The sequence below is a fragment of the Mesoplodon mirus genome (genome assembly GCF_964341445.2).
Source record: "Mesoplodon mirus genome assembly, chromosome: 18".
Lineage (NCBI taxonomy): Eukaryota > Metazoa > Chordata > Mammalia > Artiodactyla > Ziphiidae > Mesoplodon > Mesoplodon mirus.
Genome location: NC_138994.1, coordinates 58,881,780 through 59,010,173, shown reverse-complemented (window position 1 = coordinate 59,010,173; position 128,394 = coordinate 58,881,780). Strand labels below are relative to the sequence as shown.

The following is a 128,394-nucleotide window of genomic DNA, read 5'->3' as shown; positions in this document are numbered from 1 at the left end:
CTCCTTCCTGGTTAGTTCTGTCCCGTCTAATAATTATTTTCCCCTGTGACCTTCTGGGATCAGCTGAGGGTTCAACTCCCCTTAGGAAGGCCTCACTCAACCCCAGGTTGAGCTCAGAGGTACTCAGCTGAGGGTGGTTTGGCCCCTTGGGGAGACTTGCCAATGACTGGCAGGACTAGCTTCATGGGTGCGCTTGAAGTTTAAAGCTCTGTAGTTGCCATCTTGAATTCTTAATAATTTTATTTTTGCACTTTTGTTCATCAGGGCAGCCTGATAGGAAAATGGAGCATGTGCGGGGGGCTTGACCCCTCAGCTCAAGAGGCCCCGCCTCCCGCTGCCTCCTTGACTTTCTGGGTTTGGGGTTCCAGCTCCTGGCCCCGCCAGGCCTGTTTCTCCCTAACTCCCATCCAGCCACCACTGCTGCCCTCTGCACCCTTAAGGGGCCTGGTGTGGGCACAGGGAGCTTGGGATAGGGTGCTGGAGTCCCATGGCATCTCAGGGACATGACGGTGGCCATCCCTGATCCAAGCTGGAAGTGTCTGTCTGCCATGGGTTGGAGCAGCAGCCCTGGGAAGGGGAGATGCCTGACCTGACTTCCATGCCCTCAGCTGGGGCACAATGCATTGGTCCAGTGGCTGGTCAAGGGGGAAACTGGCAGCTGGTGGGCTGGGTGCCCATGTGTGTACTGAATCACAGGGCGGGGTCCCCAGACACTAACCCTGTTAGTATCCCCATTCCTCAGGGAATGCGGCATTAAACAGAAAATTAAAAAACAGGGAGAGAGAGGGAGAGAAAACAAGAGAAGGAGGATAGACCACAAAAGAAATGAAAAATCTTTGTATTTTAGATCTTTAATGACACTTTTTCTTCCTGTTTTTTGAATAAGGGAGCCTCACATTTTCATTTTACACTGGGCCTCACAACCTATGTCGTTGCTCCTAACGTCTGGAGACACTGTATCGTCATGGCTGGGGGTTGTTATGGCATCCAGTGGGTAGAGGCCAGGGATGCTGCTAAATGTCCTACAATGCACAGGACATTCCCCAGAGAACAGAGAAAGATCTGGTCCAAAGTGTCAATAGGGCCGAGCTTGAGAAACCCAGGCTATTTGTTCTTCCCTTCTGCTCCCAGCATCCTCTGTGCTCATCTCTGCCCCAGCTCTTTGCCCGTGTTGTTGAAATGACCTCATCATCTGTCTAGACCAGAAACCCCTCAAAAGCAGGCCTGCATGTTCACTAATCTTTGTGTCTCCAGGACCAAATGCAGCATCGGCACAGAGTAGGTCCTCAATACTCATGGCCGGGACCAGCTGGCAGGGCCTACGAACCTACCTGATCACATTTTAACCTATTATTTTGTGTCTGTTGGAAGCACGAATCCACTTATAGCTATTCTAAGTCATTATGTGATTGCATGTTTTCTCTCCCCTAAGTGGATTGTAAATCTCTACAGCACAGGAAGTAAACTTCCACATTTTCTGTTTTGCTCAGTGGTGCTTAGAACAGTACACAGCAGGCCACAGGCACTCTGTAAGTGCTTGCTTAGTAACTCCGTGTGCTCGGTGCTCCCTCTACCTTTCTGCATGTCCAAGGCCCAGAATACACTCACTTATTCATTCATTCAACAAACATCTATTAAGCATTTACCATATGTGACATGCTTGGGACTTACAGATGTTAAAGATACAATTCCTACTCTCAAGAAGTTCAGTCAGGCCAGGGAGTCAGAGGGTGTTTTAACTCAGCATAATTAAGCATCACGGTGGCTATGAAATTAGCCTTTGGAAGGCAAAGGATAAAAAAGAGAAGATCCAGGGACTTTCCTGGTGGTCCAGTGGTTAAGACTCCATGCTCTCAATGCAGAGGGCCCAGGTTTGATCCCTGGTCAGGGAACTAGATCCCACATGCCACAACTAAACATCCCACATGCCGCAACTAAACATCCTGCACGCGGCAATGAAGATCCTGTGTGTGGCAACTAAGACCCAAAGCAGCCAAATAAATAAATAAATATTAAATAAATAAATAAAATGCCATTTTTCAAAAAAAGAGAAAAGAGAAGATCCAGTGACCCCATTTCCAAGGAATCCCCTTAAGCCGTGTTTGGTCTAACTCAGTCATTCTCAGCCCTTGGTTTCTTGGCACATTGAGTACCTATCTGTATCAGGCACAATTCTCGATACTGGAGATACAGCAGCAAATGAAACAGACGAAGGCCCTGTCTTCACAGAGCTTTCACTGCAGCGAGGGCTGGGGACAGACAACCAAACCAATGAACGAGGGAGTATATCGTATGTCGGGTGACAGTGTGCCACGGAGAAAAATCATAGGGCGGGGAAGGTGAAAGGGAGTGGGAGGACACTTGTAAGTGAGGGGTCTTCCCAGGGAAGACTTTTCAAATCAGTGACATAGGGCTGAGACTCAGGCTCCACATGGTCTGGTGACAGCTACTTCTTGGGATGTCAAGCCTCAGCCCTCCTCACAGCTCAGGCCCTGTGTGTGCCTGGAAGCCCTCTTCTGAGTGTAGTCAAGGCACTGACTGTACATAGGGATGAGCTGAACCAGGTATTATTAAATTTTAAGGGTCTTTTCTTTAAAACTGTAATCTGTAAATGTTTTCCCCGATTTCTCCTCTCAGTTAAAAAGGAAAAAAGTTTGAGCCCCTCAATACCATTATTTGTATTAAGTAACTAACTTACCACATGTGCTACTGTACCGATATTTCATGCTCATTATAAACCAAAGACGAAAATTAAAAGGCCATGGAGTTAACATAAATGTAAAAGTCAGATTCAGTATTTTCATCCTGTACCCACAATATATCACCTTGCACGCTCCCCTTTGGGACCCCTGCCCTGATGTATGAAAGGAGTCCATCTTATTTTATTTTTTGATAAGCAGGAAACTGGCTACAGGTCAGCAGATATCTGCCTCTCCGGAATTAAGATTTGGAAAAAAGGGGAAATTGATTGGAGGTGTAGGATGAGAGAAAGGAAAAAAGGAAGAAAAGAAAAGGGGAATAATGAGAAAAAGAAGATTAATAAAATTTTAAAAGGAAAGGGAGAAAGATAAAAGGGAAGGAAGGAAAAAGAGATGAAAGATAGAAGGGAGAAAGGGTGAGAGAGAGAGAAAGAGAGAGAGGCAAAGAGTAAGGGGAAATGTCCCCAAGATTCCCCTGGACTAAGGCAGTGTGCATTCTCCCTGCCGGCCTTTGCCCAGACCTCACAGCGTTGTAAGAGTGTTCCGTCACAGTCTGTAGGCTGGACCTTGGCCTCTTTCCACACATTCAGAATCACCGGCTAATGAAGTGGATATTGTTTTCTGGTCCATCTCTCTCACCCTATGGCTAGTTCCCCTCCGTGGCCCTCGCTTAGCAGCGGTGTCAGCAGTGATGTAGAGGCCGACCGTTTCCCATCACTGTCCCGCACAGCTCATTAACCTCTCCTTGCAGCTGGAGGTGACCATTACGGATTGGGAAAGCCGGCAGGCTCTTCAGAGAGCAGAGGGACCCACAGTTTCCCAGAAGTTCCTCACCCATGCGTTCTCTCCTGTAAGTCATGGGAGACAATCTTCTGGGTTATAGAGCCATCGGAAGAAAGCCACATTCGCAGCTCTTAAGAGGACCCTGAGCACTTTTTTTTTTCTTTTTAGAGACTTGCTTTAAAAACAAAGGAGCAGATCTAAAACATACAACCACAAACTAGTGAATGTAACAAAAAAGAAGCAGATTCACTGATATAGAGAACAAACTAGTGGTTACCAGTGGAGAGAGGGAAGGGGGGAGGGGCACTAAAGGGGTAGGGGATTGAGGAACAAACTATTAGGTATAAATTAATAATAAGAATATTGTACAACACAGGGAATCTGGCATATATTTTATAACAACTAAAAAATGATTAAGATTGTAAATTTTAAGTTATGTATGCTTTACCACAATAAAAATTTAGAAAAAAAAAAAAGGAATCAGACTAGGGCGCTTCAATGTAGAACTAATTAGAGAATATAAAACAAAAGAATACAAAAATACTATACAAAATTATTCAAGAGGAAAACTCAAGCACTGTTTGTTGAATGAAATGTCCCTATTTCAAATTTGATCTAGCCCTGGGCCAGGAGGCATGTGATATTTGTGAATGGATGAATAAATGAATGGTGAATTTTCATGATAGTCCTGTGATGATTCAAGGTGGGTAATGTCTTCAGGTAAACTGAGGAGACTGAGGCTCAAGAAGTTAAGCGCCCAAGGTCACACAGTGAGGAAGCAGGTGGCAAAGTCCTGTCCTCCACTGTCACGGGGGCACTTTTTCCAAGCAGTCCTTTTGTTTCCTTCGAGGTCTGCCACTTGCCCAGATGCTCTAGTCAAGTCATCCCTCGAGGGCAATGGGATTTAGAGCATCTATACTGACCACCTACAAGAAGACAGGTATGGTGTTGGGCACGGGCTGGAATGGAGGATTAGGCTGCCAAACTGACCGTGCCCTCAGGAATGGCACAGCCCGACAGGTGTTCCTGGTGCCCGTGACAACCCCACTGATTCTGAAGCACGTCATTTTCACCATTGTCTCCCATGTCTCATTATTAAACATTTTTCTAATCTATATGAGTATTCACTTTAAAAAACTTTTGTTTTCTAAGTTACAAAACTAATAAACATCACCATATGATCCAGCAATTCCACTTTTTGGTATATACCCCAAAGAAATGAAAGCAGGGATATTTGCACACAAATGTTCACAGCAGCACTATTCACAATAGCTCAGGTGTGGAAGCAACCCAAGTGTCCACAACCCAAGTGCCCACAGCAACTCAAGTGTCCATAGCAACTCAAGTGTCCACAGATGGAGAAGCAAAATGTGATCTCTACATACAGTGGAAGAGTTTTCAGCTTTAAGAAAGGAAGGAAACTCCAGCAAATGCTACAACATGGAGGAACCTTGAGGACATTATGCTACGTGAAAGAAGTCAGTCACAAAAGGACAAATAGTGTACGATTCCACTTACACGAGATACTGAGAACAATCAAATTTATATACGAGAAAGTAGAGTGATGGTTGAGGGGCAGGGGGAGTGGGGAATGGGGAGTTATTGTTTAATGGGTGCAGAGTTTCGGTTTTGCCAGATGAGAAAAGCTCTAGAGAAAGATAGTGGTGATGGCTGCACAACACTGTGAGGGCACTTAACACCACGGAAGTGTACATTGAAGAATGATCCAGATGGTAAAGTTTATGTTTGCTTTAGAACAATGTTCAAAAACCTAACAAAATTACAAAAAATTTAAAATGATCAAAACTGGATCAAGTAAAAAGAGTCTCCTTTCTCACCTATTTACTACCTGCTTCCCAATCCCCAACTGCCTCTTTCTCTAAGCCTTTGCTATTCAGTTTATCTGTTTCCTTCCTGTATGCCCACAGTTGTACTTTAAAAAACCAAAACAGGATCCCTGGTTCCTTCTTTTCCGTTGGAAGTCCACGGCAGTGGGAGAGGTTGCTGGGTCTGAATTTCCATTCCATCCCTTATCGACTGACACCAGGGGCTAGTGACTTAACCTCTCTCAGTTTCCACATCAGAAAATGGGTACACTATTATTGTTGGGACTTAATAAAAAGGAGAGTGGCGGAAGCTTGGCACGTGGGAAACATACAGTGAGGGCTGAGTGAGGTTGTTGTTCTCTGGAGGTTTCTTCCTTGACCTGGGCTCTGCAAGCAATCAGGGTTCAGGGAAGTCTGCAGCCAGGGAGGGGAGGGAGGACCTTCTAGGAGGTGCCATGCGCATACTTGCAACATGTGTTTCATCTTTCTGCAGAGGGTCTAGCTAGGAACAAGTTATCTTTGTCTTTCTAGCGATCGAGAGCAGCTGTTACAATACAGATATCCTTTTCAAAATAGTAGCTCCCTGGAGTGAAAACTCAAAATGTAAACTTTAAGAAGAGGTGACAAAGCAGAATCCAGAAAATATTTAGGACCCGGAGCACGTGGATTGGTGATTTTAGGAAGATACTGGGGTAGTGGATTACGTGAAACACTTGGAGTCAAGATGCCCAAGTTCAAGTTCTACCTTATAGGAACATATAACCTTGAGTCATACATACTATAAACTTTGCAAGCCTCAGTTTCCTTGCCCAGAAAGTGGGCATCATATTTCATATTTCATATCATATAGGATTACTGTGAGGATTAAAGGGATATAGTATGCAAAAGTGCTTTTCAAACCATAAAGTGCTAAGCAGATGCAAATGATTGATTATTTCTGACTTTTTGTGACAATGGATTTGTGTCAATGTCCTGCCACACAGGCCTGTGCAGTACCAAAATCTTTTTTTATTTTTTAAAAATGAAAATAACTTTCTTGTTTTTTGTTCTCAGTAATATATAATCATTGTAAAAAATTAAAGCAAAATGAGAAAGTGAAATTTTCCTTAATCGCAGCCGCTGTTGACACTTTGAAATCTTTATTTATTTAAAGAGATTTCAATATATTAAATGAGGAAAAGGTTTCAAACATTTTTATAGTATGATCCTAGTTATGGCTTATGAATTACTCCCAATCAAGTATCAGTGATGGGAAGAAACATGCAAGTTACTAACTAAGATCATACAATCTTTTAAGACTTGTATAATCTGGAAATGCTATCAATTATTTATAAAGAGCCTTCATGTATTTAAATTAGAATAATGTACTAGTTAGGACCTAGGTTCTACATGGGTAAAAATGGAGACAACATAGTGTAAATTCATAGTTTTGGTGAAGATTAGAGAATGCACAGTGTTGTCACAGACTGAGCCTTCAGTAAATGTTAGTTGCTCTTATTGTCAATAATAATACATTATGGTTATTTTGTCCCCTGCTTCTGATGACAACTGAGTAGTTCATCTGACGAATCCATGATCACCTGAGATAAACAAAGTAGATGAACTAGGATTCTCAATTTACAAGGTTTGAAGGTAGAGCCCAAGTAAGGATGATTGTAGGAAGACTATTTGAAGGTCAGGGAGTGTTGGATGGTAACTGGTAGGTAGTCAGGCTAGGCAGTGGTCCTGGGACTTCTAACCTGTGGTGACCACCGTGGCTTCTTTGGTCTAAACTTTAACTACTATTACTGAGATTTCATGCGACTTTCTCCCCATCTCCCTGTCCAAAGCTTCTTTAGTGCTATTGCCAGATTTGCTAATGTGTGAGGGAACGGTACTTTTCTTCCCTCTGCCAAAGATGGGAAACTTATTACAGGAACCATCTCATAAGTCCAGAACAGAACAGGTTTTTTCCATTTAATCTAATTCTAAAGTCTTTCCCCTATCCCTCTCAGATAGGGGTTATTAACATGGGGTACATGCAATGCCTGGGATAGAATGAGAGGCAGATGTTTTTTTGAAGTTTAAAAGTTGCTTTTTAAAACAGCATTTGCTACCACAGGGAATTTCTTCTGTATCACGGAAAACATACACACACACACCCCTCTCCCAGTTTTCAATGAACAGTGTAAATAACATGTGACTTTAACCACAACAAAATGTGTCACCTTTTAGGTGGTCTTTGAGGTTTACCTTTTAAAAACTATTTCAAGGAGCTAAGTTTTGGTTTTGCTTTTTTCCTCTGGTCACTGCTGACTAAGGACTCCAGGCTGTTTACACGGGAGAGCTTTAGATACGGTTATTTGTGTGGCATTGTATCAAGGCCTTCAAATATTTGCGGGGAGGTTTGGTGGAAAATGTCTAGGCCAGTGCAAATACTGCCGGCCCCAGAGAAATCCAGGAGGCTCAGAGGACCATTCCAGAACCCCTGCTCTGTCCTATTGTCCCTACGAGGAAACCCTCTGAATCTTTGTCAGACGGAATGAGCCCACTGAAGAGACTTATGCGGGTTCACGTTATGAGATGCTCCTGATTTAGCCACCGCTGGATTTGGTCATTCCACATCTATGAGAGGTACAGTGGAAAGCCATTGACCTCACAGTCAGGAACACTGAGCACCAGCCCTCGATCTGCTACTCACTTGCTGGGCCACTTTGGCAAGTCACTGGCCCTCTCTGGGTTCTGATTTTCTTAATTTTAAAAGGAGATGATTGAGCAAAATGAGTTCTAAGATCCCTTTCTTTGATCCTACCTCTCTATAAAGTACCTCTTCGGTGTAGTCATTGGACCAGGCCGGCAGTGGCAGATACAAAGAAAAATAAGATAAGATCCTTTGTCTCAAGAAAGTTTGATTGGATGTTTAACCTCTTTTACTATTTCTCAGCTCCCCACAGTTTCCTGGAAGCTCACAATCTCAGAGAGTATACACAGGGTGGCCACAGGCACATAATAAATTATTTATTGATATATTACAATGCATGTGTAAATAATATTGTCTGCTTCCCTGAAATAATATTGTCTGGCCACCCTGAATTTTTGTACAGGTGACCACACACTCAGAAGGCCAACATATAAATAAGTAGACCTATAATAAGTTACATTTACGTGTAATAATGGCCATAATTTATTGAGCACCTACCGTGTACCAAGCTCTTTGCTAGATGCTTTAACATTTTTATCTCAAGAATCTTCATGACAATTTTGTAGGGTAGGCTGTGTCATCTCCATTTTACACACGAGGAAACCAAGACTTTTAAGAGGCTGAGAAACTAGCCCAACCTCTTATTTATAGTAAGAGGCTTCACATCCAGTTCTTTGTGGTTCCAGAGCCTGTACCTCTAGCTTTGGGTGTAATATTTTGCAAAGTATGTATATGTGTGTGTGTGTGTGTGTGTGTGTGCACGCGCGCATGCATGCACGTGAGTATACATATCTCTGCAAATTTTGAAGATAAGTAGATTCAAGCACAGAGAGCTTAAGTAACGTGCCCCAAACCCCTCAGCTGGAGAGTGGCAAATACGGGACTCGAAACCAGGTGTTCTGACTCAAAAAACCACCTCGCCACACTGCTTGTGCAGCATTCTCTGGCTGACTTGCTTTAGTAAGATCTTTTGAACCACCCCCTTCAGGTGGGGCAGGCATGCCACCTGTATCTCCCCCTTCCTACCGTTTATACACAGCTTCCTATTTCCTTCCTCACACCTGCTTTTCCTGCAATCTCTCCCAATTCCGTAAATGACAAACCCGTCTTCCTACCCCCTTGTGCCTCCAAACAAGGAGGCATCCCTTTCGCTTATACCTGTATCTAACCCTTCAGCAAACCCTGTTGGATCTTCCTTCAAAATAAACCCAGAAGCTGACCACTTCTTGGCCCCTCCATCCACATCCTCTCAGTCACCCCAGGCATCTTTCCTATTTTGCCTAATCTGGTCCCACTGCTTCTGCCCTTGCCCCCTAGAGTCTATTCTCTGCAGAGCAGCCAGAGGGATTTTGTTAAATCGAAAGTCAGATCATGTTCTTCTCTGCTTGTAAATATCCTGGTGGTGTCCCATCTCACTCAGAGCAAAAGCCTGCTGTGAAGTACTTGACTCCAGCCATAGGGCCTCCTTGCTGTTCCTGGAACCCACCAGACACATTCCTGCATCAGGGCCTTTGCACTTGCTGTTTCCTTGCCCTGGGGCACTTTTCCCCCCGGATATCTCCCTCAAGTCTCTACTAATTTGTCATCTTCTCCATGAGGTTTTTCCTGCCTACCTTTACTAAAACTGTAGCCCACCCCCTGCTTGATATTCTTGAGCCCTATTCCCTTGCCTTTTGTCTTCTTCTTCAAAGCATTTATCATCACCTGACAACCTATGTATTGAACAACTTAATTCTGTTTATTGTCTGTTTTCTCAACTAGCTATAAGCCCCAGGAAGGCAGGGATTCTTTTTTTGGGGTGGGGGGCAGGAAGGTCTGGTTCATTCACTGCCATAACCCCAGAATCTAGAACAATGCCTGGCACTTATTGGTTCCCAATAAGTGTGGTTTTTTTTGCGGTACGTGGGCCTCTCACTGTTGTGGCCTCTCCCATTGCGGAGCACAGGCTCCGGATGTGCAGGCTCAGTGGCCATGGCTCACGGGCCCAGCCGCTCCGCGGCATGTGGGATCTTCCCAGACCAGGGCACGAACCCGGGTCCCCTGCATCAGCAGGCGGACTCTCAACCACTGCGCCACCAGGGAAGCCCCCAATAAATGTTTTTTGAATGAATGAATGAAAGAATGGAACTCCCCTGGTGTTTGAATTTCAACCCTGCTGGGTCTCATCTTTTCATGATCTGCAGAGCAGATCATTTTTATCTCAGTCACATGGCCACTTCCAAGGTATGGTTCATTTATCACTGCCTTTTCACCTGAGCCCAGCTCCTACCCAAGAAGCTCTCCCAAGAGACTTGGGTGACGCGCCGCAGTCATGGGAGTTTCTGACCTAATCCACGTTCTGTGATTGTAACAAGGGACATGGACTCAGGCGCCGTCCTAGACTCCTCCATGAGATGCTGCCTTCTCCTATAACACTCTCATTTTTAGGAGTCACTCAGCGGCTGAAGGTCAACCATTCAGCTTATTGAATATTAATTATTCAAATGTGCCTGGTCATATGGGAAATGTTCAGCCAGCAATGACATGAGGGTGAATCAGGGAGAGAAAGAAAGCTCATATTAATACCCATGTTTTCCCCCCTCTCTAAAGGGGTAAATGCCCTTGAAAGAGCCCCTGTGTTTCTGGACGGAAGAGAGCGCAGGAGCACAGGAGGAGAGACAAGGCTATTCATTTTGTAATTTGTGAAAAAGGAGTCAGTTATGCAAGTTTCTGCTTGAGATATTGAACGATAGAGTTGCCATTCAAAGTTTCTTTCGGGGTAACATTGCCGATTGAAAATGAAGCATGTGCTCCCATTTTGTGAATGAGGAAACAGACATCAAGGGACAGTTGTATTTGCCTCCATCTACCTGAAGTGCCCCAGACCGGCTCTGGAGGGTGTGTGTCATTATGAAATTACCCAGCAGTGAGAGAAAGAGGGAGAAGTGAAACTCCCTACTCAAGCCCCCCCCACAGTGTGGAGTCAGGGGTGGCAGCAGAGAAGGCAGGGCTGGGAAGAACCTTCGAAGTGACATCAGAGACCCAGCTGGAATGGTCCCTAGAGGTCGTCTAGAGCAACCTTAGAGGTCATTTGCACATGTAGAAGCTGGGGGGCAGAGAGGATGACTCTGGGTCCTGGTCACACGGGGAGTTCGTAACTGGAGAGGAGCCAGAATTCTCCTACCTTCAGGCTCCACATGGAGCCATGTCCAGGGTCCTCAAATGACCTTGGTGACCAGCTGGTCTCATAACCTCATTTTCCAGATGATGAAACAGAGACCAGTAAGGCAGAAAGAGCAGTGAGGCCGAGGAGGATATTTAAAATGGACCTTTGCCCCTTTGGGTTCTCTCGAGTTTATTTAAGCAGGACTTGCAGTTCTCTCTGTCCTTCAGTGTCAGAGTAACTGATACATCAATTCTGTCTAGTCCTCGAGGAAATGGTCTTGAACTTGAAAAACAAATGCCTAACCTCACTGGACCACGTTAGTTTCTTGTACTGTCCCTTCTGTTCCATGCCAGTGTTTCTGTCCAGAAGTGGGGTCGGTTTGGTCACAGCAGGGGAAGGAGGTACAGTGGACCCCCAGAGCCATCGCTTAGCAACGAGAAAAGAGGGACCCCTAGGACAGTCTCCCCAGAGTGGACCATCCCAGTGTTCTTGGCGTACAGCAGACGCTTACAGACGATTGCTGGAATGCCTTGTTAGATGCCACGGTGGGAAACTTGTAAGCTATCAGTTCCACAACTGACCAATAGATGAGTCCACTGACCACCCAAATACTCTATGTGCAGAATTATACTGGGAATTGTGCAATAGTCAAGACAGATATGTGTGTTTTTACTCTTACCCTCAGGGGCCTGGAAATCCTGTCCGGAAGTCAGTTCTGTCACACGTGACACAAATTGGGCGAAATATAAGACAGTTCCCAAGTAAGACCATACAACTGATAGGACTGGGGGAGTGGATGTAAGAGCAATTTCTCTATCATTGTGCTGACGTAATAGTAATCATAGTAATATAACAGCTGCCTTTCTCTGAGCAGTCACTGAAGTTACCATCTGCACTTTACAGATATTGTCTCATCTAATCTGTACAACAACCCTGCCAGTTTGGTACTAATGTTACCCGCCTCGTCTGAGGCCTCATAGCTATGGGGCGAAGCTAGACTCTGAACCCAGATCCATCTTGCTCCAAAGCCACCTCCTCGGTGTTGACACCCACAGCAAGAACTCAGCCTTCGGCACATACTTTACGCCTCTGTGTGTGTGTGGCTTCTTTAAATATGACTCTGAGGGTTTTTAAACCCTCTCCTCATCCTCTGGCCACCATGTCTTTCCAGACCAGTGGTTCTCAAACTCACACAATAGGGTCCAGACGAGTGAGAAAGAGAGGGGAACTGCTCGTAACCTGGGGCCCACTTGCTTCCACCCCAGCTGGCAGTGAGGGGTGCGAGCGAACACTGTCCCAGTGTTACCCGTCAGGTGGAACATCACCCCGACTGCTGTGCTCCCGCTTTGCCCCTGCCCTCCCTGCTTTCCTCTGTGCACGCTTGCTCTCGTGAAGTCTGCCTTAGATGCTAGGAATAAAATTGTCTCTAAAATGGCCTCTGTTCTTAACCCACGTGTGTTTCCCTGGGGGGTTCAGACACTGTGGGTCCCGAGTCACTGCTCCCCTCTATGGTTGTGCCTGGGAACTGCAGCTCTCCTGTTCCATTCTCAGGGCCTCCGGTAGTTAGGTGCTGGGTTTCTTTCTTGCTTTTTTTGTGTTTTGGCTGAGCCGCGCGCGGCATGCAGGTTTTCAGTTCCCGGACCAGGGATCAAACCCACACTCCCTGCGGTGGAAGCGCAGAGTCTTAACCACTGGACCGCCAGGGAAGTCCCTAGGTGCTGAGTTCCAATTCCACCCTCTCCCACTCCTGTACTCACTCAGTCTCCAGGTTAATGTGGAAGTACACCAAGCTGACAAACCCACTTGACCTCCTCAAATTACTGCCTTGGCTTCTGGGTACACTGAATTAAAATCACCCTGATATTACTACTGCTACTACTATCTCCATTACTACTATCTCCATTACTACTATCTCCATTACTACTAGTACTTCTGCCACTACTACTACTATCACTGTTACTACCACCACCACCACCACTACTACTACTACCACTACTACTACTACTGCCGCTACTACTATCAATCAATCACCATTACTACTACGATCACCATTACTACTACCATGACTGCTACTACTACTACCACTACTACTACTACTATCACCATTACTACTATCTCCATTACTAGTAGTACTTCTGCCACTACTACTACTATCACTGTTACTACTACCACCACCACCACCACCACTACTACTTCCGCTACCACTACCACTACCACTATCACCATTACTACTACTATCACCATTACTAGTAGTACTTCTGCCACTACTACTACTACCACTACTACTACTACTGCCGCTACCACTATCACCATTACTACTATCACCATTACTAGTAGTACTTCTGCCACTACTACTACTATCACTGCTACTACTACTACTGCTGCTACCACCACCACCACCACCACTACTACCACTACTACTACTACTGCCGCTACTACTATCACCATTACTACTATCACCATTACTAGTAGTACTTCTGCCACTACTACTACTACCACTACTACTACTACTGCCGCTACTACTATCACCATTACTACTATCACCATTACTAGTAGTACTTCTGCCACTACTACTACTACCACTACTACTACTACTGCCGCTACCACTATCACCATTACTACTATCACCATTACTAGTAGTACTTCTGCCACTACTACTACTACCACTACTACTACTACTGCCGCTACCACTATCACCATTACTACTATCACCATTACTAGTAGTACTTCTGCCACTACTACTACTACCACTACTACTACTACTGCCGCTACTACTATCACCATTACTACTACTATCACCATTACTACTACTATCACTACTACTACTACGATCACCATTACTACTATCACCATTACTACTATCACCATTACTACTATCACCATTACTACTACTACTGCCGCTACTACTATCACCATTACTACTACGATCACCACTACTACTACTATCACCATTACTAGTAGTACTTCTGCCACTACTACTACTATCACTGCTACTACTACTACTGCTGCTACCACCACCACCACCACCACTACTACCACTACTACTACTACTGCCGCTACTACTATCACCATTACTACTACGATCACCATTACTACGATCACCATTACTACTACCATGACTGCTACTACTACTACCACTACTGTTACTACCACTATTAGTACTACCACTACTACCACTATCACCATTACTACTATCACCATTACTACTATCACCATTACTAGTAGTACTTCTGCCACTACTACTACTATCACTGCTACTACTACTACTGCTGCTACCACCACCACCACCACCACTACTACCACTACTACTACTACTGCCGCTACTACTATCACCATTACTACTACGATCACCATTACTACGATCACCATTACTACTACCATGACTGCTACTACTACTACCACTACTGTTACTACCACTATTAGTACTACCACTACTACCACTATCACCATTACTACTATCACCATTACTACTATCACCATTACTAGTAGTACTTCTGCCACTACTACTACTATCACTGCTACTACTACTACTGCTGCTACCACCACCACCACCACCACTACTACCACTACTACTACTACTGCCGCTACTACTATCACCATTACTACTACGATCACCATTACTACGATCACCATTACTACTACCATGACTGCTACTACTACTACCACTACTGTTACTACCACTATTAGTACTACCACTACTACCACTATCACCATTACTACTATCACCATTACTACTATCACCATTACTAGTAGTACTTCTGCCACTACTACTACTATCACTGCTACTACTACTACTGCTGCTACCACCACCACCACCACCACTACTACCACTACTACTACTACTGCCGCTACTACTATCACCATTACTACTACGATCACCATTACTACGATCACCATTACTACTACCATGACTGCTACTACTACTACCACTACTGTTACTACCACTATTAGTACTACCACTACTACCACTATCACCATTACTACTATCACCATTACTACTATCACCATTACTAGTAGTACTTCTGCCACTACTACTACTATCACTGCTACTACTACTACTGCTGCTACCACCACCACCACCACCACTACTACTACTACTGCCGCTACTACGATCACCATTACTACTACGATCACCATGACTACGATCACCATTACTACTACTATCATCACCATTACTACTACGATCACCATTACTACTATCACCATTACTACTACGATCACCATTACTACTACTATCACTACTACTACTACTATCACCATTACTACTACGATCACCATTACTACTATCACCATTACTACTATCACCATTACTACTACGATCACCATGACTACGATCACCATTACTACTACCATGACTGCTACTACTACTACCACTACTGTTACTACCACTATTAGTACTACCACTACTACCACTATCACCACTACAGCTACGGCCACCATTACCGTTACTACTATACCATCACTATTGTCTGTTAGTACTGCTACTACTACCACCATCACTAGTCGCTATAGCTACAACCACTATTAATACCAGCACCACCACTCCTCCTCCTCCTCCTCCTGCCATCACTACCACTACCACCACCATTAGTACCTCCACTACTACTACAATTACCACTACTGCCCCTGCTACGGCTGCTGCTGCTGCCGCAAACGACTTGCTGTGTGCTTGGCTCACAGTATTTTACTTAAATTGTCTCATTCCATTCTCACAGCATCCTTGAGGTGGGAAATACTCCCATCCCAATTTTACAGATAAGCTAACTAAGCCTTGAAGAGACCCATGAGTTCTCAGAATTTCCACTGCTGCTAAGAGTCGAGTCAGACTCTGAATCCAAATTGTCTGACTTTCAGAGCCCATGCACTTAACCCCTATGCTCAGTGGTCTGCCATGTAAGGAGGTGACATTGGCTTTGGAGTCAGGGCGGCCTGGGTTAGACTCCCCACTTAGCTGGGTGACAGGCAAGTTAGTCTTATCTGTAAAATGGGGTTTTCACTGACACGTATAGAGTTCTTTTGAGGATTAAATGAGAGGATGTATATAAAACACATAACAGAGAAGCTGCACATAATCTGCCCTGACTCCCAGGGAGCCTAAGAGACCTTCTGTCTGTGACTCTCCTCCCACAGCCAACAACAGGTCCTCTGCAAACGTTTGCAGAATGATTCACTCTCCACTCAGGCCGTACAGACTACACGTTAATCATTCATTCGTTCATTCACTCATTTATCACACAATTATTGAGCACCTACTCTATGCCAGGTACAGTGCTCAGGCCATGGGGCATAAGAAGGTGAGGAAAGGAGATACGGTCACTGCCCTTGCAGACCATACCCTAGTGGAATTGTCTCTGTACAGACTCCAGGGTACGCAAAGGACAGTGTGGACAGGCAAGGCACACAGGTGCTAGTGGGTTGGGAAAGATAGGTAAAATAAGGCCACCAAGATGAAGAGGTAGAACGAGGACCTCACAGTGAAGATTAAGATAAACGTCTTAAGAGACTGGGGAACAGAGAGCTGAAGGGAGAGAACTCCCATCAAAGGAAAGAGAAATTCCGCTGGTGGATGGATCAGGCAAAGCTTGTGAAGGGAGAGGAAGGGGCCAAAGGTAGAAGCCTGGAGGTGCCTGCCCGGTGACTGGTGCCTTATTCCTGAGGGCAGTAACCAACTATTCTCTCCTAGCAGTTTCCCTGAGGAGGGGGCACGGAGACAGTAGAGGTTCCTCTAGAATCAGTAAGGGACAGATTACTAACCAAGTGAAAATACTCCCATCCCATGCCAGGCACTGGACTGGACTCCAATCCTCACCACTGGTGAGTGGGCCCCCACTTCACAGATGAGAACATGGAGGCTTACAGACGTTCAGCCACTTGAATTCATGTTACTGAATGGGGGAGTCAGCATGCAAACCTGGATCCATTTCGTTCCACAGGCCACACTCTTTCCATCATAGGACACACTGCCTCTCTTTTACTGAAAAGGCAGGAAGCTCGGTGAACTTTCTCACTCAGATCTGATAGCTCAGGGGAGGGGGCTCTGAGGCAGTGTTTCCTGAGATCTAAAGGAATGCAGTGTCTTCCACATGAAGGAGGCAGTACCTGGTGCCAACAGGGTCATTGACAGGAAGAGGTCAACACCACCAGGCAGTGTGGCATAGAGAGAGGCTGCAGAGAACAGCGGTTGCTGTCAGGCAGACCTGGGCTTGAATCTCAGCTGGGCAAGGTTTTTTTAACCTCTTTAAGCCTCAGTTTGCTTATCTGTAAAGTAGAAGGTAAACCAGTAGTACTTACCATAGGATTAAATCAGTTAATACAAGAGGAGCTCCAGCAAATGCATGTATAGGGTAAGCAGCCAGTGCGTATTACTAGTTATCAGTGTTCTTTTACTAGAAGGTTGTAGGACGGTGCTAAGTCCTCAGGATGCAGCTACTCCGCTTCCTTTTTTCCAGAGCCTGACAACATCCTGGCCACCATACCCGTAACCCATGAGTCAAGTGGGTGCTTCATGAGCTTATGAATTTTTATAAGGTTCTATTTTTGCAATTTCATGTAATGCTCCAGTGCCATTGGACACGTCAGCTCCTGACCTTTCAGCCGGTGGAGCGCTTCCCATAAACAGAGCCATAAAAGCCCACTGGTTTTCTCCTCGGCATGTGAGTGTGTTTGGTGCTCTCGCTCTCTCCTTCACTATTTGAATAGTGATGTCATATTCCAATATCCTCTCACCTCTACTGAAAAAGCCCTCCGCGTGATTCCCTCCTGGGCACCCAGCAATCCCCAGAGGGGAAGTTGTGGTTTCAACAAGGTGCAGGCATCATGAAACCGAGAGAGAACTGGCAGGGTGGAGAAGTTACTCAAAGGTAGGAGACAGAGAAAAACATCCACGTGGTTTATAAATCTCCAGTCAGTGGCCAGTGGCCGAGTCAGGTTTTTTTTTTTTTTTTTTTTTTTTTTTTTTAAGGCTTGCTGTTAAGACGCTGGCGTAACAACATTTAAGGACATATAAATAGAATAAAGCATCCACCCATTTCCTCCCCGAAATGCGAGCCCAACTATTTTCCTCTGTGACTGCTTTCAGTTTTTACACATCTTTTTATGAACTTTATAATCAAGCTGTAGGGTTAATTTGGAGTCCTTCTCTGGTCTCTTAATGTTCTTTCAGGAAGGATTCTTCTGCACTGGTACAACATCTTCACACTCATCACAGAGGCTGTGGTGTCCAGCTTCATTCCTGAGATTCACTCACTCGCTCCAGTGTCTTGGTCCTAAGCAATCCTAGGGATGAGTGGAATAAAGTCTTTGGTTCAAGCCTTGGTTCTGCCATAATAGCCATTTAGTGACTGCCTAGTGCTCTGAGTCTTGGTTTCCACATCTGTGACAGAGCTGCTGTGAGGTTTTGAAGCATATCCAGACCTGTCAGAGAATTGCTTCAACAAATGGCAGCTATTAATAGAGATGTGCCGTGGTTTACCTGTTGTTGGATAGTTCTAAACAACACCATGATGGACATCTTTAATAAATTTTCTTTTCCTTTTGACTTTTCTTTTGATTATTTGGCCCAAGGGTATAGACATCTTTGTGGCTTTTGATATGCAATGTCAGTTTGCCTTCTAGAAAGCTGATACCAATTCACAGAGTTGGCAGTGTAACCTGCATTTGATCCAAAGCTAGCAGCAAAGGAAGGTGCGGGGACTAGTAACGTTAGTAATGTAGCTCAACAATAGGCAGGTTCTTTAGGAACCAAGATGCAGCAGTTAGCGGAACTTTTGTGCTGGAAGCCAGCAATTGGCAAGACAGTGTGGAGGTCGTGGAAGTTAGGCTGTGCATAGTTACAGACCAACCAAAGGCAGATATTTATTTTCTGGGTGTTTGTTAAAGCAGGTACTCCAGTAGGGCTCAAGTCTTTGATATTAAAATGTGACTCGTCCCAAATATATTTCTGGTATAAAGCCTAAACAAAATTTCTGCTTAAATCTTGCCTTTATGGTTAACTCTCTTCCTCTAATTGCTGCATCTCTAGTTCTTTCCGTGGGGAGTTAATTAACCTGTTAAATAGAAATTGCTCCATTTATCTATTCTTGATTTTTATAATACATTGAAGCTATTGCTTTGCTGGTTTTTATATTTCACTTAGTTAGACTGTAAACCTCAGTGCACAAATACTGTTTTCCCATTTGTGGCGTGGGAAGGTCAGTGCTATGATATTTTCATTTATGCTTTACGACTTAACACTATACCTCTTCAGTGGGGTAGAGAGAGCACACTGAGTTGAGAATTATTTGATCCGGGTTCAGGGCCCTGTTCTCTCATTACCTTATAGTGTAATTTAGGGCAATCACTTCCTCTTCCCCAAATTCTGATGCTTCCCTCCATGGAGACTCCCTGCTGTGGGGGCCATGTTACAGGTGACAGGTGGGAATATAGCCCTTCGACCAGAGTCTCCTTAAATTATTTTTCATCTCTAGGACTTCCCTGGCGGTCCAGTGGTTAAGACTCTGCGCTTCCAGTGCAGGGGGCGTGGGTTTGATCCCTGGTGGGGGAACTAAGATCCCACATGCTGGTGCAGTGCGGCCAAATAAAGGAATAAAATTATTTTTCATTTCTAAGTGTTAAGATGATCTGAATTCCTAAGTTCAAGGGCATAGTTTCCTTGACTCTGCCCTGTCCATCATCCACCTATACTGTTCTACAGCCCCATGGGAACTGCTGTAGGACTCCACACCTTTAAATTGAAGACACTGAACTAGGTAATATTGAAGGTCTCTATTTAGCTCTTATTTCCAAACAAGATTTAGAAAATGTTGGAATTGACCTAGGAAAAACACTTGGGCAATGAAAAGTACTAAGGTCATTATTCCTTTTCTTAAGTTTGATTTACAAAGGTGATAACTGGAAACGAACCTAGTGTCCAACACTAGGGGATGGTTAAGCAAATTGTGGCACATTCACATCATGTAATGTTTTGGGGGCCATTAAAAATATAAGAGTTTGAAAGAACATGGAAAAAGACTTTTGGGATAATGTTCAGTTAACAAAATCAAGTATGACGTCAACTAAGTACTAAAAACATAGCTGTGTAGAGGAAAAAAAAAAAACTGGAAGGAAATATCCAAAGTGCCTCTAATGATTTTTTTCTGGGTATTCAGATTTTGAATGATTTTATTTTTTCAACTTTTCTATATTTTACCAAATTTTATATAATTTATTTCAATTTTTTTAATAACCAGAAAAAAATTTTACTCAGGTGTTATAAAATTTTTGAGACTACTTTATTCTAACCAGGAATCAAATTACCCCATGGTTTAAAACTTTCTAGTATTAGAAAGTAAGGTCAAGGCTTCCCTGGTGGCGCAGTGGTTAAGAATCTGCCTGCCAGTGCAGGCGACAAGGGTTCAAGCCCTGGTCCGGGAAGTTCCCACATGTCGCGGAGCAACGAAGCCCGTGAGCCACAACTACTGAGACCTTGCACCACAGCTACTGAAGCCCGCGCACCTAGAGCCTGTGCTCCTCAAGAAGAGAAGCCAACGCAATAAGAAGCCCATGCACTGCAATGAAGTGTAGCCCCCGCTTGCCACAACTAGAGAAAGCACGCACGCAGCAAGGAAGACCCAACACAGCCAAAAATAAATAAATAAAATAAATTAATTTTTTAAAAAAAGAAAGCAAGGTCAGAACAGTCAATTATGACATTAAAATAAAAATACGAATGAGAAAAATGGGCAAAATTTCCTGCTTTTACAAAAATAAAAGTACTCAGCATGATATATAAAAGTGATTTGGGCTTCCCTGGTGGCGCAGTGGTTGAGTGTCCGCCTGCCAATGCAGGGGACACGGGTTCATGCCCCAGTCTGGGAAGATCCCACATGCCGTGGAGCGGCTGGGCCCGTGAGCCATGGCTGCTGAGCCTGCGCGTCCGAGGCCACAACAGTGAGAGGCCCGCGTACCACAAAAAAAAACAAACAAAAAAAAGTGTTTTGAATTTGAGTCAGAGAACATGGGTTCAAATTCCAGTAGAATTCTGGCTGAATGACCTTGGGCATAATTAATTAATATTCCTGTCAGTTTCATCTGGGCCATAAAATGTACCTCTCAGGGTTGCTGCAAAATCAAATGAGACAACGTCTGTAGAACTCTTCTGTAAAGTGTTAAGTTTAATAGGGGAGGCTAATAACTGGGAGAAAAAAGGGAAGGGGCGCTTCTCTGCTTTCATTTGAAGGAATAGAGCAAGATTGTTCAAACCATGGGTCCTGACCCATTTAATGGGTTATAAAATCAATTTATTGGTTCACAAACAGAAAGCAGTATTTATTTATTTATTTATTGTGGTACACGGGCCTCTCACTGTTGTGGCCTCTCCTGTTGCGGAGCACAGGCTCCAGACGCGCAGGCTCAGCGGCCATGGCTCACGGGCCCAGCCGCTCTGTGGCATGTGGGATCTTCCCGGACCGGGGCACGAACCCGTGTCCCCTGCATCGGCAGGTGGACTCTCAACCACTGCGCCACCAGGGAAGCCCAAAAGCAGTTATTTTTAAAAGAATATGATTGTATGGCAGAGTAATGGCATTGTTTTGTGAAGTATACACATCAGATAATAATGTAAAATATGTATCATAACTGCCCTGAGGCCCTAAGATGACTGCATAGGGCCAGAGAGTCTTTGGCTTTGAGGTCAATACCCATGGGGAAACCAGAATAGCAAAGGCCCCTTTCTCATGTTTGCTGCCTGAAACTCAACGGAATTAATGTCTGGTGGCTCGTGAGTTAGTTTCAGGAGGAGAGGGGAAGTTAAAGAGGGGGATGGTTTACTCTACTGCCTGACAGTAAAATATTTACATTTGTAACATGCTCTGCCATTTGTAAATATTTTAGCGCATAGGATCCATCCTTCTTTCCTTCTTCCCCCGCACCCCCCCCCCAAAAAACCCCACTTATTAGGCACTCAGTGTTGTGGACTAAATTATGTCCCCCTCAAATTCACGTGCTGAAGTTCTAACACCGAATAGGACTGTATTTGGAGCTAGGAACTTTAAAGAGATAATTAAAATTAAATGAGGTCATAAGAGTGGAGCCCTAATCCAGTATAATTGGTGCCCTTTTAAGATGACGGAGAGAAACCAGGGGTATACACATACAGAGAAAAGGCCTTGTGAAGACATAGTGAGAAGGTGGCCATCTACAAGCCAAGGAGAGAGGCCTCAGGAGAAACCAAACCTGCTGATATCTTGATCTTGGACTTCCAGCCTCCAGAACTGTGAGAAAATAAATTTCTGTTGCTTAAGCCACTCAGTCAGTGATATTTTGTTAAAAGCTCTAGCAAATTTATACAAACTTATACACTACTATGTGCAACGTTTGGTCCTAGGTCCTGGGGGATCCAGAGGTGAAAAGATCAGGCCCCTGTCTTCCTGGAGACAGATACACAAATAAGTACTTAAAACACAATATATTAATTGCAGTATGATGCAAAATGCTGCTCAAGGTTCAAAGGGGCTCAGAGGTAGCTGTCTCTAAGTCTTCCCAAGGGAGTCAGAGGAGGAAATTCTAGAGGCTTTTTCATTCATCCTATTTTCTGACACTGTTAATACCAGATCAAAGTACAGGTTCCTGATTTGGATACCTTTATTTCTAATCTCTGACTATACCTATAGCAGACACAGGGTCTCAGATTGTAGGTATACCTGTGACACCTACACAGGAACTGCAATGGTCTTAAAGGGACATGTGGAGGGGACCACCAAAGGCTCTAATGGAGGGACATTCAGGGTTAATGTAGGTTGTTGAATGCATGGAAGGCCCAGAAGTGACAGAGATAGCTCACAAAGACACGGTTCTGACTCTCTCCGCACAGGGAATTAATCCTTGCCCTCTCCACACATGGTCCCCTGTAAGCCTGTAGAGAATTTTCTTCATGAGTGATGTGTCTTCCCCCCCACCCACCTTGGAAGTTTCTAGCTTTAGATGGCAAAGCCTGGGATCACTTCCAACATCCTACTCCAAACCTTTATTCTCTATGTGAAGGGCCTGCAAGCTCTTTCTGTAAAGGGCAAGATGGTAAATACTTTTGGCTTTGAGTACCATATAGTCTGTCCAACTGCTGGACTCAGCCATTGTAGTATAAAAGTGGCCATGGCTAATATGTAAACAAACTAATGTGGCTGTGTACCAACAAGATTTTACTTATAGACACTGAAATTTGAATCTCATATAATTTTCGCATGTCATGAAATGTGACTTTTTGTTTGTTTTCTTTTCAACCATTCAAAAATGTACAAACCATTCTCAACTCATGGGTATTCAAAACAGGGGGCTGTAGTTTTCCCACCCCTGACTCACACGGTCACATATATTTTTCATGAATTTGATGCTTTTTTTCCCCCAAGTGAATCCAGAGAATCCTAAAAGTATCAAGAAGAAAGTTAAGGATGGTTGAGTTTGCTTTACAGCTTTTGAGTTTTCATAAGTCAGTTCTGAAGTTCTCTATGACAATAGGCCAAGGGAATTTTAATAAAAGACCATCCCTATATTTTAGTAAATTCATTTAAAATACCCTAGGGGGGGAAAATAATAATAAAATAAGATACCCTAGAGGGGGACTTCACTGGTGGCGCAGTGGTTAAGAATCCACCTGCCGGGCTTCCCTGGTGATGCAGTGGTTGAGAGTCCACCTGCCGATGTAGGGGACGCAGGTTCGTGCCCCGGTCCAGGAGGATCCCACATGCCGCGGAGTGGCTGGGCCCGTGAGCTGTGGCCACTGAGCCTGCGCGTCCGGAGCCTGTGCTCCGCAATGGGAGAGGCCACAACAGTGAGAGGTCCACGTACCGCAAAAAAAAAAAAAAAAAAAGAATCCACCTGCCAATGAAGGGGACACGGGTTCGATCCCTGGTCTGGGAAGATCCCACAGGCCACGGAGCAACTAAGTGCGTGCGCTACAATGACTGAGTCTGCACCCTAGAGCCCGTGAGCCACGACTACTGAGCACACGTGCCACAACTACTGAAGCTAGCGCGTCTAGAGCCCGTGCTCTGCAACAAGAGAAGCCACCGCAATGAGAAGCCCGCGCACCACAAGGAAGAGTAGCCCTTGCTTGCCGCAACTAGACAAAGCCCGTGCGCAGCAACGAAGACCCAATGCAGCCATAAATAAATAAATAAATGTATTCAAACAAACCAACAAACAAGCCATAAAATACCCTAGGGGTATTTGCATAGTGACTTGGGGCAACTCTTTCCCTGGCTGGGCCTTGGTTTCCCCATTTTTAAACAAGGGGCTGATTTAGGCAACCGCTCAGGCCCCTCCCTCTCCAACATTTCAGTGTCCTGGAGAGAGCGACCCCAACCCCATCCCATGCTAACGTTGAGGCTTGCCACCACCCTTGTGCTCTGCCCCTGGCCATGCGCTTGGGGTCTGTGGACTCGGAGGCGTTCTGCGCAGTTTAGCTCCCTTTCCCCTGTTAATCTGTAAGAAAGAACGGAGTAAATACACAGAATTGGAGAGCTAGGCCCTTTGCATCTTTCTTGGCAACAACCCTTGGGTGGCCCCTTCGAGGAACTTACTTCCTCATCTTTGTTCTCTTTCCCAGCCTATTTCAAAGAACCCTTTGGAGAACCTGCTGTCAGATTTGGCATGCCCATCCCCATGGGGAATGGGACAGACTCTGGGTACCCACGTGGCTCTGGGCTGGCTCGGGGGACCCCATCTCAGTTTCTCTTGCAGGAAGTGATTATGGCCTCAGGGCCCTAGACAGTGTTTATTGGCCACAATCATTGCCAGTGAAAGAAAAATGCCCAGGGCAATGTAATTAAATGTAAATGAGATTATTACTGGAACAAGGTGTTTTTTTTTGCTTTTGTGTTTTTCCTTCTTTAAGAAAAAAACCCCAGCAGGTTCATGGAGTCAGAGTAGCAGAGTTAAGGGCCTTTCACTCTAGAATAACGCCAGCTACACGTATGAAAACGAATCGGCAGACGGCTACCCTGTATCGTCACAATTTCCCCCTCTTCCTACCACCATACTTAGAAGTCAGGCGTTCACAGCCTGTCTAGGACGGTTTCTCAAAACCAGGTGGGCTCAGAGGAACCAGAGAGGCTGAAGTCTGGGTCAATATAGTCTGATTAAATGACCTGGTCTAGTTATGGCCCCAGTACTGCAGCAGCGTTGGGGGTACCGGAGAGGATGGGGTCCCTGGACCCATGAGTATGCATGCCTGAAGGGGGCTGCCTTGGTACACTTATGCTTGAAGACTCAGAAAAAAAATATTGTTGGCATTAGTCACTAGAGAGGGAAGTGACTGCCCTGCAAGGAAATACATTGAAGTCTCCTGTGGTTAACCCAAGAAAATAGTTGGTTCTTCCTTCTCCCGTCACCTAGGATACTATGAACAGACTTTCACTGTAACCACACATATTTCCTGTCTGTATTTTCCTGTAGCCTTTGAGCTCTAAGCTTTCACAGTCTGGGTCTTTCTTTTTTAAATTTTGTTGCTCTTTTCCAACCTCTTACCGCCAACGCACATGGCCTGTGTCCATAGCACAGTATCTGCCTTGCATTAGACCTTTGCTAGTCAGAGTGTAGTCTGTGGACCAGCAGCACTGGCATCACTGGGGAGTCTGTTAAAAATGCAGGGCTTCCCTGGTGGCGCAGTGGTTGAGAGTCCGCCTGCCGATGCAGGGGACGCGGGTTCGTGCCCCAGTCCGGGAAGATCCCACGTGCCGCGGAGCGGCTGGGCCCGTGAGCCATGGCCGCTGAGCCTGCGCGTCCGGAGCCTGTGCTCCGCAACGGGAGAGGCCACGACAGTGAGAGGCCCGCGTACCGAAAAAAAAAAAAAATGCAGAACCTCAGGCCCCACCCTAGACCTCCTTAGTTAGGACCTGCATTTAAACAATCTCCCTGAGTGATTTCTGGTACATTAAAGTCTGAGAGGCACTGAATTAGAGAACAGGTGTTTGCTGAGTGTATCATGATGACATGGTGTTGCCGTCACTCTCTTGGTGTGCTTCTTTTCTTAATGGCCGGCGCATGCTGCGTGGCATGTGGGATCCTAGTTCCCTGACCAGATATCAAACCCGCGCCCCCCGCACTGGAAGTGCTGGGGATCTTAACCACTGGACCACCAGGGAATCCCCCCACTGGTGTGCAGTGTTTAGCAAGCTGTTTAACAGAGTTGGGACTCAACTGCCTTTGGACTAGATCAAATCAGACAAAAGCAATATTTTAAGCAGAACTTCACAGAACTAGAAGATGAAACAGGCATGAGCCCTGCCCTCAAGAGGTTTGGATTCCAGTGATGGAGAGGAGACAAATATGCAAGTAGTGACAATACAGGGTGAAGAGCGGCAGGTGCCCCGAGAGAAGTACAGAGAAGGGGCTCTGGGCTTCAGAGAAAGAGGAGGCTCCTGCTGGCTCATTCTACAATTGTGCCCTTCTGTGGCTTCAAAGGAAAAATGAATTTGATGGGGAAGGGCTGGTTGAGACACCTCACACTTTACAAGCTACTGTGAACTAAGGTCCACAAACGCTGCGGCCACTGTTCAGGAGGAAGGGGAATTGTTTAGGAGGAATGTCAAAGATTCTAAGTAGGCGAATAAATGAAAAGAAAAAGAAAAGTAAGAAAAAACCACAGAAAAGTTTCTATTTCCCATCCATGTTCAATATCACCCAGCCTGTGAGATTTGGAGATCGGGGCCTCGTGCTATTCTTCTCTGTGTCCCCAGGGTGTAGCACAGTGTGTGAGCCACAGCGAGAGCGCGATAAACATTTGTAGGACTGAACCGAACTGCAGTGATTTTCATGGGTAAGACGAACACACCTTTGGGATGGAGGAACACAGTCTTCTCTTGGGTAGTTTCAAGGCAGTGTGAACAAAGTCCTGCAGTGTAGCAAGTTATTATCCTGTCTTCATTCTAGAAAGGCAGATTGTAGAAAGTATTTCCTTTAGTTGCTCAGGCTTGAGTGGGAATTTTCTGAGGACCATGTTTCAGTCTTCTTTCAATAAGCCTTGCGCATTTCTAATGCCCATGAAGAAGAGCTTATCAGTGATGTGCCTTGACATTTGACTGTGAGCATTGTTGGGAATACGTCTCAATACACAGAAAGCTCTTTAGAACAATTCTTTAGCTCTTCTAATACTCCACAAGTTGGGTCAATAGAATTGCTTCCATTTTAAATAACAAAGAAGCTAGGCATATTTTCTGTTCATTGTCACCAAATATAACTGGGAGAGAACTTTGGTTTATGGGTTAAAACATGTGTCCACTGGAGTCACTGGACCCTGTGTCTATTTCCATAGAAAGAGAGAGGAAAGATGGAAAGAGGAAAGACATCTATTTCTGATGTCAAGTTTCTCCTTTGAGTACATTTAAAACTACAGACTTTATAACCTGGAATCTTGGGTATCATTCATTCATTCATCATGAAGAAATTTCTGGAGACATCTGGTTAATGAGACAGACTGACTGACATGAGCTTGCTTCTCTACAAATTCATAGAAAATCTGGATTAAGTAGAACAAAAAAAATTTTTTTCCCAAATACATTGTTGAGTTTGTAAGAAATAAATAAAGAGAAGGGTTCAAAGCTAGAGTAGCAAGTAGGCACCGAGACCATGATGCTTGACCAGGGTCTCAGATTCAGAGATAGGTTTTAGGTGCTGGAGAGGCTAAGTTTCAATATTAAGTGAAGGCATAGAAGAGGAACCCTGAGGATAAGGAGAGGTGAGGAAGTGGGGTGAATTCTAAGGGCTCCCCTGTACACGAATGGGAACTGGACAGCTGCTCACCAGCCTAGGGAATTTACAAGGAATCTTAATACCCACCTGGGACTCTGGATGGAAGAATAGACACTCATGAGAAATTGTAAACCCAAGCCTGTGTCATATGTCAGTGTGGAGTTTGAATTTATAATATCTAGGTGGGGCAGTGTAAGAACCAGTTCAAACCAGTAAAACCACTAGGGCCCTACAAGAGGCATAAGTGAGACTTCACAAAAGATAATTTCTGCTGAAGAAGAGCCCATGATAAAAACTTACAAATTACACAAGGAGCCAAAGCAACATGAGTGAGAGTTAACAGAGACAGTAAGTAGGAGCATTTGTATCCACAAAACTATAGATAATAGAACATTCTGAAAAGATTATAAAATGCGTGTGTTTAAAATATTTAAAGAGGTAAAAGGCTAAGAATGGGATACTAAGGAATAATCAGGATATCTGAAAAAGCTGAATTTTTAAAAATGAAAAATATAGGTCACTGAAACCAAAAACTTAATGGATTGGCTAGATGACAGAACAGCTACAAATGAAGAAAAATCAGTGATATTAAATATGGACCTAAGGAAGTCACCCAAAATGAAACATGGATAAGTAAAGGGATGTATGTTATGGAAGGAGGTTAAGAGACATGGAATATAGAATGAGAAGGTCCAACATACTCTTAATAGAGATTCTAAAAGAAAGTCTAGAGAAAATGTAGAAATGGCAATATTTAAAGAGACCCTGGCTTCCAAATTTGAAAAAAAGATATGAGTCCTTGGGTTAAGGGAGTATACTGAGTCCCATGCAGGATAAGTAAAAGCAACTATACACTTAGGCACATCAGCATAATGAAGCTGCGAAAATAATACAGACCAAAACAAAACAGAACACAAAAATGTTAAAAGCTACCAGAGATAAATACAAACACATTTCCTATACAGGAATGTCAGTTAGACTGAAACAAGACCTCTCATCAGCCACCAAAGGTACCAGAACACAGTGGAAATAATCTTCAAAGAGCAAAGGAAGAATAACCATTGGTGTAGAAATGTATACCCAGCTGAAGTATTATTTGAGAGAGATGGCAAAATAATGATATTTTCAGGCAAAGACAGAGTTTATCATCACAAACCCTCACTGAAAGGACTACTAAAGGATGCACTTCAAGAAGAAGACAACTGAGTCCAGATAGAAGGAGTGGTACTGCAAGAAGCAATATGAGCAAAAATAAAGTATACATGTAAGCATACTGCTATATCTAAATAATCATCAGCTATAAAAATTTTTAAAACAGTAATTTGAGTGAGTTTAAAAATAAAATGAAACTAAAATAGCAAGGTACAGGATTTAGGAAGAAAAAGTTAAAGTATTCTAAAGTTTTTCTATTGGGGGAGATACTGGTTAACTTTATAGTCAGTAAGACAAGAATTTATGTTAAAATTTTAAAGGTTCCTACCAAAAGAATGGAAATACAATGCAAAACTTCCAAACCAAACAAAAGAAAATACAGTCAATTTGGTAGAATGCGAAAAAAGAAAAGATCAAAAGAAAACACAAAACAAAATGGTAGAAATAAATTCACAAATATTGATAATCTCAATGACTCTAATTGGATGAAACTTAAAATTTCTGAACACACACTTGATGCCAGGCACTGTTCTATGCACTGGGGATACAAAAATAGATAAAATACAGCTTCTGTCTTCAAGAAGCTCACAGTCTAGTGGGTGGGGGTGTGGGGACAAATGAAGCAATAATAACAATGGACTAAGTGTTATGATAAAGGGGAACACAGAGTGCTGTGGGGCTAAAAGGAGGGGCACCTAACTCAGCCTGTAGGGAGAGGGTTGGCGAAGACTTCCTGAAGATGGTGACCCTTCAGCTGCGTCCTGAAGGATGAGTAAGAAGGCACAGGGGATAGGAGGGGTGTACCAGGCAAAGGTAACAGCATGTGCCAAGGCACAGAAGTGTGAGAGAGCATGGCATGCTCTGGTCCAACCTTCTTTTGTTATGGATGAGGAAACTGAACCTCAGAAAAGGTAAGGAGACTAATCCAAGGTCACCCAGCTGATTAGTAACAGAACCAGGATTTGGACCCAAGACTCCCACCTCCTCATACACCCCCTTTCTACTGTACCACAGTGTCTTAGATGTGTAGCAGGAGGTTTGGGAACTGCATGTCACTGAGACGCCAGCCGACTTTGAAAAAGAGCTGCCTTTGGGTGTGGGTGCTGGCTGTGTCTCTGGCCTATCCTGGGCTGGGGCAGAGCCAGGAACTTGGCAGTTTCCAGAGCTGAGCAGCCCAACTCACCCCAAGGAAGCCATGGCACCGATGCCCAGTTTAATCATTAACTCCAAGTTCACAGGGCTGGAGCTGGAATGCACGGGACCTGGGGAGCAGTCCGGGTCTCCAGGGAGCTAAGGAAAGATGGCTCCTGAGATGGGAAGGGACCCAAGTTTAGAATGGGGTCTTTTGTTCCTGATTGGGTCTATACCCTGGGCTCAGGAAGAAGGGCTCTTGCTGTTCCTCTCAGTTTTGTTGGAGTTTTACCCATCATGCTGTTGGCTTGATTTCAGGATTCCTGTCAATGTTCACAATATATCGTACTAGCCTCTGCCTCAGCCCTTACCCTGCAGGGTAAGTCTTTACTCATCCATCTACCCCGATAAACTGTGACCTCCTGGAGGGCAGGACTCAGTCTTTTATCTCAGCACCCTCGGTGCTTGGCACAGCCTGGCACGTGGTAGGTGCTCATTAAATGTTTGCTGACTGGTTGAATAAATGAGACCCTAACTCTGCATAAAGGGATTCCAAAGCACATGCCTTTTTTTTTTAATTAAAAGAAATGAAGAGTGATTTTGCATAAAGAGTTCAACAGAGGTTCACGAACATCTCTTGAGATGTTCTGTGGTGTCTTAAAACATCAGAGAGCCAAGATGAGGTCCGCTGGTCTAAATGGGATGGAATGTTCTTAAGGAGATGAGTCTCCTCTTTCTCCCTCAGTGTTTGGATGACAGCAGGGTATACTGAAGGTTGCTTGGGCACACATGGGAGAGGGGTGCTCTGCAAGCATGAGGTGGCATTGTATTGAGGAAACGAAAGCCCCATAGAGGGCAAATTCCACCAGCATAATAAAGCTAACGGCTGCTTACAATGTCTGAAAGCCTGCAGCCTGCAGTTGAAAAGACTGTTAATAGTAGCATTACCAAACCTTGAGAACACAACTTTAAAGAGAACAGAATATTCCACAGAAGAGAACTTCCACTGGAGGGTGAGGTGCAGGTGTTGGCAAAATGTTTGTTTCTTTCTGGTGAATCTGATTTTCCTGATCTGCAAAGTAGAGGCAGTCATCTCTTCTTCACAAGGCACTTGTCCAGATTAAATGGAATAATGGCAAAAGGGCCTTGGTACCTAGAAGATGCTCAGTCATGGTGCAGACATTTCCTCTCTCTCTCTCTCCCTCTCTCTCTCTCTCAAGAATCCTGAACCTATACAGAAACAGAGATGTGGAAATAAATTCTGCTCTTAAGGCCATGTGACTGGTACCCAGGGATTCAGCAGCCCTGTCTGGAAGGGACAGTCACTCTGCTGACTCCTGGCTTCCAGTGCAAACATTTGCTGGTAGTGTTGTATAGTCAGCCCTGGAGGATGCTGGGAGAAGAAACGTTCCTTGTAGGAATAGTCACTCTCCTGGAAAAGCCAGCTTGCCTGGTTGGAGTTGAGCCAGAAAAGCTTTCTCACCCTAGCAAATTCTCTATCACTCCAAGGTCCCAGATACTCTGGGAAGACTGCCCAACGTCAGGGAGCCTCCTTCTGTACCAGCCTCTTGGTCCTTGCTGGTTGGTGGCATACAATCCAACCAGTTTGCATGTCCCTTTTTACACCACCTGTAAGTTCTCAGAGATCTGTAAGTTCTTTAGAATTCTAGCACTCAGTGATGGTTACGTGAGTTAATTCAGGAAAGACCCAGGCTTGGATTCCTCCAGCTTCCCACCTGCCCTGGGTCCCAGCACATCTAGAGCAAGTCACTGAGCTGCCCTGGTCACCTGATTTCTTTCCCCTTGGCCTTTCCATTTCTCTCCCTTGCCCCAAGGAACTGATATGAAATGAGAAGTAAACTGCCAAAGAAGATCCTCTCCTGGGGCAAATTTCCTGTCTTGACTTACGGGCACAGAGACCCTGAGTGGGGAGGCCAGTGCCAGGCACTCTTCTAGAACCAGCCCTGGGGTGACAGGTGCAGGGAGCATCCACCCTTTCATGGCAGGGCGGGGGTGGTTAAAAAGAGGAGGAGGAAAAAGAAAGACTGTGTAGGAGACCCCAAGGCTGCCCCCATTCCTCCAACCCTACCCCATCCCGAAACTGTCAGTCTCCACCAAGTCTCAGCAAGAGAGAGAGAGAGAGAAAGAGTGAGAGAGAGACAGAGAGACAGAGAGAAAGTGGGGGTGGGGGAGAAAGAGACGGAGGGGGGAAATCAAAGAAAATTGCAAAAGTCAATGGCCTGGAACAAGAGGCAGCCTCAGCAACTGCAGTGTGACTTTGATTCCCCTATCATAACCCTGAATTAAAAATTCAGGCAATTATCTGCATGGCTTCCTTCTGATTAGAACGAGCCGGAGCCTCATTAATGCATCGGCACAGAGGAAAGCCATTAGGGTCTGTGAAATGGAATGTTTCTCTGAGAACAGGTTCCGCTTGATGTAGAATACCCAGCAAAAAGAAATTTCACACATTTTTGAGCTCAGAGTCACAGGACAGCACCCTGCTTCGGGGCTGCAGACCCCACCACGGTCATCCCCTCTCAGCTGGCTCTGGGTGAAAGCCACCTTTGTTTCCCAGCCTCTCTCTGGTACCTCCATCTGCTGGAGTTGTGTGGAGGGAGGGTGAGGGAGTTGAGGGGCCAGAAGGGACTTCCTGGCCGTCCTAAGTCACCGAGTCAGCCTGGATGCCTGATCTCAAAGTCCTCAAGCCACGAGAAGCACTGGAACTTTGGGGGAATGCACTGCCCTCCTTTGCTAGAAGAACCAGAAGCAAGCTTGTTGGGGACAGAGAAGGTCCGAGACTCCAGAAAAGATCAGACTATCTGCATGTTCCCAAGAGTCTTGGTGCTTTCCTGACCCATGTAGTTACTTGGGCATCCCAAGGTGGCCCAAGCAGGATCTGGTGAAGCTGAGCCAGCCGTGGGGCTTGTTGCTTAGAAAGGGGTGAAGGGTTGGAGGTAAGGAGGGCACCCTTTATTCATCTCTTACTCTGTGAGCCCAGAGCTTCCAGAGGTGCAAATCTACCGCCCCGTGCCTAAGGGGGTGAACATCCACACGATATCTGGCATTCGGAAGTTCTCGTGCACCCCTCTTTGGGATTTCTAGGGTGCAGCTTTCTTCTTCAAATGACTGTGTTATCGCTTACAGGGGAACCCAAGAGCAGTTTTCCAAAATAACAACCCTTGCAGTCCTGGTAAGTTCATCTCTTGGGCTTGACCCTACTTCATCTAGATTTTCCTCAAGCCAGTGGATGGCGCTTGGGTTCCCTCAATTCAGACAGCTCCACATTCCTCTAATACAGTGATTCTGGGGACACCAAACATTGATCATTGGGATAAGTCACATAAATAACCTCTTTAGGAGAAAAGCCAATCTGACATGGTGAGAACTGGAAACCACGAAAAAGTTTTTGTAGGAAGAGAACTAGTTACAGTCAATAGGGTGCCAACCAGGAAAGCGTTATCCTTCAGTGTTTGAGCAAAGCCACATTCTTCTCCTGGCACACCTGTCTCCTGTTCAGTGTTAAAAACCAGGGCCAAGTGTCTGCAAAGCTGTAAACACAGCCAGACCGTAATCAGAATAATGGAGTCAATGTGTAGCTGAACACAATTTGTACCAATGGCGCCCCCTACTGGACAGCAGCAACCCTAGGCAATCCTAAGCAACCCTAGTGGTCATTCAGGTTTTCAGAATGTTTCCAGTCCCGTCCCACGTTGGAAGGGACATTCCTGGTCACCAGGGAGTTTTTCTGCAGCATGTTTTCAATACTGCAGACAGTTTTATGGATGAAGGCTCCGAGAGGTTACTTCACCCTCTAACACAAACAAGATGCTTGGTGTTTCAACCATGTTCTTTGTGGGCTCTGAGGGTCCGATTTTTCTAACACTTCACTCTCTCTGGACCAACACTCACCAGAGTCAAATGCAGTTGAGAATGACTTGTGACTACAGATGATCCCTGTGTAAAGGGCTGACCTAAAGGCACCTGGAGTCTTGGGTGGGTGGAGGTTGTCTCTCAAGCTTCACCGGCTGGTATGAGAGTAAAAGGGGCCAAAGGTCAGGAATGTGGGCCTTCTGGAGAGGGAAGCCACCGCACCAGCTCCACAGCTGAGCTCTTCTCTCTGCTGTTGGAGAGGCTCAAATCTCAGCCTTTGTACCTTAGCCCTATCCACTGCATTCCTCCATATTTTAACCATAGACTCTCTCCTTAGTCAGACTATCCCTTTCTTCCCAAGATAACCCAGTTTCTACCTTTGCACCTTGTCGCTCCGTATTCGTTCAACAAGTATTTTTTGGACACAACTCGTATGTGCCAGACACTGTTCTAGGAAGGGGAGCTATAGCACTGAACACTGTGGAGCAGACATTCTCGTTGGGGAAACAATTACAGAAAGACAAGTGTGTGTCAGCGGTGTAAGTGCCACGAATAAGCCAAGCTGGGAGAGGGGGATAGAGGGGGAAAGCTACTTTTCTGGGGGGAGCGGGTCTCTAAAAAGCCCTTCGGAAAAGCTTCGTGATCCATCCACCCTGGTGAGGGTCTATCTGCTTTCTCTCCTTCAAAACTGGGATTGCCTCTTCCATAAAACCTCCCCAGTTCACTTTCCCTCTCCAGTGACATTCCCTTCAGCACATCTCTGCTCAAGCTTCTTCATCCTTAGAAAGATGTTCAGTTATATCTTGGATTATCATCTCCTGGAGAATAAGGGTCCTGGTCCTGTCTTCTATTTCTCTGCTTTGCTACCAGAGCAGGAGGGTGGGGGAGGCGGGGAGGAGACAAGCATGTCTACTTTGTGCTAGAAACAGTCACACATTCCTTCATCTAATCCCCGCAAAACTCCTGCAGACTCTGGTTTATTGTTCCCATTTTATAAGCAAGTAAAGTGAGGCTTCATTTGTCCAAGGGCACACAACCACTGAGTGGGGGAACTGGGGTCTGAACCCTGATCTATCTAGCATCGTGGTCTGTACTATTCCCACCCTGGAGCCTAGAGTATTTGTGAAGTGTCGTCAGTGAGTGATGAGTACAAGGAAGGGATGAGTTTGGTTTCTCGGTGAATGGCGGGTGCAGAAGAAGTGAGGAAACTCCCCCTGTCTGCTGGATTGGAGATCCTTCCTTTGCTGCGTTATAACCAGGGAACCACAGGCACCTCACTTCCCCTTCCAGGGGCTCATAACCCTCCTCTGTAAATTGAGGTTAGACCACACGACCTCCCAGGTCCTTTCCAGCTCTGACATTCTAAGGAACATCATCTTCTGCAAGGAATGGGAGAGGATGGAGTGCGGGGAGAAGTCAAGTGACTTTACTGCATCGAATCTGATTTTTTTAAGAGACAGAGAATGAGATACAACAGTTTGTTCATTCAATTAAAATTCAGGGCTTCCCTGGTGGCGCAGTGGTTGAGAGTCCGCCTGCCGATGCAGGGGACACGGGTTCGTGCCCCGGTCCGGGAGGATCCCACATGCCACAGAGCGGCTGGGCCCGTGAGCCGTGGCTGCTGAGCCTGCGTGTCTGGAGCCTGTGCTCCGCAGCAGGAGAGGCCACAGCAGTGAGAGGCCCGCGTACTGCAAAAAAAAAAAAATTCAATATATACTGAATACCTACTATGTCCCAGACCCTGGTGTGCGCTGAGGATACAGAACTAAACTTTTAAAACATTGTCCTCACCTTGGTATATATGTAAAGGGAAAGACAAATAGGACACGAAATTATCACAATGATAATAATGGCTAACATGGCACCCACCCTTGGCCAGAAATTATTCTGAGCACTTGAAACCTTTGAACTCATTTTAGTCTTCCCAACCATCTACGAGGTGAGTACTATTATTATTATTTTTTTTTCCCTTGCGGTACGTGGGCCTCTCACCGCTGTGGCCTCTCCCGCCGCGGAGCACAGGCTCTGGACGCGCAGGCCCAGCGGCCATGGCCCACGGGCCCAGCCGCTCCGCGGCACGCGGGATCCTCCCGGACCGGGGCACGAACCCGTGTCCCCCGCATCGGCAGGCGGACCCCCAACCACTGTGCCACCAGGGAAGCCCGAGTACTATTATTATTCCTACTTTACAAGTAAGTAAACCGAGGCACAGAGAGGGGTGTATGCCAACGAAGTACTGTGAACATTAATAATACATGAATAGTGCTTATTTATAGGGCCTGAGACGTCGAGATGAGGACAGGCCGTTATGGTGCCATATCAACACAGACTTTGTCCACCTGATATCACAGTTATTCCTCGCTTGACCCTGTGCCGCTTGGAATCAGCCACACACGTCCGGTTGGAGGGAAGGGCTTTTCTGGAGTGAGCAGAGAAGGCCTTAGTTTTTGAAACTCAAAATCCATGGCTGTGAAGTAACTCAGGACATGGAATAAACCGGGTGAGTTAGAGCCAGTTTCCTGCCTGCCGGGAAGAGGAGAGGGGGAGGGGGAAAGAGGCAGGTATGGACCCCCTGAGAAGTGGAGCACTAGCCCCTAGGCCCACCTGAGCCAGATATCCAGCGGGTCCTGGGGATCAGGCCCCGGACCAGGAGTGGCTGGTGTGCAAGTTAGATGTGCCTGATGGCCCCTGTGCAGGCGCTCCCTGGGCACTGACGTGGCGGGAGCAACGGTGCCCTGGGCTTGAGAGCAGCTGGAAGAAGAAGTCTTAGCCCTGCAAGGGTCCCTCTGGCCAGCACAGTGTACAGAGCAGAACGAATGTCTGTCTTCCTAGGAGAAGCGTGGAAGGAAAAGGAGGGTCGCTGGACCCAGAGCCCTCTAGAGTGGGAACCGGGGGAAATGCTGCCCCAGGATCAAGTGAGGAGTGGATGTCTCATGGCTGCTGAAAAGAGGCAGTGGGGTATAGAGGCCAGGATGGGGGCTCCTCAAGGGCAGGGGGCTCTGTTTGCTTTGCTTACTGCTCCATCCTGAGGGCCTGGGTCAGGTAACAACGATCCATAAACATTCGCTGAACGGATGACCTTAGGTGGGCTGCCTCTAAAATCAGTCTGTTGGGTTTCAAACCTCAGCTCTGCCCTTTACTAGTTATGCCATCCTTGCGTAAGTCTCTTCCCCTCTCTGTGCCTCATGTGTAAAATGGGGATAAAAATAGTGCAGATCAATGCTGATCTGAGATAAACAGAGAGAATGCATCTGAAGCACTTAGTGTCTAGTGTAGCACAAGGGCTCAAGGAGTATTTGCTCTCAGTAACAGATGCCACTGCCCCACCCTTGCCCTGCACCTTAGCACCCCACCCTCACCCCCAATGGCACCCTGAATTTATACACAACCTTGAAGAAAAGAGTAGGGCTCCAGAATTGGCTAAGATCAAGCTCCCACCACCACAGTACAATGGAGACTTCTAATACTTCTAATGGAAATGAAGCTAAGTGCTTTAAAAAAAAGTTATTTTTCTTGCACAATGAATTTTGTAGCCTGATAATCATATTCAAGAAGAATGCAAGCCTGTGAAAGTCAGGTGTCCCTTGGAGAGCCCTGCCAGCATCTCAACTAAACAGCTTTCTCCCTCGCAGGTATGTCTACTCACAGAGCAACCTACCTCTCACCGTACTCGTCTTTCTAGAAAAAGCACGGTCCTCCAGGTGAGTTATCGTCTGCAAGCGCTGCTAACAGAACTAACTTGAAGGCAAAGAGGTCAAGTCTAGGAAACAGAACTCTGTCCTTCCCCGCCAAAAGAGCGCTGAACTTTCCTGAAGAAATTCAGTACCAAGGGTTTTATTTCTTGTTAAGATATGCTCTCCTGGGCTTCTCTGGTGGCACGGTGGTTAAGAATCCACCTGCCAATGCAGGGGACACGGGTTCCAGCCCTGGTTCGGGAAGATTCCACATGCCGCAGAGCAACTAAGCCCGCGTGCCACAACTACTGAAGCCCGCACGCATAGAGCCTATGCTCCGCAACAAGAGAAGCCAACACAATGAGAAGCCCGCGCACAACAAAGAGTAGCCCCGCTCGCCACAACTAGAGAAAGTCTGCGCACAGCAACGAAGACGCAGTGCAGCCAAAAATAAATAACTTTTTTTTAAAAAGCTCTCCTGAAGGTGAGTGATAGATATTATCATTAATTTTTTATTTTTAAAAAAACCTATCTGTATTTACCTGGTTTCACACTTATCTAACTGCCAATAGGTGACTAACTGTCCTCTTTGCCCAGATTGTATGAAAGCTTCATAGCCCGGGAAACCCTCTCAGTCCCAGACAAACAAAAATTCTCTTAATGTCCCAGATAATCCCTAAATGCCAATGACAAATCAGGTGGACTTGTCAGCCCAAGGGAGTGTCTGCAGATTTTTTTTTTTTTTTAATGGGCAAGGAAATTTACTCATTTCAAATCAGAAGAGCTCACCTCACAGAGGAAAAACAAAACTGATCCCCTGGAGGCACTTTCCACTCTGCTGAGTATTGACAAGCCTGGCCCTGGAGACCCTGCAAAGGAAGATTTAGCCTGCCTGGCTTGACACTGAGGAAATGGGAGGGCAGAGAGAAGACTGTTTCAAATGGGGCCACTGGACAAGGCTGCAAAGCTTCATCTTGGCATCCTTTCCATAAACTCCCTCGTTTTTGGTCAGGCTCTCGAACCCTCAATGAATCCCAGCCACTGCGTAGGACAGTTCCCACATCTCCGAGTCACTGTCAAGCCTGTCTGCCTGTGCAGAGCCCTGTGGTTTGTCCGCATGCAAGAGTAACCCAGGCATGGCAGTTCCCCTCAGGACACATGGAGTGGCTGCCCCAAGCCTCTGTGTGCGTCCCTTTCCCTCAGACCAAGTGTCTTTTGCTGTTTTTCTGGTGTCCTCAGACCTGATGGAATTGGTCCACTGCATGCAGCTCGAGTTTCTGGTCACAGAGAACGTGGCACAGCCTATTTCTGCACCTTGTGGGTGAGTGTAAGGGCCCATCAGGATTGTGGATGTTTGGCTCCGACGTTGGATTCCTGAGGCTGCAGTGCTCGTTCTATGGGTCAGGGTGTCTCATGAAATTGCAGTCAAGATGTTGGCAGGGCTGCATCATCTGAAGGCTTGACCAGGGCCGGAGGGTCTGCTTTCAAGACAGCTCATCATGTAGCTGTTGGCTAGAGGCCTAAGTTCCTCACCATAACATCTCTTCATAGGGCTGCCTGGCATAGTTAGCTTCCCCCAGAGTGAATGATCCAAGTGAGAGAAAGCAAGAGGGAAGCCACAGTGCCTTTTAAGACCCAATCATGCACCATCATTTCCTCTATATTCTATTTGTTAGAAGAAAGTCACGAAGTCCAGCCCCACTCAAGGGGAGGGGAATTAGGGAGGGAAGAGTATCAAAGGATTTGTGTACATAGTTAAAAACCACTGTTTCCCCGAACATTAAAGGGCTGGACCATGGACGAATTCCCACAAACACTGGTTCTGGTAGTAACATAGTAGGAAAAGCACAGGCTTCAAGTCAAATGTGAGTTTGATACAAGGCTTTGCTTCTTTCCAGTTTGTGGGATCTGGGGCAAAATGATCATCTCTAAACACTTAGTTTCTTTATTTGTAAAATGAAGATAACGATGGTAACTCTTTCACTGAGTTACTATAATAATTACATGGGATGACCTAGGAAGGGACAGATCGAACTTGCACAGGGCACCAGGCTTTTTTTTTTTTTGCCGTACGCGGGCCTCTCACCGTTGTGGCCTCTCCCGTTGCGGAGCACAGGCTCCGGACGCGCAGGCTCAGCGGCCATGGCTCACGGGCCCAGCCGCTCCGCGGCATGTGGGATCTTCCCGGACCGGGGCACGAACCCGTGTCCCCTGGCTCGGCAGGCGGACTCCCAACCACTGCGCCACCAGGGAAGCCCCACCATGCTTTTATAAACTGACAGGCCCTCTTAAGAAAAGAGAGCGCAAAATGACAATCAGAAGTTAGGTACAAAATGAACATTGACATAGAATTAGAAATGACCCAAAAACCCCACACTTTAAAAGCTGATAAATACCACAAATATCACAAAACCCAGAAAAAAATGACAATTAAAAAATATAACTACCTAAATATACCTCTTTAAAATACCTTCTTTCATTGTTGGTGTATAGGAATGCAAGAGATTTCTGTGTATTAATTTTGTATCATGCTCATGCAGCTCAATATCAAAAAAAAAAAAACAACCCAATCCAAAAAATGGGCCGAAGACCAAAACAGACATTTCTCCAAAGAAGACATACAGATGGCCAACAAACACATGAAAAGATGTTCAACATCACTAATTATTATAGAAATGCAAATCAATACTACAATGAGGTACCACCACACACTGGTCAGAATGTCCATCATTAAATAATCTACAAACAATAAGTGCTGGAGAGGGTGTGGAGAAAAGGGAACCCTCTTGCACTGTTGGTAGGAATGTAAATTGATACAGCCACTATGGAGAACAGTATGGAGGTTCCTTAAAAAACTAAAAACAGAATTACCATATCACCCAGCAATCCCACTACTGGGCACATACCCAGAGAAGACCATAATTCAAAAAGACACATGCACCCCAATGTTCACTGCAGCACTATTTACAATAGCCAGGACATGGAAGCAACCTAAATGTCCATCAACAGAGGAACGGATAAAGAAGATGTGGTACATATATATAATGGGATATTACTTAGCAATAAAAAATAACAAAATATCGCCATTTGCAGCAATGTGTATGGACTTGGAGATTGTCATACTGAGTAAAGTAAGTCAGACACAGAAATACAAATATCATGATATTGCTTATATGTGGAATCTAAAAAAAGGGGTATAAGTGAACTTATTTACAAAACAGAAATAGAGTCACAGATGTAAAAAACAAACTTACAGTTACCAGGGGATAAGGGGGGAGGAGGGATAAATTGGGAGATTGGGACTGACATATACACACCACCATATATAAAATAGATAACTAATGAGGACCTACTGTATAGCACAGGGAACTCTACTCAATACTCTGCATGGCCCATATGGGAAAAGAATCTAAAAAAAAAAAAAAAAAGAGTGAATACATGTATATGCATAACTGATTCACTTTGCTGTACAGCAGAGACTAACACAACACTGTAAAGCAACTATACTCCAATAAAATTAATGTTTTAAAAAACCCTGTCTTTCCTACATTTTGACTGCACATTTTTTGATCACTCCTCAGCATGACAAAGATTTTGTAATATTTCATAGAGTCAGAAGACGATGATAATTCAGTCTTTCCTTAGCACAGCTGATTAAAATTTGGTTTTTATTATTGAGAGTTTATAATTCAGCTTCACAACTCATTGTTCGTAACATCAGGCACTTCTTCAGGGTTGTTGTCAAATTTGGAAAACTTCTATCATGTTTCTTCTACAGAGAAGCTCAGGGTATTTCAAAGTGTCCTGTGTAGTGAATTGATGGCACCCATTACCCAGGGCCATTAGAGGGGTCTGCACAAGGGCGGGCCTTAAAGCTTCAGCTTCCCTGTAAATCTTCCCCTAGAAGCAGGTATGCGTGTAGCCGGAAGACTGGCGTGTACCAGGTGCTCAGGAAATGGGAGGAGCGTGGAGACAACCCTCATCTTCCCTCTCCATTGCTCCAGGCAGTCAGGGACTTCTCATCCTTGATTTCATCTTCCTCCTTCTCCAGTAGGCCCTCCAGGGACCTTCAGAAGGCAGGGACAAAAATACACCCCTTGTTATGATGCAGTGGAAAGAACACTGGACTCAGAATGAAAAGACCTGGGTTTGAGTCCTGACTTTGTCGATTACCAGCTGCGTGACTTTGGCAAATTATCCAACCTCTCTGTGTCTCAGTTTCCTCATCTCTGAGATGGGCATCGCTATGCCAGCCTCATGGGTTGCAGAGATTAACGGCAGGATATAAGTAAAGGGGCTTTGTAAATTGTAAGCAATTTTACTAATGTAAAGTGTTTTATCTGGATGTCTGGAAGTTACCGAGGAGCCAGTTTGGACACTACCCAATGTCTATGAACATCTTGAATTCTTTGTTCTCTGTGGCCTAATGGAATTGGAAATTCAAATTGGACTTTAATCAAACTTGGCATAAAGACCAGGATAACAACATAGTCCACTCTTTCCACAGAAAGGTATTGGGTCCCAGCTATTGCCATAATTTGTGCTAGAGATGAGAATTCAAAGATAGACAAGACACAATCCTGGCCGTTTGTAGATGGGCAGATGGAATCCCGCACGGACATCTGCAGTTTACAGCCTCGGCCTCCCTGTGTCTCAGTGCCTCCTTCTGCCAAGGGGTGTGGCTAAATGCCTGAGAAACAAATGGGTGAAAGCCTGCATATCACGGAGAATCCTTGCGCAGGTGTCCGGCAGAGCCATTAGAGGTTTGCACGAAGCCCCGAAGCCCCGCCGAGACTGACTGTTCTCCTTGGAGAATTTTCAAGAAGCTTTGAAGTGCCGCCAGGGCAAGGGAGGCTGCCCCATCCTGGAGGTGCATTCACTTGTAATTTACTCCTCCACGTGGGCTCTGGAGCTCCAGTCTCAAAAATACATCACCCACGCAGCCCTGCCCTGTGTAAAGGGAGATGGAGAGAGGAAGGGGGGCCAGGGGAGAGGAATCCCTAAATTAAGGAGGTCCCTGGGAGTGACTGGCCTACAGACATGACTGAGTCCCCCGAGTTTCTCTCCTTGACGCATAAATACTTCCAACTAAGATCACAGACGCCCTTGTCATAAAATCAATGAAACCACAAGGGAAAATGACCTCCCGCTTGACTGCACCAGAGATATCTTAAATGGAGTCATTTCCCCTCCTGCAGAAGCAAGTGTGCTGGGGCTCAGGAACTGATATCCAGGCTCTGCTGTGGAGAATTTGAGGTGAAGAGGAAATCAGGTGGGTTGGGTGCTTGTCTATCTTGTTTTACTTGCTACATTTTGTGATGGCTTCTGAGCAACCTCTGCTGCAATGGGGAACTTTTTCCTGGAGTCAGACTGGGTCCAAGCTCCAGCTCCTCTAATTACTGGCTGGGTGTCTTTGGGCAAAGTAGAATCTCATCCCAGTTTCCTTATCTAGTAAAAAGCGGATGATACTGTAAGGCCTGACTGCCCTACAAGAGAGGTGACAAGATCAAGAGGTCTGTCTATGCAAATGCTTTGTAAACCATAAAGCTCTTGATAAATAACAGGTTTTATTATTAAAAGATAAAAGCACCAATCCAGCTAGTGTACCTGTTAGAACTTCTTATGCTGCAAGTGACAGAGAACCTAACTCAAATTGGCTTAAACCACATGGGGCTATTTCTCAACTTTCATAACTGAAAAGGTCTGAGGTAGGATTGATTCAGGTGAAGATCAGATTCTAACGTCACCAAGGGCCAGCTCCTCCCCATCTCCCCCAGTGACCACAAGCCTCACATCTTAAGATGCCATCCAGAGGAAGGGAGGTCCTCTTTCCAGTAACTTCTGTTGAAGAGAGATGGAGAGAGAACAGTGAGGGGCTCTTCTCTTTCCAGACTTAGCATAGGTATCACATTTCATTGGCTCTCTTTATATAGCCAGGGGATAAGACACACTGGCCGAAGAGGATCAAGGCCCATCTCTAGATGTGGGGGGCAGGATCATGATGCCAACCAAACCACATTTGAAGGAGGTTTTTTCTTTTTTTTTTTTTTTACATCTTTATTGGAGTATAATTGCTTTATGAAGGAGTTATTTTATCAGAAGAAAAGTGAGTGGATACTGAGTTGCATAGACAACATCTATCCAGTACAGTCCACCCCCTTTACCTAGTCAATATCCACTCTCACCTATATCCCCATAAATATACCTTCAAAAATACCCACTCTTGGGCTTCCCTGGTGGCGCAGTGGTTGAGAGTCTGCCTGCCGATGCGGGGGACACGGGTTCGTGCCCCGGTCTGGGAAGATCCCACGTGCCGTGGAGTGGCTGGGCCCGTGAGCCATGGCCGCTGAGCCTGCGTGTCCTGAGCCTGCACTCCGCAACAGGAGAGGCCACAACAGTGAGAGGCCCGCGTACCACAAAAAAACAAAAACAAAAACAAAAACCCACTCTCTACATAAACACGGGCAACCTCTTTTCCCAAAATGACAAGCCACAGTTTTACCCAGTCTGGTCCTCTGGAATAGAACCTTGTAAATGGAGCTCTTTTGGTCATATGTGGTCCAGTGAGGCTAAATGGTAAATTTAATCACTATTATGCACTCAGTAAACTGTAATGGAGAGAGAGACAGGGTAACTGCAGTTAAAAACTCTCATTTGGAAAAGAAAAGAACAGGAAACAACTCTCAATGGTCATCTGTCCATACATAGTACATGTCATATTCTGGCAGAAACTACATGGACGACCTGCTCCAGCAGCAAGTATATATCTTCCCCAGTTCTTCCCTCTGGAAGGCTCCCCTTTGCCCTTTGCCCTCTGTGGCTCCTGCTTGTCTCTTCCGTGAACTGTCCTTCATGGACCATATGACATGTACAGCATGGAGGATGCCTCTTCTGGGGGCTGCACTGTTTTAGCAGCTCTCTTCCTGTGATGTGAGTTTGGGGGCCTGGAGATAACTCTCACAGACCACTGTAGGCCAGGTTTGAGGTTTCTTTGGCAAAATGATGCCCTTAAAAAGTTAATAGTCTGAAAACTATAAGACAGTGATGAAAGAAATTGAAGATGACATAAACAGATGGAAAGATATACTGTGTTCTTGGATTAGAAGACTCAATATTGTTAAAATGACCATAATACCCAAGGCAATCTATAGATTCAATGCAATCCCTATCAAATTACCAATGGCATTTTTCACAGAACTAGAACAAAAAATTTTAAAATGTGTATGGAAACACAAAATACCCCCAATAGCCAAAGCAATCTTGAGAAAGAAGAATGCAGCTGGAGGAATCAGGCTCCCTGACTTCAGGCTATACTACAAAGCTACAGTCATCAAAACAGTATGGTACTGGCACGAAACCAGACATATTGATCAATGGAACAGGATAGAAAGCCCAGAAATAAACCCACACACTTATGGTCAATTTATCTATGACAAAGGAGGCAAGAATATACAATGGAGACAAGACAGTCTTTTCAACAGGTGGTGCTGGGAACACTGGACAGCTACACTTAAAAGAATGAAATTAGAACATTCTCTAACACCATATACAAAAATAAACTCAAAATGGATTAAAGACCTAAATGTAAGACCAGATACCATAAAACTCCTAGAGGAAAACAGACAGAACACTCTTTGACATAAATCGCAGCAATATTTCCTAGAGTAATGGAAATAAAAACAAAAATAAAGAAATCAGACTTAATTAAACTTAAAAGCCTTTGCACAGCAAAGGAAACCATTAACAAAATGAAAAGACAACCTATAGAATGGAACAAAATATTTACAAATCATGTTGCTAACAAGGGATTTTAATTTCCAAAATGTACAAATAGCTCATACAGCTCAATATCAAACAAACAAACAAACCCAACCCAATCAAAAAATGGGCAGAAGATTTAAATAGACATTTCTCCAAAGAAGACATACAGATGACCAACAGGCACATGAAAAGATGCTCAACATTGCTAATTATTACAGAAATGCAAATCAAAACTACAATGAGATATCACCTCACACCAGTCAGAATGGCCATCATCAAAAGTCTACAAATAATAAATGCTGGAGAGGGTGTGGAGAAAAGGGAACCCTTCTACACTGTTGGTGGGAATGTAAATTGGTGCAGCCACTATGGAGAACAGTATGAAGTTTCCTTAAAAAACTAAAAACAGAGTAACCATATGATCCAGCAATCCCACTCCTAGGCATATATATCTGGAGAAAAACATAATTTGGAAAGATACATGCACCCTAATACTCACTGCAGCACTATTACAATAGCCAAGAATGGAAGCAACCTAAGTATCCATCAACAGATAAGTGGATAAAGAAGACGTGGTACATATACACAATGGAATATTACTCAGCCATAAAAAGAATGAAATAATGACATTTGCAGCAACATGGATGGACCTAGAGATCAACATACTAAGTGAAGTAAACCAGAGAAAGACAAATATCATATGATATCACTTATATGTAGAATCTAAAAGAATGATACAAATGAACTTACTTACAAAACAGAAAGAGACTCACAGACATAGAAAACAAACTTATGGTTACCAAAGGGAAAGGGGCGGGGGAGGGATAAATTAGGAGTTTGGGATTAACAGATACACACTACTATATATAAAATAGATAAACAACAAGGATCTACTGTATAGCACAGGGAACTATATTCAATATCTTGTAATGACCTAAAATGGAAAAGAATCTAAAAAAGAATATATATGTGTAACTGAATCACTTTTTTGTACACCTGAAACTAACACAACACTGTAAATCAACTGTATTTCAATAAAAATTTTTTTTAAAGTTAATGGGATTCCGGTTTATTTGCTTTTGGCTAATGCCATGGATAGTAGCGACAGTCAGAGATATTCCCTCTTTTAGTTGTGGGTGGATTAATCTGATCTTTCTTGGAAGATCTTGCTGAAGAGATTATCAGCGCACTCCAAAATTTGAAATTTTCTTACAGTATTCTTAATGTTGAAGCCTCAGGAAGCACACAGTCTGAATCTCAAGGCTTAACAGGCAATAGGTTACATAGTAACCAGGTGTTTACTATGACATAAAAAAGAATTACTAAATTCTCATATCAACTCTTTCCCTTCACCCAAATATCTCCCTGTAGCCTTGCAATATCCCACTTCTGGCATTAGATTCTGTATCAGTTAGAAATCTTTTTGTTGAAGCTCAAACCAACTTAAGCAGAAAAGAAATTTGAAGGAGACTGGGAATCATGGCTGGGAAACCTCAGCAGTGACCCCCTCGGAGGAGCTGCCCAGTCAGTGCTGGCCATGGTGGAGATGGTGCTGCAGCCATTCCCTGCTTATCTGCTCTCTGCTGAAAATTCCAGTCCCGGGGAAAAAACATCAGATCGGTCAAGCTTGGATCACCTGCTCACCTCATGGCTAGGAGTAGGCAGGACCCACCAAACTACGCTTGGTGCAGAAGAGATGATTCCAATAAAGGAAACTAGGGTGATGTTAGGGAGGAGAAGTGATGCAGAGCAGTCCAAATCCAACAAGCTCCCCGTGTACCTAGCAACGCCAATCATATGGCACTGCAGCTGTTATTCCAATTCAGTCACAACAGTTGGATCAAAATGAGAGCAAGTTGGAGAGAGGCTTAGAGGAAATCAGATGGCAGTTAGGTGAACGCCAAGGACCATGACTGCTCCCAACCAACACTTATCCTTCGATGTCATCTTCAGGGACAAAATTCTACGTGGGATCTGAGTTATTGTGGTAAGACTCAGGCTCTCAGGGGTTAAAATGTAACAAAAAGTATTTGCTTTGATTGATGTTTATTTGTTTATTTCAGATGTTTGTATCTAAGGGACAAAGACAAATGTATTTAGCTGTCAGCATATAATAATGCTCTCAGAAGCTAGTGATTCACTCTCTTACTTATTCACTCATTTAACAAATCACTTAATAGATATTTACTGAGCAGTTTCTTAGTCCTGGGCACTGTCTAGGAGCTAAGGAGATACAAACATGGATGATATAATCTCTGTCCTCAGAGGCTTAATATATGTGTGGTGATACAAGTAGTAGAAATACTTCAATCTACTTGGAAGGAATGGTTCAATGTGAAGGCTCTTAAGTCAGACATGGAAAAGTGCAGCATTTGGTTTAAATTCCGGCCATGTGATCTTGGGCAAGTTACTTAAGCTCTCCAAACCTCAGTTTTCTCATCTCTATAATGGGGATAATAATAGTTCCTAATTCAAAGGGTTGCTATTCTCTCATTGATTAATACATTCAATGCAATTCCAATCAAAATTCCAGCCAGCATTTTAAAATGGAAATTGATAAGCAGAGTGAGTCTGAAATATACATGGAATACAAGGAGCCAAGAATAGCTAAGACAATCTTGAAGAAGAACAGAACAGGAAGGATCACACTACCATATAACATGCCCGACTGTAAATCTACAGTAACTCAGACAGTGTGGTATTTTGGCCCAAGGATAGACAAATAGACTAATATAATAGAATAGTCTAAAACGAGACCAACACATATAGGTCACTTAATTTATTAATTTATGACAAAGATAATATTGCAGAGCAGTGGGGAGAGGATTTTATTTTTTAGTAACAATATTTGTTCTTTTGTTATCTTCATTCCTTCTTAAGGCTGAATAATATTCCACTGTGTGTATTACCACATTTTGTTTATCCATTCATCTGTTGATGGACATTGGGTTGTTTCCACCTTTTGGGTATTATGAATAATGCTGCTTTGAACTTCAGTGTACAAATAGCTGTTCAAGTTCCAGCTTTCAATTCTTTTGAGCATATACTCTGAAGTGGCCTTGCTGGATCATATGCTAATTTTATGTTTAATTTTTTGAGGAACTGCCATCCATTTTCCACAGTAGCTACACCATTTCACATTCCCATCAGCATTGCACAAGGTTTACAATTTCTCCATATCCTTGCCAACACTTATCTTCTAGCTTTGTTTGTTTGTATTTGTTTTTGATTATGGCCATTTTAATGGGTATAGCCCATTTTTTAAAATTTACTTTTCGTACCGCTAAATGAGTGTCTCACTTTGTTTCATTATGGTCACTGGTCACTATTTATACTATGAAATTTAACAATTAACATTTAACGGGTGGGGACTTCCCTGGTGGCGCAGTGGTTAGAATCCGCCTGCCAATGCAGGGGACACGGGTTAGAGCCCTGGTCCGGGAAGATTCCATGTGCCATGGAGCAACTAAGCCCGTGTGCCACAACTACTGAGCCTGAGCTCTAGAGCCCGTGAGCCACTACTACTGAGCCCACGTGCCACAACTACTGAAGCCTGCATGCCTAGAGCCCATGCTCTGCAACAAGAGAAGCCACCACAATGAGAAGCCCACACACCGCAGAGAAGAGTAGCCCCTACTCACTGCAACTAGAGAAAGCAAGCACACAGCAACAAAGACCCAACACAGCCAAAATAAATAAATAAATAAATAAGTAAGTAAGTAAATAAGTAAGTAAATAAATAAATAGATTACTGCTAATTAAAAAAAAATTTAACGGGTGCATGTCATAGGCACTGAACTGAGTAATTTATTATCTTATCTAATCCCCACAACAATTCTTCAGCAAAGTTTTAATTGAAATATAACATACATAGAGGAAACTGAACAAATCATAAATCTACAGATTGGTGAATTTTTACAAAGTGAATACAGCTATGTAACCAGCACCTAGATCAAAAGCTAAAACATTACCAGCATCTCAGGAATCCCCTCGGTGCCCTCTCCCAGTTTTATCCAGTCCCCTACTATCCATCCACCCCAATAGAAAGCAATGATAACTAATATATTGACTTTTAAAAACCCATAGATTAGTTTTGCCTGTTTTTGAATTTTTTATAAAGGGAATCATAGAATATAAAATCTTTTGTGTATTGCTTCTTTTACTAAGTATATGTTTAAGAGGTTCGTTCATGTTTCACACATAACAATAGTTCATTTATTCTCTGTTAATGTAAAACAATAAAACAGCTAGTTATTTTACCAGCAAAACAGGTTTATTCAGGAGCAGCAAAGAATTGCAGTTTGGGACATGTAACTATGGCAAACCACATGCAAGTCCAATAAAGCACAGGAAACTCTTTTATAGAGGAAAAGGGGGAAGCTGGGAGGGGCTGTTATAAACAAAAAGTCCATTGGAGGAAACTGGGAGCTCAAAGTATAATGGCTTTTCATTGGCTGGGCTGTGACAATCTCCCACTGGCAGAGCTGTTGCCAGTCAAGGAGAAAATCTTTCCTTCTCCTGCTGGTGGTAGTAAATTAGTGTCAACTTCCTGCTGAAGATGCAAAATACACCCCTTCCTGTTGGGATCTATATTGACGTGGAGGGTACGTAGGTGAAGCCTCCCCTTCTGGCTTCCTAACTCCACTTTTGTGAGGTCTCCCTTTATTTTCACATTTTATTGCTAAATAGTATTCCATTTTATGACTATGCCACAGTTTATTTATCCATTCTACTGTTGAGGGATATTTTGGTAGTTTCCCATTTTAGGCTATTACTAATAGTTCTGCTGTGAGCATTCTTTTGGTAAATATCTTTTGATGAACATCCTCAAAAGAACATATATACACAATTCTCCTGGGTATTTACCCAGGAGTGAAATTGCTAAGTCAAAGGATATGCATATGCTTAGCTTTAGTGGCTATTTACAAAGGGGTTGATAAGTATACATAACCACCACAGACTATGAGAGCCTGAGAAACTCCAAACATCTGCCCACATTTGGTATCATTTCTCTTTTTCATGTTAGCCATTTTGGTAAGTACTATGGTCTGAATGTTTGTGTCTCCCCAAAATTCATATGTTGAAACCTAATCCCCCAGTGTGATGGTGTTTAGAGGTGGGGCCTTTAGGAGGTGATTAGGTCATGGGGGCAGAGTGCTCGTGAATGGGATTAGTGCCCTTACAAAAGAGGCCCCAGAAATATTCTTCTTCTCTTCCGTCATGTGAGGTTATAGCTGGAAAGCACAGTCTGTGGACCAGAAAGTGGGTCCTCATCGGACACCAAATCTGTGCCTACATTGTGGGACTTCCCAGCCTCCAGAACTGTGAGAAAAACACTTCTGTGGTTTATTAGCCACTCAGTCTATGGTATTTTGTTATAGCAGCCCAAACAGACGAAGACTGAATGCATAGTGGTATGGTATTGCATTGTGCTTTAATTGGCATTTCTTTGATGAATAGTGAAATTGAGCATTATTTTCATGTTTATTGGCCACTTGGGTAACTTCTTTAGTGCAGTGCCTGTTCAAGCCTTTTGCCCATTTTTCTATTGAGTTGTCTTCCTTTCTTCTTATTAAATGTGAAAGTTCTTTGTACATTCTAAAGATGAGTCCTTTGTGTATTGTATATCACAAATATCTTTTCTCACTTGCCTTTTCACTCCCTTAATGGTGTCTTTTAATGAATAGAAGTTTTAAATTTTAATCTAGTCCAGTTTATTGTTTTATTTTAATGGTTAGTACTTTTTGTGTCCTGTTTAAGAATCCTCCAAGGGACTTCCCTGGTGGTGCAGTGGTTAAGAATCCACCTGCCAAAACAGGGGACATGGGTTAGAGCCCTGGTCCGGGAAGATGCCACATGCTGCAGAGCAACTAAGCCCATGCACCACAACTACTGAGCCTGCGCTCTAGAGCCTGCAAGCCACAATTACTGAGCCATTGCGCCACAGCTACTGAAGCCCGTGCACCTAGAGCCTGTGCTCCACAACAAGAGAAGCCACCACAGTGAGAAGACCATGCACCGCAACAAAGAGTAGCCCCTGCTCACCGCAACTAGAGAAAGCCCACGCTCAGCAACGAAGACCCAACGCAGACAAAAATAAAAATATAATTAAAAAATAAAAAGAATCCTCCAAGGACATGAAGACAGTTCGTTTTATTCTAGAATATTTATCAGTTTTTCTTTTATATTTAGATTTATAAGCCACCTGAATAAGTTTTTCTGTATTATATGAGGTAGGACTTAGAGATTCATTTTTTTCCCATATACATAGCCAATTGAAAATGAATTAGATTGCAAATGTGGCCTAGTCCAAACACTTAGCTCCTTTCTAAAATATTCCCACAGAATCCTAGTTAGAATCAACTAATTAATTAATCCTTTTAAATAAATTTGATAAATTTTTTTTGCACATCTAGTATTTGCTAGTTTAGCTAGGTTTGTAAGGGAAGGCCTCTCAGAGCTGACATTTGAGGTCAGACCTGATTAATGAAATGAGGCCAGCCATGAGCAGAGTTGGGAAGAAAATTCCAGGAAGAGGGAACAAGTCGCAGGTGGCTTGATATGTGCAAGGAACAACAAGAAGGCCGGTAGAACTGAAGTATAACGCTCAAGAGGAGGAGAAGCCCAAGCTCACTCTTTCGAATGTGAGATCAAAGGAAAGCAGCAGACTGCAGTCATCACGAGACAGTGGAACAATGCCTCAAAGTTCTGAGGGAAATTCTCTCTGTCAAGAGTGAGGGCACAGGCTTCCCTGGTGGCGCAGGGGTTGAGAGTCCGCCTGCCAATGCAGGGGACATGGGTTCGAGCCCTGGTCTGGGAGGATCCCACATGCCGCGGAGCAACTGGGCCCTTGAGCCACAACGACTGAGCCTGCGCGTCTGGAGCCTGTGCTCCGCAACAAGAGAGGCCGCGATAGTGAGAGGCCCGCGCACCGCGATGAAGAGTGGCCCCCGCTTGCCACAACTGGAGAAAGCCCTCGCGCTGCAACGAAGACCCAACACAGCCAAAAATAAATTAAAAAAAAAAAAAGAGTGAGGGCACAATAAAGGCATTTCGAACTCACAAGAACTCAAATTTTACCTATAAAGCAAGTTTTCTTAGGAGTTTTACACAGCAGTCTACTCCAACAAGGCGAGGACAAGAAGAGGACGACAGGAGCCGACCCAGGAAGACCAGGAGGGACACCCCACCGTGAGAGCAGTGCGACTTCCCTGGAGGACACTCTGCGGACCCAGCAGCTTTGGGAGAGGTTTGTATTTGTAGCTTCTGCCTGTGCCCCTCCCAATCTGTGATCCACAATGTTGCCTAAGTACACTTGGTACAGTTCTAGGTTCCCTCCCCACGTCAGTTGAAAACCCTCCAATGGTTTGCCCTAAGTTTCAGAATAAAATCCAACTTCCGGTGTGACAGGAAAGTCCCTTTGTTATTGACCCCTGCCCATCACTCAGCAAGCTGGATGGCTGCTCGTACCCTCTGTTCCAATCACTGACCGTTTACAGACTTCTTACAGCTATCCGTATTTGCCACTGTGGAGCCTTTGTACCTGCTGCTCTCTCTCTGCAGGGAAACCCTTCTTCCCCTCCTCTCCCTGGTAGACTCGTCCTTGTTTCTCAAACCTCATTATCTTGGGGGGAACTTCCTTGACCACCTTGTGTTCCCCTCCTCCCACCACTGGTTTAAGTCCCCTTGGTTTTACCCCAGGATTTCTCTGTGTTACTCACCTCTGGTACACATCTGTGTCTATTTAGTTTTTTGTTTATTTACTGTTCTCCTCACTAGATTATAATCTCCTTGAGAGTAGGAGATTATTTTAATCATTGCATTTTAATCATTGTTGAAGTTTCTATAATGGCTTCCCTGTAGTCAGCTTGCTTATGTTAAAATTTCTGCTGCATCACTTGCTGTGTTGTCTTGGGAACTCGAGTCTCAGTTTCCTCACTTGCCAAGCGATACGGTATTTTTATTTGCAGCACCTGGCACACAGAAGGTGCTCAGTAAGGTGTGTGGAATGAATCCAGGAAGGTGGGCAGAGTTCTGGGGTCGGAGGCTCTCAGCAGGGGAGTAAGGGTGACTCACTCCAGTCAATCTCGACTCCTCCTTTCCCCTCCCAAGGAGGAGTGCTTAGCTTCCTCTCCAGGACCGTTAAGCCCTGAGGGCTGTGAGGAAAATCTGGAAAATGCAGGCTCTTTTCCTGTTCACCCTTATCCATGTGTTGACCTAAGGAATTCAGGATATCTCCCAAACGTGTCACTGTCTGACCATTCCCATGAGGCTGTTTAAATATGGTGTTACTTTAGGACCCACATTTCACTAGATGTGGATGTCTTAATGAGGGGCTGCTGGGAGGAAGCAAAGGGATCATGTACCCATTCTGCAGATGGAAGACCTCATGATCTTCTCCAAACTTCTCAGAGCCCACGAACTCACATAAGTTGTCACGGATCTACCAAGAAGAGGTCCCTGGCCCCCGGGTGTCCCCTCTCCTCCAGCTAAATGAATATTCTCTTTTGGTTCTTATGGTGGAGGCAACATCTCCATGGGACTGCTCTACTTTGAATGAGTTTCTAGAAACAAGAGAGGGTTGACCCTTCTCAGTGTTTCACAAGATCTGGAGCAGAGTCAGGAACAGATTGTGAACTGGTACATGAAGGGTCGTAGCAGCATTAGTCACAAGAGCTCCAAAGTGGAAACAACCCGCATGTCATCAATGGATGAATGGATAAAGTAAGAGCAGGAAGAGGAATGAAGTACTAACACATGCTACAACATGGAGGAACCTGGAGGACACTCTGCTAAGTGAAAGAAACCAACACAAAAGGCCACACATTATACGACTCCCCTTCTATGAAATGTCCAGAGCAGGTCAATTGGTAGAGACAGAAAGTAGATTAATGGTTGCTTAGGGCTGGGGGTGGGAAGTGGGAGCAGTGGTGAGAGACTGCTAATGGGTAGGGGGTTTCTTTCTGGGGTGATGAGAATTCTAATAGTGATTGTGATGATGGTTATACAACTCTGTGAATATATTAAAAACCATTGAATTGTACACTTTAAATACGTGAATTGTATCTCAATAAAGCTGTTCAAAGGAAATAGATCTAGGGAAGTGTTGCGGGGGTGATGGGAAGAAAAGGATGGCTTGTGTCACCTATATGCTCTCCCATGTATCTGCTCCTGCAAGCAATCATCTTGCAAGGGAAGAAACCAGATCCTAAGAGTGGGTTTGAGACAGATTTCTGACCATCAGCTCTTCCTCTCCCCCTCAGCAGAGAAGAGTCAGATATCAGAGTGGGCTGTAGCTGGGCAGCCTTTAAGGTTCACTTTTTCAAACTCTAACGTCTCCATTTCCTTCCTTCTTTCTTCTTCGCGGGGACCCAATTGCCGTGCAGGGAGACCAGGTGGACCACAGCTTGGATTACCCAACTGGGACGACCAGTCTGTCTGGAACGTGCATTGAGTGCAACAGCGATTCAGGGGACTTCAAGTACATGTGTATTCAAGGTTGGCCTTCAGCTTTTCTCTGTGCAGGATGCTATAAAGATGGTCCCTGCCTGTAGAAAGCTTGTGGTCAAGCAGGGAGACTGGCCAATTTGTGTCAAGAAAGAACTCAGAATGCAGGTAAAGTGCCTGCTTTCTTCTCGATGAGGCATTAAACTTGAGGCTGGCCAAGGGAGGTCTGCTATGGGAACTAAACTTTTCACGTTTGCCACCAAATTGTTCAACGTGTAAAACTTGCTTTTCTTACAAATCACAAACACCATTCTCTGTCAGATTGAACACTGAGATTGTGTGCCTCAAAGTAATGTAGGTCCAACTTAATTTAAAAGCTAGGAGGCAGAGGGTAAGGCTGCATTCAAGCCAAAGAAAGCAACGGACTTTGCTGGAGTTTCCAGAAGTTTGCTTGATTACATGAGAGGTGTGACAGGGCAGGAACAGCTGGATGCATACAATGACATGGGGCAAATCAGGGAGTTGAGGGTTAACCATTAGGGCTTTGGACCCCGAAGACAGTGTCAACTATAGGTGTTGAGATTGTGTTCTAATAATTGTTAGCTTGTTTCATGTTGCTTTGAGTCTCTTGATCCCTTCAGGTATGCCACCAAAAATTCTAGTATCTGACAAAGCTGAGAGCCACAGATTATCTACTTACTCCCTGAAGTCCCTTCTGATTAAGATGGCCAGGTAAAATACAGGCAATTCAGTTAAATTTCAATTTCAGAGAAACAACGAATAATTTTTTAGTGTAAATGTGTCCCATGCAATATTTGTTTATCTGAAATTCAAGTTTAACTGGGAGTCTTCTATTTTTATTTGCTAAATCTGGCAACCTTACCTCTGATTCCCTTCTGGTCACTGCAAAAATGATAAATGCAGCCCTGCTTCCAGGCTAATATTTTGTAATGTGCACCATCTAGTGGTTACATGAACAAAGAGGAAACCAAGAACCGTCCCCAAGAAACAACTTGAAAACAGCAATCCAGAAAGCCGAAAAGAAACAACTAGGCTTTAACTTTAAAAATTCTTTAAAAAAATTTTTTGACTTACTTCTTTGGATGTGGTGTCTGTGATCAGGTCAACAGCTTACAGTGTCCAGTGAATATCTGAAATCCCTGGTAGATCAGCCAGTGTTTAAACAGCAACCCTCACTAGGCTGAGGCCTTGGGCTCCTCCATTTACACCTAAAGGCAAATACACAGCCTTGTCCTTGATCTGTTGTGGTTCCCAGCGTTCCTAGTGATACTTCACAATAAGCATGTGGCATCCAGCCATATCTATCAAGTACAATAAATGTCAGGTTGGTGCAATTTTATTAAACCCAACCAGGCCTGTACGGAGATTTGAGGAAGCAAGTATTTCCTGTTTACTATTTTACCAAGAGGGTATAAGGTAAGTGCCAAAGGGAATTGGCCCTCTGGCTGCACATTGCAATCACCTGGGGTGTTTTTAAAAGCACCAATGCCTGTCCTTTCCCCCTTCCTCCTCTTTCTCTCCCTCCCCCTTCTCCTGTTTAAATCATGTGAGTTTATACAACCACATGGTATTACTTTAAAGGAGTGCAATAGGCAATGCTGAAGACGATAAGAGATGGTCACTGAAATCAGATTTCACCTTAAAACATGAGATATTTTATGGACAAAACCTCTCATCCTCAGCATATCCACTGAGGCTGTGTTTGTGTTTTTGTTTTACAGGCAAGGCTAAAAGACAGAGGAGCTTCCCTGTCTCCAATTCAGTGTCTGTGGTTCTGTAATTTCATCATAAATACTCACTATGAAACGGTATAGAAACTCCATTGGCAGTTTAGCCCAGGAGAAAATTCCAGAGCTCAGTCTGTTCTTTGAATAGGTTTTAGAATAAACTGGAAGGTGAGAGGGAGCTTGGGGATGGAAATTTTTCAAATACCCTCCAAATTGACAAGGTGTCTCTATATAACATAATTGTATAAACAATGAAAAATAATACCTGCAATTTGTTGAGGGTCTTTTATTGGCCAGGATGCTTTGCACACACTATCCTTTTTAACTCTCAGAGCAACCCAAGGTGGCTGGGGACTATATCGCCATATTACACACGAGCAAACTGAGCTCAGGATTTGTACTAGGTTGGCCAAAAAGTTCACTCGGGTTTTTCCTAAGAGGACACAGCTGGTGAGCGGCACGGCTGTTTTTCACACCCAGCTTTGTCTGACTGTAAATCCTGTGCTCCTCCGGCTCTGATATTCTGCCAAGACTACAGTGCATAGTTCTGCAGATTTCCTTCCCCACGGGTCGGGCTTGTGACAGAGAGCTGTCTGCCAAGTCACTCACATGTCAATGACACTCCACTGCCAGCCTCAGCCGCCCAGTATTAAGGCACTTGAAACCAGATTTTCAAAAATATTCACTTCCTTCTGGCTGGCTCAAGAAAGTCAAAAGGCAGTTTTCATTTTTTATGGCACTTACCTTTGGGTAGCTGAGTCACGTTGGGGGTCTTATGGGGGCTTTGGTGATGATATTAAAGGCTATCTCTAAGGATCTATGAAGCCCTCCTTGGAAGGAGGAACAGGAAAACAACCATTTGTGAAAGGTAGAGATATACCGACCCAGAAACCATGTTTCAGAATCAATCCATTCCTCGTGTGTCAAGGCCCCTCATGCTGAAATGTCACCTCCTCTGGGAAGCCTTTGGGGACCTGCCTCTGCCCCAGGCTCATGAACTGCTCCCCCTTGGCACTGGCCTCTGTTCTCCTTCTCAGCACACAGCAATCAGAAGCGGAGTGTGTGCATATAACACCTCTTTCTCTAAACTGTGAGCTCCTTGAGCAGAGCAGAGCTGGTCTAGACCGGTTCAGGCTTCTGCAAGTCTGTGGTGTCCAGAGGAAGGGGTCCCAGGGAGAAGGAGTAGGCAGTGGGCTGGAAGGAGGCGCCTTTGTCAGACTTTGCTTGGTGAGTCAGGGTCACATGGATTAGTCACAGGGGAGGGCTTTGAAAATCTTCATGGTGTCCTGGGACGGTCAACCTTGTCCACGTCACAGCCTGTGGGTTTTCTGAGCACCCTGGATTTTTCTGAGCACCTTTAGCCTCTCCTCTGTGACCTCGTAACCATCGTAGGACTTCACACACTCAATCTTTCATTCAGTAAGTACTTCTTGAGAGCCTGTTAGAGGCCAGGCACTGTGCTGGGTGCTGGGATCAGTAGTAAACGAAACTATCACGGCTCCTGTCCCGTGCAGCTTATAGACAAGGGGAAAGGCTTACATTTGCCTGGACCAAAACAGTCTCCCCCAGCACACCGGGAGCTCCTTGAAGGAAGAGACTAAGTTGTATTGACTTTTTAACATTTTCATTTTATGTTTTAGTTTATTATGTAATTCACACCATAAAATTCACCCTTTTAAAGGGGACAGTTCAGTGGTTTTAGTATATTCACAAGGTTGTGCAGCCATCACCATCACCTAATCGCAGATCATTTTCATCAGCCCCACAATAAACTCCTTGCCCATTAGCAGTCATTTGCCACCTCCCCTGCCCCCAATCCCTGGAAACCACTCATCTACTTTCTGTCCTGTGGTTTTGCCTTTCCTAGACATTTCACATAAATGGGATCATGCAGTCATGTGGCCTTCTGTGTCTGGCTTTTTTCACTTAGTGTGATATTTCCAAGGTGCATCCACATTGTAGCAATGCTCAGGGCTCCATTCGTTTTTATGGCCCATAATACCCCACTCTGAAGGTACCACCTTCTGTTTGTGCAGTCATCGGTGGCTGGATGGTTACAGTTACTTTTGTAGTTTGTACCTTGATGTCTTCCTCCTCCGTGTCACCTTGTCTTCTTCCTCTGTCTCTCCTCTGTCCATCCCTCCCTCCATGTTCCTGCTTTCCTCTCTCAGATGCTTGTTATGCCACACCTACCATGTTATGGGCACTGTGATTAGACATCTCATAAAGGTACAAGTCTGAGGTAAATCAAAAGGCACTATTTAGGGCTTCCCTGGTGGCGCATTGGTTGAGAGTCTGCCTGCCGATGCAGGGGACATGGGTTCGTGCCCCGGTCCAGGAAGATCCCACATGCCGTGGAGCGGCTGGGCCTGTGACCCATGGCCGCTGAGCCTGCGCTCCGCAATGGGAGAGGCCACAACAGTGAGAGGCCCGCGTACCACAAAAAAAAAAAAAAAAAAAAAAAAAAGGCACTATTTAAACATTTTAAAATAAATGCCTTATTTTAAAAGTTCCAGATGTATAGAAAAGTTGCTGAGATAGTAGAGAATTCCCATACACCCATCTCCCAGTTTTCCCGTTGTTAACATCTTACCTACTGTGGTACATTTGTTCCAACTAAGGAGCCAGCACTGTTACCTTCCTATTAACTAAACTCTACACTTTATTCAGATTTCACTACTTTTTCCCTAACGTCCTTTTCCTGTCCCAGGATCCCATCCAGGACACTTCACTGCATTCAATTATCATTGTCTCCTTAGGCCCCTCCGATCTGTGACGGTGTCTCAGGCTTCCCCTGTTTCTGATGACCTTGACGGTTTGGAGGACTGGTCAGGTTCTTGATAGAATGGCCCTCAGTTGGGGTTTGTCTGATGTTTTTCTCGTGGTTAGATGGGGATTATGGGTTTTCTGGGGATGACCACTGAGGTGAATAAAGCCATCATTTTTAAATTGCTGAAAAGCCCTGGAACTAAGAAGTGAGACCAGATTTTTCAGGATTATTCAGAAAAACCAGGGAAACTTTACTTTGGAGACCTTCAAATGGTAGAAGTGCTGTAGGGAAGGATTCCCTGGTCTTTTTTCCAAAGAGAGTGGTATGCTGCCTACCCTCACGGTGGTGAAGAAATGAGCCTTTATCTGACATACAAACACAACTTGACACGTGTTCTTTCTCTCCTGTTGGCTCTAAAGTGTGACCTTTGGTGAGTCAAGCCCTCTCTCTTGGTGTCTATAGGATTAGGAAGTTGCGACTGATGATCTCCAGGGCCTCTTCCCACTGTGACGGTTTATACTCTAAGAGATGACCTGTAAGTTCCCTCAACAGCCATCAAATCCCTAAGTTTGGCTCCCCATTCTTCCATTCTTCCACAGTCCCAGCCTGTTGTATTCAGGTGGCATTTGTCCCCAGAGGATATACCCACCCCAACCCCATTTTAAAAACCTTCCTTGCAGACAAACATACTGGACAAACAAACCCCAGCCCTTTGCTGTGCGGATCTCCACTTTGAGGGGCTGGGGGAGCGTTCCAGAGCAGCAGTGCCCAGAGCGGGACCCTGGCCTCCCTGTTCCCCTGCTGACACAGCACAAGGCCCAGAGTGAGGAGGGTCACAGGCAGAGCTACACACTGCACGACGCTGGACACTCTTCACCCCAAGGGGCTGTTTTGGTTCAGCAGCTCCTGTGGCTCGAGTAAGTTAATCACTGATGCCAAGAGATTAATTTGTAACTGGACAGCAGACAAGATAGTTCAGGCTCCGGTGGGGCGGCACTGAACTGTGGCGTGGGCATTTCTCAGAAGACGCCTGCTCCACAGCTTGGCGCGGACGCTGAGAACATCAGATCCACACCGGTTCCTATGGGCCACCCCCCTTTCCCTCCAAAGGGGGGGGGAAATGTGCCCAGGACTCTCCCTTCCTCTCTGCAGCATATTCTCTGGTCTTAGAAAACCTGTCCAGGCAACAGCCAGCCTCAGTAGAAAAGTCCAGTTTAAAAAGTCCACTTAAGGGGGAGCATGTGCCTGCCAGCCCAGCCGAGGCCCGTGGACCAAACCGTGCAGCAGCGGAGAAGAGGAGGGAACGAGCGAGGAGGAGGCGGTGGAAAGATGTGGAAGGATGGATGGGAGCCCAGGGTGGGGGTGAGAGATGGTTCTTACAGCCTGAAGCCCCCGGCTCGTGGATTGCGGCCACTCCAGGAAAGGCAGGTCATTGAGGGTCTGCCCTCCCATCCCACGTGCATCCCCTCCGTCACTTCCAGTCTTAGCCCACCGCTCCCATTCTGGGTCCAGGAAAGACAGGTGAATCATGATGTGCAGGTCCCCCTGTGGCCTGACCCTCATGCTCCAGTCATCACTTCTTTATCAAGTAAAATGACCCTTTGTTGCCATACTGGATACCCATGGCCATAGCTGTTGGCTGCGGATGCTGCCATTTTGTCAGCTTCAGCCATCTCTTATTTCTAGCCAGGACAACTTGGAATTCTTAAGTCAAGCCTATTTATCAAGGAAGGCCCTGGCAATACTGCCCTCATGGCACTGGGCTCAGAAGGCTATTCTATAAGGCCACAGTCTCAATAGAGAAAGAAGATAAGAAAAGAAGGTAAATGGAACCAAAAATAGGAATGGGGCCTGCATTAAAAGGGGGTGCAGAAGAACTTCTCTGCGGGTTGCTGCAATGTGGGCTCCCCACCCAGAAGTTTCTGGGAGCCCAGTTGAGTAGCGGGTGATTTGTGCTTGGTTTTCTACCAGGAGCCCGAATTCTTGTCATTTTGGTTCAATCCCGCTGCCCTTGCCCATGAGCGCGCCTCACGCAGTCTCCGGTCTCTGTTTTTGTTCATGCTGTTCCTTTGACCCAGAAGCCTTTCTCTCCTTTCTCCATGTCACTCACTTTGATCAAGACCTGGCTGAGGTGTCATTTCCACAAGAAAACCTTCCATGAGCCTTCAGCTTGGCCCTCGGCTCCTGCTCTTTGGTATCTTCGGTTCCTTACACCTATTGGCAACAACACCTGTGGATTCTCAACCCTAATAGGCAGCTTGGCAGCACCTGGGGCACCTTGTTAAACATACAAATCCTAGATGCCCAAGTCTCTTGGGGTGAGCTTGTAAAGCTGTATTTTTATTAGTCTTCATGTGTGTTTTGGATGCCAGGCCAAGGTTGGGTGTGTCTTCTCTAGTCTCTGTCCCCTAGGCCTGGGCACAAGGCTTATTAGGTCATGGAGACTGCATGTCTCTGTGCCCAAACAGGAAGGGCTGCAAAAGTGCAAGACCCCTGCCCTTTCATTCACACAGTTTCCATCCTTTTTCTGTTCCTGCTTTGTGCCCCAGGTGCTGTGCTGGCGATCCAAGAGCAAAGCCCAACACAATCCGCCTCGTACAGCTGACGGTCTGGTCAGGGAGACAGAGGTGAATCAAATTACTTACACACATCTTATTGCAAAGTGCCACATGAACCTCATAAAGGAAAAACAAAGCTGTTCTGAGGACTTACAACAGGGACTCTGGCATCAGCTGGGAGGCCAGGGAAGGCTGAGCTGAGCCCTAACTGAGGGATAGTGGAGGACAGTGGTAGTGGGGAGCAGTCTCACTGGGTTCTTTCAAGTGCTCTGTTGGAAGCCGACTGGGAGGCACTGGGGGTCCATGCCCCTCCAGACACTCAGATGGTCTGCAGAAGGAGCTTCTCCTCACACCCACCCCAGGACCCCACCTTCACTTCTGCTCTTCTGCTGTCTCCTCTTGCCATGAGCCTCTGGAGATGATGTATCCTAAGCAGAGGAAAGGCCTGTTTCTCCAGGCTGGGGGCTGTCTGCTAGCGTCTATGCTGCCATTGCTGAATTCCCAGGAGGTGCGCCTCCCTTTGACCTGACGTAATCTCCTACTGGGCACATGGCTTGGCTAGTGGAGGGCAGGCTCCCCTCCGACGTCCCTCCCCTCTCAACAGTGGAGCACCTTGTGCAGTGAACAATGTGGACAACCTCCTGGGGTGGCCTTGCTGCCGTCGCGAGCAGGACGTTCTGGCTTCTTGGTTCTCCCTCGTAGCTGGAAGATTCCTTTATCCCAGAAGGAGATAATTACATCTTCTGTGGCCATAACTCTGTTTGGACATTTAGACAAAAATTTATATGTGTTTTCTGGAGGACTGGGTGTTTCTCTTACCTAAATTGAAAAGAGGCTTCTTTTAAATAGGATCCAAGAGAGTTCTTTCATATGGTAATTCACATACACTTTGGCTGATAAGCCCTAGACTTGGCAGAAGGTTCAAAGCAGAAATTGTGTTCAGATGAGGCACATGGATGCTTTTTGATCTGATTTGCTTTTAGCCACTGACGTTGGGATAATTTTGGCCTCAAAAACCAGGTAAAATGAGATCTTTTTTAAACAAAGTCTGAACCACCTAGAGTGAGTGGAGGAGTCCTTATATATTGGGAGCTGGGAAAAGAAGCATCTTCTGGTGGAAGACAACCCTCATCACATGAAGGCCACGCTGGAGTGGCCCTGGAGGGGCACCTCATCCAGATCCTTCCTTTTACCAGTGGGGAAACTGAGGCTCGGAGAGAGAATGTGGACTGGCTTAGGTCACAAAGTGAGTGGCAGAGCCAGGCTGACCCCTGACAGGCACTTCTTTCTGCACCTGAACCTTGCTGATGGCCAGCAGTGACCAGTGTGAGGATGGAAGGAGCTATGTGGGTGACCGTGTGTATGGGAAGGTGAGAAGGGGACATGTGGGCTGGAAGACAGGGTGTCTCACCAAGTCCAGTGCGGTCCCTCCTCTTTCAGATATGGGAAGCTGCTTTTCCTACGTAAGAAGGGTTAGGGCTAAGCATCACCTACAGGAGAGAGAGCTAGGAATACAGTGGGAACTGGGAAGGAAAAGAGAAAGAGGGAAGTTCATCTTACAGACACCAGCGAATATACAAGTGAACCATGTGCCATGCCACTGTTTCACAAATGACCGTTAATACTGGTTTGGGTTGGGGGAGGGTTGGGTGTCAAAGTGACATCCTACCTCGGGTACCATATCTGTCCACGTCTGACATGTGTGAAAACACTTTCATTTGTAAAGATAAGTTGAACTTACTGAGCACCCACTAGCTGAGCAACCTAGTGGGTGCTCAGTAAATGGTAGCATCTCTCAGTAGAGATCCTGCTAAGGAAAGGGACAGAGGAAGGGAACATGTTTTCTCCTTCAATTCCCTTAACGATGCCTTCAGGAGGTATGATTCTCCCCACCTAACAGATGAAGAAACAGAAAGGATACGTTTCCTGCCCAAGTCACACAGCTCAAGAGCAGTGAAACTCGGCTCTCCTGGTTGGGAGCTATTTCCACCAGCGTAACTCCCATCAGCTTCAGCTGACAATTCCTCCCCTTGCCTCCAGGACCTGCCACCTCTCCCTGGTGGACATGTAGCAGAGATGGTCCCTAAATTCGAGTGCATTCGAGTAGAGGTGTGGTGCCTTGTGCATAAGCTTTGATTTGGGGGGGACGTGTGTGGGTGGCTCAAGCATTTGAGAATGCTGGAAATGGGAGTCTTTCCCAAAAATGCAAGATCAGTGGACATTGTGGGACACACCTGGGTTTGTTTTTTATTCCAAGACCAGCTTGTTTTCCATAGGCCCAAGCTCCATCAGCAGGCCAGGACCCCGTTCTGATTCAGACTTAGAAAGTCAGCACACACATCTGCAGCTGAGGCTGCTCCTGCTTGGGCCTGAGAAATCCTGGGATCCCCTTTCCTTCTCTTGTCTCCTGGTTCCTCTGCTTCTGGTGATGAGGCAGGGACAGCTTGGAACAAAGACCTTCATCATTTCTGCTGTGAAACTGTCCTAAGATTAGGCAACTGTGAATTTTTCATCCATATTCATTTCTCTAGTGGATTTCAACAAGATTAACTCTAAAAAATAAAAATTAACATTTCCATTCCCCGTGAAGGGTACTGGTGAATATGGAAAGAAAAGTTCTTTTTTAAAAAAATTAATCTATTTATTTGGCTGTGTCGGGTCTTAGTTGTAGCATGTGGGATCTTCATTGCGGCATGTGGGATCTTTCGCTGTGGTGCGCAGGCTTAGTTGCCCCGTGGCATGTGGGATCTTAGTTCCCCAACCAGGGATCGAACCCATGTTCCCTGCATTGGAAGGCAGATTCTTAACCACTGGACCACCAGGGACGTCCTGGAAAGAAAAATTCTAAAGGTGAAATCGTCAAACTCTGAAGGGCACATGCAGGAGTCCTGACCAGGCTGGGAGTGAGGAGACCTACATTTTGGTCCTGATTCCCTCCTGCTGCCTGTGTGTCTTGGGCAAGTTGCTTAACCTCTCTGGGCCTCCATGCTTGTTAAGGACTCTTTCAGTGCAAATATTTTATGGTTATAAACAGGGAGAGAACCATCTCAATAATGTAGTTCCTTTGTAGTACTGACTTTTACACATTCACCATGGAGGATACTTGATGAGTTTAGAATTTTCTCTTGGTTGGAACAGGGACTTGAGTTCTTTCCAACTGTGGCCCTAAGTCTGTGGGTTTGGTAGGCCCATCAGGCTGTACAGTCACGTGCATTTGACATTGTAAACATATTTCCCGTTTGCTTAAAATAAAATCCTGGAGGTGAAATGGTGTTTCCAAATTCCACTGAACTGTAGCCTCAGAACTAGAGCTGGACCGTGTGGTCCAAACTCCTCAGTTTCTAAGTGTGAAGGCCCAGAGTCACGGAAGGAAGGAGCCCAGGATTCCTGGAGAATTTGAACAGAACTGGAGCTAGAGCCTGGGTACCATCACGCCCAATCTAGTGCTTTGCTTGTGTCCTCTCTGTATGCATAACATTGAATAAAAGCCAGCTGGAAGAGTAAAGGATTATAAATATCAGACCATAATCCTTTTTTTGCGGTACGCATGCCTCTCACTGTTGTGGCCTCTCCCGTTGCGGAGCACAGGCTCCGGACGCACAGGCTCAGTGGCCATGGCTCACGGGCCCAGCCGCTCCGTGGCATGTGGGATCTTCCCGGACTGGGGCACGAACCCGTGTCCCCTGCATCGGCAGGCGGACTCTCAACCACTGCGCCACCAGGGAAGCCCCAGACCATAATCTTAAGAACAACTTTAATCCATGTAAATACAGGCACAGAGATTTTTATTTATATTTTCATTTTAACATGCATCAAAACCCTGCAGTCTTCAAACACCACTATGGACATTCTATTTGCATTTCCTGAAGCCACCCCAGTGAGCAACTCTGAAATAAATTAAAAAGAGTGGTCAAGCCTGAATGCACACTGAGGTTTCCATGTGCTCAGCTCAGCAGATTCAGGTATGACCCCTACAGAGCTTGGACTCTGAACTGGCACTAACATTCTCTACGCTCAATGACCATTTCACACAATGAATTCATCTGTGTAATTGTGCTTAGCTGTCCCAAGATTAACTCCATGTTTGCATGAAGATCAAAATGCTTACTTTAAAAAGTTTGGTTTTCTTCCATTTCTGTCTTATCTGGGGAGGTATGCATGCTTGGAATTTCTTGGGCTTTTCTTTTTCAAATCTGTTCTAGGGATTGAGAATGTGAGGGCAAGTGTACGTGTGTGTGGTGGTGGGGTGACTTACCTTTTATTTTTCTGTTTTTGAAACAACAATCGGCAATCATTCTTCTCTGTTTTGATGTCCTCTTGTCAAAGGCAACCCAGAACATTGGGATCTTAAAGTGGGTAACAGCATTCTTGATTGCCCCCATGCCTAGATCCTACATTAGTTAGGATTCTAGAATTCTGCTTTATTAAAATTTTTATCCTGGGTTACAATTTACGTAAAGAGAACACATCAGAAGTGTGCATCTTGGTACACTTTTATATATGCATATACTTCTGCTTTGCTTATACCTTCAGTTATTGTTTGGTACCACTTGGTAGTGAAATATCCATTGAGTTTTTCCAAAGACTGCTGCATCCGCCTGGGGAGGAGGCTGACATTTGGAGCTGCTGGTGTGACTGGAGTCAAGAGGATTTGCTTTCCACTGTTTCACCTCACTTGCACTCCAGCCACAAGTTCTGGGAGGAATATTGGAAGGCACACTGCACTTCCGCTCGCAATGGGGATCAGCAGGGAAGAGGGAGACGTTTGAATGGGGTGGGGTGTTTCCACTTAATCATTACCACCACCGACATCAATGAAAACTAAGTAATGCAGATCGTCCACATGGGCACCTACAATGAGTGGAAAGGAGACCAGATTCTTAGTAAGTGTTACAATGAGGTAAGGGATGGACAGAATATACAAAACTGAGCGGGGGAAGCAGGGTGGCTTGCATTTCAGCTTCAGTATACAATTGATTTTTGTAGCTGAAGGGTCCAAATTGCCCTGGCTATTTCAAAACAACATCAGGAGAGGAGCAGTTGTGTTTTCCAGCACCCCAGTGGTTGCCCAGGACACGACGCAGCCTTGAGGACAAATAACGTCCCTCCCTGAAATAGGAAGCCAACGATTTACTTATACAAATAACACTATAAAAAGGCTTTAGAAGTTGAGCTGCAGCTCCTGAGCTTTGACCAGCCCCTAGATTTGTCTCAAAAGGCTCCTTCCGGAGGAAGGAAAGTCCTGAGGCTCTCAGGTCGAGCACTGGCTCAAACAACAATTTAAATCAAGCAGAGCCTCCACTGTCTCCAAGTTGAACCTGCCCAAGCAAACACCCTCAAGACAGCTTCCAAACAAAGAGGACAATATGACCATCTCAACCTGAATGTGCATCACAACTAGGTTTCAAAATTCATTGTGTGAAATTAAAAAAAAAAAGTTTTTATAATAAAATTCACTTTTAAATCCTATGATTTTTCATCGCATTCACTTCTTTACATCCTCTCAATTCTCATCCCCTTCCTTTATCACACTCCTTCGGCAAAATCACAACCCTGGTTAGATCTGACTCTCTGCTCACTTAGTACCTGACCCCATGTATCTGAATGAAGTTCGAGAAAAATGCACAGCTAGGCTGGAAGCTCACACTTTAGATTCATGACCTCAAACCTTGATGGCTCCTTAGTGCTGCCAGGCAATCATATATTGGCATACCAATATATATTGGCATATCCCACTCATCAGTATTTGTTGAATGAATGGGTTAAACAAATGAATTTTATTTAGGGTCCCATGGATGCTATGGTTCTGCTTGTCCAAGTTTAAAAGAGAATTTTATTTTAAAATCATTTTTTTTAAAGTGAGCACTGACCTTGGACGCAGAAGACTTGTATTCCAGGCCTAGCCCCGCTGCTTACTAGCTGGGCGACCCGAAGCAAGTTACCCTTCCTCTCTTGGACTCAGGCTCCCCTATGAGTGAGGCAGCTGGACCAGGACACTAGCAGATGGAGAGTCTCTCTAGATGTCGGTTGAGTGAGATGAGGTTCCTACCTTCTGCCAAAGTTCACAGATCCATGATTCTTCCTTGAGCCAAGCAAGCCCACAGCTGGGTGTCAATCAGGAGAGCGAGACGTGAGGTCACTGACATTTAAAGGAAGCAAGGAGAAACACTTGCAGGAGGACCCTTCTCTTCTTTATTGGTCTCTGATTTTAGTTTCTGGTCCTGCAGCTGGAAAGAGATTCCAAAGTAAGCAAACCTCTCATGATAAAAGCAAACAGTGACTTTGGTTCTGAGCAAACTTCAGATGGAGTGCAGCAGAGAGGTGACACTGGACTGGGATTCGGGGACCCGGATGTAACCCAACTCTGTCACTGGTCATCGGTCCCACCCTCCTCTTGGGCCTCAGTTTCCTCTCTGTATAATGAGTGAATTTAAGTGTCCTAAGCTTTTATCTGGCCTCCACCATTTCCAAGCACTGGTGGTATCTTTTCGCCCTTTTAAACTTGCCTGGCCTGTTTCAGATCAGAACTGGCACAGTATCAGCAAGTTTATGGTTTTATAAGCCCAGAAACATGCTTTGCAAATAAATGATGAAGGCATTGGAGTATTGCATGGAAACACCAAAGTCTTGAACAAGAGTGGGACTTTGGAATTGTAAGAGGAATGGAAAGGCGTTCATGGTAGAAACACCTGTCCTTGACCTTAAAACCAGATGGACAGGTGGCCACAGATTGAGGGAGGTCCACTGGTGCTAGGAATACTGTCTGGCACTTTCCCCCAGGATGTGGTATAGTGGGCAGTTTGGGTGCTACCTGGGCAAATCATTAAAAACAAATCAAAGTCTACAGTGAGAAGATCACTTCAATTATCTTTCAATCTCTCTGATTCCTGGGGTCTATTGATGGGCTAGGACATTTTAATAACTCTCAAAACTTTGCTAGTCTGTCCCTTTCTCCCTGACAACACTCTCACCTCTGCCCCCACTTTTTATTAAACAGAGAGAAAAAAGGACTCAAGCTCAGAATCTTTACCAGACTAGAATTTGGTAATATTGTTTTGCTTTATTGCATTTATTTTTGTGGTTACGTTCCATGAATAGAAAGTGGTATTATTTTTTAATTTTAGAGTAGTTAAAATTTTAGCTTAAAATACATGTAGTTTAAAAAACTGAGTTAGTTTCTATAAAATTATTAAGGAATAATGTGTGTTCTACACAGATACTACAACATAGGGCAGGTGGACCCTGGGGTTTGGTGGGTGGCATTCCCCAGTCCAAACTGGCATCATTCAGATAGGGGAAGTTCTTCTGGACACCACAATAGTGCTTATAATGCCATTTATATTTACTGGGTAACTCAGTTTTTGGTCCTTTTTTTTTCTTTTTAAATAAATGTGTACTTTTTCCTGATCACTTTGTGTAAAACTTGGAACTACACAAAAACATGTAGAATAAAAGAACAAAATATTTTTTTAAATATATGGAATAGAATGAAAAATCACTCATTGTCTCTCTACTCAGAAATAACCACTCCTAATACATTGCAAGATTTTTCTTCCTTAGTGTACCAACAGAGCTATTATTAAAACATATGCATTAAATTTTTGTAGCCTATTTTATTTCCTTAACATTATAACAAATGTGTCCCCACACCATTCAAAACTCTTCATAAACATTTTAAGTGGTTGTAAGGTCTTTAACATAGAGAGGTCCCATAGTGGATTTAACCACTGCCCAGCTGTTTTACATCTGGGTTATTTCCAGTTTTGTCCATTAAAATGTTGTGATGGATAGCCTTATGCATCTCTGTTTGCCTGCATTTTATTTCTTTAATTTTTATTAGAGTATAGTTGATTTATAATGTTGTGTTAGTTTCAGGTGTACAACTAAGTGAATCAGTTATACATATACATACATCCACTCTTTTTTAGATTCTTTTCCCATACAGCTTATTACAGAGCATCGAGTAGAGTCCTCTGTGCTATACAGTAGGTGTTGCCTGCATTTTGGATGGTTTCCTCACAATAATTCCAGAAGTGGCATTCCTAGGTGGGAAGATTTTTAAGGCTTTTGGGATACATACTGCTTTTCCAAAAGTGTGGGGACCTGAAGGTACTCCTATCTGAACCCATGTGATGGGACACACTTGGGTTTGTGTATATAAGGTGGGCTTGTTACTGGAAAGAGCTCAGACTCCACCACTTTGGGCCAGTTACCTAACTTCACCACCTCCTGCTGGTGCGGGTCTGACCAGTCCCTCCCCGACCAAGAGCAAGTGTTCTTCACATCTAGGCTCATGAGTGTTCGTATTTCAGCTCAAAAGGTACACGTCATCAACTTCACCATATGTGATCCTCCCTTCATGTAAAGGGATCAACCACCATTGATTTTTTGAGAAATCTCCATACTGTTTTACATAGTAGTGGCACCAATTTACACTCCCACCAACAATGAATGAAGGTTCCCTTTTCTCTACATCCTTGCCAACTCTTGTTGTCTTTTTGATGATAGCCACTCTGAGAGGTGTGAGGTGGTATATCATTGTGGTTTTGATTTGCATTTCCCTGATGATTAGTAGTATTGAACATCTTTTCATGTGTTTATTGACCTTGTATACCTTTTTTTGGAAAAATGTCTATTCAGGTCCTCTGCCCATTTTTAAATTGGGTTGTTTGTTTCTATGATGTTGAGTTGTATGAGTTCTTTGTATATTTTGGATATTAACCCTTTGTCAGATATATTGTTTGCAAATATCTTCTCCCTTTCAGGAGGTGGACTTTTCATTTTGTTGATAGCTTCCTTTGCTGTGTAAAAGCTTTTTAGTTTGATGTAGTCCCACTTGTTTATTTTTGCTCGTTTCCCTTGCCTGAGGAGGCGTATCCAAAAAATACTGCCTTTATTTTCTTCTAGAAGTTTTATGGTTTCAGGTCTTACATTTAAGTCGTTAATCTATTTTGAGTTTGTTTTTCTGCATTGAGTGAGAAAGTAGTCCAGTTTGATTACTTTGCAGGTAGCTGTCCAGTTTTCCCAACACCATTTATTGAAGAGGCTGTCTTTTCCCCATTGTATATTCTCGTCTCCTTTGTCATAGATTAATTACCCATATAAATGTGGGTTCATTTCTGGGCTGTCTATTTGGTTCCATTGATCTACATACCTGGTTTTGTGCCAGTACCACACTGTTTTGATTACTGTAGCTTTGTAGCATAGTTTGAAATCAGGGAGCATGATACCTCCTGTTTTGTTCTTCTTTCTTAAGATTATTTTGGCTATTCAGGGTCTTTTTGTGGTTCCATACAAATTTAGAATTATTTGTTCCAGTTCTGTGAAAAATGTCATTGGTATTTTGATAGGGACTGCACTGAATCTGTAGATTGCCTTGGGGAGCATGGTCATTTTAACAATATTAATTCTTCCAATCCATGAACACGGTATATCTTTCCATCTGCTTGTGTCATCTTCAGTTTCTCTCATCGATCGGAAGGACTTGGGCCCCCCGACTGCCGGCGACGGCCGGGTATGGTTTAATACCCCAGTTTCATCAATATAGTTTTCCAAGTATGTTTTAATTGTTTATTGATCACCTATCACGTGCCACACATTGTGCTAGGTCCTGGGGATACAAAGGTGAGTAAAACACTCGTGTCTTACTGGGAAGGGTCACATTCTTGCATGTGTATGTTTATGTGTGCAGGGGTGAGATGGAGGGATAGACTTGCAGTAATAGAGCTATCCCGTGCCCAGATGCCACATGGACCCTGAGGAGTAGGGTGTAGCATTGGTTAATAAAGGCTTCCTGGAGGAGGTGGCTCCTGAGATGTCAGAGAGGCTGAGAAATGCTCTGTGCACTTGCTGTTCCCCTCCTGTCCCCACTGCAGTGTTTGCCTGGGAAACAGAATAGCAATCACTGGGAGAGTTTCTTGGTTGCCTAGTGGTTAGGATTCCAGGCTTTCACTGCCATGGCCCAGGTTCAATCCCTGGTCAGGGAACTGAGATCCCAAAAGCCAAGCAGCACAGCCAAAAAAAAGCAATCACTTCTTTGCAAACCGTAGAAACTGCACAATAAGCAGAGATTTATGATAAAAATTCAGATAAAATGAAAGGTCTAGGTCAAGAAATATTTCAACTATTGATGGAATTTCCCTCCTGGACAAGTTGGATTTACTCTCCCTTTTCTGTACTTCCAGAGCATTCTGTACCTCACTATTGCCTTGACTGAGAGGTTTCAGTGTTTGTGAGGTGGGGTCAGAAGCTTATTTTACTCATCTTGGTATCTGCCCTGATCTCTTCAGCATAATACTTGCTCAAAATTAAGTTGAACCAGCTCTTTGGGTTTTGCTCTCTTTTCTGCGACATTCATTCCAACAGCCTCCAAGTTTGAAGTCAGTGAAGCGGCCAGACTCTTTTGGGTGCTTCAGCCCCACCTGTTTGCTCAATGGACATCTCCACATAAAGGTCTCATAAGCATCCCCACTCCCTGTGCACGCTCCCCCTACCCCTATAGCCTCGAGCAGCGGTTCTCCATGGGGTACTTTTGCTCCCCAGGGCATGTATGACAGTGGCTGGAGGTGTTTTTGGTTGTCACACAAGAGTGGAGGGGGGTCCTCCTGGCACCAATAGAGATTAGGGGTGCTGATAAACATCCCACATGCACAGGGCAGTCTCCATAATGAAGCATTACCCTGCCCCGAATGTCAATAGCACCGAGGCTGAGAAACTAGAACTAGAGGGAATCTTGTACAAGGTAGTGAGACCATGGCACTGCTCTGCTCACAGCCCTCTCAAGGCTCCCGACCTCCTCAGAGTAAAATCGGCAGTCCTCACACCTCCCCTTTCTCTCTAACACTTTCATTGAGATTATAATCCATATGCCCTAGAATCCATCGTTCTAAAGTGTAAAATTCAATGGCTTTTAGTAATCAATTGTGTTCCCATCACCACCATCAATTTTAGAATACTTTCATTATCCCCCCAGAAAACCCACCTATGCCCCCTAGCCATCAACTCCCAGTCTCACCTTCCCCTCCCGGTCCTAGGCAACCACTAGTTTACTTTCTGTCCCTATAGATTTGCCTACTCTGGACATTTCGTATAAATGGAATCATACAATATGTGTATATATGGTTCCTTTGTTACTGATTTCTTTCACTCAGCATAATGTTTTCAAGGTCCACCCATGTTGTAGCATGTATCGGTACATCATTCCTCTTTCAAGGGAATAATACAACAATTTACCACATCTTATTTATCCCTTCAACAGTTGATGGATATTTGGGTTGTTTCTACTTTTTGGCTATCATGAACAGTGCTGCATGAACATTTGCATGCAAGTTTTTGCGCACATATTTTCATTCCTCTTGTGTGTATCTAAGTTGCTGGGCCATACGGGAACTCTGTGTTTAACCTTTTAAGGAGCTGCCTGTTTTCTCCTCCTTTTCTCTGAGGATCCACATCCGACCAACCACCACAGGCTGTGATTCTTTCTCCTGAAAGTGTGCCCTCCTCCATCTCCGGAAACTGCCCCTCCACTTCTCACCTGGACAGCCACAGTGCTTCTAACCGAGATACCTCAACAGCTTCTCAGAGTCACAGGGAGGAGTTTCACCGTCCCAGTGCCCGGGCCACACCCCAGACCACTTGCTGCAGCCCCTCTGGAGGCCGACCCAGGCATCAGCCTTTCTAAAGCTCCCCACGTGGTTACAATGGACAGCCGAGTAGGAGATCCACGGTGCCTCTTTCCCTCTAATCACCACCCTCCCAGCTGAGTGCTTTTTCTAAAGCAAATCTGACCGTGGTACCCGCACTCTTCTCGAAACTCCTCTTTGGCTCCCTCACAATATAATCTGAACTGCCCAGGATGCACACCTCCATCTACCTACCTCCTTTCCCTCCCTGACTCAGGGCGCTGGCATGCCCGGCCATGCTGAGCCACACACACTTTCCTCTGTGTGCTTGCTCGCCGCATCTCCATGCCTCTTCCGAGAGCCTTTTCCCATCTTTTCATCCTCCTCTGGGAAGTCTTGCCTGAGGCTTCCCTGGAGACCTGGCTGAGCGCCGAGCGAGTCTCCCCTTCGGGCAGCCCTCCCTTCCCACAGACTGTCACATTGTGTTCACTGGCCTTGGGCCTGTGAGTTCCTCAGGGCCAGGGCTGGTATGTCATTCATCTTTGTATCTTCCTTCTGCTGATACACAGTAGGTGGCATGCGTTTGTGTGTGTTGGTGGGAAGGGTGATGAATGAAGGTGTGAAGGGGTGAAAACCTACTGGCCCACTTAGGGCAGGGTCCAGGGAGGCAGTCCTACCAACTGCCCAGCTGTACACTCCTGAGTCCCAACAGTAATCCTGGGGCAGCAAGAGGCCCTGCTCAGTGCCCTACCCGGACCGGTGAGTCCACACATCTTCCACGCCATGGCCACATCCAGCTGAATTTCCTGTCTCGAGGCTTACATGTTTCAATTCTCTAGCCATGGGCCTGGGGCCAGCATGTGCTGGCAGGAAAGTGGGGGCTGGGTGGGACAGTCCTTCTGCAGCTAAAGGCAAAGTGCCCCAGCGCAGAGATAAATCATATACATTCACTTTCAAAGGGCCTCAGTGGGGTGGAACGTCCCTTGTCCTGTCTTTGGCCATAAACCTCCAGGCTGGAGAAGTTAGTTACCCTCCCCTGGAGAAGCTATAAACAGCATGGCACATCAACAGGCAGCAAAGAGCACAGGCTGAAACATCCCTCTGGGTGGGGCCTGGACTGCCGATACTCTGCCCACTCGGCTGTCCTGGGCCTCCCCTCCTGGCATGGGCTGCGCTGTCTCTGGGGGGACCTGTTGGAGGCTACAGGCCTTGCCTGCTGGTGGAGGCGTCCAGGGAGCATTTGCCCTGTAAATAACTAGGCTCTTTTCTGCTGCTCTGCCTACACGGATGCTGCTTTACTTCCCATGAGTAAGAGGGGCACTGAAAAGGGAGTCTGGCTCTGCTGTCAGCCATATGACTGTGGGTGGCTCACTTCTCCTCCTGGGTTCATGGTCCCCTTTGAGGTAAAGGGGTGTGGGGGGGATGGATCAGATGACCCTGAAGGCTGCTCCAATGTCACAGCTCTCCCCACCTGAGAGCAAAGCTGTGTGAAGTCTTCCTCATAGGGCCTGAGTTGTTAGGAAAACCATAGCTGGGGAGATCAGAGACAAACACAGCAAAAAATAACAAACTTGAAAGTAACTTCTGTTTGTATTTTCGTTTCTTCTATATCTGGCCTCTGCATACTCCAGGGGATAGCAGTGCAGCGGGAACAGCACCGGACGAAGGAGGCTCCCAGACCTGAGTTCAGCTCCTGCTCTGACTGGCAGCACCATCTGGGGCAAGTCATTCTCCCGTCCATAGGCCTCAGTTTTCTTACTGGAGAATGGGGATATTTCATACCTCCACTGTTCATTCAACCGACACTTGCTGACAGCCTGCTGTAAGTGTGGCCTGGCACCAGGTTGGGAGGTGGGGAGATAGAAAGGTGGGTGAGATGGGATGCTAACTCTCAAGGAGCTCCCGGTCCAGCTGGAAGACAGCCACGAAAACAGGTGATTGTGGTCCAGTGTTGTGAGCGGCGCAAGGATCATAATAAAAGGGGCGATAAGAGCTGGCCTTCAGTTAGATCTTCTCAGCGCTCGGCTCTCTGCTAGGGGCTTGCTTGTTGCATTCAGTCCTGTACTCACCCTATGAACTGACACCACAAACATCCCCATTTCACAGGTGCTCAGGAAAGGCGTCCCAGAGAAATGACGCATGTGTCTGCCGAGACTTGCGGTGTGTAGACTGTGGTGCAGTCTGAAGGGTGGAACCAAGGCCTGGGCACGCAGGAGCCCACATAGCTGAAGCCCATGGGTCGGGGGCTGGTGATGACAGGGAGGTGGGGGAGCAGCCACGAAGGCTCTTTTAAGCCATGTAAAGGGGCTGGTGATGGCCCCGGAGAACCAGCTTGGTGGCTGGCAGTTTGGAGAATGGGTTGAGCAGGGTGAGAAAGGAGACCGCAGCCCCACAGACCTGCCAGTGACCAGGGCTCTCTGGGAGACTGTTGTCATAATTTCAGGAAGAGGTGAGGACCTGGGCTGAGGGCCGGAGGTCAGAGGGGACTGATGGCCAGAACTGGAGACTGTGGGCCATGGGGGTAGAGGGTGATCAAGGCCAATGAGGTCACGTACCAGGCGGCCTCTTGGAAAGGTGGAGCCCACGTTCCAGCGTCAGCCCACAGTGCCTCAGGCTCATTCTCAGAATGACCACTGGCCCACCCACCATCTCAGCTGTCAACACGCTGGGAGTGACCCAGAGGTAGAGGAGGACCAGGCCCTCCTGGCCTGGCAAGGACTCCACAGAACGAAGACGGCCAGAGGCCACGCTTTACAGAAAAAATACTCTATGGACACTTGTTAAATGGAAAAAAGCCTCTTTTCTTCCTCTTACAGCTAATATTCATTTCCTCTTAAATAGAAGGTGTTTAAGTGTCAATACTAAACGTTCAGCAACAATTAGCTGCATCTGAGATTCCCAAGTGAAAGTGGAGTTAAGCCCTATCTAGTCAAGAAGGCCGGGCAGAACCACTCTTGTCTCGTGGGTCATCTGGCTACTGAATTTCCTGCTATAAAGCCCAAGAGTTAAAGAAGTTTGGGACTAGCACGAGGATAGAGGAGCAGTAGGATGAAGAGACTAGGAAGCTTACATAGTCCTGCAGGAATATAAGAATGTGGTATCTCAGCAAGGAGGCAAGGCAAACCCAGGGGGAAGGATGGCGTGATTACTACATCAGTGGTGTAGACACCTGGCTGACTGCTTGGGAAGGCACACAGTCACACCTCTGCCTCAAATCACACATCCCGATAAAATTCTAACATCTATGAAAGAGTGCATATAAATCAACAAACAATTGGAAAACAACGTCCCATAGAGAACTGGATAAATTATGGAATACTGATACTATGGACTATTATCAAATCATTAAAGTCATGTTTTAGAAGAGTATTTAGTACTCATGATACATTGTTAAGTAAAATAGCAGGCTACAAGAAAGTATACAGGTTATGATTGCAATTTTGTAGACTAATTTCCCACAATATATCTGGAAGAGTGTTCGTGTGCACACACACATAACTGAAGTGTGTGTGAGTCCACATATATAGTATATACACATACATAGACATGTATCATGAAACATATCAAAATGATAATAGTTATTATCTCAAGTCATTTTTACTTACATATATTTATTGTTTTGTTTTTTCCTAAAGTTCCACAACGAAGATTCATTACTTGTATAATATGGAAAATCAATAAATGTTATTTAGAAAATGAATCTATGATGGTTCTAAATATTAAAATAACTTAAACGCTTTGGTGAAAGAAAGTGGAAAAAAATTGGGGGAGCCTGCCCCATGAAGGCTGGGAGCTTGGTTGCCTGAGCAGCTCTACTTTTTCCTGATGCCCTTCCACAACTATAAACTTCTGGAACCCGACACCACGTGTAGGCTATGTTTCTCTGACGAGGGAACCTGCTGGCCCAGTCTTGGGAACCTTGCTCGTGTAACACAAGACAGTCTAGGGGTGGCCCAGGGCATCTCTCCATTTCCAGGGGAAAAATTAAGTTCATGGTTAGCGTTTTCTCAATTAAAATTTTTCTCCTATAAAATCTTCTTAAACATTTGATGCCTGAAGTTCCTCTGATATATTAGAATCTAGTCTGAGACTCTATCAGATTTAGTCCTGATTATATATGTAACTGTCTTAAGTTGATACATCAACATTTCAGTATGCACTGGTTCTCCAAAGAATGAAGACTACAACAGTCTGGGTACCTGTTTTTCACAAGTTCTCCAGGTGATTCTGAAACATGCCAGCTTGAGACTGCCTGTTGGTGTGTGTTCTAAAGTAGTGGGTCTGAAACTTTGCTGTAATTAGAATCATTTGTGCAGATGTTAAGCCTCCCAATGGCAAAAGTACCCCCGACCGCTAAACTCAGAATCGGTATTTTTTTTTTTTAAGTTCCCCAAGTAATTCCAATGTGCAGCCAGGTTTGAGAAACACTGCTCTAATGAGAGCAACCTGAAATCCAGGTGCTGCAGCTTCCGAGCTTGAGAATCACAGCTTTGGTAAAAGCCCTGAGTCTGAATCATTTTGTGTTCTCTGTCTCCATCTGCTGGCCATCCTGCTACATAGCTATAGTTTACAACTTGAGTTTCCAAGACATGCTGCAGCTTGCATGTAGTTTTAAGAATGTTCACCAACTAGTGAATATAACAAAGAAACAGATTCACAGATATACAGAACAAACTAGTGGTTACCAGTTGGGAGAAGGAAGCGGGGAGGGGAAAAATAGGAATAGGAGATTAAGAGGCACAAACGACTACGTATAAAATAAGTAAGCCACAAGGATATACTGTACAGCACAAGGAATATAGCCAATATTTTATAATAACTGTAAATGCAGTATAACCTTTAAAAACTGTGAATCACGATGTTGTACACCTGAAACTTATATAATATTGTACATCAACAATATCTCAATTAAAAAAAATGTTTGGGACTTCCCTGGTGGCCCAGTGGTTGGGAATCTGCCTGCCAATGCAGGGGACATGGGTTTGAGCCCTGGTCCGGGAAGGTCCCACATGCCATGGAGCAACTAAGCCCGTGCACCACAACTACTGAACCTGCGCTCTAGAGCCCGGGAGCTACAACTACTGAGCTCACGTGCCACAACTACTGAAGCCCATGCACCTACAGCCCGTGCTCCACAACAAGGGAAGCCACCACAATAAGAAGCCCACGCACCGCAACGAAGAGTAGCCCCTGCTCGCCAGCAACAAAGACCCAAGGCAGCCAAAAATAAATAAAAAATAAAATTAAAAAAATGTTTACCAAAAGAATCAGAGAACCAAAAAGATTTAAAATGTTTAAGTAACAGAAATAGCTACCAAATATATTCTTGTTTATAATAGGATGGTTTAAGTGTTAGAAATGCATTAACATAATGCATCTAGGATCCTTTTTGTGCTTGGCAAATAAAAAGCAGCCAGTAAATGTTGATTATTACCGTTATAATTAGGCATAAGATAAACCCCCATCTTTTAAAATATATTTAAAAAATATATTTAGTGTTACTATACCTGGCACACAGTTGGCTATGTGTACCCAATGGTACAAAGATACAGTCTGTACAGTGAGAAAGAGAGATCAAGAGAGTGTATGTGTGTGTGAGAGAGAGATTTTTTAAAATTATAGATGTTTGGGGGAGTATTCTGTACTATGAGTTCTGTCACGTGCATAGATTTATGTAACTACCACCACAGTCAGGACTCCAAACAGTTCCATCATCCCTCCAAAGCTCCCTCATGCTTCCCTGTAGTCGAATCCTGCCCCCATCCCAATCCCTGGAAACCACTGATTTGTCTTCCATTCCTAAAGTTTTGCCTTTTCCATAATGTCATGTAAATGGAATCATAGTTTGTAACATTTTGAGAATGGCTTCTTCCACTCAGCATAATTTTCTTCTTTCTGCTTGCTCTAGGTTTTTCTCTTATTTTCCTAGTTAAATTTGAAATTTAGGTGATTGTTTGAAACCTTTCTTCTTCTCTAAAATAAGTACCAAATATTATAAATTTCCATCAAAGCTTTGCTTCAGCTGCACCTATACATTTTGATATGTTATATATCAAATACTATTATATTTTCATTGTGTTCAGTTTCAAGTATTTTCTAAGTTCTCATTTTCCAATATCCTTTGAGACTTCCCCCTTCGACCTCCTATTGAATACTTAGAAGTATGTTATTTAATTTCAAGTAATTAGAGATGTTCTGGTGATTGATTTCTGGCTTAATTTCATTATGGTCAGAGATCATACTTGGTATGATTTCAAATCTTAAAAATCTGTTCAGATTTGTTTCATGATCCAGAATATGGTCTATTTGTCCTATTGGTTACTGAGAAAGGAGTGTTAAAAGTCTCCGTTAGTTGCTGACTTGCCATTTCTCCTTTCAGTTCTATCAGTCTTTGCTTCATGTGTTTTGAAGATGTGTTGTTAGGTTCATATCCATTTAGGATTGTTAGGTCTTCTCTGTGACTTGACACTGTTATCATTATGCAAGTTCCATGTTTATTCCTGGTAAATTTTCTTGCTCTGAAGTCTATTTTGTCTCACAGTATATAGCTACTCCAAATTTCTTTTGGTTAGTATTTGCATGGTGTATTTTTCTTTCTCCTTTTATTTTTAACCTATACTACTTATTTTAAGTGGGTTTCTTATAAAACGCATATAGCTGGGTCTTGGATATTTTTACATTCTGACAATCTCTGTCTTTTAATTAGTATACTTAGACCTTTTAAACTTAATGTAACTATTGATATGTTTGGATTTAGGTCTACTGTTTTTTGTTTTCTACTTGTTCCCTATGTTTTTCATTCCTCTTTCTTTTCCTGTCTTCTTTTGGATTATTTGAATATTTTTTAGTATTCCACTTTACCTATTGAGTTTTTAAATATATCTTCTGTGTAATTTGTGTGTGTGTGCATGTGGTTTCTCTAGCAACTACAAAATACTTAACTTTTCATAGGTTGTTTGGGATTAATATTTTATCATTCAAGTGAAATATAGAAATCTTACTACCGTATAAATCTCTTCACACTTCCCCTTTATGTGGTAACTTTCATGTGTATTACACCTATATTCACTGAAGACCCCATCAGACAATGTTATGTCTTGTTTTAACTGATTATACATGTTATAAAAAGCTTAAGATGAGAAAAATAGTCTATTTATCCAAATATTTCCCATTTCTGTTGCTCTTCCTTCATTCCCACGGTTTTGAATTTCCCTCTGGTGTCACAGTTCTATTAACAAAATATTATCACATCAAGAGGTCAAATGAGAAAACCCAGACAGCAAGAGAAAGCAATGGGCATCACTCTCTTGCTGTTGGGACCCCACTTCCTCTGGTCAGAGAAAAGGGTTCCCCTCCCTGAAGCTTTAGGCACCTGCCTGGCTGTGACAGCCTCTGCTGCAGTGGGATTGCCAAGGGGCTGGAGTGGGAGATGAGAAGCAGCAATAAACAGGGATCTCCCTGACTCTCTCTGACTTACATAAGCCCTCTTGCCCCATCCTAGGACCAGAAATAGACAGCTTCTCTGGTAGCTCCTTCTGCCTTCATGGTATGCAGGTCCAGGATTCTGTCTGCTTGGAGTCCAGGCCAGGAGACACCAGAGTGGGAAAAACAGTAAACTTACTGCCAGTTTGGTGGTACTCGGAGTTCTCCTTTCCTTCCCTGATCTTCCTGTTATTCTTTCCTTTCCAAGATAGCTGCTCCACGCATTGAGTCCAGGCACTACAGCTGCATGCAGTGGGAGAGACAGGGTGGGCTCGGACTGGAATGAGAATAAGAGATGGATTTTTATGTAACAAACAGGGCCGTGGATTTACAAAGGCTGAAAAATGCTCCCTTAGGGCACCCTAATTGAGGAAGAGATTCTCTTTTCCCCTGCAGTGTGGTGGGTGGCTAGAAGCCTAATCCTTGGTTTGAATTTTTACATTCATTTTTCCAGATGAACTTTAGAATAATTTTGCCATTAAAAATATTGTTTTTGATTTTGATAGGACTTAAGCTAAATTTATAGATTCAGAGAGACATGGTCTTTTTATAATAAAGGGTCCTTCTATCTAGGAACATGGTATATCTTCTCATTTTTTTTGGTTTAATGTCGTCTTCAATGACCTTCAAAAAAATTTTTTTTTTAATTTTTTCACAAAATCCTTGCATAGGCTTTGGTTAGATTTATTCCTGGGTATGTTATTTTTATTACTATTGGGATAGGATCTTTTTTTAACATAAAAAATCTTATTGGTTGTTGTTGATCATATAGAGAAGCTATTGATTTTGGCATATTTACTTTGTAACCAGCTACCTTACAGAACTTTTATTCTATTATTTTCTGAGTTGATTTTCTACAAATAATTATTTGTGAATTCCATCCCTCAGACTTGTGTTTTACAAATAAAGATAATTTGGAACCTCTCTTTGTAAAAACTTGGAAAATTCTACTTTTGGTTTATTTAATCACACTGATCATCAAATCTTACACAATGGGGCTTCCCTGGTGGCACAGTGGTTGAGAGTCCACCTGCCCATGCAGGGGACACGGGTTCGTGCCCTGGTCCGGGAAGATCCCACATGCCGCGGAGCGGCTGGGCCCGTGAGCCATGGCCGCTGAGCCTGCGCATCCGGAGCCTGTGCTCCGCAACGGGAGAGGCCACAACAGTGAGAGGCCTGCGTACCGCAAAAAAAAAAAAAAAAAAAAAAAAATCTTACACAATGTTTTAGGTAACAGTGGTGCTGACAGGCTTGCTTGTCTTGGTTGTGACTTTTTTAGCAAAGTCACCGTCAAGATAGAAATATTTTATGATGTTAACGAAGCATCTTTTTTTATTCATTTTTTAAAAGGATTTTTGATCAGAAAAGAACATTTGAGTTTTATCAAGTGCTCTTTTAGTATCCATAAAAATGACCATTTTAATGAGTTTTATTTGACCTATCAATGTGATAACATTTTGTTAACAGAACTTCTAAATTTAAAAAATACCTGTGTTCCTACAGTCAATCCTACTAGGTCATAGAATAGATTGCAGAGCAATAATTCTCAAGGGCTTTTTCCATTGAAACAGCTGCTCCTGTTTAGAATTATGTCTCCAGAGAGGCTGCACTATATTAATGAGGTGAAGGCCGAATGAACCGGAGTAACTAGAACTCACTTAGCTCTTACGTTGGTGAGGTTCTGCTCCTCGTCTGGATTCACATACGTTGCTGCCCTGCTATTCTATAGGTTTCTGTCTACCCTCTAATCACTTTAGGGCACTGGCTCTACCATTAACTAATTCTACAAAAGAGGTTACAGTGTGCATCTTCCTCAGGTTCTAGAAGTGGGCAGGAATTAGTGGGTTTCACAGGAAACGTTCGAATATAAGTGATGTTTCCTAATGCTGTCAGTTCAATGAATAAAGGCTCTAGACATCTGTGCCAAGCTGACTCCTCCAAATTTTTCTTTTAAATATCAAAAGGAAGTTCAGAATTTGGCATTCTGAATTAGAATTCTGTATCAGAGCCAGACTTCCTACTGTTTCTGCATCAAATAAGTTCTGGCCCTTTATTCTTTGAGTGGCTTCCTTTCATAATGGCAGCTTTACTGAGGCCCCAGCCCAGATGTCTGAGAGGAGCCCCTGGCCCAGGTGTACACCCACAAAGCCACAGGGAGAAGAGAATCAGCACCCCATTGGGACGGAAGCCCACACCCTGCATTATGGAATTTCTAGAAGTGCTTACCCTTGCTTTTTCCCTGCATAGGAATATTAACATCTGTTTTCAGAAACCTGGACACCTTAACGGAAGCAAAAGGTTTAGAAAGAAAAAAATTAGATTTTATTCAAGATAAGCAAAGGATGAGAGTGAATCATCAAGTAAAACCATTCAAAGTCACTTCACAGATATTTTTCCAAGGAACCCACCAGTGAAAGCCCAAAGAACCAGGAATAAGTTATATATGCCACATTTTTACTTTCATGAAAACAACAAGCAAATAAACTGCTACTAAGAATATATTCCTTCAAGAGAAGGAAGCCATAAGATTCACTGCAGGGTCAGTACAGGTTCAACTCAGTTCCACGGCCTCTATAAGAAATCGTGTCCAGAATCATCTCCCAAGAAAAGCAAGTCTAAAGAATGCTCTATATGGTAGTTTTTACTGTGCTGGTAGTCTCATTCTTTAGAAACTTGTACTCTACCAACAGAAAAGTGAGCCTTCAGCTATCTGAGCACTCAGTTCCCTAGTCTTTGCCTAAACAGTATTTTCTGAACGTACAACAACACAGAGGGAGAAGAGTAACTTAAGGGCAAACAAGAAAAACTGAGGACGTATGTATGCTGTGAAACATGTACTTTAAGCTAAATAACCATAGTTAAAAAATATATTGCCAAAACCCACTCTACGTATCTTGATTCTTATTTATCCCATATCAAGTATAAGTGTGGAATCTTTTCTTATATATCTCCAAATTCCTGACTGAAATCATTTCCAATAAATTGTTGGTGGTCAAGAGATGCACGCAAAATTTAAATGTCAATAATTTTTCAGCGAGAAATTACTTTTTATAACTGCTTGGGCATTATCAAAATATAACTTAAAAACCTTTCTTTGTAATCATCTAAATTAAACAAATAATTCTTTTTTAAGGCACAAATCCAGAAGTGGCAAAACAACCATAAATTTAGCATATGGGACCACATTCGCCTAAAGGGCGTTAGGAAATTCAGATAGAAGCTGATGTTACGGCCAGGGTGAAATGGACATGGGCCTAGGCCAGAGGCCCTTGCGTGCCAGGTCACTCTTTACAGGCTTGAGGGAAGGCGTGGAGGCTTCCAGGGCTGCCACTTGGGGAGCTCAGTGCAACCGCTATTTATTAACCTGTAAGGAATCGTCTCAGTATTTTAGCAACTGATGCAGCTGTACCAGAACGAACTGGCTGAACAGCAGCTCTGCTCGCAGCTTTCTATAAATGCAACTTGATAAAAATGATAGATTACGGGCACACTGCTTTAGTTTATTATAAAAGAAAAACAATTCCCAGAGACACAATATACAACATTCTAACTCCTAAATCCTTTTGCTACTCTAAAAATACTCTTCTGAGACTAAACACTCTTTACAACCCCCAGTCTGCTCAGCCCACAAGACAACCCAACTCTTTGGCTCCCGCGTGCAGAGGTCAGGGGTTCCAACCGCCATGGCCATGGCCAACAGAGTGAAACCACTCTCTAAAGTGGCTGAGCCCTTTGAGAAAAATTTAAATAGCACTAACTCAATCTAAATAAATAGTGAAAGGACTGTTTCTGCCCCTAAGATTAAATCCCACACATCTGATGCTCAAGCTCAGGTCTTCCTGTCATCACTTGACACCTGGAAGGTCCAGTAAAATATTCACCGATTTGTTAATCCTAAGAGTGCTACTTGTGATCCAGATGAGTCAAAATAAACGGTCAGGATATCTTCTAAAAAGCCCATGATGGCCCTTTTGGCTGTGTCGCCAGCCAGCGCCTGGACACTGCTTATGTGCTCCAGGGCTGTTCTGACCATCTGGTCTCTTTCCTGCGGGCTGTTGGGTGCTCCAGTGTCATCTCTCTCTGTTCCTGATTTTAAAAACTGTAGGATATAGGACTGGACCATGTCCCCGTTCAATTCAAGGGTTTCTTTGATGCAGGACAGGTCTGAGGCACTGGCCAAGCTCAAGAGGTGAATCAGTGCCTGGCAGATTTGGGTCCGTAGGCTAGCACAGTACTTGAATTCCAGAAAGTCTGTGGTGTCTTCGCTCTTCTGTAAGGCAGTGACCAATGCATTCCAGATCTGAGCGTACTGGTCAACAGACCCATAGTGCTCTCTCTTGCCCGGGATGGAAAGGGCAGCGGCAGATCTGATGCGCACTTTGAAGTTCTTGCATGACGTCACAACTGATGTCAGGGCGTTGTAGGCCTGGGAGGTCCACAGGGCTGTTCCTAGAAAGAATCCACAGTCATTAAAGCAAATGGAGGTTTAAAAGTAAGTGGGGTGAGACGGGTAGAAGGAAGCACATACACTAGTGCTCAAGTTAGTCATTTTATGTTTTCATTTAATTCTCACAATAATCCTACAAGATCGGGGTGGTGGGTGACTATGGGACCCTAGGTAAGTGGCCAAGTACCGGCTCCCAAAGCTCTCCCTTTCTCTAGATGAGCACGACATGTGCTCAGGACCTCTGCTACCCTGAATAGGAACTTTGGTGACTTAGAAAGAGGCTCCTTCTCTGGGAAGATGCTCGTCTGAGTGGGTAAGGCTTGGTGGGAGGAGCAGGGACTGAACTGCAGCCCCAGCTGTCCTCTCGGCTGGGTGCTTCTGAGCAGTGCACAAAGTGCACAACTGTATGCCCAGCCCTGCTCATGCTGGCAAAAAGCCATTTCATCACCCAGATTAGCACCCAGACCCTGCTCTGGACAAAGCAAGTCATGCAGTTAATTGCAAAGAAAAAGAAAATGCTGTCTAGGCAGTGACTGGGGCACAGAGGACTTGGATTAACCGAAGGCTCTATTTTCTAATCCTGAGAAGATGATGCCTGGATTCCTGGCTCCTCTCGCTTCCCGCTGGCCCCGGGAAATCGGCCAGCTTTATTCCTCGTCAGTTACCACTTACTCCATTTCGGGAGTTCTCAGTCCTCAAGGTCGGCAGCAGAGAAGAAGGCAGCTTCCCTAACGCTCCCAGCCCTTCCCAACATCTCTGATGTCTCTGAAGACAGGCAGCAGATACCCAGCTTCCATGAGCTCCAACCCCAAAGGTGACTTCAGGCTGCTTCCACGGTGGAAAAAGCCACGGGGCTACATCTCCACTGGTGCCCGGCTGACTGGCCCCCTGGACGCCCTTGGCAGTAAAGGGGAGCAGGGCCAGATTTCCCTAACGTGATGCAGGCTCTGCTGGTCCAGACCGGCTTCACCTCTCCAGGAACACACACTGAGGTTTCAATCTTGTCACAGAGACAAATACGTAAGGTAAATGCTGGCAATTCAAGCGACTGGGATTAGGAGGCTGCGATCCAGACACCCAAGCAGCTGTCAGCCACTGATGATATATCCAGGTGACAGCACGTCATTACTCAGAGGCAGGTCCCTATGCAGCGTTCCACTGCAGTACCAAGGGCGCATATGGAATTTCCAATTTATACCCTCCTTCTCCCAGGTCTGTTTTCCCCTTTACTTTTTTCTTGATTGTTAAAATGACAGATGCTCACTGTAAAAAACTTAGAAAGTGAAAGCAGATAAAATCCTACTCATCATCCCATTCAGAGGCAACCACTGTTAATAATTAGACTCATTTCTTTTCAGTCTTTTTTCTATCCATTTACTGAGATCGTACTGTAGAAACAATTTTCATATCCTGTTTTAATTTGCTTAACATCAGAAGTATTTTCCCAGATTACCAAAAACTTTTTGTAAACATAATTTTAAGTGGCAACAAAGTATCTCTCTGAATATATATACCATGATTTATCTCACCTTTCCCCTAAACTGGGGTGTTCAGTATGTTTCCATTTTTTAAAGCATTATGAATAATACTGTGGCTTTACTAACAATGCACACTGGTGTGTGCTGTCCAAAGAGGACCTCCACCAGAGAGGAGAGGGAGACGTTCTTACCTAAGGGAAGAGCAGAATTTTTAAATACATTTCCCATTGCGTAACAAGCATTCCATCGGACTTTCATGGCAGCCTCAATTAGAACAGTAGAAATTAGGGCCTGGATAGCCTCCTCAATGATTTCAGCAAATCTGGGTTTTTCTATATGAGATGGTTGCAGAAAGTGAAGCAAATTTCCAAGGGCCCGGACTGCATTGCTTTTTACCTAGAATCAAACGTAAAACATGCTAAAGACATGTGTCAGAAAGTATAATTTCCACTTAAAAAACCCAGGAGGCCCAAGACATCTTAAAGCAAGAGAGATAATGAAAAATGCCTGTAAAGGTGCAAGTTCTTAGAACTTGGCACGGTCTTGTGTGGTTAACGTCCTGAGCCATCAGAGAGGTGAGGTTCTGCAGAGCTCCTCGCCCTGATTTTTTTAATGTTAGACTGGACTTCAGAGAGGTCCATTTTCCTTGTTGTACAGAGATGGTGTGTAAGGCCCAGGGGCAACAGGACACTGGTGGTTTGCAGCAAGGCTTGGAGGAAAAGCTAGGTTTCATAATTCCAGTCAATTCTTTTCTGCTAGATGAGTCTCAACCTTCGCAGCCTACTAGAATCATCTGGGAAGCTTTCTTTTTTAAAAACCAATTCTGACTAAATTAGCCTGATGTAGGGCTTCCCAGAACTACTGTACTAAATTAAGCACTTGCTATCAGTCAGGTACTATGCTAGGTGCTATTAAAAAAAGGCATCTTGTCAATGGAACAGGATAGAAAGCCCAGACATAAACCCACGCACATATGGTCACCTTATCTTTGATAAAGGAGGGAGGAATATACAATGGAGAAAAGACAGCCTCTTCAATAAGTGGTGCTGGGAAAACTGGACAGCTACATGTAAAAGAATGAAATTAGAACACTCCCTAACACTATACACAAAAATAAACTCAAAATGGATTAAAGACCTAAATGTAAGGCCAGACACTATCAAACTCTAGAGGAAAACACAGGCAGAACACTCTGTGACATAAATCACAGCAAGATCCTTTTTGACCCACCTCCTAGAGAAATGGAAATAGAAACAAAAATAAACAAACAGGACCTAATGAAACTTAAAAGCTTTTGCACAGCAAAAGAAACCATAAACAAGACGAAAAGACAACCCTCAGAATGGGAGAAAATATTTGCAAACGAAGCAACTGACAAAGGATTAATCTCCAAAATATACAAGCAGCTCATGCAGCTCAATATTAAAAAAACACAAAACCCAATCCAAAAATGGGCAGAAGACCTAAATAGACATTTCTCCAAAGAAGATATACAGACTGCCAACAAACACATGAAAGAATGCTCAACATCATTAATCATTAGAGAAATGCAAATCAAAACTACAATGAGATATCATCTCACACCGGTCAGAATGGCCATCATCAAAAAGTCTACAAACAATAAATGCTGGAGAGGGTGTGGAGAAAAGGGAACCTTCTTGCACTGTTGGTGGGAATGTAAATTGACACAGCCACTATGGAGAACAGTATGGAGGTTCCTTAAAAAACTAAAAACAGAACTACCATATGACCCAGCAATCCCACTACCGGGCATATACCCTGAGAAAAACCATAATTCAAAAAGAGTCATGTACCACAATGTACCTCAGCCATAAAAAGAAATGAAATTGAGTTATTTGCAGTGAGGTGGATGGACCCAGAGACTGTCATACAGAGTGAAGTAAGTCAGAAAGAGAAAAACAAATACTATATGCTAACACATATACATGGAATCTAAAAAAAAGGTTCTGAAGAACCTAGGGGCAGGACAGGAATAAAGACACACATGTAGAGAATGGACTTGAGGACATGGGGAGGGGGAAGGGTAAGCTGGGATGAAGTGAGAGAGTGGCATGGACATATATACACTACCAAATGTAAAATAGATAGCTAGTGGGAAGCAGCCGCATGGCACAGGGAGATCAGCTCAGTGTTTTGTGTCCACCTAGAAGGGTGGGATAGGGAGGGTGGGAGGGAGACGCAAGAGGGAGGAGAAATGGGGATAAGTGTATATGTACAGCTGATTCACTTTGTTATACAGCAGAAATTAGCACACCACTGTAAAGCAATTATACTCCAATAAAGATGTTAAGAAAAAAAAAGGCATCTTGGAATCCAATGAGGTATATGTAACGACTTCCGTGTTACAAAAGAAATTCACCTTCGTAGAAGTTAAATAATGCACCAAAGGTCACTCAGCTAGTAACCGGCAAGCCAGGATTTGAACCATGTCTGCCTCACCCTAAAGCTTAGGTCTACATTTTTAAAACTTAATAATAGTGTAACAGGGAACGTTCAAAGCCAAGCTGCTCATCTTTCTGACTTGTCTATTCTACTTAAAGACTTTTGGAAAAAACCACCTACATGGACATATCATGGAGTAGTCTTACAAATGGCACTGACGGGCTTCCCTGCTGGCGCAGCGGTCAAGAATCCGCCTGCCAATGCAGGGGACACAGGTTCGAGCCCTGGTCCAGGAAGATCCCACATGCCATGGAGCAACTAAGCCTGTGTGCCACAACTACTGAGCCTGCGCTCTAGAGCCCGCAAGCCACAACTACTGAAGCCCGTGCGCCTAGAGCCCGTGCTCTGCAACAAGAGAAGCCACCACAATGAGAAGCCCGCACACCACAACAAAGAGTAGTCCCCGTTCACCGCAACTAGAGAAAGCCTGCGCGCAGCGACAAGCACCCAACGCAGCTAAAAACAAATAAGTAAAATAAATAAATAAAATAAATAAATTTAAAAAATAAAATAAGATAAATGGCACTGATATTTTTCATGAGACAGGAAAGAAACTGTACAAGTGTGGAGTGTACACTACATACCCTGAGTACACCCTCAATCTCCTTTGAACAGGGATAAATTTGGTGGGATAAAACTATAATACACTAAGTATCTAACTGAAAAATATTAGGTTTTACTGTCAGTCTACCTTGTCTTTATCCTTGGATGCCTCTATAGCTGATCGCAGCATCTTCAAGAGCAGGAGGCCAGAGAACTCTTCCTGGAAACTTGGGTCTGGTGTTTCCCTGTCCCACCCAAAGCAGGCAAAACATGTTAAAAGGTAAAGCCCAGTTAAATATAGACATGTACAAATTATATTCACTCAGTATAACTATAAAAACAACTCCACAAATCTGTTCAGATTATACCAAGAACTTACAGTTTATACCTTTTGACCTAGTAGGTCCACATTCTTTTGGATGTAACCAAAAAGAATATCTCAAAATGGAGAGATTTCATGCACGAAAATGTTCAATGCATATAAAAGCCTAAAATAACATGAATGTTCACTTACAGGGTAATGGTGAAATAATCATCACATAGTGATGACTGTGTAATAATAAATACCAATTTATAAAACGTCAGTAGAAGTCAGGAGAATGCTTATACATGCTATATGTTAGAGTTAAATGACAAAAAGCAAGATGCTTGTGTATGAATAAAGCAGTCACCTCTGGGGAGGGAAACTAGGGGATTAAGGTAGGAGAAAGGCTTTATACTGCATACCCCTTTGTACTGTTTGAATTCTTTTTTTAACCTGTGAATATATTACTTAAAAAAATACAAACATAATATTTAAAAAGTAGGGCAACCATTACTAAGGTTTTGGTTTTATAATAGGGCTCAAAGATATCCTCTTGGGACCTTAGGCTTGGAAGTCACCCAGGAGAAATGAGCTGAGTCACCTACATGTTGACAATCAGAGTGTCTGTCAGGTTGCCTAGGGACCAGGCTGCTTTGGCCCGGACATTAAGAGACTTGTCTTGAAGTGACATCAATATTGCATTTGCTGTGTCTGCAACAAATATTACATCCTGTAAGATAAACAAAACAAAACACTGTAGTCACTTTAGGAGTTCACACTGCTACCTTGAAAATTCTCAAATTTATTTGCAGATAAAGCTGTAAGCCTTTACCACAAATCTCTATTTGGAAATCAAAATTCATTTACTCAATCTATTTACTCTTCTTATATATTACAATTTGGACACTCACTAAAATCCCAGGGGAAGGTCTCCCACGATTCTGGTATGTGCCATGCACACCCAAGGAGCCTACAGATTTTGCTCTTGTGAACGTCTTATAACCCGGCCTGCGACAACTGTCTATGAATTCTGAACTTGGCTTGATTTCCACCTCAGGAAGAAATGTGGACAATGAAACACATTTCCAAAACACATCCTGTTCACTTACACACTTCTCAGAGAGATAAAGGTCACAAGTAAGAGTGAAGGAGAAATTTATTTCCTTCCTAGTAAAAACTCTATTAGCTTTCTAATTTATTAGTATTGTATGGTAATGTCCCATTTCATTTTTTCCAGTTATCCACTGATTTAAATATTTACTGTTCTAGGGTCCTGGCCAGTGCGCAAAATAGTTAAAAACAAATGAACTACAGGCAGTAGCATATTTTAGTAGCAATTAAGGAAACCAGATTACAAAGCAATTTCCTTTACTGTCCAACTCAGGAGCTCTATATCCACCAAAGAGAGTAAGAAAATGAACTGTAAAGAGGCGCAGTGGAGCTACACGGGCTCACTCTGACCTGTCTGAGACAAGGAAAAAGCACGTAGACCCCAAGGGCCCGAGAGGTCGCAGCTTTCACTAAACGGTTCTTGCTGTCGTTCAGCCCCAGCAGCATGGTGATGCACAGGATCTGCCTGTCACTCTGCAATGAGAAAGGTTGGCCAAGGAAAAGTGCGAATGAAACAGCCATGAGCCGATGCCTTCGACAAGTGACTGTGACACACCTGTGTTGAATCCACATTCAGGAGTTGACCACAACTGAGCCCTTGAGGCTAACTTGGCAGAGAACAAAGGTTCAACACAGATCCAGTTATCATCTGAGTACCCACTCGGGGCAGGGGTACACACAGCATCGTGATTACATTTAACCTCTACCATCGTGAGTCAGGTCATTTTATTCTCCTACTTTAGTCAAGCTGCCTTCCTTACAAAACTAATTTACATAAATAAGAATGGATGCAAATGCCATTAAGGATTAAAGGAAGTAGCGGTCTGACCACTATGTGTGTTGGGCACCAAGCTATACATTTTCACATGCTTCATATTACTACTCACGTCATTTACATTTTATAGGTGATAAAACTAACTTTTAGAGAAGTTAAGATAACCAAAGAGCTAGAAGTTAGAAGAGCTGAGATTTAAACCAGCTAGGATTTAAATCCAAAGAGCTAGGATTTTCTAACTTTTGGATTTGAAATCTTTCTGAAATCTGACTTCAAAGCCTCTGCTTTCACTTCTCTCTCCCTGCCTTCTAAGCATAGGGAGTAAAAGCTCCTCTGAGACATTAAGATTTCAGTGCTGCTCCCCACTGCCCTCACCCTACACTCAAATAGAACATGCACCTTTTCCTCAGAGATAATGCTGAATACTGGTTCAAAATGTAAAGCAGTTAAAATCAAACTCAAGCTCTCGTGCTCAGAGTCACAAATTAAAGATGATAAAACACCCCTAAGGTTACCAGCAGATTGCTGAAGGCTTCCGGCAAGATGGAAGACAGGGCATCACAGGCGCTCGCCTGCAGAGTCGGATGCTCTGAATTCTGCAGGGCTCTGGGTAAAGGACCGTTCAGCATCACAGTCCAGAACATCACCACCTGGAACAGAGGCACAGTTACAACTGCAGCCCAGGAGACAACAGTGGAACCAGCTCGATGCTAAGACTACCACTAGTAACCACAGGGATGAAAGGTTTGTCCTTAACGTAGTAGCTTTACTGTAAATACTTTTACTAGTACTTCTTCCACAGCAATGAAAGGAACTTTAGAAAACAACTAACTAAACGCTTCCATTCCGTTCGTTAGGAAACTACAGTCTGGTACCGTCAGGCAGCAGGAGTGATGATAATAATGGGGAGGAAGATGAGGATGAGGATAGCAGTGGCGGCAGCAGCTGTTTTTCAGAGAGCTTCCCAGACGCCAGGCACTGTGCTAAGTGCGTTACACATATCTACGCATTTTCATCTTCAGCCCAACTAAATGAAGAACATATCCTCATCTCCATTTCCACACCAGGAAACTGAGGCAGAGACAGAGAACGTAACTTGCTAGTGGGCAGCAGAGCTGGTCGAGAATCAGATCAAATGACACCCAGCCAGGGCTCTTTCAAACCTCGAGGGCACAAGGGTCGGGGGTCCCAGAGCAGCCCAGAGGCCATGTGCCCGAGTGCAAGGAGCACGGGATCCAGAGCAGGAGCTGGGGTGGAGTTAGCCCTTCAGCTTCTGCTTCCTGTCTCCGCAGCCTCAGGCAAGTCACTGAACGGGTCTAAGCTTTGGTTCCTCTTCAGTAAAACAGGACAAAGAGATCTACTTGGAAGAGTTTGTGTGATAATAAAATGTAAGACTGTGTAAAGTCCCTAGCACAGTGCCGGGTTTACAGTGGAGATTCTTAAATTGAACAACAGGCTCTGTTGTCAGCACTTTGAAGAATTTTCTCACTTCAATGCCCCTCAAGGTAGGCCTCTGCAGAGTATCTTTAACAGCCTCCTTCCCATGCTTTATAAAAACCCTGGGATTTCATGCCCCACGTGCAAATCTGTCTGGGGATTTGGTGTCTCCATTTCCTGCCTCGTGGACTTAGTCCTCAGTTTTGCCATGCACTCACACACCAATTCTTTCACCCCACAATCCTAGCTCCTGGACACCCAATCTGGGTCCTCCTGCCCCAAACCAGAAGAATGTGGACAGGTGTGATGGCCAGCCTCCAAGATGGCCCACAATGATTCTCACCTCCTCATGTTCAGGAGGCCATCCCCTCCCACACTGACTAAGGCTGACCTGTGTAACTAATGGGGTACTGTGGGAATGACAGTGCAGAACTTCTGAAACTAGGTTATAAAAATCCTACAGCTCTGTTTTGCTCACTCTCGATTCATTTGCTATAAGGGAGGCCAGCTGCCTTGTCAGGAGAACACTTGAGCAGCCCTCTGGAGAGGTCCTCATGGGAAGGAACTCAGTGAGATCTGCCAGCAGCCAGCACTAACTTGCAAGGTATGTGAGTGATCGGGCCACCTTGGAAGGAGCTCCTCCAACCCCCGTCAAATTCGGCTGTGACTGCAGTCCCTGCCAGCACCCTGGCCGCAGCCTCATGAGACCTGAGCCAGAACCATCAGGTAAGCTGCCCTCAATTCCTGGTCCACAGAAACTATGTGAGAGAATAAATGTAGGATATGGTTTTAAGCTGCAAAGTGTTTAGGATAATTTATCACTCAACAGATTAGTAATACAGAAAGTATATCTCTTTTTTACATATGAAACAACACTTCAGTACGAACAGTTAAGAGCCTTGCTCAGGGCTTCCCTGGTGGCACAGTGGTTAAGAATCCACCTGCTAACGCAGGAGACACGGGTTCGAGCCCTGGTCTGGGAGGATCCCACATGCCGCGGAGCAACTAAGCCCGTGCGCCACAACTACCGAGCCTGTGCTCTAGAGGCCGCGAGCCACAATTACTGAGCCTGCGCGCCTAGAGCCCGTGCTCTGCAACAAGAGAAGCCACTGCTATGAGAAGCCCGCGTACCACAATAAAGAGTAGCCCCTGCTCAGCGCAACTAGAGAAAGCCTGTGTGCAGCAACAAACACCCAACGCAGCCAAAAATAAAAATAAATAAATTTATTTTAAAAAAAAGAAAAAAAAAAGTCTTGCTCAAAGTCACTTGGAACAAGGGGAGAAGTCTGGATTAAAGCCAGGTCTGTCTGATGGAAAAGCACAACTCAACTCCCTGCAAACAGTGACATTTCAGTTTTAGTGGCAGTCTAGGGAAGGGACTAGAGCTAGACATTCTTTTTTTGAAATTTATTTATTTTTGGCTGCATTGGGTCTTCATTGCTGCACACGGGCTTTCTCTAGTTGTGGCGAGTGGGGGCGTCTCGTGGTGGCTTCTCTTGTTGCAGAGCACGGGCTCTAGGCGCGTGGGCTTCAGCAGTTGTGGTGCACGGGCTCAGTAGTAGTGGCTCACGGGCTCTAGAGTGCAGGCTCAGTAGTTGTGGCGCATGGGCTTAGTTGTTCTGCGGCATGTGGGATCTTCCCGGACCAGGGCTCGAATCTGTGTCCCCTGCATTGGCAGGAAGATTCTTAACCACTGTGCCACCAGGGAAGCCCAAGCTAGACATTCTTAATTCTAGCATTCCATCTAGGGTGATGGAAATTGTGAAGAGAAAAAGAATAGGCAGGATGAGGGCAGAGGGAGGAAACATCCCTAATGTTGAGCTGATTTGGTTTTTGGCACTAAGTAGAAGGGTTTTTTTATGGGCTCACATGTTCCTCCTCCAAAGAATGACTGGCACAATGTGGGGCAACACACACAAGCTCAGACCACAGAAATGAATGGGAATAAGGGGGAGGGACCTGGCAGGGAGGGGCTAAGGGAATTAAGACTCACTGAGCATCTACTATTTGCCAGAGTCTTCACATCTCATTCAATCTTCCAAAAGTCCAATGAGTTAAGGACTTTTACTCCTCTTTACAACAAAGAAACTACGCTCAGAGTCACATATTCATTAAGTGGTTTAATCCCATGCCTTCTGATTCCAAATCTTGGGCCCTTCCCACCATTCTAGTCTGTCTCTTGGGCACACTGTGCAACCAAAGTAGGTTTTGTGGGGGAAAAACCCCCCCAAAAAACTGGTTCTTCCATTGCTGGCTGTATGTTACACATAATCTTACCACACACTAAATTGCAAATAAACTGAAATGCAAATAAAACCTATTCATCCTAGACTATAAACCATAATTTCTGATATTGGAAGAAACCATACTCTCTATGTCACTTTATCACTGAGCCTCAAAATAAAACTGACTGAAGCACTAAGAAAAGAGAAAACCATGAATATACATTTACTTACCAAGGTGAGTGGCACTCTCTGATCAGGTGCTATGGAAGAATCTGGTTTATACTGTTGTATTAAGCCTGTACCCAGTTCTTCCAGAAGCTGCCAAGATAAAAGAAATAGATTATTAGAGATGAATATTAGAACCATGGAGGTAAAAAGCCACTTCAGTTTGGAGATTACCTCAAATCAAGGGGAAAAGTAATTTCCAACTGATTTTCTTTCTTTTCTCAGTAACTGCTATCTTAGAGGCATTCTTTCCAGGAGCAAAATCACCAAGTATATATTGTTAATTTATTACCAAATCAATTCTTTGGGTTTACATGTAGAGCTGAAAATAGAGGAATGTATTGATATCCCTTCCCTACCTGAAACCTCCTAAAGAAACTCAGAATTGATGGACATGCAGCAGAGGGAAGAACATAAAAGGAAGAGAAGAAAAAAGCACACAGCTTTTTTTTTCTTCTTTAAAATTGGGGTATAGCTGCTGTACAATGTTGTGTCAGTTTCCACTGTACAACGAAGCAAATCATCTATATGTATCCATATATCTCTTCCCTCCTGGATACCCCTCCCACCCACCCCCATCCACCCATCTAGGTCACCACAGAGCACCAAGCTGTGCTCCCTGAAGCACAGGGCTTTTAATGAAAATTACCTTTGCTCCATGAAGCTGGACAGACGGATCTGCCTCCCCCAGGCACTTGCAAATCACCTCTCCAAGCTCCATCAAGTAGACCTGAGTCATTGAAAAGTAGCCCCTTGCCAGATGAGCCAACACCTGCAAAGAAAACAGGGGATTAACCCCAAGACCTGAATGCAGGACTGCAATATCCAGAAGTGTTTCAATATTTCAGAATTCACTCACACTCAAAAAGGGGCTGAAATCTGATGTTAATGAAATGAAGAACAACCATAATCTTCAATTAAGTATATCATAAAATATTATGGGGGCCTCCCTGGTGGCGCAGTGGTTGAGAGTCCGCCTGCCGATGCAGGGGATACGGGTTCGTGCCCCGGTCTGGGAGGATCCCATATGCCGCGGAGCGGCTGGGCCCGTGAGCCATGGCCGCTGGGCCTGCGCGTCCAGAGCCTGTGCTCCGCAACGGGAGAGGCCGCGGCAGTGAGAGGCCCGCATACCGCAAAAAAAAAAAAAAAAAAAAAATTATGGTGCTTTATAATTTACAAAATGTGTTTCATTTAGATTATCAATATTATCACACTTAAGCCTGGGAACAATTTATCTACTGGTAGGCATTTATTGAGTATTTCAGCTGAAGAAACTAAGACTGAAAAAGTTAAAGGTTAAAGAGGTTAAAGGACATGTTCAATATTAACCAGATAATTAGCAGACCCTAGGACCAAAAAACAAATACTTTAATCTAGGGTGTACAGAAAAAACAAATACTTTAATATTTTTAAAATATTACAGAAAAACAAATACTTTAATCTAGGGTGGTTTTCTTCCTCTGAAGGAGCAACTACTTTGTTGGCTCTAAGCAGATATAATACCAAAGAGAAGTTTATAGAAAATTAAACATTTATTTAACTTTCAGATGCAGAAATCAAAGATTAACTCTACAACTTCTTTCAGAATTATTATATAATCTTATACTGACCTGCCATATAATACCTGAGGTGACTAAAATGGCTTGCAACAAAAGGGGACGAATGTGATGCTTTACAACCAATCCCCCCCCCACCTACTCCCCCCAAACAAAACAACAAACAAAGCATTCGCACCTGAAGTGTGAATTCACACACAACTCCCGCTAACTCCAATGACACACGGCTTGGTTTGACCTTCTTTTCACAGGCTTACTCCTCAGGAAGTAATCACCCCATGAAGAAAGAATGATGACTTCCATTTCAGAGATGAGGAAGTGAAACCTCCTACCTGTAAGGCCTCCAGTCGCAAGGGGAATGGCTCATAGGTGCTTCCTCCTGTGGAGCCAGCATCGCTACCTGAACAGGCATCTTCCTTGGGCAGAACAACAATGGAAATGCAGAGTCGGATGAGCCAGCAGGGATCTGAAGACGCCTTTGGTGAGCTAAGTGCGGCCTCTTCCAGAAAGGGTCCTGAAGGGGCTTTCTTCCACCAAGCAGGAGGACTGATGTGAGGAGTGGCTGAATTGCTATTGCTGAGTCCAGAAGAACAGGGCTGTTGTAAAAGTAGCTGGACTTCAGGTAGAGGTGCGTGAGTGGACACTATGGCCCCCAATAGTGTGAGACTGGACACACGAACATTAACATCTGTCAGAGGAATCAAAAAAAAACTATCACCACAGGAACGGTTACCATAAGGATCATAACTATCCATGCAGGCAGTTAAGAATTATGGCTTCTTTGTTTAACCTGAATCTAATTAAACCTCTAGACCTAACTTCCAGTTTATGGGACAGAAGTGTAAGTTAACACTGTAAAGAAAATACCCAACAAACTGAGAGTAGGGCTTCCCTGGTGGCGCAGTGGTTGAGAGTCCGCCTGCCGATGCAGGGGACACGGGTTCGTGCCCCAGTCCAGGAAGATCCCACATGCCGTGGAGCGGCTTGGCCCGTGAGCCACGGCTGCTGAGCCTGCGCGTCCAGAGCCTGTGCTCCGCAACGGGAGAGGCCACAACAGCGAGAGGCCCGTGTACCGCAAAAAAAAAACAAAACAAAAAACTGAGACTATACGACATACTATAAGACAACTGGCTTGGACCCTTCCAAAATCAGTGTCATAAAAGAAAGAAAAAGGGCCACAGACTACTAGAGTCAAAAAGACTAAAGTGAGGAGGCAGGACAAGATGGCACAGTAGGAAGATGCTGGGCTCTCTCCTCCCACGGACAGGAAAATTACAACTGCATAGACAGCAACTATCTCTGAGAATGACCTGAAAGACTAGCAGAGAAGATTTTCCATAACTAGAGATAAAAGGAAAAAAAAAGCCACATTGAGACAAGTAGGAGGGGCAGAGACACGGTCTGGCAGGGACCTACACCCCCAGTGCTGTGGACCACAGACAGGAGGGATTTCACAGCCTCAGAGGTCGGCTCTGAGCCCCACATTGGGCTCCCCAGCCCAGGGGACATGCATCAGGAAGATGAACCCCCATAATGTCTGGCTTTGGAAACCAGCGGGGCTTACATCCAAGAGAGAGCCAGAGGGCTGCAGAGAATCCACTCTAAAAGGCTGTGCACAAAAACTCACTCACTCCAGGTCCTGGCACACAGACAGCAGTTTGAAAAGTGCCTGATCATATGGGAAGGAGATTCATTGACTAATAGACTCATTGACTAATATTAAGGCGTGTCACCAAGAGGTACTGAGGAGCTGGCGAGTGCCACTTAAAAATTTTTTTTCTTTGTCTCCCTTTCTACCTAGGTGTCCAGGCACTGGCAGTCACCAGTTTTTTTTTTTTTTTTGGCTGCACCACACAGCTTGCAGGATCTCACTTCTCTGACCAGGGATCCAACCCAGGCCACAGCAGTGAAAGCACTGAGTCCTAACCACTGGACTGCCAAGGAATTCCCAGGCGGTCACCAGTTCTAACTCTCCCCATCTTACTTACTAGCATCACTCAACCCACCCTGGGTTCACCTGTGGATTCCACCCAGCTAGTGCTAATCTAATGCAGTCCCCAATTACAGCCAGCTGCACTGGGAACCAACCCCACCCCCTAGCACACCTGCAGAGAGCATGGTCCAGCCACAACAAAAGGGCACATGAAACCCACACAGGAGACACTCCTGGAGCACCTAGCTCTGGTGACCAGGGGGGACCATACTATTGGGCCTCACAGGACACCTTCTATACTTAGCCACTCTATCAAGAACAGGAAATGTAGCTGACCTACCTAATACATAGAAACAAACAGGGGGTTAGGCAAAATGAGGAGACAAAGAAATATGTCCCAAATGAAAGAACAGGACTAAACCTCAGAAAAAGAACTAAATGCAATGGAGATAAGCAATCTTCCAGATAAAGTGTTCAAACTAATGGTCATAAAAATGCTCTCTGAACTCAGGAGAAGAATGGAAGGACACAGTGAGAACTTCTACAGAGAGACAGAAAATGTAAAAAAGAACCAATCAGAGCTGAATAAAATAACAAAAATGAGAAATACACTAGAGGAAACCAAATGCAGATTAGATGATACAGAACAGATCAGCAATCTGGAAGACAGGCTAATGAAAATCATCCAAATGGAAAAGCAAAAAGCAAAAAGAAACAAGAAAAATGAGGATAGTTTAAGCGACCTCTATGACAACATCAAGTGTACTAACATTCACATTATTGGGGTCCCAGAAGGAGAAGAGAGAGGGACAGGGACAGAAAATCTCTTTGAAGAAATAATGGCTGAAAACTTTCTGAACCTGGCAAAGGAAACATACATCCAAGTCCAGAAATCACAAAAAGCCCCAAACAAGATGAACCCCAAAAGACCCACACCAAGACATATTATAATTAAAGTCAAAAGCTAAATAGAGGGCTTCCCTGGTGGCACAGTGGTTAAGAATCTGCCTGCCAATGCAAGGGACACGAGTTCGAGCCCTGGCCCAAGTAGATCCCACATGCCGCAGAGCAACTAAGCTCATGTGCCACAACTACTGAGCCTGTGCTCTAGAGCCCACAAGCCACAACTACTGAGCCCATGTGCCACAACCACTGAAGCCTGCGTGCCTAGAGCCTGTGCTCTGCAACGAGAAGCCACAGCAATGAGAAGCCTGCGCACCGCAACGAAGAGGAGCCCCCACTCACTGCAACTAGAGAAAGCCCGTGCACAGCAACAAAGACCCAACATAGCCAAAACTAACTAACTAAATAAATAAATTTATTTTTAAAAAAAAGTTAAATAGAGAATCTTAAAAGCAGCAGGAGAAAAACAACTAGTTACATATGGAGGAGCCCCAGAAGATGATCAGCTGACTTTTCAGCAGAAACTTTACATACCAGAAGGGAGTGGCACAAGATATTCAAAGTACTGAAAGGAAGAAAAACCCTTACAACCAAGAATATTCCCTCTGGCAAGGCTCTCATTCAGAACTGAAGGAGAGATAAAGAGTTTCCCAGACAAGCAAAAACTAAAGCAGTTCATCACAACTAAACTGATCTAACAAGAAATGTTAAAGGGACCTCTTTAAACAGAAAACACAAAACTGTAAGTAGAAGTATAAAAATTATGAAAGAGGGCTTCCCTGGTGGCGCAGTGGTTGAGAGTCCGCCTGCCAATGCAGGGGACACGGGTTCGAGCCCTGCTCCGGGAAGATCTCACATGCCGTGGAGCAACTAAGCCTGTGAGCCATAACTGCTGAGCCTGCGCGTCTGGAGCCTGTGCTCCGCAACAGGAGAGGCCGTGACAGTGAGAGGCCCGCGCACCACGATGAAGAGTGGCCCCCGCTCTCCGCAACTGGAGAAAGCCCTCGCACAGAAACGAAGACCCAACACAGCCAAAAATAAATAAATAAATTTATTTTAAAAAATTATGAAAGAAAAAAAATCTCACTATAAAGGCAAACATATAGTAAAAGTAGTGGATCAACCACCTATATAAGTACTATGAAGGTTAAAACACAAAAGTAGTAAAATCCTATATATCTACAATTAGTTAAGAGATACACAAAACAGAAAGATGTTAAAGATGACATCAAAAACATAAAACATGGGGGTAGGGAGTAAATATGTAGTGCTTTTAGAATGTGCTCAAACATAAGCGACCATTAACTTAAAATAGACTGCTGTATACCAGGTTGTTATATAATAACCTCATGGTAACCGCAAATCATAAAACAATACTAGATAAACTCAAAAATCAAAGAGAAGGGAATACACTAAGTCCCCTACATATGAACCTTCAAACTGTGAACTTTCAAAGATGCAAACATGCGTTCCATCAACGTCAGGTGTGAGTAAAACAGCAGCTTGCCCTCCATCTCCTAGCTGACGATCCTTCAGCTCTACCATCTCCCACCTCCACTCCCTCCTCCAGTCAGTGACTCTTCTTGCCTGTTCACTCGATGCCAGCCCCTGCAGGCCAGCCGTTATACTGGACTACTGTACTTTTCAAAGTACTGTAAGATTAAAAATGTTTCATTTCTTGTGTTTGTTTTTTATGTATGAATATTACAAACCTATTACAGTACAGTACTATATAGCCAATTGTGTTAGTTGTGTTCCCAGGCTAACTGTCTGACTTATGATCAAATTGGACTTACGAGCGTGTTCTCAGAACGTAACTCGTTCATATGTAGGGGACTTACTGTACAAACATAACACTCAAGAAAGTCGTTAAATCACAAGAGAGCAAGAGAAGAGGAAAGGAACAGAGAAAAACAACAAAAATAACCAGAAAACAATTAACAGAAAGGCAGTAAGTACATAACCATCAAAAGTTACTTTAGATGAAAATGGACTAAATGCTCCAATCAAAAGACATAAGGTGGCTGAATGGATAAAAAAGCAAGACCCATATATATGCTACCTACAAGAGACTCACTTCAGATTTAAAGACACACAGAAATTGAAAGTGAGAGGATGGAAAAAGATATTCCATGCAAATGAAAAGAAAGCTGGGGTAGTAATATTTATATCAGACAAAACAGACTTTACATGGACCACAATGTTCACTGCGGCACTATTTACAATAGCCAGGACATGGAAGCAACCTAAGTGTCCATCGACAGATGAATGGATATAGAAGATGTGGCACATATATACAATGGAATATTACTCAGCCATAAAAAGAAATGAAATTGAGTTATCTGTAGTGAGGTGGATGGACCTAGAGTCTGTCATACAGAGTGAAGTTAAGTCAGAAAGAGAAGAACAAATACCGTATGCTAACGCATATATATGGAATCTAAAAAAAAAAAAAAGGTTCTAATGAACCTAGGGGCAGGACAGGAATAAAGACGCAGACGTAGAGAGGACACGGGGAGGGGGAAGGGTAAGCTGGGACGAAGTGAGAGAGGAGCACTGACATATAAACACTACCAAATGAAAAATAGATAGCTAATGAGAAGCAGCTGCATAGCACACGGAGATCAGCTCGGTGCTTTGCGACCAGCTAGAGGGGTGGGATAGGGAGGGTAGGAGAGAGACACAAGAGGGAGGAGATATGGGGATATATGTATACATATAGCTGATTCACTTTGTTATACAGCAGAAACTAACACAACATTGTAAAGCAATTATACTCCAATAAAGATGTTAAAAAAAATAGACTTTAAATCGAAGACTGTAACAAAAGACAAAAAGTGCATCACATAATGATAAAGAGATCAATCCAACAAGAAGATTAAACACTTGTAAATGTATGTGCACCCCACATAGGAACAGGTAAATACATAAAGCAAATATTAACAGACATGAGGAGATACTGACACTGACAGTAATATAATAATAGTAAGGACTTTAACACCCCACTTATATCAATGGATAGATCAGCCATACAGAAGGAAACAATGTGTTTAAGGAAACATTGGCCTTAAAGGACACATTATACTACCCTGACTTAATAGATATATAGACAGAGAACATTCCACCCCAAACCAGCAGGATACACATTCTTTTCAAGTGCACGTGGAACATTCTCCAGGATAGATCACGTTAGGCCACAAAACAAGTCTCGATAAATTTAGGAAGACTAAAATCATATCCAGCATCTTTTCAGACCAAAATCCTATGAGACTAGAAATCAACTATAAGATAAAAAACTGGAAAAAACACAAACAAGTGGAGTCTAAACAACATGCTACTAAACAACCAATAGGTCACTGAAAAAAAATCAAAGAGGAAATAAAAAAATACATTGAGGGCTTCCCTGGTGGCGCAGTGGCTGAGAGTCCGCCTGCCGATGCAGGGGACACGGGTTCGTGCCCCGGTCCGGGAGGATCCCACATGCCGCAGAGCGGTTAGGCGGGTGAGCCATGGCTGCTGAGCCTGCGTGTCCAGAGCCTGTTCTCCGCAGTGGGAGAGGCCACAACAGTGAGAGGCCCGCGTACCACAAAAAAAAAAAAAAAAAAAAAAAAAAATACATTGAGACAAATGAAAATGGAAACACAGTGTTTCAGAATCTGTAGGGCACAACAAAGGCAGTTCTTAGAGGGAAGTTTGTAGCAATAGGGCCTACTGCAGGAAACAAGAAAAACCTCAAATAAACAATCTAACCTCATACCTAAAGGAACCTAAGAAAAGAAAAACAAAACTCAAAGGGGAAAATAAGGATCAGAGTGGAAATAGATGAAATAGATACTAAAAAAAAAAAAAAAAAAAATCAATGAAACTAAAGTTGGTTCTCTGAAAAGATAAACAGAATTGATAAATCTTCAGCCAGACTCATCAAGAAAAATAGAGGGCCCATATCAATAAAATCAGAAATGAAAGAGGAGATACAACCAACACCACAGAAGTATAAAAAGATCATAAGAGATTACTATAAACAGTTATATAACAACAAATTGGACAACCTAGAAGAAATGGATACATTTCTAAAAACATACCATCTGGGCTTCCCTGGTGGCGCAGTGGTTGAGAGTCCGCCTGCCAATGCAGGGGACGCGGGTTCGTGCCCCGGTCCGGGAGGATCCCACATGCCTCGGAGCGGCTGGGCCCGTGAGCCATTGCCGCTGAGCCTGCGCATCCGGAGCCTGTGCTCCGCAATGGGAGAGGCCACAACCGTGAGAGGCCCGCATACCGCAAAAAAAAAATAATAATAAAATAAAAAAAAATAAAAACATACCATCTTTCCAAGACTGAATCAGAAAGAAATAGAAAATCTGAACAGACCAATTACTGAAACAGACCAATTAATGAAATTAAATCAGTTATCAAAAAAACTCCCCCAAAACAAAAGTCCAGGACCAGATGGCTTCACAGATGAATTCTACCAAACATTTAAAGAAGACTTAATATCAACTGTTCTCACACTATTCAAAAAAACTGAAGAGAATTCAATTTCCAAATTCATTCTACCAGGCCAGCATTACCCTGACAGCAAAACCAGACAAAGATACTACAAAGAAAGAAAATTACAGGCCAATACCCCTGATGAACACAGATGCAAAAATCCTCAACAAAATATTAGCAAACCAAAGTCAGCAATACATTAAAAGGATCATACATCATGATCAAATGGGATTTACCTCAGGGATGATTCAATATCTGCAGATCAATCAACCTGATACACTACATTAACAATATGAACAGTAAAAATTATATATCATCTCAATAGATGCAGAAAAAGCTTCTGACAAAATTCAACATCCCTTTATGCTAAAACCTCTCAACAAAGTGGATATAGAGGGAACATACCTCAACATAACAAAGGCCATATATGACAAACCCACAGCTAACATACTCAACAGTGAAAAGCTGAAAGCATTTCCTCTAAGGTCAGGAACAAGACAAGGATGCCCACTCTTGCCACTTCTATTCAATGTAGTATTGGAAGTCCTAGACACAGCAATCAGACTAGAAAAAGAAATAAAAGGCATCCAAATTGGAAAGGAAAAAGCAAAACTGTCACTGATGACATGATACTATATATAGAAAACCCTAAAGACTCCACCAAAAAACTATTAGAACTAATAAAATGAATTCAGTAAAGTTGCATAAAATTAATATACAGAAATCTGTTGCATTTCTATTCACTAATAACAATCCATCAGAGAAAGAAATTAAGAAAACAATGCCATTTACAATTGCATCAAAAAAATAAAATACCTAAGAATAAATTTAGCCAAGGAGGTGAAAGACCTGTATTCTGAAAACTATAAGACATTGATGAAAGAAACTGAAGACAACACAAATAAATGGAAAGACATATATACCATGCTTACGGACTGGAAGAATCAATATTGTTAAAATGCCCTTACTACCCAAAGCAATCTACAGGTTCAATGCACTCACCATCAAAATACCCATGGCATTTTTCACAGAACTAGAACCAATAATCCTAAAACTTGTAGGGAACCACCAAAGACCCTAAATAGCCAAAGCAATCTTGAGAAAAAAGAATAAAGCTGGAGATATCACATGCCCTGATTTCAAACTATACTACAACACTGCAGTAATCAAAACAGAATAGAGAGCTCAGAAGTAAACCCACACTTATATGGTCAATTTATCTATGACAATGGCAGCAAAAATATGCAATGGAGAAAAGACAGCATCTTCAATAAATGGTGTTGGGAAACCTGGAGAGCTACATGCAAAGGAGTGAAACTGGACCATTTTCTTGTATCATATACAAAAACAAATTAAAAATGGGTTTAAGACTTAAACGTAAGACCTGAAACCATAAAACACCTAGAAGAAAACATAGGTAGTACACTCTTTGATGACAGTCTTAGAAGTATTTTTTTGGATTTGTCTCCTCAGGCAAGGGAAACAAAAGCAAAAATAAGTGGGATTACATCAAACTAATAAGCTTTTATGCAGTGGAAGAAATCTTTAATAAAATGAAAAGGCAACCTACTTAATGGGAGAAGATATTTGCCAATGATATATCCACATGTATATATATATATTTCTTAAAAAGGAAACCATACAACTCTGTAACAAAAAAAACCAATCCCATTAAAAAATGGTCAGAGAGCCTGAACAGCCCTTTCTCCAAAGAAGACATACAAATGGCCAAGAAAAACATGAGAAGATACTCAACATTACTAATCACCAACAATCATCAGGGAAATCAAAAGCACAATGAGATATCACCTCACATCTGTCATAATGGCTGTCATCAAAAAGACAAGAAACAAGTGTTGGCAAGGATGTGAAGAAAAGGGAACCCTCGTGTACCGTTGGCAGGAATGTAAATTGGTGCAGCCACCATGGAAAACAGTAAGGAGGTGCCTCAAAAATTAAAAACAGAACTACCATACGATCTAGCAATTCCACTTCTGGGTATTCACTCTAAGAAAACAAAAACACTGATTTGATATATGCACCCCAATGTTCATTGCAGCATTATTTACAATAGCCAAGATATGGAAACAACCTAAATGCCCAACCTAAGTGGATAAAAAAGATGTGGCATATGTATATAATGGAATACTACTCAGCCATAAAAAAAAAGGACTTCCCTGGTGGCGCAGTGGTTAAGAATCCACCTGTCAATGCACAGGTCACGAGTTCAAGCCCTGGTCCGGGAAGATCCCACATGTTTCAGAGCAACTAAGCCTGTGCACCACAACTACTGAACCTGTGCTCTAGGGCCCATGAGCCACAACTACTGAGCCTGTGTGCCACCATTCCTGAAGCCATGGGCCTAGAGCCTGTGCTCCATAACAAGAGAAGCCACTGCAATGAGAAGCCAGGGCACCGCAACTAGAGAAAGCCCGCATGCAGCAATGAAGACCCAATGCAGCCAAAAATAAAAAAAAACAAAAAAAAAACAAAAAAACCCGAAATCTTGCCATTTGCAACAACATGGATGGAACTAGAGGGTATTATGCTAAGTTAAATAAGTCAGACAGAGACAAATACTGCATAATCTCACTTATACGTGGAATCTAAAAAAACAAAACAAATGAACAAACAAAACAGAAACAGACTTACAGATACAGAGAGCAAATTGGTGGTTGCCAGAGGAGGTTAGGGGATGTATGAAATAGGTGAAAGGGATTAAGAGGTTACAAACTTCCAGTTATAAAATAATTAAGTCACAGGGATATAATATACAACATAAGGAATATAGTCAATAATACTATAATAATTTTGTATTGTGAGAGATGGCTAGCTACTAGACTTATCGTGGTGATCACTTGTGATGTATTTAAATGTTGAATCATTATGTTCACCTGAACATAATGCCAACTATACTTCAACTAAAAAAAAAGTTAAGGGCTTCCCTGGTGGCGCAGTGGTTGAGAGTCCACCTGCAGATGCAGGGGACACGGCTTTGTGCCCTGGTCCGGGAAGATCCCACATTCTGTGGAGCGGCTGGGCCCGTGAGCCATGGCCGCTGAGCCTGCACGTCCGGAGCCTGTGCTCCGCAGCGGGAGAGGCCGCAGCAGTGAGGCTCGCGTACCGCAAAACAAACAAACAAAACAAAACAAAAAAGTTAAAAAGGCTAAAGTGACATAAAAACTAAATATCATGCATGAACCTTGAATGAACCCAGGTTTTTTAAAAAAAGCTATAAAAGACTTTTGGGGACACATAATCTGAATGTGGACTAGACATTAGATAATACTATGGAATCAATGTAATTTTCTTAGGTGTGAGAATGGTATTGTGCTTTTTAGGAGATTGTCTTTATTTTGGGGAGATACATACTGTGGTATTTAGGGTGAAATATGTCTGTAATTTACCTTCAAATGATTCGAGGGAAAAAAGTCTATATAAATATGTACACATAGACCAAAATATGCATATAAACAAACACACGTACACATATACACACTGATACATATATGTAGAGAAAGAGAGAAAACAAATATGACAGTGTTAACAACTGTTAAGTCTAGGCAGAGGTAACAGGTGCTCACTGTACAACAGTACAGATTTTCTGTGGGTTTGAACATTTTAATAATAAAAGGTTGCTGGAGGACAAAGTCACATACTCGAAAGGGGCCTTTGAGACATGGTCCACTCCCCTCAGTTCGCAGATGAAGAAAGCTAGTGCAGTGGAATGAGCAGGGGACTGAGCCGGAAGACTTGGGCTGTCTTAATCTTAACTTCTGCAACTAAAGTGATAAGCAAATCTTAAGGCAAGATTTACCTTCCTGGGTCCCCTTTTACACATTGGTGAAAGGGATGAATTGGACTTTGTTTACATATCATTATCTCATTTAAGCCTCATAAAAATCTTATGAGGTAGGCATAGATCTTCCTGTTGGGAGGAAATTAGGGTTCAGAGAAGGTCATGGCTATGCGATGGCAAAAATGGGTGTGAGCTGCAGGCTGACACTGGGTCCAGAACCTCTCCCACGATGGCACAAAAACATCCGTGCCTCCTTCGAGTTCTACAATTCTGACTAAGAACTCAACAGAATGTGGTCTGATCCTGAAGCTTGCAAACAAAAGAAAAACAAATCTTCTAAAGGCAACACATATATATTATATGTAGAAGTAAGTCAGGAAATAAGAAATAAGACTGTAGTTAGTGAAGATTTGAGGTTCTGAAAATTTATCTGAACTCCAAAGGAGATAACGTTAAAGAAGTTAGGTTTTATATTCCACTTCTTCCTTCCAAAATGAGGATACTGTCTGTCTATCTGACTGTCCATCCGTCCTCTACTTATATCTAAAGGATATGAACTATTACATACTAGAGTGGGACCCCCTGGGATTTTGCTCAGTCTCAATTCTAAAGGGATACTCTGGTCACTGCACTGATGCACTGAAGAGGCATTAAACTTTACAGTTAATTCTCCAGGTCACTTCTTTCCAGTGGTGTCCACTGGGGCTTTAGGGGTCAAAAGTGGGGTTCTAGCAATAGTTGATTCCTCCCAAAATTTGAGGAGAATAAGCAGAGATATCTTAGAGCTATAAAAATGCTCTATTTTTTTAAACTAATGATCTAGATCTGATTGATATAAAGAAGCAATCAGTTTCAAACTACCACCAACCTTTGTGGCAGATATAAGGCTTTATCTGGTTCCAGACTTTGGTCAGCAGGCTGAGTTTCAGACGGTTATAAGGTGAATTTGATACTAAGTTTGCAAGGCACTGCAAAACACAAAGAAGAGCTCATCAGTGGGCCCGATATAGTCACAGCATAGAGAGAAAATTTTAGAGCCTTTAATTTAAAAAGTCTTTATACTTATTTAAAAATCAGTCCTTTTCTTTTTTTTTTTTTTTTCAGGGGGAATAGCACTTGTATTCTCATTGGTCCAACTTAATACTAAAGATAAAGCAGTATTTTTAGTAAAACATTTATGCGGACATACAGAGATTGTAGGTATGATCAGACAAGTAGGAACAGACTTTCAAACAGGATATCTTTAATAAAATTACTACTTAGTTATATTCTTAAGTCAACTCACTTTGGGGCAATATAAACATGCAAAAAGAGAGAAACTGCCTTTGTTAACTCACCAATAACTTGGCACATTTACCTTAATTATCTGAGTAAGGGTCTGTGAGGATGATTCAGCCACCAAAGCTAACAAAAGACATCTGTGCAACTCTTTAATGCTAGAAGCGATCATTACAGAAAAGGGAGTGAAAGCCCTTCTGTGGTCACTGGTATCTTCAGCAACAGAAAGAAACTGCTTTGAGCCTTCCAAGATGGCAGATAAAACTTGCAGAGCACAGGCACGCGTCTGAAATTTCAGGATGATGCACATCAGTTAGAACTTGAGAGTCGAATCCCCTTCTTCCTATATATATGTTTTTCATTTTCAAAGTATTTAGGATCCCTTTAATTAGAGGAATAAAGGCAATGTGATTATCCATCAGGCCCTAAGAGCAGCCGTGAACTAAGCCACCTGAGCGCTGCCCCACCCCCACACTTCAAAAAACCAACAGAGCCTCAAATCACATGGCTGTTAGGGTTTGCTACTGTAAGGAATAAGCCTAAGCTGCACCACAGTATAAAAACCTGATGTCACAAGCATGAAAATAACTTAAAGATGAGAAGCCTAGTTTATTAAAGCATAAAGCCAAATGAAAAGAGAAAAGCAAACTGCCTGTGGGCAGGAAAAACTACATGCATCTAGGGTCTGTTTCATATCAAAGTTCCAGAGGACCTTCTGCTTTACGTTCCAACCTAAAGCATCCATGAGTGCTCAATATTAATTATATAGGATACTAGAAACTTTGTGCATACTCAGCTTGGCAGGCACCATTAGTGACCCAGCTTTCAGAAATATTCTTAGGTACAGAAAATAAAATCTGCAATAAAATCTTTGATACTCAAGGGAATACTATTAAATATAACTTTATGGATAGAAAGGAAAACGTGCACCTTTATCAATGGACGGCTGTATCTATCAGGAATAGTGCCACTGCATTAAGATTTTCTTTATATGGTTAAAAGATTACTTGTAATTGGTATTCTGATGATTCTGCAGTATTAAAACTCAGAAAAGAAAAAAAGAAAGGAAAAGAAAGCCAATTTAACCAAAATGGAATGTAGGTGATAAATGCAGGACTACTAATATGAAATAATACTGTATCCTCTTTGGTCAGCTCACCCCAAAATGTCAATTAAACCTTTCAGTCAGATATTGAAAAAGCAAGGAATCAACATTATAATTCTAGGATCTAATCTAAGTATCTACTCAATATGAAGCATATCTGAGTTTGGTGTGAAAAAGGTTTTCCAGAAAATCTTCAACTGTTATCTCCAAATTACCAAGAAATAAATCATTTCTGCATGCTTTTTGTAGAATGGAATCATAAACAAAAAACTAAAGATTTACTGCTTTGAGAACAAATGTGTAGTATAGTAGTACGAGTCTTTGGAATTAAGCATAATCACTTAAGGAAGGCAGGAAGTTGACAATGTATTAGGAAAGTGTGTGTGAGAGAGACAGAGAGACAGAGAGAGAGCTCGTGCTCAAGTCAGCTGGTCCAAGAACTCAGATGAGGTGTTAGCAACCCTCTTCCATAAAGCTCCAGTAGCACAAATTTTATAGTCTAGACTTCGCAGGCCACAGAGTCTTTGTCGCGACCACTCAACTCTGCTATGGGAGCACAGACACTGTACAAAGAAATAAATGTGACTGTGTTCAAATAAAAGTTTACTTATGGACAGTGACATCTGAATTTCATATAAATTTTACACGTCAAAAAATATTATTCTTTTGATTAAAAAAATGTTTTTGAAAGCGTAAAAACCATTCTTAGATCATAGGTCATACAAAAACTGGTAGTTGGCCAGACTGGGCCCACAGGCCATAGACTGCCAACCTCTGATTAGATCGCTGGCTGGTCTTAACCGAAAAAGGCGGATGTTATGCTAAACCTCCATTTCTTTAGAACATAATTAAAAATTACAATTTCAACAGCTCACAAACCAAATAAAATTAAAAGCCAAGTTGTAGAAAGAAATAAACTAATACTCAAAAGTAAAAATTTTTCAGCTCAATTAACTTTGGTACCCAAAGTGGGAAAAAGCATTCATAACTATCACAGATGAAAACAAAAGAATGTCCCTGAAATTAGTCATTTTTTACCATCGCGGTATAAAATCTATATGGAAATATGATACTATATCGAATTTTACTTCTCATAGTGCTGATTTATCTCCTTTAAACACAGTTTAATATACCTTTGTTACCTTTGTTGTTATAAAAATGCTATTCATGACCCTGAATCAGGTTCAAGTTCTGCTTCATTTATTTTTATATCAATATTTAATACTGTTTACCATTCTAATCAGCACTTCCAGCAGAAAGTACTGATGTACAAGCAAACCATAAGAGGTGCAGCTCTCTCTCCAGAGAGCTCATTTTGTTAAGTTTTTACTGTCTGAATATTTACATTGATAGATGAAAGCCTTTTTAATCTTATAAACATCAGTGCACTCAGTTTCACTAGAGGGTAGTTTTACCTCCTTGGGCACGAAGCCTTGTTCAAAGGTAATGAAACAAGAAAGCACTTTTCCTTTTTTTGCTATTTAAGGATATAGTAGAAATTTTTGCTGAGGTAGCTCAGTCAATCCTTATTTTTTCTTTTTTTATGTATGTTCAGTCTCAGCATATTTCTGGGAGAGTGATGAAGTCGTCACTGCTGGGAATGGCTACCACTGAGGTTTCAATGCAGGGCACCTGGCTGTGCCTGTCTTTGTCCAAGTCCTGATTATTCTTCACATATGTTCAGGGTTAATTTCATTTGAGCACACCCCCAAAGTTGGGTGCCTTTTAGGTGGAGGCATGTGCATACTGTGTCAAGGTCTCTAAATTTAGAGACCTCCAAGCAAAGGTCACCTGTTCTTAACTGACCATAAAAGAGGAAACCTGATTACCTACCATTCCGTGACAGTTAAAAGTTTCAACTCTTTATTCTCTTTCCTAGTTATGCTATCTATTATCTAGATTTTGATTTGTTTCCACATTTCATAGCTCTCTAAAAGAGAAACAAATAATCATCATGGAATTTGAAAATCAGGATAATTCTAAAGGTACCAAGAGGAAGGTATGCCCTACAGTTTGTCCCTTAGGTCACGTCTTGTTGATATATATACATAATCTACTTTTGTAACACCTGAGGAAATCATATAGAAGAAATTCTTAAATTAGTCATAGTTACTAGTAGCATTTCTGAAGCACATTTCCAGCATGTAAACACATGACAATTTCCCAAGTACCATCACACTGCCAAATCCTAGAGGAAATTTCTAAGTTTTCTCCTTCTCATTGAACCATTCTAGCATCTTACATTCCAGTTTCCTGAGAGTAATCCCTGTCATTGTTGGTGTTCTGAATGGAGTAGTCCAATCATGTTTCCTTCTGTCCATTTCTCTCTGGAAAATTTCTCAGTATATCAGTGACAATTGTGCTTCCAGCTGAATCTACCATAGGTCATATCAGAGCTGCCATGAACTCAAAACCATCATCACTGTGTACTTCAAGGAGAAGAGACACTATTTTTGTCTTGTCATGTTTCATCCTGGCTAAGACAAACTTCGGTCTATACTATCCAACTCTACACTCAATAAGCACCTGAGATGACCACTCAGCTTTTACACATGGCTGCGCCTTTTAACCTAGCTCTGATTAATCCAGAATGCTGTTCTATTCCAATGACATGAACTAGTACTTTTTTTTTGGCCATTTCTTGTGGCATGTGGGATCTTAGTTCCCCAACCAGGGATTGAACCCGCGCCCCCCGCAGTTGAAGCACAGGGTCTTAACCACTGGACTGCCAGGGAAGTCATGAACTAGTACTTTTAATTTTTGCACGTAACTTTCTAGAAGTCTTTCTAAAAAGCCTCTCTCACTGACATCATCTACCCAAACACTTTTTTCTAACATGGGTCTTGGTTCACAATTAATTACACTATGCACAGTTTGCAGTGGTGCGCTCCAAGACCTGTTGTGGACAATTATCATGACCCTTATTTACACCCTTCTAAACCTAGTATCTGCTAAAAAATCTGAGTATATTCATTTCGCTTGCCATTACACTGAACTCATGAATTTTAATCATTACTTTGATCTTTTAAAAAACCTGTGTAAGAATGATGACTGGTCTTCCCTTTCTCCAGGACCTTTGTGTGGCTTTCGTGCTAGACCTAGGACTTCTCCAGAAGGGAGTTCTATATTTTTTTTCACTCATCATGTCTCTTGCATTACTGAAATTAAACAGCAAGAACATATGTAACAAGTACCCAAATCAAGGAGGACCACTTTGCAGTAAGTAAAATTTCTCATGGCAATTCAAATGTAAATGTTTGAAAAATACAAAGATATAAACATCATGAAAATTATTTCAATCTATTTTCATCTCCATCTCCTTGGCTACTTACGGCAGCTCCCCTCAGCTGGAGGGTCTTCAAAAACATAAATACATATATATATATATATTTTTTTTTCAACCTTCATAGCAGTTTTCCTTCCAATTACTAGAATGGCCTCATTATTTATTTATTTGCCACCACCATTTTTCAGGTTCTCATTTGCTGATGATTCAGTCAATGTGAAAAATTTCTACTGGTTTAACTATTTAGTATATTGGGTATTTGAAATACCGTACAAGGCATTTTTTTGTGTGCATAATTGAGGCTAGTTTATTTTTCTTCACCCTGTAAAAGTGTTGAAGGGTCATTTATAAGTTTTCTTATATAGTAATTAGCTAGTCAAGGAGATGATCAAAGGGAGTTTCAATGTATGATGGATTGCTAGTCCTCCTTACTTTTAAGGGAAACATCTTAAAACCAGAAAATAATACTACTGGCCTAACTAAAACTATTCATTTTGAGAGGGTAGGTTAATTACCTGAGGATACCAGATGCCATGTAGCATGACTTTTTAATGTTCATTATTGTAAGAGGAATCTAAACAGCAGACTGTTTTCCTTATTTGGGTAAAAAGCTAACTTCTGGAAAAGAGCTAACATATCCAAGAAGAGGTAAATATTTGATCAGCCATAGTTACCTTGCTGTAGCTATCCATGACTGCCAAGTTACTTTTCCTTCTTTTCTAAAAATAAGTATTTCTCATTAAAATATGTATTACTATTTATTACATGTGACTTGAAAAATATGGAAAAGTTGAAGAAAAAAACCCACTGTTGGGATCATATAATTCTATATCCTATACTTTCATAAAGCATCATCAGCATTTCCCTAAGCCTTATACATCTTTCATAACCATTATATACCATGATATTCCAGTGAGTATTAAAGCCATTTTTAACTTCTATTATAAACGCCATAGCAATCGACATTTTCATAAAAGAGAGAGAAGCACAGCTGTTTCGGCGCAGCTCAAAGAGGACACTGAAACAATAACTCAGTGTGCTCATGCTTCAAGCAAGCCCTGGGGCAGGAGGTGAGCTCAGTGTGATCTCCCTCTACCTGATATTCACATAAGCCCATTTCCTATCCTCCTGCCCATTTAGTGGTTCTCAAGTCAGGACTTGGGTCGGTATTAATAAGAGCCTTGTTCAGATAAGATCAGATGGGGCAGAGAAAACAACAAAGACTTGTAAAGATTTTCTTCCTTGTTATAACACTTAGAATTTAAATGCTCTTACCTTTGGAGAAGGGTCTTTTAACGTAAGAGTCATCAAGGACAGAGACTGTGGGCTTCCAAGCTCAGGTGTATCAGGAACAAAGGCTGACCAGTAGCCGTAAAGAACTTTTTTTTCTATTGATTTTATAGTAGAAAGAAAACAGGCTAACGCTCCTTGGCGAACTTTGGCTTGGTAAGACCTTTAATAACCAAAAGAAGGAAGAAAAAAGCCTTTTAATTGTTTTGAAAAACATAAGCACGAAATGCTATTTATTCCAGCCAGCTCAAATGATACAGTGGGAAATTCAACATTCTAAATGAATCTGAAAGATGCCAACATTTTAAAAATTATTTCAAAATGTGATCAAAACATGTTAAAGCAATTTGTTTATCTAACAAGTTAATAAAGTCAACAATTAAAAACACACAACTAGATAGAGAATAAGAGGGCAACATTTTGATATTAGGAAAGCAGTATGAAATATGAGGTACTGCAGAGTATCCATTCATCCAACAGATACGTATTGAGAATCCTTACGTATGTGCCAGGCACTGTGCTGAGGCTGGCAGACATAAACTAAGCCCCTGCCCTTGACAAGCTTATTAATGGCAGAGACACAGAGTTAAAGAGATTACAACACAGTAATCAGAGATAAGTCAAACAGTCCCATAGGAGGGGTACCTAAGCCGGAATGGGGGTCAGAAAAGGCTTCTCAGAGTATATGATCGCTGAGCTCATACTGAAGATGGGTAGTGGTTAACAAGGCAAAAGGCAAAAAAAGTGAAAGAAAGAATAACTCAGGCAGAGGAACCACATGTACAAAGGCAGATAAGAGAACAATGCAAAATGCACAGTCATACCAAGTCCCAAATAAAGGAGACCCTTCCAAGTTAAATCGCACGCGGCAGTCAGACTCTTAAGCAGGGTCAGAAACGTATACACATAACTTAGAAGATAAGGCGTAAAAACAGAACAAAATACCACTACCTCACTTTACTCTGCATGCCTCCTTCAGCATCAGAATAGTCTGACTCACTACTGCTGACTCTCTTCCAACTGGAAGAACTGAAGGATGAGGAGGCTTGGTCTTTTCCTGAAGCTCCACTTGCAGCTAATGGCAAACGCGGAACACCCAGGGAGGAGGGGCGCTCAGTGTCCCCTTTATGCGGGTTCAGTCTGCCTGAGCCAGTGACTGGGGCTACTTCTCTTTCACCACTGGATTCTTCCTCCTCCTCCTCTCCTTGCTGGATTTTCTTCGCTTTTACTTTTGATTTTTTCCTTTTATTCTGATTTTAGGAGCAAATGAAAACATATATATGATAGCTATTGGTAACTTCTCATTTGATAATTACTAAATATGTCCCCAACACGTAGTATGGATAAAGAAGAGGAGAAGAGAAAAAAGCGGCACTTCATACTCCATGCGTCAGGCACCATGCTAAGTGTTTCTGTACACCTTACTGGACCACAAGAAACAAGGGAGGAAATACATGGGACAAAGCAAAACTTGTGACCTGGGTTTAGATTCTACATCTGTGATCCTGGGCAAATCACTTAGCCTGGCTGAGCTTGCCTCATCTGTTTAAGTACGGACTAATGCCACCTTCCTTGCACGGCTGTGAAAGCATCCAGCCTTCTCAACAAAGGTTCTGCAAGAGATCAAGGTCTACAGAAAATGACCTGAGTGACTATTTTCTCAGGTCTCCCAAACAGGATACGCAGCTAGCACCACTCTAGATGCATAGGAGGGATGTTACTCCTTTACATACTCTCCAGGTTTTAGAGCACTGGGGCTTTGTAGATATAAAGTAAAAGCCTGGGACTTCCCTGGTGGTCCAGTGGTTAAGACTCCACACTTCCACTACAGGGGGCACGGGTTCGATCCCTGATAGGGGAACTAAGATCCTGCATGCCGTGCGGCACAGCCAAAGAAACAAAAAACAAAAAACTTAAAGTAAAAGCCAGTTTCTTTCTCTTCTGCTACTTCCTTCTTTCGGACATCCAAAGATCTTTGGAATCTGTGCTCTCCTCTGCATTCTCAAGGTCCCTAACCTTTAGGAGAGAAGATCCTCATGACTTCTACCTTGAGTTATTAATGTGGCTCCAGACTCACACCCTTTTACTTGCTATCACAGTGATTTCTCTGAAATGCCAATCTGATCATATCACTCCCCTATATCAGATGCTTCATTTCCACCACCTATAAGATAAAAACCCAAACTCCTTAGCACACTGTATATGACCCTTATGATTTGGCCTCTGCTACACACTTGTCCCACCTTCCCGTCCATACACCTGACACTCTAGCCCATTGTTCAACTCGCATTCCCTAAGTCTGTGTACCTGTTGTTCCCTTTGAATAAAACATTCTCCTTCCTTCTCTATACTATTACTCATTCTTGAGGCTCAGGTTAGCCACTATATCTTTTAAAAAGCACCCCCTTACTCCTCTATTGGTTGCCCTGAATGTGCTCCTAGAATACCCCGTGAATATTCTGTTGAAAGAAATCATAATACTGCACTGTAGTTGTTTATTTATCCACCTTCACTTTCTCCCCCAAATTCCTAAAACCCCAACCTATGTTCCTAATGCTTAGCACAATGTCTGGGATATAACAGATGCTCAGTAAATGTTGAGTAAGTGAATGAGTGAAAGAATTTCTAATTATAAGTATTTTAATCAGGTATTACATTTCTAGGTGTAATACCTCAGCCGTGTATCTGTATGCTTTAGGTTCTCCAACAGAAACAGGAGGGAGATGACAGCTATCTGGAAAGACTGGGAAATTTGGCAGGGGCAACAGAGACCTATAGTATTTACCAGCTAGCCTTTTGGAGAAAAAGTCTGTTGACCTGTGGTGCTGAGCATTTGAGGGATGCGGATGCTTGGCTATGGGTATAAAGCGAATGCCCATTTTTATAGCTGTTACATTGCCTAGACCGCTTAGAAGTGTAAGATGTTCTAACCGGTAGTTTTAGCAGTCTGATGAATTTAAATTTACTATGCTAAAAACCCTAAGTTGAAATAAAATTCAAGGTGAGCCTTTGGCACAGCAGTGATGCAAATCATAGAAAACACACATAGCAAGCAATTAAAAACAATCCACAACTTAAATCTAAATATATGTAAATGTACCACAGCTGGTCGAGAAGTGCTGGATTCTGTCTGCTGCGGTTTGATGGGTGGTCGTCCATCATACTGAGGAAGTGGAGTGGGGTACAACACCGTGGGCATCTCTATGTTTAGTCCAGGGAGTCCATGGAACATGGTTTTCTAATAATGATGATTAAGGAACAAACACACATACAACAAATCATAAAACAGAATTTTTCACCATGTTCTGAATCACACAGATGAACAGATTAACGTTTAAAAGCTTTATTAAGGAAACTGAGATGAGACAGAAAATAGATACCCTGAAGGTTTAGAGCTTAAAGGAGAGTTTAATTTCATCTAGACCAGAGGGATCTGGCTTGGCCAGATCAGGTTAAACTTTAGATTCTAGTTTATTTACTTACTACTTTTACTTACTAATTTAAAAAATTTATCCAATCAGTTTTGTCCAATATTTTATCTATAATTTTTTTAACCAATCTATCATTTTATTTAGCATATCCATGTCCAAATCTAGCTTTCTGTTATCTATTAGGGAGTAGGGGAGATGGTACAGGAAAAGAATTAAAGTTTTAGTCATGCTAAGTTATCATACATGGCTTTGATCTAAGGCCACCACAAAGTTTCTGACTATTTCTTGGCTGAACTGAAGACAGCTGGATGCCCAGAGAGGTTGATCTGACTCTCCCACTGACTGGCAGGCTCAGAAGCCAAAGAATGGCAGCCTAATGATACACATCTTGATTGGCCTGCTTACTACATGGGAGCTAAAGCCAAGGAGATGCACTGGTTCCTCTTTCAAGTCCAAACAGATTCAAGATAATCTAAAATTAAATAATCTACAGATCATACCTCATAACCTAGTCCCAATAAAATTTTAGAATTTTCATAAATTTACTAAAGCAAGATTCAGTCTTTTCAGTTCTTAATTTTATTTATTTTTAATTAATTAATTTATTTTTGGCTGCATTGGGTCTTCGTTGCTGCACATGGGCTTTTCTCTAGTTGCGGTAAGCGGGTGCTACTCTTTGTTGCAGTGCACGGGCTTCTCACTGTGGTGGCTTCTCTTGTTGCGGAGCACAGGCTCCAGGCGCACGGGCTTCAGTAGCTGTGGCTTGCGGGCTCCAGAGCGCAGGCTCAGTAGTCGTGGTGCACGGGCTTAGCTGCTCCACGGCATCTGGAATCTTCCTGGACCAGGGCTTGAACCCATGTCCCCTGTGTTGGCGGGCGGATTCTTAACGACTGTGCCACCAGGGAAGTCCCAGTTCTTAATTTTAAATACGTTTAAATATGAACATTTTATTCTTCTCTCTTAAAATACAATACCCTAAAGCTAGCCTTGGAGTAATGATGTAAACTGGTCCTTATGTCTGGGGTGTAAAGAGGAAAGACACTAACCACATGAGGACCTGGGGTTTAAACGGGCAATGCCTTACCTTTAGCACAGCCAGAAGAGCTCCAAGTTCATCAGTCTGTGTCAGTTTCATCTTCCCACCATTTAGAAGAGACTGTATACCTTTTAATGCATTTTGTAACAACTAGAGGGAAAAAGGAGACCAAGTTAAAAGGTAAATGAAATTTGGTTGTTCAGGGACCAACTTTCTAGCACCACGTAGGATGGAGAAAGAAAAGTCTTTAGATGATGAAAAAACTTTAGACAGGGGAAGGGAAGAAAAAGAGCAGAGATGAGGATCCAGAGAAGAAAGCTGATGAGCTACTACTAATTATTTTCTAGAAGAATGGAGTGCTTCTATTGAATAAGAGTGGTCTCTTCGTACATGTTTATAAACCCGCACATACTAATCGTGAGCAAGAAAAAAAAAAGAAGAGATGTTTAGTGGGAAGAGTACGATAGGAATAAAAATGTGGCAGCAGAGACTGGAAACAGGAAATCCCTATCATGCAGTAACCAAAGCAGCTCTTTTCACAGCAGCTCTTAAAAGCAAAGAAATGTATGTGGGGACAGGTTTCTAGAGGGCAATTCTGATCAAGATTAATTTTTTGGCCAGTAATGTCATTTCTAGGGTTCCGTCCTTAAGAAATACTCCCTACATGGAAAGGCTGTGAACTGCAGCCTTGTTTGAAATAGTGGAATCGCTGAAAAAAACTTTAATTTTCCATCAATTATGATAATTATTTAAGAAGCTAACCCTCTGCTACATATGAAACTTAATAATAATAGCAAGCACTTTTCCAAGCATATTTAAGTGCTTTTATGAACAGTTCATATACACCTCATAAGACCTCTACAAGGTGGTTATTTCTCCCATTTCAGAGATGAGGAACATGTAGGCTCAAGAAGTTAAGTAAATTGCCAAGGTCTCCCAGCTACAGCAGTTAGAAAGCATGAAGTACATCAACAGGTATTGAAAAGATGTCCAAGATATATTAAGTTTAAAAAGGAGCGAGAGCTGCAAAACAGCATATTAAATATGATCCCATTTAAAAATTATAAATATGCTCATTTATATACAAAAAAAATCTGGGGTCATGTAGAACAAATTGTTCCCAGTGGTTCTATCTAAGCTGGGGACCATAAGAAACTTTCGCCATCTTTGATTTGTAATTTTTGAAATGTGTCACTTTGAATTTAAATCATGCTAATAAACTATCATATTTGCATCAGGTTTTTTAAAAAAATAATAAAATATTGCAGATATTGTTGAAATCCACTCCTTTCCCTTCCAACTAAAAGACAGTCACTAGTCAGAAATTTTTTATTTCCACTTTTATAGTCAGGAGGGTAAAAATAGTTTAAGAACCTAGAATTGTAAAACAAACAAACAAAATGGCAAAACAAAACAAACAAAAATAATTTCTTGTAATTTAAACCTGAAAGATATGGGTTCAGCCTTTTTAGGTTATAAACATCCCCTTATGCTTATATCTCTAGACAAAACTAATACAGCAACAAAATTAAACTCTTTAATAGCAGCTTTTGTTCTACTGCTGCTTCTAAACACATCTGTAACAGTCAGAGGATTAGTGGTAGTCTCACCTACCATGCAAAACGTGATATCATCCATATCAGATGATTTTGGAGACTGTAAAGTGGTCAAGAAAGCTTGGAAGCAGATATTTTGGTACGGCTCCTCCAAGTACGGCTGTCCTGGCACACTAAAACACATATAGAAAAAGCAGCTTCAACTCAGTCGCCTTTGAAATGGGGCTTGCAAAAGAATAAGAATTAAAAGTAACAGCAATACTGACTAATGGAGTTGGAATATACCCTTGAATGAAACTGTATCATAGAAGATTGTACACTCCGGTTAATTAACTACTGCTGTGGACAGGCACGAGGCTGGAACGAATAGGAAGAAGAATGGTTTCCACAGGGAAAAGTTACAGAAGTCTGCAGTGAAACAAGTACACAGAAAGCGAAATCTTTTTTTATTACGCTTTTCAGTTCTTAGAGGGAAATAATGCAGACAGGTTGTCAAGCTAGAATCACACAGCTGAAGCTGCCTTCCTAGCCACTGGACAACACTGCAATGTAGAGACAAGATATTACACATCAGTTCAAGCTTGTGCCACTCATTTTCTATTGCTTGAATTTAGAATTGGGCAGTTGGGATTGGTTCTGTTTTCTTCAAAGAAATTGGCCTTGACAGATATATCTCACCAAAGCTTAAATTAATATGAATATATCCTTCTAGAAGATTTAATATGGATAGAATTTATACCAACAGAAAACCTCAACATACTGCACATATATCACTTTTACCATATTTTAGAAATAAAGTCCTACTCTAAGGTCCTAGTCCTTTACTTCTTCATAAGCTTTCTTCACAAGCAACATTGAAATTAAAAATAAACAACATAAGATGATGTCATTAGCAAAAAGCATGGGAAATGCAAAGTAGGTTATTTTTCTAAGTTGGCTCTGGCTTCAGACAGATTGAACCACCTACAAAGGACCCATGAGAGGCCCTATCTCATTACACCTGGGAAATCTGACTGAATCCACATACCTGAGACATAAGTTTGCCATACAATGCACTGCAGCTCTCCTAACTTCAGGGTCCGACTGAGCCAAGTCACTCAGCTTCATCAAGAGTCCGCTCTTGCCAAGCAAGTCTGGGAGGTACTGAAACGACATCACAGCCAATGTTGGCCGAAGAAAAGCTTCTAGGAAAACATTACTTTTTAAATAGATTTCTTTCTTCTTTTTTTTTAACTAAAGGGAATTTAGGTACCAAAAGACTAGCTGCTAGGTAAATCCTTCAGATAGGCATGCAAAAATATGCCCCAAAAACATCAGTAAGGATCAGCACTCCCAGCCTAGGTTGTTGCTGAAGCTCTTTCGTCTTGGCTGCATAGCTGAAGGGTAATGATAATAATAATAATGATTAATATTTACCAAGTGCCAAGCACTTTACAAGTGGACTTCACCCTCAGAGGAACTATTTTACACGTGAGAAAACGAGGCTCAGAGTGACTGAGGAAGGGTGACTCGACGTTACACATCTAATGAATGGCAGGACAGAAACCTGAACACAGGCTTGCTGGTTCAGGGCCTGTGCCCCCAACCTTTCAAAGGAAAGACAGATGCAGTTTAAACTACCTTTTGACACTTTGAGCCATTGCAGTAAACCAGGGCTGCCAAGGCTTGGAGAATCTGCATGTGTGTCCAGGAACTGCACTGCTGAATAGCAGAAATAGTATATGCCAACAGGAAATCCAGGTTCTGTTCATCAACAATCACCTATCAAGAGAGGGGAAAAAATTATATGATCTAACTTCTAGAAAAATAGTCAATCCTTTTCAGACATGAATGCTCACCTGAATCAAGCTGTGTAAGAGACAGAGAGCGCACGTGTGTCCATCTTTTTTGTGTCAAAAAAGATCAGCTTTAAAGACCTTGAAAGTTTGATCGAGAGGACCCCCTCCCTGCCCCAGGGCCTTGCTCATTTCTTCCCCTTTACTCCCTCCACTCAAAGTAGAACCTGGCAAAGTCCTTGTAACTTTTCCTTGAACCAGACACTGGCCGCTGTAAATACTCAGATATGTAAGACTCAATCCGCTGAAAACTTTTTTTTTTTTTTTTTGCGGTATGCGGGCCTCTCACCGTTGTGGCCTCTCCTGCTGCGGAGCACAGGCTCCGGACGCGCAGGCTCAGCGGCCATGGCTCACGGGCCCAGCCGCTCCGTGGCATGTGGGATCCTCCAGGACTGGGGCACGAACCCGCGTCCCCTGCATCGGCAGGCAGACTCTCAACCACTGCGCCACCAGGGAAGCCCTGCTGAAAACTTTTAATTCAACTATGTTTCCTAGTAAACGCTCAACAAATACTTTGTGACTAAATATGTCTGCTGAATAGCTACTATGTCTCTGCCATGATGTGGGGAATATAACAGAAAGAGATAGCATATTCCTGTCCTTAAGGAGTTTATAATTTTATTGGGATAAAGTAGGCTAATCCAAGTACCAATTCATGGACAACTGAAATAAACTGCCACCAAATGTTAGAAACTTGGTTAAGGGCTGTGGGTGCCATGGGTGATTAGGAACTTTTTCAACTGCCAGTGTTAAAAAGATGTTACTGCTGAGAACAGCAAAGATTCAGAAGCCACCACATCAGTTTGAAAAATTCTGAACTTGAAAAGAGCGTTATTTCATTTAGCAAGTCACATGCAGCATACACTGTTGCCTGGTTACCCACTGTTACCTTGGTTACCTCCAGCATATTCAGCCCCTCTTTTCTTGCTGGCAGAATACTGATCTTATTTGGGTGTCTACCTTCCCCACACGAGACCTGAAGGTAAACCCCAATTCTGCTAAGACAGTGGTTTTCCACCAGTGGCAATTTTGTCCCCCAGGGAACACTTGGCAATGTCTGTAGACATTTTTGATTGTTCGAATTGGAGAGATGCTACTGACATCTAGTGGGTAGAGGCCAGGATGCTGTTAAACATCTTCCAATGCACAGGACAACCCCTCATAGCACAGATTTATCCAATCCAAAATATCAACAGTGCCAAGGATAAGAAACCCTGACATAAGGGCTGAGCTGCATATTGTAACCATCTAGGGAGCACAGGTCCTCCAGGTGATTCTAATGGGCAGTCAAGGTTGAAATCCCTTGTTTAAGCCATTCATGGTAATACCATTCCCCTGATCAGACTGCTATAGAGGGGTTCTCCTATGACCTAGGTCTCTCCAGCCTGATATCAGGGAAGAGACTGCTGGAGAGTGAGGCAAGCTTCCTCATTCTTAAATAAAACAGACAAAAAATAAATAGTTCTTTTGCTTCTGCTGGGTGTTATTTATTTTCCATGGGATGCCTGGATTTTAAGTGTGAGAGTTGCTAGCTGAGGATAACCTATCCACTGAGGATGGCAGAAGAGAAAGATGCCAGAAAGCCTCTTAATTATTAAGTGCCCTTAAAGCTGCATCCCTTGGGGCCTGTGATGTAAGATGCTTTTTAAAAAATTATTTAGCTATTCTGGCTTGGCTCTTCTGTTTCTTGCAGCCAGAAGCATCTTAGATTACATAATGCTAATTGATAAGTTTTGTGCTAACTACATTCACATACTCATGTGGTATAGCTTATAGTAACAGCCTCAAATTTTGAACTGTTCCTAAAAAAAGATACCAGATTTATTTAGCAAGTTGGAGAAGATTCTGAAGAGAGGGGAGCTACAGTACAGACCTTGACATAAATAACAGGGATCTATTTATCTAGGTCACCTTGCCCCTAAGCTACTTCTTATGTTCTATGAAGACCAAAAGTAGATGACAAAAATGGTAGCTTTGGGAGAGGGGAAAAAATACTGGTAGGAAAGGGGTAGGGAATATTTCAATTTATTCATAGATATGTCTTAGTCAAATATATCTTTCCTGAAAAATTCTAAGACCTGGGGGCTTGAATGATATTGGTTTCCTGAACCAAATGGATAGGAATACCTCTGATGGACAAATCTGTAGAATCTTTTTTTTGGGTCAGAGTTATATTTGTTTTAATATAATTCTTAGTAAGGCATTTGCTTCTCACATTTGCACAGCTTCTGAAAAGACCAGCCTATCATACTTACCACAGATGGAGTATCTCAAAGGTACTTACTTATTCTCAAAATTCATGATCTGAATTACCTATATGATTACCTGTAGTGTGTTAAGTAAATGGTGGATAAGCTGAGACAATTTGCTGACAAGATGATTCTGATTAAGAGGCACCAGCTGGCAAGCTTGGACAAGAAGAGTACTGACGTCCTACCAAAAAAAAAAAAAAAAAAAAACAGACAATGAAAAGGTGTTATACCTGTTAGCCAAGAGAAGACCCGCCCCCAACACAGCCAAATGAGAAAATAAAGGTGAACGTTCACACTCAAAAAGGGAAAGATGAAATATGAGGCAGAGAGTAGGATGACAGCATGTGCTAAAAAAGGAAAAGAATCAATATGATTTTTCTCAGGCTAAAGACTCCAGAGTCTCTACATATGTAGAGACAGTACAATTAAATAACCAAAGAAAGGATTCCAGAATATAAAAGCACACACTTAAATTAAAAATACCAAAGGGTAAGCAAACCAAATTTGCCATGTCACTGGGAAAATCAGAAATGACACTTGTACAAATTTAATGTAAAATTAGGAATTCTTTTTACCTATTTGCAAATCACACTATTCATTCATCTATTGATGTTTATTGAATTAAAAGGCTCTGAGCACCTTCTCTGTGCCACGTAGTGTGCCAGGTCTTTGGGCTCCAAACATGAACAGACATATTCCTGAATCTCAAAGAGCTCACAATCTAGTGAAAGAGACAGAAATACTATTCACAAATAATTAAAGTGAATTAGGTGCTGAAAGAATTCAGTACAAATTCTGCAGGAATACAGTAATTAGGGAGGTCTTGTGGAGGTGATTTTTAAGCAGAATCTGGAATGATCTGAAGGATGAGTAAAACTCTGCCAGACAGACAAGGCACCGAAAGACACAGCAAGCAAAGGGAATGGAGTGGGCAGGCTTGGAACAGGAGTAGGTGTGGAACACCAGTATGTGGTTGAGGAACAGCAAGTTTTAAAATGACCACACACAGGGCACAGAAGCGGGAGATCCTCCCAAATCAGAGTTTTACTTTTCTAATGAGATTCTTTTCCACTAAAGAAAAGGTCACTCTGGCAGGAGCGCAAAGAATGGTTTGGAGAAGGGCTGGAGATAAGAAGTTAGAGGGGACCAGTGGAACAATCCAGGAGAGTCATCTTGCCTGAGGGCCTAAGGCTTTGGCAATGGGAATTGGGGTGGGAGGGGTGGACTGAGAAACATTTCTGACATAGATTCTGAAGAATCCAGATTGGATAGGATCTGGGAGGAAGGAAAGGTGAAGAACCAGTGTCTGCACCTTTGCTCTGTGCGACTGGGCAGACTCCATGTTTGTGTGTGTTGGGGGATGGGACGGATTGGGGATGTAGTGGGTGTATGGAGACAATGAACTAATTTTTAAGAATTGTCAAGTTTGAGGTGCCTGTGAGCACCAGAAAACGGTGGTAAGACTGGGTCAAGGGTTCAGGGAATTCAGTAGCATCCAAGGCCTGATGTGTGTGAATACTATTGCTCAGAGCCAAAGTACTTCTAAAGAGGCGGCAGAGAGTGCGGAGCTACATGGAGTAACAGAAAATGGCTGGGACTTTGAGACACTTTAGTTCCCATTCTAGCTCTGCCTTTTGCCAGCAATATGACACTGGACCTTTTTTGTGAGCCTCAGTATGTTTATCGGTAAAACAGACCTAATAATACCCACGTTCTAAGATCCCTAAAACCGTGTACGGTACAGTACAGGACGTGGTAGTAAGGAATTTTATACACAAAGTGCTCTGAATGCGGGGAGCGGAGGGACGGGAAGGTGGCACCAGGGATGACACCTGCAATGTTATCAGAGCATAAGTTATCAAGCTGGGTTTTGAAAGAAGCTAGTTTGCCAGGCACGGCACGGTTCTTCCAGAAAGGGAGGGCGGAAAATGTGCCACGGACGGAGGGAGCAAACGAGCCTGCAACTAAGCACTGCGAAGTGGGGGTGCGAAAAGGCTAGAGAGGCGGGCGGGAGCCACCAGCTAAGGTCCCTGAAGGGTGGGGCCGGGGCCAGCGGGCCTACCTCCGGGGCCACGCCGCTGCCCTCGCTGTAGTTCTCGGAGATGAGCTGGTCGAAGAGCAGGTGTATCTCGGTGCGGCTGGAGCTGCTGTCATCCGGGCGCAGGGCGCAGAGCCTGGCTGACAAGCAGCGGAATCCACGGCCCTGCTCGAGGGGTGGCTCCCGCTGCGCCTCTTGCGCCGGCCCGCTCGGCAAGGTACCCACAACTTGCGCCGCCGCCATCTTTCCTACGTAGGGCCACAGGGAAATACTTCCGGGGTATTCCCCGCTTCCGCGCGCCAGTTCCGGAAATGCCTGTTTCAAACCGGAACCTGAGGTGGGAGGGGTTCTGAGACTACAGGACCGATCCTCGGACTAGTGCCCTGTGAATGTATATCAGAAATTATGTGGGAGACTTTTTCGCCGCCCACCTCTCCTTGAGCCCTGACTGAAAAGGGGGGACTCTATTTGTCCTCCCAGAGAGTTTGTTACTGGGCAGGGCTGGCATTCCTGTTTAGTACTAAGCGTT

The 128,394-nt window shown here is 43.5% G+C and overlaps 1 protein-coding gene across 3 annotated transcripts; it reads right to left on the bottom strand.

Moving 5' to 3' along the window:
- Nucleotides 1-65,737: 65,737 nt before the first annotated feature.
- HEATR6 (HEAT repeat containing 6) lies at nt 65,738-128,150 on the bottom strand. 3 transcript variants are annotated; one of them, XR_014291995.1, is made up of 23 exons: nt 127,890-128,150; nt 125,901-126,008; nt 123,361-123,501; nt 122,768-122,883; nt 121,799-121,913; nt 120,233-120,334; nt 118,818-118,955; nt 116,669-116,967; nt 115,703-115,880; nt 110,116-110,322; nt 109,627-109,726; nt 97,968-98,323; nt 96,729-96,851; nt 96,086-96,172; nt 92,708-92,842; nt 91,769-91,891; nt 90,913-91,037; nt 90,152-90,248; nt 87,189-87,393; nt 84,954-85,521; nt 83,299-83,353; nt 81,212-81,349; nt 65,738-68,196 (listed from the first exon to the last, which is right to left on the bottom strand). XR_014291995.1 is itself a non-coding variant. In XM_082605407.1 (22 exons), the coding sequence occupies exons 1-22, from the start codon at nt 128,106-128,108 to the stop codon at nt 81,132-81,134; spliced, it is 3,807 nt and encodes a 1,268-aa protein (XP_082461533.1). In that variant the 5' UTR covers nt 128,109-128,150; the 3' UTR covers nt 76,543-81,131. The 3 variants fall into 3 exon arrangements, 2 of the variants coding, with proteins under 2 accessions (XP_082461533.1, XP_082461532.1); XM_082605407.1 differs by lacking the exon at nt 65,738-68,196 and having other exon boundaries at nt 76,543-81,349; nt 83,299-83,345; XM_082605406.1 differs by lacking the exons at nt 65,738-68,196; nt 81,212-81,349; nt 83,299-83,353 and having other exon boundaries at nt 83,372-85,521.
- Nucleotides 128,151-128,394: the final 244 nt, after the last annotated feature.

Excerpts from the sequence above, each read along its gene's own strand:
- HEATR6 (XM_082605407.1), bottom strand. The coding sequence starts at position 128,108 with ATGGCGGCGGCGCAAGTTGTGGGTACCTTGCCGAGCGGGCCGGCGCAA. Across the intron at positions 92,843-96,085 it reads AGAGAGTGCCACTCACCTTG|GTGGTGATGTTCTGGACTGT; the intron begins GTAAGTAAATGT and ends CCTCTGTTCCAG. Across the intron at positions 90,249-90,912 it reads GACACTCTGATTGTCAACAT|GGAAACACCAGACCCAAGTT; the intron begins GTAGGTGACTCA and ends TGGGTGGGACAG.